The 139,655-nt window shown below is 51.3% G+C and overlaps 3 protein-coding genes across 7 annotated transcripts; 2 read left to right on the forward strand and 1 right to left on the reverse strand.

Annotated features, from left to right (window-relative positions):
* Positions 1 to 1,298: 1,298 nt before the first annotated feature.
* BAP1 (BRCA1 associated deubiquitinase 1) lies at positions 1,299 to 16,592 on the forward strand. 5 transcript variants are annotated; one of them, XM_082321617.1, is made up of 18 exons: positions 1,299 to 1,427; positions 3,575 to 3,814; positions 5,392 to 5,421; positions 5,525 to 5,579; positions 6,288 to 6,420; positions 6,819 to 6,938; positions 7,448 to 7,509; positions 7,593 to 7,735; positions 8,597 to 8,675; positions 9,973 to 10,096; positions 10,434 to 10,551; positions 10,951 to 11,138; positions 11,481 to 11,614; positions 12,489 to 12,961; positions 13,087 to 13,247; positions 14,006 to 14,098; positions 14,649 to 14,721; positions 15,038 to 16,592. In XM_082321617.1, the coding sequence occupies exons 1-18, from the start codon at positions 1,391 to 1,393 to the stop codon at positions 15,169 to 15,171; spliced, it is 2,397 nt and encodes a 798-aa protein (XP_082177743.1). In that variant the 5' UTR covers positions 1,299 to 1,390; the 3' UTR covers positions 15,172 to 16,592. The 5 variants fall into 5 exon arrangements, with proteins under 5 accessions (XP_082177743.1, XP_082177745.1, XP_082177744.1 ...); XM_082321619.1 differs by having other exon boundaries at positions 13,087 to 13,193; XM_082321618.1 differs by having other exon boundaries at positions 3,617 to 3,814.
* A 298-nt stretch (positions 16,593 to 16,890) lies between these two features.
* DNAH1 (dynein axonemal heavy chain 1) lies at positions 16,891 to 88,478 on the reverse strand (the record flags this gene model as incomplete). The annotated part of the gene is made up of 78 exons (XM_082321284.1): positions 16,891 to 17,012; positions 17,410 to 17,644; positions 18,036 to 18,242; positions 18,514 to 18,658; positions 19,047 to 19,177; positions 19,372 to 19,542; positions 20,295 to 20,471; positions 20,559 to 20,738; positions 21,179 to 21,349; positions 21,538 to 21,669; positions 22,114 to 22,272; positions 22,716 to 22,856; positions 23,279 to 23,479; positions 23,984 to 24,135; positions 24,790 to 24,985; positions 25,070 to 25,295; positions 25,406 to 25,566; positions 25,984 to 26,133; positions 26,959 to 27,078; positions 27,580 to 27,705; positions 27,948 to 28,079; positions 28,500 to 28,691; positions 29,323 to 29,490; positions 29,956 to 30,147; positions 33,593 to 33,778; positions 34,897 to 35,007; positions 35,517 to 35,708; positions 36,067 to 36,238; positions 37,042 to 37,250; positions 38,422 to 38,557; positions 39,289 to 39,485; positions 40,851 to 41,081; positions 41,888 to 42,066; positions 43,168 to 43,206; positions 43,572 to 43,745; positions 43,882 to 44,039; positions 44,736 to 44,896; positions 45,406 to 45,546; positions 46,749 to 46,853; positions 47,147 to 47,305; positions 47,924 to 48,043; positions 48,697 to 48,891; positions 49,168 to 49,345; positions 51,036 to 51,190; positions 51,695 to 51,786; positions 51,904 to 52,090; positions 52,196 to 52,282; positions 52,758 to 52,907; positions 53,231 to 53,344; positions 54,419 to 54,524; positions 55,605 to 55,793; positions 56,419 to 56,532; positions 57,029 to 57,192; positions 57,853 to 57,993; positions 58,686 to 58,865; positions 59,970 to 60,075; positions 60,639 to 60,760; positions 61,473 to 61,637; positions 63,383 to 63,595; positions 64,504 to 64,757; positions 66,619 to 66,817; positions 68,372 to 68,527; positions 69,614 to 69,755; positions 71,188 to 71,270; positions 72,065 to 72,184; positions 72,829 to 73,054; positions 74,396 to 74,589; positions 75,738 to 75,888; positions 76,886 to 77,184; positions 78,418 to 78,629; positions 79,476 to 79,633; positions 80,886 to 81,135; positions 81,675 to 81,836; positions 83,388 to 83,520; positions 84,053 to 84,209; positions 84,718 to 84,892; positions 87,601 to 87,673; positions 88,266 to 88,478. The coding sequence occupies 78 exons, from the start codon at positions 88,476 to 88,478 to the stop codon at positions 16,891 to 16,893; spliced, it is 12,672 nt and encodes a 4,223-aa protein (XP_082177410.1).
* Positions 30,637 to 32,579, forward strand: LOC309594826 (uncharacterized protein; the record flags this gene model as incomplete). Its single annotated transcript, XM_082321230.1, has 4 exons — positions 30,637 to 31,068; positions 31,233 to 31,279; positions 31,724 to 31,940; positions 32,349 to 32,579. 4 exons carry the CDS (start codon positions 30,637 to 30,639, stop codon positions 32,577 to 32,579), a joined length of 927 nt encoding a protein of 308 aa, XP_082177356.1.
* Positions 88,479 to 139,655: the final 51,177 nt, after the last annotated feature.

Genomic DNA, 139,655 nt, shown 5'->3' on the forward strand with positions numbered 1-139,655 from the left:
GCGGATTTGGTTAATCGCAGGCCTGGGGGGCACAGGAGAATGATAAGCAACAAGTAGACACAAGGAGGGACATGGGTGTAAAACCAGAAATAAGAGACAGAAGTCTGATTCCTCAGGGCCTGGATTTAATGGCTCTGAAGCGCTTGCAATGAGCCACGCCGCTGAAACGCCTGCACCCTGTTGCCTCCGAGCGACCCCCTGTGCTCCGCAAAGCAGGGACTGGGCTGCCCATCCTGGGGGACGCAGCGAGAGGGGTCCCAGGGCCTCTGTGGCATGTGGGACCTGGCCCTGAGCTGAGCTGCGGCAGAGGCTGGAGGTGACACCACAGCCAGCGATGTTTCAAACTGAGCAGGAACAAAGACCAGAAGAAACCAGTCCCCGAGAGGGCCTTCCCCTTTTGGTACATCTCCGTAAACCTCTGCGGCGGCTGAGCATGGCCCTCCTGGGTAGGTTCACATCAGTAAGGCTGGAGTAGAAGGGCTGCTTTTGCCAGGGGCTCTGCACGGCTCACCTTCCAGCCTTGCCTCTCATGATAACCTGCCAACAGAGGGAACCTGGGTCCCTAGACATTTCCAGGGGCTGAATGAACACGAACACATCCTCACCCGCCTCGGGGCGGGTGGAAGGAGGCAACTTCGGGGGGCAGGTACAGCGCTGTTGCCCCCATCTCCTCCGCACGAGGGGAACAAGCCCCACCTGGGCCTCGGTGCTGCCGGCCCAGCCCTGTCCGTGGGGCAGCAGCCGGCGAGGGGGGCGCAGGGGGCCGGGGCGTGCGTGGGAACGGCCGCAGAACAAAGCCGCGGGGGGGACGGGCGCAGGCAGGGATCCGGCTCCTATTTTTAGCCCACTTCCTAAGGAAGAGCAGCGCAGGGGCGCCCGCTCGCCCTGGGAGCCTTCCAGCCTCTGAGGCGGCGTAAGTGGCGCTGCTAGCAGGGTCAGGGCCGCTACGGCTGGCCCCAGCCTCGCTGCGAGCCCTCAGACCTCAACACGGGGCGGCCCAGGCCCTCACGACAGGCGCAGGCCCAGGCCCCGGCCCCTCACCGCAGGCCGCCCGGGGTTCTCTGGGCTGTCGAGCCCCAAGCCCGGTCTAGAGCACCCGCTACGCTCCGCTTACCGAGGGACTGAGCGCCGGGGCGGAGCGGGGAGAAGCCCCGGCCCCCAGGGCCCTCCCAGGCCTCCCCCGCCACTGCGGGACCTTTGTGGCGCCGCCACCGCCAACCCCCTCGGGACCGATGTGGCGCGGCGCGCGCTGACGTCAGGCGGCGTCGCGCAGCGATGACGCTCAGGGGCGGGCGACGACGGCGGCGGCGGCGGCGGCGGTAGCGGCGGGGCCCGGAGTCGGGGCGGGTGGCGGGGCCGGACATGGCGGCGCGGCCCGGCCCGCGGGAAGATGAATAAGGGCTGGCTGGAGCTGGAGAGCGACCCCGGTGAGCGGCGGGGAGGGCGGCGGGGCGGCGGGCGGGCCCGGGGGAGGCGGCGGGGGGGCTCTGAGGGACAGGGCGGGGGTGGGGCCTGGGCCGGGGGGCTCTGAGCGGCGGGGGGTCTGAGGGACGGGGCGGGGGCGTATAGATGAAGTCTGGGAGCGGGGCGTGGAGTGCGCGGGCAGGGTTACGGGGTGCAGGCCTAGAGCGGGGGTGCAGGGGGACAGGGGTGGTGGGAGTGCGTAGGGCGGGAAGAAGGGCTGGGGAGGGGGCGCGGGGAGGGGAGGGCCTGGGGAGGGAGGGAGGCAGGGTGGGGGGGCCGCGGGGGTGCCTGGGGGCGCGGGCGGAGGTTGGGAGGGCAGGTGTGTGTGGGGCAGGAGTAGTGTGGTCCTGGGGGGGAGGGGGGCTGTGCGGGGTCACGGTGTGGGGGACGTAGCCCAGGGGGGTTTATGGAGGGCTTGGGGAATGGTTGTGAGGGTGTAGGGCAGACAGAAAAGAGGACATCAGGAGGCTGCATGTGGGGGTGCAGGTGTGGGATGAGGGCAGGGATGGGGTGAAAAGGGCTGCAGGAGCATTGTGAGGGCTCAGAGTGGGGCCTGGGCTCTGGTAGCACTTGTACACGGGGTCCGAGGTGCCCCGGTCACCTCTGTGTGTGTGCAATCTGATAAACCCAGGGGTCTCTGTGGAAAACATCTGAAATGCCATGAGGGTGTAGCATGAAGCATTCCTGTTAGTTGCAAATACACCCCAAAATATCGCTGAAATACAGGGAAGAGGCATGCATATGGGGTGCCGCTTGCTACAGAAACAGCTCTGACTGGCAATTGCCCCCGAGCTTTGTGGGTGACTGAGGACAACCTGTGTCACTTTGGAGCACGTGAGGGTGGCGTCTCCGTCCCATGCATGTCAGAACCTGTCATCGCTTTGCAGCTGAGCAGGTGGATCAAACCCTCTCCCCCAGGTAGCCCAGGACAGGTGCTGAAGAGCCCAGTATGGCACCTGAGCAGCCAGGAGCGGGACGGTCACGGGCATCCCCTTCCCGCTGTGTCGGAGAAGGTGGTTTCTGTGGTGGACTCCCAGAGTTTGTTTTGTGGGTTAGGATTTGAGGGCCAAAGCTGGTGTTGGCTGGGGCATTGGCTGAGCATTGTTTCAATGTGTCCAAGTTGCCATGGTGCGATTTGGCGTCATCCTCTGGGAAGCTGAGAGATGGTCTTTAGGGTGTGGTGGTGTATTTTTGAGGCTGTGGGTGAAGAAATTGGACCCCTGGCATTATACTTGTATTCCTGTGCTCAGCGAAGGGTTCTGTCTGCTGTCGGTATCCCGGTCAGCTCAGGTTTTGCTGCTCTTTATCCTCGTTTTACTGGTACTCGGGAATTGATGAAATCATTCCCATCCTCCCCCTTCTTCTTCATCATGACTATGCTGAAGACAGGACATGGTTTGGATTCTCACACCTGGGAGGGAAGGTTATTTCCTTGGAAGATAATAGGTCTGGGCCAAATTCCTGCCCTAATACTGCTGCAGAGGTGGGTGCTTACTGTGCTGCAGCTGCCCTTGTTCAGGTGCGTGGAGGTTCGGATGCAGAGGTGGGAGCTGGGACAGCGGTTAGGAATGACCCACACGCTGCTCTCGGCCTTCAGCACATCCCATAAGCTGCCTGGCCCTCACCATGTGGCTTGGGACTGGGAGCTCTCGGTGCTTTACTGGTCAGGAAGGGTTGGGAGATCCAGATTCGGGCTGTCTGCCGCAGCTGCTGGGCGGAGAGGGGAGCCTTGGGAACTTCCAGGCTGTTGGCGTGGTGTTGCGTGTGCTTGCGGACACCAGAATGTTTCCTCCAGCTGACCCAAATAATTTGGGATGGGGGTTTTGGGTGTTCCAGGAGTGATAGCAGCAGCAGGACTATGTCTTTCATGGATGCTGAGGTAATATAAAATATTGAAATGAACTGGAGAAGAACCGCAGTTGGAAGGGACTCTGGGAAGTCCAAAGCAGAGATGACTTCAAAGGTAGTTCAGGCAGCTCATGGCCATATCTGGTTGAGTTTGAATATGCCCAAGAAGGAGATTTCTGTGCCCTGGTCCCAGGGCTGACCATGCTGGTAGTGAAGAATTGTTTTTTTTCTGGATGTGTAGTCAGAATTTCTCTTGCTATAGTTTGTTCCCGTCACTTCTTGTCCTTTCATGGTACGCTTGGAGAAGTTTGGCTTCATCTTCTCTCTGACTTCCCGGCGATGTTGATCAGACGTGAGGAAAACACACGATGGCTGACTTCCCATCTCCTTCAGTGCAGCCCTGCCGGTCTGACGGACAGTCCTAGAGAGCTGCTAGGAGATGTGGGAGTGCTCCGGGCTGAGCCACAGGAGCCTGGGAGTCCTGCTTGGTCTTCTCCTTCTGGTGGTACCTGTGTGAGCAGCGCTGCTTTCGGCATTTACAGTTCTTTGTATTTTCAAGGCCTTGCTCTGATGCAAATCTTTGCTGGCTGTGAGGCAGAGCTTGTGATATGGTTCACATCTCATGTCACACGTGTTTTGCTTTGATCAGTAGACTGTAACTGTTGCAATTGCAGAGTTAGCAAGGCTTTCGACTTTTGCAGAAGCTTTTACAGTTGAGAGACTCTATCTGTAAACAGCTGCGACTCCTGCTTCCATAACGGACGCCACCTAAAGAGAGAACAAGAACTGTGGCTGTAATGAGCATCTGAAGACCCTTATGGTCTGCAAGGACCGCTTGCCATAAGGGGGTTGCTGCAAAGAAGGCAGCGAGGCTGCGGCACTGCCTGAAGTCTCTGTAGATGTCACCTGTACGACACAGCCCTCCATGGCATCAAGTATTTTGAGCAAAAACATCTCTTGTCAGAAAGGTGCCGGGGTTTGGTGTAACGGCGTTGCATGGTGAGGAGGCTGTCACTGGTTTGAAGCATGTTACTTTCATAGCATGTTTCTTCCCACTGAGAATTTTGTAAGAAATATGTTGTTTTCTGCTAAATTAATGAAGACTTTTTGATCCCAGAAGTTTCCTCCCTGTTTTAGTCATTTTAACTTTGGTGTGGAAGCCCCTTGGGCTCTTAATTGAGCCACTTACATCAGGTTCCTTAAATCCTGTGCTTACAGGGATGTTTCTCAGGATTGAATCCTTCTTATTGATATTCCCTGGACTTCCTCCCAGGCTTTCAGCAGCCTTTATATGGGAGCGAAAGAAGCAGATTTATTATTCCAGTCTCGAGCTCGCTAACTCTCTGTGGGGGGCACCGCTTGAAAATTGGGCTGACTGCCTTTGCTATGGCATCATAGTGGAAGCTGCTGCTCAGTCGCTGATGCCTAATAATCCTTCAGTCTCTTTGCCGTTGTCTCTATCCCTGGTCATGTCCTTCTGTAGTGGGAATTTTGTAGTCACTGGGGACAGGCTCTTGGGTTTGGTCCCCCAGGACAGAGGGAGATGAAGATGAGCCTTTCGGCCCTCAGACTCCCCTGCAGCCTGGTGTTTCTGAGATGGCTTTCCCTTCACTGGCTGTCTTTTGCTAACAAGAACATAGGTGATCTTTTTTAAAAATATCGTGTCATCTATTCAGCCACGTTCCCTCCAGTTAGAAGAGTGTGTGTCGTTTAGGTGCTCCCTGCCACTGTTCATGGTGGGGATTTACTTCTTGGCAGGTCATCTGCAGTGGGTCAGGATGCTGAAGGTGGGTCCAGCCTCATCTCCCTCCAACAGGAGAGGGTTGGTTCAGGTCCTCTCGAGGAAGAGGATGGTGAACGGGGATGGAGGGATGAAGGGAGCCCAAGCACCTCCGTAACGAGCCAGGGCTCAACAGCTCTGCTGCTGGGGAGTCAGCATGATCCTGGTGCCACTCTGCTGCGGTTTTTCTGGCTGCGCCTTGGCCTGGGACCACGTGGGACCTTCGGGGGCTGCTGGCAGCAGGTTTCCTCTCTGCCCTTTTCAGCCAGAAATAACTGTTTGGTTTTGTTCCTTTTCAGGTCTCTTCACACTCCTCGTCGAAGATTTTGGTGAGTACAAGAAGCCTTCCTGGCTTCTTGTCGGTTTGATGCTTGACATTACCCCTAGTCCTTTCTGGTGGGCTTTACACCAGCTTCTGCCCTTTGTTTGCAGGGGTCAAGGGAGTGCAGGTTGAAGAGATTTATGATCTGCAGAGCAAATGCCAAGGGTAAGTCAGGTGTGAAAGTTTGAGTTTTATTAAGCAGAATGCGTCTGTGGGCCCAGGAACTCATCGCCAGGTGGTCAGAAGGACCCGTGTGAGCTCATCAGTCAGTGTTGTAAGCGATGAACCAGGAGTGCTTCGTCAGGTTTGGGGCAGACAGGTGATCTCATGCCTTAAGAAAGACCTCCTGGGGTGGGTGGGGGACATATTTCAGGGGATTCACCTCCCTTTCCTCATGGAGAGGTGCAGTGCCAAGCTGGTGTGCTTGCAGTGTGGGCTTTCTCCCTGTCTCAGTGCTTTAAAATGGCTTTGAGACTGTCGCTTTCTTAAAAGCCATTGTCTGATCTCTTCTTGAAAATGAAGACAACCTGTGTATAAAAGGAGGGGTCCTTTGGTGGTCAGGCACTATTCTGCAGGTCAGTCAGTGTCCAGAGGTGGATTTCACCTCCCGTTTCTCTGTCTTGAGCCTCTTAAGACCTGTCAAACCCCAAAGTTTTCAAGCTTGATTGTTGTCTGAGCCTGGAGCATCAGCACAGGAGTGTGTCCTGGGTAACAGGGATGGTCACTTCCAGAAAGATGGGGCTGGTGGTTCTGCTTTCCTTCCCAGTCTTTGCTCTGCCCGTGGTTTGAAACACAAGGTTTCTGGCACTGGGCAGAGCAGCCCCACTGGTGTGGCCTGTCCAAAATAATGCAGCTGCTGCCTTCTCTCCGCAGCCCTGTGTATGGGTTCATCTTCCTGTTCAAGTGGATTGAGGAGCGTAGATCACGCCGGAAGGTCTCTACCCTGGTGGATGAGACGTCAGTGATCGACGATGACATCGTTAATAACATGTTCTTTGCTCACCAGGTATCCTGGAGGCGAGGGGAAAGAGGGGGGGTGGTGTCTTGTGTGACACCTCAGGGAAGCAATGTGGTACTGAGAGGCTGCACTGCTCTTGCTGGTCCTGAGGGCAGCTCCTCTTTCCTGGGATTCTCTGCCCTGAGCTCCAGGTTGGAGGGAATCCAGCGAGGGCTGCGAGCCTGGCCGTGGCCTGCGCTGTGAGCAGATGCTCATGGGGGCATGGTGTGGCTTGCTAAACAAGACTGACCTCCTTCCTTCCTTCCTTTGAGAGTCGAGGTCAAGTTGCTGCTCTCGCAAGTGATTCTTGCGTCAGTACTTTTCAACTGATTATTGTCGACTCTGAGGGGTTGTTGAAGGGTTGCCTTGTTCCTGCTGGTTAAGATGGTCCTTGTGTCACCCTCCAGCTGATCCCCAATTCCTGTGCCACCCATGCCCTGCTGAGCGTCCTCCTGAACTGCAACAATGTTGACCTGGGCCCCACGCTGAGCCGCATGAAGGATTTCACCAAAGGATTCAGCCCTGAGGTAGGGGTGGAGGTGTGCAGGGCCGTGCACGGGTGGTGCATGTGAATCTGCCTCTCGCTCCCCTCTCAGGGTGATGCTCTAACGAGCTGCCTGCTTTCCAGCCCTTCGTGGCTGCACGCTATGTCAGTATTGCCTCTTCTCTCTCGTCTTCTACCTTGCCTTGCTCAGAGCCTTGGTCCCCTTACACCGGGCACAGCTCTCAGCCTTCTGGCATGTTAATCCCTAGCCCAGGTGCATTCTTTAAGCCTGTGATCAAAAGTCCTCTCTCCTACCTTCAGACCTATCTTGATGTCTGTGTTTCTCTCTAACTGTTACTTCTTTAGCAGAAATTGTGTGTTCTTTTCATCTTGGGTTTTACCTGTAACTCAGCAGACCAGAGGATGTGCCTGAAAGTCCCTCTCCCAGTCCTGTGTATGGATGGAGGGAGGGAGTGGGGAGCCGGTGGGTGAAGCATTTTGTTTGTTTCCTGTCACTTCTCAATTGTTTTCCTCTCTTGCTCTTTGCTGCAGAGTAAAGGCTATGCCATCGGCAATGCCCCAGAGCTGGCCAAGGCCCATAACAGCCATGCCAGGTGAGCGAGGGGGTGTCTCGCAGCTCACTTTTGCTGGAGGAGGCAGACTCTCCATTGACCTCTCGCCTCTCTTACCCTCGCAGACCGGAGCCACGGCACTTGCCGGAAAAGCAGAATGGTATCAGCGCTGTGCGAACCATGGAGGCTTTTCATTTTGTCAGTTATGTCCCCATCAAGGGACGACTGTTTGAGCTGGATGGGCTGAAGGTCTATCCCATTGATCACGGTAAGAGCCCGCCTGTCCCTACTCGTTGACGCAGTCAAATAGACACCCTGGTATGTCCAAATGTGTGTATTAGTTTTCATTGCCACTAAACGTTAGCTAATGTTCGTGGAGAATCATTCCAGTGGCTCCCAGATTTGTCTTGAGTTTTGACAGCTCATTTTGTAGCCTATGTGCTGGGGCCTATGTCTAGAAGGCAGTTATTTCTAAATGCGTTGCATTGCTTTTTCCGACCTTGCCATTTTCTTCCCAAGTTGCTCAGGGTCACGAGGTCTTTCTGCAGCTCTGAAGTAACTTGGTATCGCAAGCAGTATTTGTGTCCTCCTTACCCTCTCCTTGTGCCAAATAACTGCTGTGTGTTGAGGCACAAGGTCCCAACGCAGATCCTAGCAGGCTGCTCAGGTTACTCCTCTTACAACTTGATGACTAGTTCTGTCTTTCAGACACTTATTTACCCCCTCTAGGACTTTGCTTCTGTCAGGCCCTTTGGTAGGGCACCCACTTCATGTACTTGGGTTTCTTAAGCATGGCACCAGATCCAGTGGCAGGTGGATTCCAGCAGGAGCTGGGATTTCCTTGGACTTTGTGAGCCCGGAGCCTGTGAATTGCTTGTGGTCTGTAGGGTTCAAAACTCACCTTCCTGCCCTGCAGATAACTCACGTTTTCCCTTCGGAAGGCAGAGGCAGGGGGTTCCATGTATGGGCTGACAGCGTGGTCCTTCTGCCTCCTGGGCCCCTTCTTGCTCCCTGGTATGTAAGGGAGCCATGAGATTGCCTCTTGTGGGGACGGCAGGATCCGCTCTGTGAGTCTGAAGCAGGAGCCTTGGCCTGCTTTGCTCAGTCCAGCTCTGTCTCCTTATCACAGGGCCGTGGGCTGATGACGAGGAATGGACGGACAAAGCCAGGAGAGTAATCATGGAGCGCATCGGCCTGGCCACTGCAGGGTAATGTCCCAGGCCGTGGTGCAGGCACTGGCCCCTCGGCATTTTTCCCTGGATTATTTCTACTGTGGTCTCTGTGCGACAAGTTGTGGAAGTGGGGGTGGAGAATGTTGCTTGGGAAGGGTGCAGGTGCACCTTGCCTTCTCTTGCCTGCAATTTGCCTGCCTTCAGAGCATGTGTAGAAGCCTCACTCTCTGTGCGATGCAGAGTCCCTGCAAATGGCCACGCAGGTAAGAGTGGCCAGATTATGTCCCTGTTAGCTGGAGGCCATAGGAGAAGGAATGGTGCTTCTGGTCCTGAGCTGGGCCTCTTGGATGCTTGGGCATGAAGGTGACCGAGCACTGGCACGGGTTGCCCAGAGAGGTTGTGGAGACTCCATCCTTGGAGATACTCAAAAGCCATCTGGATGTGGTCCTGGGCAACCAGGTGACCCTGCTGGAGCAGGGGCTTGGAGCAGCTGACCTCCATGGGTCCCTTCCCACCTCAGCCAACCTGTGACTGTGTGAAGGGTGTTTTGTGTTGTGGCTGAAGTAAATTTGCTCTGCTTCAGCCAGCGTGAGGTTGATTGTCCCCCTGTACTTGGCACTGGTGAGGCCGCACCTCGAGTACTGTGTTCAGTTTTGGGCCCCTCACTACAAGAAGGACATGGAGGTGCTGGAGCGTGTCCAAAGAAGGGCAACAATGTTGGTGAAGGGTCTGGAGAACAAGTCTTATGAGGAGCGGCTGAGGGAGCTGGGGTTGTTTAGTCTGGAGAAAAGGAGGCTGAGGGGAGACCTTATTGCTCTCTACAACTACCTGAAAGGAGGCTGTAGCGAGGGGCGGGTCGGTCTCTTCTCACAAGTAACAAGTGATAGGACGAGAGGAAACGGCCTCAAGCTGCGCCACGGGCGGTTTAGGTTGGATATTGGGAAAAATTTCTTCGCCGAAAGGGTAGTCAGGCGCTGGAACAGGCTGCCCAGGGAAGTGGTTGAGTCCCCATCCCCGGAGGTATTTAAAAGCTGTGTAGATGTGGTGCTTGAGGGCATGGTTTAGTGGTGGAATTGGCAGTGTTAGGTTAATAGTTGGACTCTGTGATCTTAAGGGTCTTTTCCAACCTAAACAGTTCTATGATTCTATAACTTGGTTTTGGGGGGAAAGCCTCCCGTGTGTTGGTGTTAAACAGCAGGGCAGGGGAGGTGCGGCCTGGACAGAGCCCGCAGGAGGTGTGCGGGGTGTGGCTGGCAGCCTGCTGACCCCCCTTGCCAGGAGACGGGCCTTCCACTGCCAGCTCGCAGCTGATGTCTGCTGTCCCTTCCTGCAGGGAGCCGTACCACGACATCCGCTTCAATCTGATGGCGGTGGTGCCTGATCGGAGGATGAAGTATGAGTCCAAACTGCACATCCTGAAGATGAACCGCCAGACTGTGCTGGAGGCCTTGCAGCAGGTAGGACGGCCCAAGGCCTGAGAGAGTGCGAGCCTGGGGTGGGAATAGGCTCTGCTGTCAGGGCATCACTCTGTGCTGTAGAGGCCCTGGATTTTATGATTTTTTTTTTTGACCTTGGGAAATGTCTTCTGGGAAGAGGAGATAACCAGCCTCGCTGCTTGGCCTTTTGCTGCTCACCTGGGAGGTTATCTGTGGCGTTGTCGGTTGATTGTGTGCATTGGTGCTTGGCGGTTGGCTCCCCCTCGCAAGTTCTCCTTCTGCAGTGCTTGAACAGGAGGGATATGGTTTGGGTAACCCTGGTCCAGCACTTAGTTTCTATCTGTCATTTGCCTTCAAGCTTATCCGAGTAACTCAGCCTGAGCTGATCCAGACCCAGAAGTCTCAGGAGTCTCAGCCTCCAGAAGAGGCAAAGCCAGCCAGCAGCAAGACTGTGACTCCAGAGAGCGCCCATCCAGGTAGAGCCCCATACCAGCGGTGCTGCCAGCCAGCCATCCTGGCCCGCTGTGGAGCGAGTGCAGGCTGGTGACGATGGCTGGCTGACCTGGAGCTTGAGGGAGTTTTATGGTCAGCTCCACTTTCTTTTCTCCAAGCCCAGCTCTGTGCGCACTGCGTTGGGGTGCGGTAGATGCCTCTGTGCCTGGGAGAAGCGTTGGAGGGATGTGGAGGTTGAAAATGGGAGGGCTTAAGCTTGGGGACACCTGTTGACAGCTGGAGGTGGAATGGGAAGTGGGTGCGATGGTCTGGTGGAGCGTAAGAGCTCTTCTGCTACGTGTGGTGGGCAAGGGGTGGCAGAGGACATGGAGTAAAACGTGATGGTGCTGGTCATGAAAGGTTGTGCTGTGCTTGTATGGCAGATGGCACCGATGAGCCCGCCAGCCAGGGCCACCCTGCGGCCACGCAGAGCCCACCCAACAAATCCAAACCAGTGGCAAAGACAGCAGCGAGCAGTATCAATGGGGTGCCTCCAGCAAACCCCAACCCCATTGTGCAGAGGTTGCCAGCCTTCCTGGATAACCACAACTACGCCAAATCCCCCATGCAGGTAGGCCGGAGCTCCAGGCCAGCAGCATGCCTGACTTGAGGTGAGCTTTTCAATTCCAGTCTCTCACCTCCACGGGACTATGGCTGTCAGCCAGTCTAAGCCCTTCCCCTGCCTTGCAGCCTGCCTGCCCTTGCACTAATGCAGGCGGGAGGGTGAGAGGGTAAAGAGACCTGCCCAAAGAGCTTAGCGTTAATGTGGGTCAACTGAGCGAGCACAGGGAAGTGTCCCCTGGCTCCTCTCGGAAGGGACAAGCCCTGGTGCTCGGCTGGACCGAGGACGCGTCTGCTGGGCTCTTCCTCCTTGCCCCACTGCTGGCAGGCCATCAGCAACCCTGTTTTGCAGGAGGAGGAAGACCTTGCAGCAGGAGTGGGTCGCAGCCGGGTCCCAGTCCAACAGCACCAGCAGTACTCGGACGATGAGGATGACTACGATGATGATGAGGAGGACGAAGTTCGTAACACCAACTCGGCCATCAGGTGACGGCTTGAGCCAAGGGCAAGGGGCAGGCAGCAGACATTTGCAGAACCACCCGTGGTGACCCAGATCTCTTTCCTGAGCACTGTCAGCTGTGTTAGAGCCTGCACCTGTGTGTGCAGTTGGGGCTGTTCTCTTGGCCTGCTATTTTACTGCTCACTCACTGGATTTTGTGAAGCCCTTCTGTAGCTCTTCACAGTCAACCCTGAATTTTGGCTGCCCTGAGTAACTGTGTCTCAGCAGAAAACTTTAGGGCTTCTCTGCTTTCCCCTGTTTTTCCAATGTTCCCGAATAAATGGAATAGCCCGGCTCTATGGAGCTCCTCCACAGCAACCTCCTGCTAGGGATTTTCTAGTGCAACTGGTGGCTCTGCGGGTGGTGGAGCTTGACCTGCAGAAGGTCACCTGGTAGCTGATAAACGGCTGTATTTTGCGGTTGGAGGGCAGAGCCTGGTTGCGCTGCATTGAAGGGAGCCCGGTGGTCAAGGAAACGTAGCGTGCCCTGCCTGGGGGGCTTCATTTCTCCAAAACAAACCTCAGTTCCCCCGTGCTGATTGCCAAATCAGCTCCTGGTGACAGTGTTGGCATGCTCAGATTGCTGTGAAGGTCAGGAAGGTGGGGTCACAGCAAGGCTGCTCTTGGGTCTTCTGGAAGAAGAGCAGGGGTACACAGCGCCCTTTGGGAAGCCCCCTGTGCCCCCCAGCTGCGTAGGAGTACCTGTAGCTGAGCAGTTCAGTGGGGTGGGGTGCTGTCAGAGAAGCTGGTGGCAGTGGGGACGACCTAGAAATCTTCCTCCCAGCAGACAGCCTGCAGTGCTGCACTGGGCCCCCACCTCCTTCCAGCAGCTACTCACCTTCCCTGCTCTGTTCCTGGGCAGGTACAAACGGAAAGGACAGGTAAAGCAAGAGCACGGGACGGGGGCTGCGGACGGCCAGCTCTCCGTCCTCCAGCCCAACACCATCAACGTCCTGGCTGAGAAGCTGAAGGAATCTCAAAAGGATCTTTCCATTCCCCTGTCCATCAAGACGAGTGGCGGGGGCGCCGCCGTGGCGGTGGTCACCCACTCCCAGCCCTCTCCCACCCCCAGCAACGAGAGCACGGACACCGCCTCCGAGATCGGCAGCGCCTTCAACTCCCCGCTGCGCTCTCCCATCCGCTCGGCCAACCCCACCCGCCCCTCCAGCCCCGTCACCTCCCACATCTCCAAGGTGCTCTTCGGCGAGGAGGACGGCCTGCTGCGCGTTGACTGCATGCGCTACAACCGGGCCGTCCGGGACCTGGGGCCCGTTATCAGCACTGGGCTGCTGCACCTCACGGAGGACGGCGTCTTCTGCCCACTGGCTGTTGCAGGTGGGTGCCTGCCAGCTTTTGGAGGGTGACATCTCCCCTGTGGTGATGGGACAATGTACTTTGACTTCGGGAGTGGATTCTGGTTCTTTGCGATGGCTCCTAACGCTTCCTTCCCCTGTGTGCAGATGGGGGGAAAAGCTCCCCCCCTTCCATCAAACCCGGTGAAGAGGCCCTGGTCGCAATCAAACTGGACGAGAAGGAGGGCAGTGAGGCCAGTGACAGCAAAGAGAAGGTGGGACTTGGCAGGACCAGTGATCACCCTGGGGGGGAAAAGTATTCTCCCAAGGTGAGTTTTGTGCTGCGACAGCCCTGGGAACATGGAGCTCCCTGCGCTCACCCAGAGACGCAGCAGCGCTGGCAGTGACCGAACCGCATGTGCACGCTGTCCCGCTCGCGTGTCGCCGCAGCCGTCCCTCAAGGCACAGGGCAGTGCAGGTTTTGTGCCTTGCGTCATCTCGGGGACATTTGCCTTGGCAGTGGGCAGAGCCACTGTCTCCTGCAGCCGAGACGTTCGGCGTGCTGTGCTCTCCTTTGGGCCAGGGGCTGGTGGGGCCCCGCACCCCCAAATCCCAGCCTGCTGATAACTTTACTGCCAGTCTCTGCCCTCCAGCCAGAGACAGGAGCGGGTGCGGGCAGCACAAGTGCATCAGGGCTCCCTGGAGGAGAGCTGACTAGAAACTGTTTTACTGAAAAGGAAAGTCTTCGAATTTTGTTATTGGGAAGAACCAGGCCCTGGGGTGTTTCTCGGGCATGCAGGCAACCCTTCCCCCTGTCCCAGAGAACTGGGTACACGGGGCTGGGCCAGGCTGAGGCAGAACCCGGCTTCCCTGGGGCTGGCTGTAGCACTGGCTGGTTGATCACCCTCTGACTCAGAAATTCCCTACAATGAACTGCTCTTTTTTTCCCTGCCCCGGCAAGTGTTTTTTGCTTTGATGAATCCTCCCTTTTGCAGCACAGAGGAGAACACCCACCAGCTCACCCTGCTGGCTCCTGGGCTGTGGCAGGGGTCCGTCTGCTTACGTTTGCTCTGCTTGATCCTGGCAGGAGCTGCTGGCACTACTGAAGTGTGTGGAGGCAGAGATTGCGAACTATGAAGCCTGCCTGAAGGAGGAGGTGGAGAAGAGGAAGAAATTCAAGGTGTGTTTGTTGATGGCCGGTTTGCATTGCCGATTTAGCTCCTTGAAGGCTTCTGTCTGGGGTGTCTTTACGTCAAAGTGGAGGGAGGTGTTTCAGCTGAGAACAGCCATGGGGAGCACTCGGGGTCTCTTTCCCGTTACCAGACAGCCCCAGGGGGCAGAGCTCCCGCCAGGACAGACCGAATCCCCTGGGCAGCACTAATGAGCTTGAGGAGGATGGTGGGGCACTGCAGCTGGGCCACAGCTGAACATCAGCACTGACAGGAGCAAGGGGAGAGTCTCTGCCCCGAGGCCTGGCAGGATTCCTCCCCTGCCCGCCCTAGCCTCTTCCCTGCTGCCCTTTGTGGAAATTCTGAACTGGGATGGAGAACGTCCCAGTTGTGCACTGGCCTGAGCTGGGCTGGGAGCCGGGTCCCTTCCCGCTCTGGTCTCCTTGGCCTGTGGGATGATGGGCCAGGCATGCCAGTTCCTTGCCCCCTGTTAGCCTTGAGCTCTCCTTTTGCTCTGCCACCTGTTTGTGGATTGTTTGTGGATTTGTCATCTCTTTGTAGATCGATGACCAGAGGAGAACCCACAACTATGATGAGTTCATCTGTACCTTCATCTCCATGCTGGCCCAGGAAGGTGAGCTGTGCTGTGCGGCGGAGGGGATGGAACGTGGGGTTCAGATTCAGCTGGAGGAGCTGCCCTGACCGTGGCAGAGCAGCAGCCGGGAGCCTGGGAAGCTCACGCTGCCCCGATCTCTGCTTCTGCCAGACGCGGGGCGTGAGGTAGCGCTCAGTCCGGGGCGCCACATGTCTCTGCTCTGTGTCCCTCTGATGTTATAGTCCCAGGAGGAGCCCACCGACAGGTTTGGGGTGAGAGAGGGAGGGCTGTGCTCTGGCATGGGCAATACCGTCACTCCAGCGCGGGATGTGTCTGCCTGCCTCTCCCCCTGCAGGCATGCTGGCAAGCCTCGTGGAGCAGAACATCTCCGTCCGCAGGCGGCAGGGAGTCAGCATCGGCCGCCTGCACAAGCAGAGGAAGCCGGACCGCCGGAAACGCTCCCGCCCCTATAAAGCCAAGCGGCAGTAGCCTGGGAGTCAAGACTGTGAGAAGCAGCAGCTGGGCTTTGGGGCTTTGGGCAGTGACACTTGGATCTATGTTACGCTTTGCCCAAGGAAGAGGGACCACAGCGACAAGCCCTCGGCCAAGGTTGAGCCTGGGGACAAAGAGAAATCGGGTTTTCCTCCGAGCCCGAGATGTGAAAGGCGGAAACGTGTTGTCTTGAGGGGAGTCCCTGCAGCTGCAGCAGAAGGCGAGCCGGAGTGCCCAGCTGCCTGACCGTGCCGTGGCAGCACCTGGATGCCGTGGGCCTGGGTCTCGGCACCACGGCTGAGGACTGCGGCAGGAGGGGAAGAGCCCACCCAGCCAGTGGCAGGTCTGGCGTTGTGGGAACGCACGTGATGCCAATGCAAGGCTGTGCTGGCCGGAGCTGGCTGTGGCTTGTGTCCTCCTGCATCCAGGCCTTCAGCTCTGCGCTTCCCCGGGACATTGGTGTCTGTGTTTTCTATCCCTTTCCCGTCCTTCCCCAAATTTCTTTGTGGTTCTGACCCACGCTTTGGCCGTCGCTGAGCAAGGCTGTTCTTGGACGGAGCCTGTTCTCCTGCATCCACCTGCTGCTGCACTGCCCAGCTCCCAGAGCGGGCCGAGGCGTGGCCGGGCCGTCCTGCCTTGCCCTGCCCTCACTGCCCTGGGGATGGCGGCACCCCCAGGCTCTCTGCGGGGCTGTGGCAGCTCTATTGCCAGGTGAGGATGGGTGGGCTCGTCCCTGGAGCACCCTCCACAAGGGTGCTGGGGGGCGGCGCGTGGCTCTGCTGCCACGGCTGCTTTCCTGGGAAGCAGCTCGGTGCCCCTGGCGGTGCCTGTGGGTCACACGGGGTTGCTCCAGGCCCAGTCCCCCGGAGAAACCCCGGGAATTATGAACGGACCAAGTTCATAGGGTGGCCTTAGTGCTGCTGGGCACAGCGCCGGGGTGGACGCTGGATGTGGAGTCACTTGGTGCCCCTGGCGAAGCCTTTCCACAGGGGGAGAGGCGACTGGTTGCTGTAATGCTCAAGGTGGGAGGGGTACTGCAGTGGCAGTGGAAGCAGCGGAGGGAGCCCAAAGCTCCTCCTGCCCAAGCCGCTCGCTGGCTGCTCGCCCGGAGCTCGCCGTTTCCTACTGCCTGCCTCTCATCTGCCAGCCCTCCTGCACACGGGCTTCTCCTGCCTGTCCCCAGCAGCCTGGCAGAAATCTCAGAAGCCGGAGGTCAGCACCTCTCTGGGCCAAGGAGAGCTGGCTGCCCCAGGAGAGGACTGAATTTTGCAAATGTGCAAATGTGTACAGATCTTGACTATGGAATGAAACTGTTCTTTTGGTATTTGTTGAAGGGAAGAAAATCCTTTTGTCTCTTGCTGTGTCTAATATCAAGTTCTGTAAATAATGGATCTGTCCGAAGGAATAAAGCTATCCTCTAACAGCCAGCCCAGGGAGAGGTGTGCGAGGGAAGGGAGAGGGGCGTGTGTGCGGCTGGGAGCACCCAGTGCCTGCTCCCGGCCGTGTCCCTGCTGGCAGCTCTTCTGTGGTGCTAAAAACTTGAGGAAATTGTGGGGATTGCAACACCACCAGGTGAATGGGGTGCTGGTGGAGTCAATTTATTGACACAGCTCAGAGGGCAGGAGGAGAGGGGGAGCAGCTGCTGGCAGGGATGGCGGAGGCGCCGACTCAAGCCCTCAGCTGGGACGGTTTCCTGGGCTGGGTGGGTTTTTCCAGCTAGAAATCCAGGGCGCAGACCAAGGCTGTGCCCCGTTTGATCCAATGCTTCTGCGGCTTGTCCGTAGGGATCTCCACAGCAATCACATAGTTGGTGGAGTGGCCCGTTGTTGACAGCGTGCCTGTAACGGGGGAAGCAAGGGCAAGAGGTACTGCGGCCCTGGCTGCTGCGCACCGACCGGGGAGTCCTGTACAAGTGACGCCATGCGCGATCCCCTGTCCCATCCCCGGCTAGTGACAGGCTGAGCAGGGCTGGGGGAAAGAGGCTCGTGTATTTTGGGGTGTGGGCTTGAGGAGAGCCTGGCCAGAGGCGCTGCTGCGTAGCCAGGGTGCCTGCCTGCGTCATCTCCATGACCACAGCAGGAGAAATCTTTTTCTCTCTGGCTGGTCTCAGCCAACAGCGCCTCGCTCCATAGCAGTGTGTGGCAGGAGGAACTCCTGCCGCCTCCCCTGGGCTGCCCTTCCTAGCTGCTTCTACACTCTCCCTTGCTTCCGGAGATCTGCCTGTAGGGTACCTACCTGCGCGAGTGAGAGTTTTATAGATTGGGCAGAGGTAGGTGCCAGTGGCTGGCGGCTTGCGGCTGGGGACAGGAAGCAGCCAGATGACGGCCATCTCTGTGTAAAGCTCCTTGGGGCGCGACTCCGCTAGCTGAAATGCAGCGGCGTCCCAGCGGGCGCCTTCGAGAAACAAGCCGTGGATGTAGCAGCCTTCGTCAGGATGGCGAGTGAGCTCGCTCACCGACTCCTTCATTACCTGCAGAGGAGAGCGGGCCCAGGCCCCGATCAAGGCTCGGCCCCAAGGGCCGCCTTAAGCTGCTCTTAGTTAAGTCAGCGCTGCTGAAGGGGAGCTTGCCCCAGCTCTCTGATGGGCTGGGATGGGTTTTCTGGCATTTCACATCATGAGGCTGTGGGAGAGCCTGTGGAGGGGGATGTGAGCAGGTCTGGAGAGGCAGAGGAGCCTCTGCTGGCCTTGTGGAGGGGTCTGGCGGTGTGGGTGGGTGTATCTGAGCACAAAGGCACAGCTGGTGGCTTCACCTCTTGGGCAGGTCTGGGCTAGAACTGCTGCCTTTGTGGCCTTCTAGCAGCAGATTAAAAAAAAAAAAAATAATCCAGCCAAATCCAGAGTTTCTGGCTGACTTACTGACCTTGAAGCTAAACGAGATGGTGTCGATGGAGATGACAGACTTCCTGGCAAAGTTCTGCAGTGTCCCGGTGAGGAAGGCCTGGGGGAAGAAGAACCCACTGATCCAGAACACAGAGGGGATCCCGTGGCTGATCCATTTCTGCAGGAATTCAATCCGCTGCACCAAGTCGTTCACCCAGGATGCCAAAGGCTTCAGCGACGGGTAGGCCTGCGGGGCACCCAGAGGGGAAGGTGCTGAATGCAACCAAGGACACCCTGGACCTTGTGCCCCAGTTGCTGACAGCTGCCCAGAGCCCAGGGATTCATCCAGCCTGGGGCCGGGAACAACTGCGAGCTGCAGTAGGCAGGAGACATCTCTGCGACGGGGGAGCAAGAGCCAGCTCCACCCGAGACAGCCCAGTCCCGCTGTGGCAGCTGACGACCCATTTCCCTGCTTCGGGTGAGCTCCTGCGGGCAGCTGGGCTGGCCTGGGCACGTACCTTGGCATTCCACACCTCGGGGACAGTGTTGTTGTACAAGCTGCTGGCCATCAGCTCCAGCCGAGAGGACATCACGACCAGGCCCTTGAGAGCTTTCAGCAAATCCTTCAGTGTCTGAGCAATCACCTCCAGGAGCCTGTTGTACCTGCAGAGAAAGAGCAGAGGGAACAGAGCAACTCAGTGCAGTGGTTTATCGCCCATGTCTGGCCAGAGAGGGTATGGATCTCTCTACAATGAGTGAAGCTCCTCTATGTAATTCCCAACCCCGTTCCTCTTTAACGGGGTCTCACAGCTGCCCCCCTAGCCCTGAATTGCTGACGGTAGCGGATGGAGACACTGATCAGTCCCCACAGGACAGGGATCAGCTGAAGGTCCCAGCTGGTACAACACAGTTGTGTGGCTGCCAACCCCACTGCCATGCTGAGCAATGAGGTTCCTCAAAGGTGGGCGGGAGCAGGGGCCTGCACATCTCTGCTGTTCCCCAAGGGACCAGCCAGTTGTTGGCCCAGGATCCGATCCCACAGGGGTTTTACCTGATCACCTCCTGTACCAGCACTGTGTTCATGGACTCTTCGTAGAGCAGTGGGTATTTGTGAATCACCTCCTGCAGGTTCATGGGGGCAGGCAGCTTGGCCAGGATGTCCTTGGAGGTCTCCTCCACGAGCTGGAAGGAAGGCAGCAAGTGGGTAAGCATCCTTCTGGCCGCGGCTGCCGAGAAGGGGGAGAGCTAACGCCTGGATGGCAGTGCCGCTGCTGGCACCCAGCAGGCAGAGTGGCGCCTGCTGAGAGCTGGTGTTTGTGCTCGCTGCCTGTACTGGGCACTGGCTGCCAGAGCACTGACGGGATCGGGGCACCCACCTCTTCCCTGCTGCGGCCTCCCAGCGTGAAGGTCTTGGGTTGCAGCTGCATAATGGCCCCCAGCAGAGCAAAGGTCTCGTTCTGAGCGAAGGTGATGTTGGCGTTGTCGTGTAAACCAAAGAGCTCTGGGCTGTCGTTGAGTGGCAGGCTCTTGATGTACTGGAGGTAGCCCTGGAGAGGAATCCACACAGGCTGTGAGGTCAAGAGCACGGGGATAAACCTGCTGTGCCCCTTCGGGCTGCTACGGGCCAGGCCCGAAATAAATGACTAAGCCAGGGTTGCTGGATAAGCTAAATCCAGCAGATCACAGCGTCAGTTGGGAGATAGTCCTTGTCTTGGCATTTGAGATTCATTCATCCAACTTTCACACAGCTCTTTGTCCCCCTGTCACAGCCAAGAAACACAACTCACAGCTTTGACTTAGGGACAGCTTATGTGTGCCCAGAGCAATGCTTGCTAATGCAGGACTTGGGCTGCTGGGGAGGCTGATGGGGTGGCAACTCCTCTGAGCAGAGGCCATGGCTGTGGTTTATAGTCCGGCCGGGGAGTTAAATTGCACTTGTGTAGAAGCAAACACGTGCTATAAGAACAGGCAGCTTGGCAGGGAGCTTCCTGCTGCGTCTCCTGCAGAGCCCCTTGGGTACTTTAGGTATGTGATATCAAAATGATTCAGAGTACAAAAGCTTTCAGCTGGGGAACTCTGGTGATAGCTACTACCACCTCCTGTGCACAGGGACAAGATTTTCCTCCTCTTGTATGAAACAGATGCAGCTTCCTGAAAGCAGCTGAAGATCCCCAGATTCTTACAAACTTATATTTCCCCCAGGGAACTGGAAATGCAGTGGGTTTCAGGGAGGAGCAGATCCCCTTTGCACTATGATGATCCCTCTGGACCTATGAGCTGCAATTACTTGAGTACTCACATCAAGGTCAGAAGAGGTACTGATCTGCTTGTAGATCCCTGATTCGGAATAGGCAAACTCAGGAATTAAAACCTCAGGCTTGTAGAAATCTTCCAAAATACTCATGATGCAGCGCCTGTCCCAGTCGTCAGTCACACGGCCGCCGTAGTTGATCTCCCCAGCTGTGTACTTCAGAACCTGTGAGGGACCCCACCATGGTTTTCCAACCCGCATCTGCATCATGGTCCTATTCCCTCCACAGGAGGGGCCAGCTCACGCACTTACCTTGTACGGGATGTCTGTGTATTCGCTCAAGAACATCTGTAGCTGACTGATGCAGATGCGGAGATCTCCATCTGTGAACTCATAGGGGATGTTGAAACCCAGAGGCCCAAACTTTCTCCTTTCCAGCATGTTCCCATGGAAGAAGCAAAGTGACAGCAACAAGGATTTAAACTCTGCGACCTGTGGGCAGGGGAGCAGGGAGAAGAGGTGCTCAGCGTGGGAGGAGGCATCCTTGGATGGGGTCAGTTCCTGCTGGGACCTGGCAGGGGAGAGGTGCCAATTCAGCAGTGCCAACTGGAGCCTGGAGAGGTGGAAACCTCAGTCAGGCTGCTGTGCTGGGGAAGGCTGTGGCCCACTCCCTTGCTTAAAGAGAGCTGCAAGTGTCTTACGCCAGGCCTCCGCAATCCTGTTCCTTCTGCTTCTCAAAGTGAAACTTCTAATTGCCTCATCATAGAGTAGATGTGGGCTTATGAGAAATACCACCAGCCCTTCTCTAGCACGTGAGAGCTCTAGTGGAGAGGAAGCTCTACGGCTGGAGAGGAGCAACATCCAGGTGGAGAGGATACATTGGAGCAGGCACGGGCTGGGGACAGCAAACCAAAGCACAACCTGGGTCTTACCTTGGGGCAAGAATTCAAGAAGTCATCACTGAAACTAACATAGGACTTGAGCAGGTTGGCCTTGACCCCACGGGGGGGCTCGATGGTCATCTTGGAGCCATTCTGGAGGATGGACACAGGGAAGTGGTTGCTTGGTAGACTGGTGAGCCAGAGGCGAAAGTCCTGATGTACCTGGAAATCCAGAAGGCAGCAAGTGCTCGGAGGGTGCAGGCACAGCCACTGCAGCTGCTCCTGCACTGACCCTCTGGTTTTACAGGGAACCTGTGGATGGGATCAGACTAGATCTGGGCTCCTCCCAGGGCTCCAGCCTCCCGCCTGTTATCCTCCAAGTGGGCAGGCTGCTCAGTAAAACAGCTCACCTTGCTGGGGTCAATGCCCTCAACGAGTCTCTCCAGTGAAGGCATCCAGCTGGGGGCCAGGTGGCAGTTCTGGAAGAAGACCCAGTTGCCCTGCTCCATGGCACTGTGCATCATGGCTTCAGCCCGGGGGCCCTGAGGAGGCAGATGAGAATCGCTCAGAAGTGCTGGTTCCTCACGGGCTGTGCCCTGCTGAGCTGGACAGGGAGACAGCTGCTGGGTGGAAGGACCACTTTCCAGAGCTACAGCCTGGCTTTGTCCCCGTGGCTCAACTGGATCTTTGCTGTCTGATGGCACAGCAAAGGCCCTTCTACAGCTTCTGCAAATCTGTGTGGGAGGGTGGAGGGAATGGAAGAACTGGCGATGGATTTGGGAAGTTAGAGGGCACTATAGGGGGAACCGCTGCAGCCCCCACACTGAACTGCCTCCTCCAGCTAGTAGAAGGTTGGTGAGTAAGGGCCCTGGGGCAGGAGGGTGTTTTGACTGTGCTGCAAGGGTGTTTGACCTACTTGGAGCTAGGTGAGATCACTGGGAGTGCCAGCAGGACTTTGGTGCCCCAGGTGGGCACCAGCAGCTTACCTGGCCTTGGCCCAAAGAAATGGCAGAGAGCTTTTGGGAGAACTTCATTTCTTCAGCAAACTTGTAGAGGTCAGCAGCGGGGTCGGTGCCCGGGGACAGCACGAACACCAGAGGGGTGGTAGCAGTGGAATCCCTGAAGACGACTGAGAGGTCAGTGGTCTGCAACGCAGAAAGCTGGTCAGAGCGGAGGGGCCACAGCGGTACCACGCGCAGCATCTCCTCACCCTGCTGGCCTCTAGCTCCTCTCCAAGGTACCTGTGTGCTCTTGGGTGCTGAGGCCAGAAACGTGTTCAATAAGGGCCTAGTACAGCTCTCCTCCGGCAGCATTAGGATCGGGGCAGTGACCACTTTCTCATTTGTCATTCAAACTCTTCCCTCGTATGCCTGCACTATCTGGCCCCTCCCAGCGTGATTTAACTGGGGGACAATACGTACGATATCTCTCGTCTGAGACGTGTTTCCCCAGCTGTGGGAACACTGTGGCTGCAGAAAGGCATGAGCACCCTCACTGCAACTGGAAAATGCTGATGGCCCATTTACAGCAAGCGCAAGGCCTCCTGCTCCACTCCTGGTCCCACCAGCGCTTCCTTTTGGCTGGTTACCTGCGGCTCAATGAAGTGCCGATCCAGGTTCAGTGCCACAAAGTCCTGCATGGCGTTAGTGATCTTATCTCCCCGCAGACACCGCAGAACTAGCAGCTTCTGGAAGGCATCAAGTTCAGCTTCCCACTTCCCAGGCAGGGGCTCTCTGCAAAGCATTTAGGTTCATTTTGGAGGGATGTGCCAGATACTGCAGCTCCCTAAGAAGCACCCAAGTTGCCTGCAGGCAGCCACTGGGGTTACAGAAGGGACAACGGCCTTCCAGTCACGTGGCTGAGGTTGTTGTCCATAGCCTTGAAACCATCAGCAGGCAAGCCAGAGCTGCTTCCACTGGGAAAGCACCAAATACTGCTGGGCTAAGGCATCATGTGGCTCTGCCTTGAGCAAGCAACATGCACAGGCAAGGGCCACCCTTGAGGAGACAAGGCAATGCCTCATCCTCTCCCTTGCGTGGCACTGCACTGGGAGCAGAGTCACCACTGTGGCTGTATTGGCTCCTTGTGCTCTCCCAGGGATGCCATTACCTGCTGGGTGCAGTACAGCTAAGCTGACAAAGCAGGGTGCACTTGCCTGTGAGGCTTAGGGCTGTCAAAAATGGACCTGAACTCTACAAGGTTGGCTGCAAAATCATTGGCAAAGCCAGAGAAGTTCTTCAGGCTGCTTAAGGCCAGGATGTCTCCCCACGCTCTCTCGTACAGCCAGGCCGGAGCTGGGTTCTCCCTCATCTCCTTTATGGTCCCTCCTGACAGCAGGTACCGCCACTCATCCTGGGAACAAGATAGGACGTGGTCATGGATTATAGCCTACCTGCCTGGGCCTGAGGCACGTGGGTGTGTGTCATATCCAACTAAAATCCTGCAGTAACTTTCTGGCTGCCTCTCCTGCCAGGTATGTGTGTCGAGGAGTAAGCGAACTGGAGGGTCTGGTGAGATCAACATCACTGTCCAGCTGCCACTAGCTTTTCTCTGTCTTCTAATCTCTGCCTGCACCCTCCAAACTTGCTAACCTCTGCAGCAGTCTGGCAGCAAACTGGCAAAAGCTGCAGGTGATTCAGGCTAGGCAGCTCTGCATAGCAGAGGGAAACAGGGAAAAGTTTGAGATTGGAGTGAAGAGAGAGGTCCCGGGTTTGCCCACCAGCCTGCCAAGCCTGCCCCCAGCCCCAGAGAACAAGGCTCCTTTTCCATCCCAGCATGCTATTCTAGGGGGCTGAACAGGCTGGGCCTGAGTTACTCTGATGGGATCCCATCAAAGGACCCAGGTAACTTGCTCACCATATCGATCTGCCCATCATTCATCAGAATCCGGACACAAATCAGGAAGGCAAACATGAGCTTGTGCTTCTGAAAGAGGCTACGGCACACATTGCTGTAGAGACTGAAGGTGATGTAGTTGTTGATGTTCATGATCCGGTCCTTCACGGTGTCTGAAAAAAAGGGCAACAACCAGACAAGGGTGGTGGGTGCTACGGGTGACGTGGAGGGTGCTCTCCATGTCAGCTGTCGGTTCCTGGTCACAGGGGCACACCTGCACCCTGCCCAGGAAGAACAGACGCTGCTCTCAAGTATAGACTTGGCACAGAAACCGCTGTGAAAGCACAAGGCTGTGAGACTCAGCACACAGAAGAAAACACTGCCCCAGCACTGGGAGGGAGCCCACACTGCACCACGGCAACCTACACAGGCCCAGCCACCAGCACCCTGGCTAACACACACTGCTGGGCAGGGAAGCTGCTCCCAGCCTGGCGGCAGCAGCCAGGACCCATGCATGGAGGCAGCTCCGTGACAAGCAGAGCCATTACCGGGATGGCGTGTACCTTGTCTGTGCCCTGGCACTAACATCCCTCCCGCTTGGTCAGACAGGGCAGCAGAAAAGTAGTGGGGAAGAGAACGGAGGGCAGGCTGTGACCACATCTTCCCTTGCTGTGTGGACAGAACTAGGGGCAGCTCTGGATCATGCTAAGAGCCAATGCAAGTGGCCACGTTTGCCTTGACTCTGCAGGTGTCCTAGCTTCTGCTGCTGCTAGACCAGGAATTTGGGGTGAGGACGAGGATAGGAGGGGGCAGTTCTGGGCAGGCACCTGCTCTCTCGGAGTTACTGATCCCCATTAGGAAGATGTTGAGGAACCACTCAAGTGAGTACTGGTACATGGGGTCCACATTGGACAGGTCTGAGACACAGAAGTAGAGGATCTGCGAGCGGACAGCCACAGGCACATACTGGAGGCGGGTGATGTTGATGTCCTTCTCTGTCTGTTCTGCCACGATTACCTTGGCCTGCAGGACAGAAGAGACATCGTGGTTAGTGCAGTGCTGGCAGGGGATGTGCAGCTGCAGCGGGAGAGCACCTCCACCTCTGACCTGGATCTCTCCTGCCTTGAGCTTGGACACCTCCAGCACTTTGATGAGCTCCAAGTCATCTACGGGGTTTCCTTCAGAAGTGCTGAGCCGATACAGGATCTGGTCTTCTATCTCCTTCAGCTCCTGATGCATCTTGGCATTGCTAACAATTAGCTCGTTTCTAGCTTCTTCTAAGTCAGGCCGCTCCGCAGCCACCACCTGTCCCAGCAGTTGGTCTTCCAAGCCACTACAACAAAAGCCATGGAGGTGAGGGGGTGCAGGCAACAGGCCCGAGGGTTTGAGGACTGCGAGGAATGAGGTTGAGCAGCATGGGCAGTTAATGGGGTAAGCAGGTACCTGGGTGAGAGGGTGAAGTTGATGAGGGTGAGCTTCGTGGTGACCTCAGGGCTGTAGTGAGGATTGGGCAGGTTGGTAGTGATGTACATCTTGAAACCCTCATGGTAGGGGATCACCGTATCCCCCAGCTTCAGCACAGTGTTGCCTTGCTGTTTGTAGGTCTGTACCAGAGAGGGACAAAGACAGGAAGGCTGGGATGGTTACCTCTTGTGAGGGAAGGCATCCTGCTGTGCCCTGGGCTCTGCAGTGAGGAAAGAGTCTGAGGGCCCTCTGGACAGAGGAGCTCAAAGCCATGCAACAGACCTGAAGGCCTAAGCCTGAATAGAGCAGGTGTATTCCATAGCCCTGCCTCCCAGGCAAAGATGCCTGCTGGCAGGAGACTGGGGTACACAGGAGGCTGTTAACATGTTGGAGCCCCGGCCAAGACATGCGAGCACAGAACAGGCAGCATCCACGTGAATGCTGCCTGCCCAGAGAGACCTACAAACCCACCACGTCCCACTGCACCCTGGCCAGATGCCCCCTTACAGCCCAGCCAGGTACCCACTGCCCCTCCTTGCCAAGGCGAGACATAGGACCTGTTTCAGCAGGACAGGCTCGAGTGCCGGATCCAGCTCCTCGCCGACATTCTCCAGCAGGAAGGGCTTCCCAAAGGTAATGGCATTTTCCAGACTGCAGAGGAAGTCCCGGTCGCTCAGCTTGGCCACCTCCAGGCTGTTCACCTTCTCCTGAAAGGCAGCACGGGAGGGCAGGGTCCCTGCGGTGTCCTGCCCACCTTCACATCCAGCTCTGGTGCATGGTACACCTCTCACTGGGCTGAGCAGCAGAAATAATATCTTTTCTTGCTTGGTTTTTGGCTATTTTGGCAAGTTTAGTCCAAGTCACCAGGCAACTACAGACACCTCAATGAGGCAGCAGGAAAGGGGGGGAACTGGGGAGAACCTCCTTCAAAGAGTCATACCCGTGCAGAGCCCCACACTGGTAACTCAGAGCTCATTTGCCTGCAAAGTGAGAGCAGGTGGGTGGGAAAAGCCCACGGGGAGCAAAACAGGAGGAGCTGCCAAAGCCTCCTGCCTGACCCTTCAAAAGGGCAGTGGATGCCTCTCTGGAGGAAGAGAAGAGGTGATGGTCTGTGTTCCCAGCACTCTGGCAGGAGGGACTGTGCTTGCTAGCCAGGTAATACTACCCTGATCCCTTCTGTCCTAGGGACCCTAAAGGCTGTTATGGGAGATGGTAGTGTTGTTCTGTGTATTTTAGGGTGTGGGGAAGGATGTAAGGCCCCCAGAATGCTAGTGGAGAGCCAGAGTGGGAATCTGATGCCTCACTTGCTTACAGCAGGGTTCCTCTTGCCCTGTGCTGATTTCCCCAGGCAGGGAAATCCACCTGGGATGAATATGGATGTGGAGCCTGCCTGGTGCTGGGGAGGCTGGGCTGGGATAGTGTGGGGTCTTGCAGCTCTGGGGCCCAAAGCCTGAGGTTGCTCTGCGCAGCTCCTAACAGAACACTGCTTCTACTGTCCTGGCAGACCTAGTTTTCCTCCTCACAGGTCTTACCAGATTCTTGATCCACTTGTTTGCTTGTCCTTGGGGATCTATGTAGTGAGTCCAGCGCTGGGAGAATTGTGTTATTACCCCATTCTCCACAGACAGGGTGTCGTTGGGTAACCCAGCAATCTAATGGGGTAGAAAAAGGTGTGGGGAACACATGGTAGCACAAAACAGCTGACCAGAGAAAATCCTTTCCTGCCCTGGCCCCTGTGTGGTGGCTAGGGGATGGTGGTGAGGGTACCTCTAACAGCAGCTGAGCCCAGAGCTGCAGCTCTGCCTGAAGTGGCTGAGCCATGCGACAGAGCTGTGCTGGCAGACTTAAGCTTGGGCAAGCTATGGCCAGGGCTTTGCTCTAGGCCTGTGGTTTGTAAAGGGGTTAAGGCTGATCCCCCTCAAAGCTGCTGCTTGCTGCTGCCCTGGATGCTGCCAGGTCCTCTCCTGCTCATGGCACAAGAAGCCCTGGCAGCAATTCCGCCTCTGCAGTGTGGAGGCACTTGATCGTTACTGAGCTGTTTAGTTTGGGGTCTGTCCTTTGGTACATGTGATCCTAGTGAGTGGTGAACTGAGTGTTTTAGCCTTTGCCTGAGGCACCTTCAGCCTGAAGTGTTGGGTTTTTCTGCAACTTGCCTGCCAGGAGCTGATTTCCACGGGGTCTCCAAGGGTGCTGATCAGGTTTGGCTCCTTGGTGTGAGGAATGTTGTTTTCTGACAGCTGCCTCAGCCACTCCTTGCACAGTGCTATGCGGTAGTGTCCCTGCCAGGAGAAACACCATCATAGCCTTTCTTTTAGTTGCAGCTAGCCTGCTGTGAGCATCTAAACCCTCCTGTTTCCATTCAAATGGGGCCCTGTGCAGCCTCTGGCACAAATGGAGAGAGATCCAGGAGGGATCTTGCACCCTTTTGCCCTATTCCTTTCTCCCAGCGGATCTGGCCAGCAAGAGGCCAGGAGAACAGAGCAGCTAACGAAGTCCCTTGCAGGGAGCATTGCACACTTACTGTAAAAGGGCCCAGGTAGGCCACAAAGCCTGCTGCAACCAGCATGTCCCCAGTGATGTTGTTGATCTTGGAATCCAGGTTCTCTACAGTCTCTTGCCAGCGCACCTTCTCATCAGCCAGGCTGTTTATGAGCTGTGGGATAAGTTGCACACATGAGAGCTGCTGTGTGGTCTAACCTTGTGTCCTGGACCTGCTGCTCTCTGGGTAATGCTGCAGGTGACTTTAGTGACCAGAGGTTGTGGGGTGGCCCCTGCCTTATCCTGAATTCTGTCCCCAGCTTTGAGCACTTAATCCTGGGATTAGTGGGCTGCTCTCAGCTGTCCTGGAGACCCACTACTGGCTGAAGAAGCTGTGCACAGGACAGCAGCTTTTCACACCAGTGCCTGGCTAGCTTAGCTTCCCCAGTCCTGTGGTGCTGCTGAGATCTGGCCAGGCAGCTTCAACCTAGGATTGTCGTGAGTTGCAGGCACGCAGATGTTTTCACCACTGGGCTCCTTGACCTGAAATCAGGTTATCTCATGTTAGCAGGCAGGACCCAGCTCTGTCCCTTACCATATCGGCGCGAACCAGTCTCTGCTGACACTGATCACACTTCATCTCCAACTCCTCCTTCTTGGCTATGCAGATCTTGTACTTGGCTTGCAGCATGGCAATGCCACCTTCAACCTCCCTCAGGCGTTCCTTAGCTTCCTCAAGGACCTGCTGAGTGGCACGCAGGTCCTCTTCTGCCTCCCTCCAGGCTTGCTGGGGAGATGAACAAGGAAACAGTGGGTATGTTGGGCATGCAGCCAGGCTCTTTCCCCCAAAAGCCAGAGACCCTGGAGCAAGAGTTGGTTTTCCATAAAAGCAGCAGCTGATACTGAGACCCTTCCCTGTATGACAAAGGTTGACCTGCCTAACTCCAGGGGGATGTTCTGCAAGCCCAGGAATAAAAGTAGGGGTGAGGAAGGCATTTCTGCTTAGCTCCAAAAAGCCAAGAGCCTGTGCCAGCTTATGCAAGCTCAGGATGTGGCCCACTGTTGAACAGGAGGAAAGGTTCCTCTGCTTGCCCCAAAATAATAAAAGTATCTAGGCTTGGAGAGTATTAAGGCTGAAACACTACTGAGATGTGGGACTGCTTCTGTAAGTATAGTTTCTGCTGAGCCAGGAACTCAGCACTAAGAACAAGGTATCACTTCTGTCCCAGCATATTCTAGGCTTATTTCTTCTACTTTATTATGTTAATGGGTTTTGAGGCTTTGGCTCTGCTAAGGCTTGGTCTGAACATCACATCCTGATCTGCAGAACACGGTGACTCTCAGCATCCCCTGCAGAAGGAGGCTGCTAGTACTGTGTTCCCTAACACCTAGAGCAACTGGGTCACGCTGTCTCTTACCCGCTTGGGCTCCACGACCTTGGCCACAAAGTGGTACTTGTGCATGGCACGCACCCACTGGCAGATGGAGGTGCAAGCTTTGGAGACCTTGGCAATGGCAGCTGGCTGAAACTCCTCACTGTCAATGTAGGGCTGGATGGCCCTGATTACAGTGTCCGCAATATTGTCCTGTGAGGAATGGTGGGAGGGAAAGGAGATTGGTGATAAGGGTGCTAGAGATCTGACTGAGGAGGGCCTTAAAGGGCTTCCTCCAGTGGCTGCAGCCTGCCCCAGGACCTAGCAGGATGGTTAAGGCATTGCACTGGAGCAAGAGGAATCAAATTGCTGCATGTTGAGGCCTGGGAAGCACAGCTTTGGGATTGGGTAAATCCCTTCCTATACCACTTCCATCCAGCTCCTCTGCACGGAAAAAGCAGAGGGACAGAAGGGGAAAACCTGAGTGTCTGGGTTCCATTGCCCAAGGCAACGAAGTGCAGCCAGCTGACACAAGGACTTCCAGACCAAATACGTCCTCATCCTCTGTGCTGCTGAAGGGTGTTGCCCACAAGGAGCTTTAAGCTTCATTGCTGTGAGAAGGATCTCTGTGAGGCAATACCTGATCCCTGGTCACAGCCTCCCTCTGCCACTACTTACCTTATCGTACTTAAACAGGCTGTCCAGGAACTTCCCTGGGTCCTGGAGAAGGGCCCTGCCAGGCTCCCAGTAGTCATCCACCTTGGAGCCTAGCTTTTCTCCTGCCACCCTTTTGGGCTTGATTCCTTTCATAATGCAGACTGCTTCAATCACCATCTTCACACCGAGAGGAGGCCGCTGCATTGCTCGTACCTTCAAAACCCAAATGGAGACAGTGGGTTGGCCTGGTTCTTGGTGAGATAGGGTGCTCATCCCTCAGCTGGCCCAGGGCAGACTGGGACCAGAGGCAGGACATTTAGAGGATGCAATGCACAGGCAGGAAGGAGAGAGATATTTGAAGGGAAAGCTGGTTATCAGAAAGGGCATGGAGCAAACTAGGTAGGCTGAAAAAGCCTGCCCTGATGCTCTCGTAGATATGTCCTACAGGCTGAAGATGTCTTAGCAAAGAAGCTAGATCTGTATGGCCCTGGGGAGGAGGCTGTATGGAAATGGGTCACGGGCAGGCTTTCTCCCTTGCTGTGTGGGCTCTCATTTGTCTTGTACCCCACCACAGCAATTCTGTACCCCATGAGCTGATCTGCAGCACTTGTGGAGGGACTGCTTGAGTCTTTCCTCAAGCAGGCAGCTAGGAGTGCTGCTGCGGCACCCTTGAGATGGCTGTGGGTGTCAGGACCCTTAAGAATGACTCCTGCTTTTTCCCTTCTAGTGCTGACCACCCTTGCCATGTTCAGCCAGAGATACTCCAAGGGTGTCCCACTGGACACAGTCAACAGAGTGGCACAGTTTGTGGCAACACTGAAGCTGGTCTACCCCCATGCAGACATGCTCTGTGAGAAGGACTTTGACTGGCTCTTTGACTGCCCTCAAACAAAGCAGTTCCTTGAGTGGTTCTGCAGCACAGTAAGTGAGGAGAATGTGCTGAGCCTAGCTGAGGTGGAGGCCTACGATGCCCTGTTGGATGCAGGCAAGCCAATCCTGGAAGGCGATGCCCTCGAGCAGACATTGCAGATGTGCTGCCAGGTCCCACAGCTCCCAAAGATTCAAAGATGCCAGATACTCCCAGAAGCATTGTCCACGCATATGGATAGACCCCAAAGATCTCTCTGCTGTACGGTAAGGGCCTGGGTGTGTGTGTGCACGAGGAATAAACTAAACGTGGAGGAGCTGGCATGGGAATGGGAGAGGCATGTGGCAGACCCAAGCTACCAGGCAGTCTAGCAGTGGTCTTCTGCCAGTGCAGAGCCACCCTGACTCCATGGCGGTGTGAAATTCCCCAGAACATGGCATCTGCTTCTTCCTGGCTGGCTAGGGCTGATGCAGCAAAGTATGGGCTTGGAGAAGGGAATGAGTACAAAGAACAGAGGTTTTCCTAGGATGTGAAGGTGGAGAGTGTAGAGGCAAGTCTTCAGCCATGGAGAAGGAGAGCTAGGCCAGAAGGAAGCACAAGCTGCTTGGAGCGAGAGCTTTCTCTGGTTGTGTGTCCTGCACTCACAGGGGCTTCTCAGTCCTCCCTGCACAGCTCTGGAGTAGCTGGTGCTGGTGTCTGCCAGCAGGGAGTCCCTGACTGGCTCTTGAGCCAACCTGGTCCTTTATGGTGTTCTTTCCAGACTTCCAGGACACAGGCTGCTCACCAGGAGTGGCTGTCCTCTCATTGTTGCCCCACAGTTGCTTGCATCCTAGTCCTACAGCGCACAATGTCCCCTGAGCCCTGTTCTTCCTCAGGACTGGCACACTGCTCACACCACTGGCTGGCTCTCCCCTCTTGCAGGCTCTGGGACATGCTGGTGGGGCAAGACCAGGAGCAGCAGGTCTTCCGCAGCTATAAGGCCATAGCAGCCCAGTGTTCCCAGTTGGTTCAGGAGCAGAAGGTGCTGGAAGCACAGCTGGCAGCTCCTATGTCCCAGGTCCCTGCCCTAGAGTCTTCCATGGAGGTGCTCTACCGGCTGCTATACAACAGCTCCAACCAGCTGCAGCTCTCCCCTCTGGTAAGCAAGCACTCCTGCTCCGCCAGGCCTTGCTGGGTGGCACAGGGCTGTGAGTCAGAGCCCTCTGTGCCATCCTCCCTGCGTGCAGGGGGGAGAACTTACTGCCTCTCAGCCCACAGAGGGAGCGGAGGTTGGCATGATCCTTGCCTTGTCCCAAAAGCTATCCAGTGAGGCAGTGGCTGGCTGAGGGACAAAAATGATTCTCACTGCTTCGCATGTGCTGTTAAGTAGAGTTTGGGGTGCCTTAGCCAGGGTGGCCCAGTAAGCTACCTCTGTTCCTTGGACTGGATGTGTTTGGAGGCCACAGTCAGCTGGGCAGTTTGTTTCTGGTGGGCTCAGCTGTTCCACAGGTGGGAGGAAATCGCTCTCTTTCCACATGTTCACATGTGTTTGAGCTCTGCCCCTCAGGAGATCACTGAGTTGATGCAGCAACTGATCACCATGCAGGACAACCTCTACGAAATGCTGACAGACCTCCTGAGTGACTTGAAGGTCAAACGCAGATCCCTGGAGGGCCCTATCCTGCAGACACAGTGCAACCTTTATGTGTATTTTTACAGTGATGAGGACCGGCTGAGAGAGATAGTGGAGAAGCAGGTGTCAGCTTCCTCCAAGGGACCACTGATGGAGCTGCCCTAGGCAAAGGAGTAGGTCAGAGATGCTCGCTCCCTGCCATAGAAGTGGTGTCCTCTTTCAGTTGGGCTGGGTCATTAATCCTGGACTGGGAGAAAACTCTGGTGGTCCTGGTTCCAGTGACAGGTTACTTGGGTCATGGCCCAGCAGCTGGGCTTAAAAGCAGCAGGGAGCTTATTGCTTAAATGAAGAGTTTCCTGAAGCTCGTGGGTGGGTTAGATGACATGTAAGGAATTGATGCATCTTGTGAGTTGGCACTGGAAGCCTTGTATAGACAGGAGACTTTTCATGTCAACTCTACAAGAGGATGGGTGCTGAGGGCAAGTGGACTGACACTGTCTGTGTCTTTTCCCACTTTCTGGGGAAAGGAGTTTTGTATGTTTTGTGGGGAATAAAGGTGTGTTATTCACAACTGCAGAGCAATAAGCCTGTCCCTCCCCTCCACAGCTGTTACACCCTGTGCAGTGAAATCTTGTACTTGCTGACTCTGCTCTCTTCGCTATGGGCTGTGACAATTGCCAGGCTCAGAATCACTCTCCTTTCTCTGCCTATCCTATAATCACCCTCCTTTCTCTGCCTATCCTATTTCAAGCCAGTATTCCTTGAAGTCAGCCCACCAGCCATTGCCTCTTCCTCTTCTAGTGTGCTGCTAGATCTGTCCCTGTGCTGCGCAGTCAATACTCGGGGTTGCATTGTGGTACTGCCTGCTGCCTACCCCCATGGACAGGCACCATGGGGTGAGCCCTCCTCAACACCCTCTCTGGCACAAGTTGGAAACAACATGTAGGAACACCTGGGAGCCAGTTGCAGCCTTTCTGCCCTTCAAAACTCTTTGCTTCTGAAGGAGTGAAGCTGAGAAGCTGCATGGGCAGCTGCCCAGAGTGTGAGTCCAGGGGGATGGATGGAGATGCTGGAAAAGGCTGGGGATGCTGCAAGCCTATAGAAGGAGAATTGCTGCAAAGTGAGTGGCCGTCCAGGACCAGACCGAGCTCTGCCACCCTCCCCCTTGACCCAGTTACCTCTGTAACATCACTCTTGTTGAGGTTCCTCAGGCTGGCAAGAGCAGCATCCAGGGCTGGGAGGGCTTCAGCCAAGTCCTTCTGAGCATCATCTGCAATGGCTTGGGCTGTCTGAGCTTTCAATTTGGCCTTCATCTCCTCAGCCTGCACAGCACTTCTTGTCTCTTCAGCCACAGCTGTGTCCACCTGCAACACCAGAGACAGCCTCAGAAACATGCTGGAGCCAGAGCACCCCTTTGGCTTGGCTCAGCACTGCTAGGTAAGGATCACAGCTGTGCTGGCAGGTTATGTGTTTTCTTCTAGCAGAGAGACGGGATCCCCTTTCTGCATCATACTGGCAGGAGGGTTTTGTCAGCCTGTAGAGATCATCCACAAGCTCCAGCTCTGGCTGTGCCTGGAATGGTGTTAGTCCTGCAGGAATTAGCTGCTGTACCAATTTTTCCTGTTAGTATAGGGAAAGGATGTGTAGGGATGCAAATTCATAGGGAGATGGAGAAATAAGAAGATATGCTGAGGGTTTGTTTCTAAAACTGTCACTTCTGTCTACCCCCAGGGTTAAAACACTACCAGGAGGTATAAAAGGAATGTGGAATATAGCCAAATCTTTTTCTGTGAGTGGATCAGGTCACCTTCCCAAAGCTATGTGGGAAGATGAGAGATTGCAGACTCTTTCCTCTTTGCTTGCAGAGCTGTATGAGATTAGTGTCTGTTCCCTCTGTCTCAGTCTGGCCATCCCACAGTAGGAGGTAGGCAGGGAGGAACACAAGGAGGAGGGAAGGTAGTGACAGCCAACACAGGACAGTTCCCTCTTCTGCAGTGGCATGAGTGTCTGTGTGATGATCCATGAGGTTTGGGCTAGCTGGGGCAGGCTGCAGCTGGATCAGCTCCCTGGGGATGGGATGTGGGGGAATGATCCCTTTGAGCAACAACAGTCTGGGCTTAGAGCTGCTCAGGCCACCTGAGGATTGTGTTAGTAGTGTTGCTAGTCTGTGCTTGCAAGGATCTAAACCAGTGAGGAAAGGGAGCTGGTAGCTTGGCTGATTGACCCCTGGGTTGTGGTTTGACAGGGGCATGTGAGCCATCACTTCTGCTAGCAACTGGCTGGTACGTTGTGACTGGCCCCTACCAATCCCAGAACAGGGACCCTGTTCTTGCTGGCAGTGCTGCTCTGCATAAATACCTGCTCTGTGCTAATCTTGGGCATTTTTACTGTCAGATCAAGCAGGATTTTGTACAACCCCCACAAGGTCTCCCCAGGCCCCGTGTCCAGACTTGGAAAGTGCAGGGCTGTCCAGCAGCAGTACCTGCAGTTGCTCCATGGTTGCCAGCGTGTCCTTGGCTGCCTGTGCCAGGAGAGGGCGGGCAGACTCCAGCTCCTCCTGCATCCTGGCTACATCCTCTGCTGTTTGCAGGAGCTGTGGGAACAGAGCAGAGTGAGAGCACTGGCAGCAGCCATAGAAAGCCCCAGGAAAGGGCTGTGCTGCCCAGGAGGGTGCTCCCTGCCCAGTGTCAGGCTGTACAAAGCAGGCCTTGCCCTAGTCCCTGCTTAAGCAACAGGCTGGTGCTGTGGTGTGCTTATAAACAGTAGTACCTAATGGTGCCTGCACATGACTTCATAAGCTCATGGCAATCAGTCAGCAGAACAATGTTGCTATTACATGGCTTTGAATTAAAAGGTTAATAAGGAACATCCTGAGAGATGATGAACTACAGAGAGGTCTGTGGTCCCCATCATTCTTTTAGAGCTGTTACAGACTCAGACCTTCAAAAAGACTGGCCCTGGCAGAAGGCATAGTTCTCATTTGCTTTAGCATTAGTTTTCTCCTGTTACGCAGGAGATGTATAGGGCATCTTTGCAGCTATAAATACACTGGTCAGAGCAGGTAAGGGGTGCCCAAAGCTCTCCTGGGAGCAAGGGACAAACCTTGTCCAGGCCACTTTTCATCCTGTTCTTGGCTGTCTTCAGTTCCTGTTTCTTCTTTCCAATCAGGGAACTGAAGATGCTGAGGAACTCGAGGTAGCTCTTGGGAGTGACATAATTGTGTCTGGCCAGTTCTGCTAGGTACACTTGGCACTTCTTTGCCACGCTCTGATGGATTTCTACGCATACTCGAACCTATAAGGAGAAAGGAAAGAAACAATCTTATTCAGTACTGAACATGGGGCAGCCAAGTCTATGTGATGCCCCCAGAGAGCACGAGGGGCTTACAAAGAGCCTAAGTATAAAGTCACTGCAAACCTTATATATGTGTGTGGGCTTCAATGCCACAGAGAGGGTGACAAATGGACATGCCCATTTCAAGGCATACTAAAAGCTAACCAGTTCTGTATTTGAATGACCCTGCCACGAAACATTTCTGCTATAGCACAGGACCTTTCTGCAGGTGCGTCCTGCATCCATTGTCTATGTGTACCCAGAGACATGGCACATTAAGCATACAGGACCTGTTCTGTGTGTTGAGTGTAGCACCTACCATCCCACTGACATCTTCAGTGCTGGCACCAAGATGTGGGATCTCATGCAAGAAGGAGGAGGCAACGCACTGCAGGGCTTCAGCAGGCCACTCGTTAAACCAGTTGATGGTACAGCAGTTCACAAGAGAGGGGAACTGTCTCAAGCGTGCACGGAAGACTTCTCCAATAGGGCTGAGGGAAAGACATGCAGAAAAGAGATGTTACAACTAACTACAGATACAACGATAAAATATTTTTCCTACTTCCCTAGAACCATCCTGGACTCTTACAGAGTAAGAAGGAAGGGAATATACCCAAGGAAGAAGGAGGGAGGGAAATAGGGAATGAAAGTTCAGGCAGTGAGCTGCATGTCCTGAGCTGCATGTCACAGCTCACTGCTTAGAAGTCATGGGTATATTCTGGAAGTCTTAAGATGGTAGTGGGGTGATGTTTTCTAGGTTCCCTCCCTAGAGAGAACACTTAAGGGGTAAGAAATAAATGTGATCTGAAGTCTATTTCAAGCAGGTGAGTGCAGAGATCACATCACTGGACCAAACTCATGGCTCTGATTCTTCCACTTGTACTGAGAATGCCCTGTACCTTCTGGCAGGCAGCCCTCCTGCAAGCAAGCAAGCTGCTCGTGGACTATGCACTAGATTCGTAGTAAATATGGTGCTAACTGAGCCCCAAATTCAAGCAAGGTATTTTTGTAACAAACAGCTCAATGGTGCATGAAGGAGGAGGAAGATTGTATTTAATCTGTATTGCATATAATCATATTCTTAAACTTTTCAAACTTCATCTTGAAACCAGCAAAGTGTTAAAAAAAAGAAAAAAAAAGTATCCAGTCCTATGGAAAGGTGGTATGCAAACCTTACTCCTCCTCCAAAGTCAGGGGCTTGGAAACGAAGGTTCCATGACAAAGTGATGCAAGACAAAGGACAAGGATGGAATAATTAACATTGACAGCACAGAGTCCTATCCCTGAACTGTACCTCATGCACAGGACCATGTGGATATTGCTGCGAACCCGTCCTGTGTATGCAGCCATCAAATTGGCCTTGGTGGGCTGCTGCCCTAGATCTCGAACAACAGGCTTCATAGCTGTCATGATCTGTTCTTGATCATCAGGGCTGTAAATGTTGGGAACATCACCTGAGTTGAGCAGGTTGTTGATATCCTCAAGGAAGGATTCATTTTTAATCTAAGTAGATGATGGGGGGAAAAAAAAATAAAAAGGCAGTTTTCTAAGTCATAAGACAGTAATTTCTCCACATGCCATGTATATCACTTCTGGATAAATATAGCCCTCAGCCTCTGTTATAAGAAATCATTTCTATGATCACTCAGCTCCAGTAAAGCATACTCTGATCCTTGTCCAGCATTTCCAATTGAACAGCCATGTTCAGCTGTTTCAGGGGTTGGCGTTTGTGTCTGAGAACAAGCCTCCTTCTGCCCACTCACCATCTCCTTACAGACAAATCTGTACTCGGGGCCTTGCTCCCGGCCTCGCAATGACTCTGCAACCAGACACCAGGTTGCTCTGGGTCTTTGTTCCTCCAGCACAGAACACTTCACTGTTAGGATAAAGCTCATTGATGTGGGAGACAGAGTAATTGTAGGGATGTGTCACAGTCTGTGGGATGATCTCCCTCCAGAGCTACACTCACCTCTCCACCTTTGCTAAATCAAAAATACACAGTATCCATCTACTTGACTAAATGCACCCTCCCATGCCCCCCTTCTCCCACATATGCTTCTCACCGCAGGGAAAAGGATGTAGGAACAAGCAGCATTTGACAGATGCTCATCTCACTACTTAGGGCGCTGCCAGAAGGGACTCGGTTCCTATGATAATGAAGGCAGTAAAAAAGCCTATGGGGAACATAACCGTGAATTCCAGAAGTTGGCCTAGTCATTAGCAAGCTACAGTTTACAGTAACAAGCCAACATTATCCTGTGGAACCAGCACGCATAAGGCCCTAAATCTACTGGTATCTTTGAAAAGAAAGAGAATGATGCTGCTTAGCACTTCGAGTATCAGTGGTCAGCATAGTGCTTACCTTCAGGCAGCTGGGTCTAAAATCTTTGATCCCACCAAACCCTTGGAGCTGAAAGACACTTCCTTGAGCAACAGAAGAATCAGCCCACTCACACACAGCTCTACAGTCCCTCTAGCAACAAATGCACCACCTTTAGTATCCCTGAGGCTTTTTATAAGATGATGAAGACGGGCTACTTAAGAAATAATACAAGTTGTGCCTAGTTTGTATCAACCTCCTCAATCCTCTTTTTCTTTAGGGGGATTTATTGAGCTTAGAGATGTGTTTCTGACTCCTTTTGAGACAGAGTCCACCATGCTAATAGTCCTGTACCTGTGTGTCTACGAACAGGAACGTCTTGGGTAGACTTTGAAGGCCTGCCTTCATCATGATCTTCCTCACGTCATCTCGCCATTCAGTCATGCCATAATTTTTGGACAGTTCGATCTGGAAACACTCATAATCTGCCCTAAAGGAAAGAGAAGCCTGTGGAGTTACATCCAATTAAAATATCCTCTTTTGTTAATCCTGAGTATATGCTGTGGACTCAGACAGAGAGGACTCAAGCAAGTGGTTTTCCTACAATGTGTCCTGAGCACACACCTGTCCTTGTGCATGTTCAGCCACCAACCCAAGGGCATGTTTTACTCAAAGCAGAGATACCTGAGCTAGCTAGAAACCAGGAGAAGTACAACTCCATGAGCTAACAGAGTCACACTGCTTCTTAGGCCCAGTGCCTCAGAGTGCAGAGGGAGCAACTCAACGTGGATTTTTTTTGTGATGCTACCCTTGGAGGCTGGTGCACCTGGGAACCGTGACTGCGTTTCTCTAAAATCACACCCTGTATTCAGAGCTGGAAGAATTTGCTTCCCCAGCCTAGTTCCCTGGCTCTTCATGTTCCCCTGTTGAGGCCCCTCAGCTCCCAAGACTCACAAGTCCTACTTGCCAGGCTGCCAGTGTCACTTGATCACTTGTCACTAGTAACTCTTGTCTTTGTGTTCCTGCTGCCCCCCTCCCAGGAAGGATTTTTCTAGTGTAGATGTGCATGTTAACTGAGGCCTAGCTCTTGAGCATTAAATCTCAAGAGTCAGCAACCAGAAAAATGTGTAACCAGTAGCAGGAAGGGCAGGAAGAGAGATTCTTTGGAGGCAGCCCCAATGGAGCTGCTCCACATTATGTGCATAGGAGCGCATTACTTACATGTGAGACGCTAGTCTGGTGAGAGACTGTCTCCCACTTCCCCCAACACCCAGGAGAAGAGCATTCCCTGGAGCCTGCCGCAGGATCCGGCTGATTCGGCAGATGTGCTGTATCGCATCCATGAAAAGCACAAGCTTCAGCTCTGGGGTGTTGACTTGATTGTACTCCTCCAGGTAATCCTCAATCACAACCTTCAGCTGTGGGGAGAAAGAGTCAATTGTGGCTACCAGATAAAAGCAATTGTGGGCTGGTGGTTGTGTGTAAGCACAGCCAGGCCTCTGGGAGGGCAGAGCCTGGTGCTCAGCAGGGTCTAGGAGCAGCTGCCTCTCTCAGTTGCTCCCTAAGAGAGGCTCATGGGGTGGTGATGGCTCTCTTTGCTCCATGTTCCTATAGGAACTACCACTGTGCTGAATTTAGCTAGTGGTGGTGGCAGCAGCTGCTGAATGGTGACCTTAAACTAACTCAGGCAAGTGATCAAGGTCTGCTGTTCCCAACAGTGCTGTTTGCCTGGAGAAACAGCAAGGTGTAGTTCAAAATAAAATAGCTTACGGCTGCCTGACCCATGCTGTTCCAAGGCCTCCCTCTGGGAGAGCTGCCTCGCTCTATAGCTGACCACTGACTGCTGCTGCATCCTGTGGTCAGGATCCTGGCAGGTGCTGGATGAAATCCCTGCTGGCTGTAGATGAGTAGAGAAGCACGCTCCTCTCTCAGTCCAGCCATCACACAGAATAGCTGCAGGAGCAGCCTCTCCTGCCCTTTCCAGGGTTCTCTTCAGCAGCACCATCAGGCCAGAGCAGGAGATGAAGCATGAAGACACGTGGGATATGGTCCTACCCCTTCAGCAATCTCACTGTGAACCTGGGCAAGCAGCATCTGCTGGAATTCATACAGTGCCTAGGTGCCAAAGTCCTATGCACATCAGCGGACTGTGCAGCAGCTTGGTAAGTCTGGCTGTCTCAGCTGTGCTCACTTCAGTGGGGGACAGGCCTACCTACTTTGTGAAAGAGATTGGAAAGCTCAGTTAATTACCAGTCCTTGTCACACAGCTATCACAAGAGGAGAGACGACAGGATAATCATCTGTTTCTGATAATGAGTGCAAAACGCACTGCTCATTGCCTTTGCTTAATTATGACTACCAAAGTACTCGCAGTATATTCTCCAACAGGGAATCTGGCAGTAACATTAATTACTTGTAAAGGTCAATTGCGAAGTCTTTAATGGCAAAAGTAGTATTGTTTGGGGGTAATGCGCCATTTCTTTCCAGTAAATTCCACTTTTCAGTCCCAAATGCAGCTCACTTGGGAGATATGACATAGCAGGCTGCCCCCAGGGATGGCAATGCAGAGACAGCTTGTTCCACCTCAACTTCCCATCACACCAAATGCAGCCACTATCCACATCGGGGGCAGGATTTCACAGGAGAGCCCTGGGAGGGTTTGTGATTCCAGACACCTTCAATTCAAGCAGCCCTATGGTTACTATTAACTGTTTTCTTTTGTTTGCAGAAGACTTAGAAGATGTGAACATAGCTCACATTATCGTGATTCCCAGGGTCCTTACCTTTTCCTGGCTGTCGATTGCTTCGTACAGTTTGATATTGGCACCTGGCTCCATAAAGTCCCCAAATAGAACTGGCTGGGAGGGGACAACCTCCTCAAGAGTGGTGCCTAACTCCTCCATCATACTCTTCATCAGGTTGTCAAACCAGCCCCGGTCCTCCTTGCTGACTAGGCGATCACAGAAGACCCGGCAGCTCTCATGGTACCACAGTCTCAGCAGGTGCAGTTTGTTCTGGTAGGAAATCCCAGCAAAACACCCCCGTGAGAGAAGCAGATTAAGAGCCTCGCTGTCAGGAAAGCTGGTTCCTGCCCGGCATGTGGCCAGTTCCACTCCTGCAGCTGGAGTGGAGAAAGAACTGGGAAGCTGCTTCCCTTCTCCTCTCAAAAACAACTCTTGTCAAAACAGCTGCTTTGCAGAGAGCTCATTACAGCTTCAGCTAATCCCCCCTTTATTTGTCCATATGTCAGGCTTTCTTTGAGAGATTTAAAATTCATGTTGTTTGTCCTTATCTTTCCCCCAGCTTGGTTTAATTTTTACTGTTTTCAGAAGTTCTTATGTTTTTTTGGAAAGATCCTTTTATTTGGGTGTAGCATAGAACCAGGGTCTCAAGTACTTCCTGTGATAAGTCAATCTCTACTGGCTGGGCTGGAGCCAGAGTAAGGTCTTCAGGAGAGCCAAAGGGACAGAAGCCACCATTGCTACAAGCTGGTAACAAGACATCACCTCTGCTCCTGCATGGTCCCCTGTCTGGTCCCCTATGGCTCCATCCAGCCCTGAATGGCTGGGCTGTGTCGTACTGACTCCCTGTGACCACTCACCTGCTTCAATGCCAAGGAAGGGCTGGGATGGCAGGGGGGGTCTGTTTACTACTGGTACTAGGCAGTATAACCAAAGGGAAGGTCACCGCATTCAAACGGTACCAAAATGCAGCTTCAACAAGAAATTGAGACCTGTTTGCAGGCCTGTCAATGAGGCTTGGAGTGGAACGTTTCTGGTCTTCCCCTGGGTGGCATGGCTGTGCTGATGGGAAGACTCACCTCAATCTTGCTGGGCTCAGCCATGAGCATGCCCTGGAACACCTTGGAGAGGTCTCTCAGGTTGAAGGTGTAATGCGACTTTGCTGGTGTGGGCAGCAGCTGGGATGTGATGGTCAAATACACGCAGATAGTGGCATCAACCAAGGGTTCGTTCAAGTCTTTGACTGCAAGTGCTCCTGCTGCAGAGACAGAGGAAGGTGGAGAGGATGCCAAGATGGTCACTCTGGGATGAGGTCCTAGCAGTGCAGACGGGTGGCACTGAGTGGCAGAGGTGTTGCTAGGGCTTGGCCAGGAACGCACTGGTCTTCTGATTTCTTATGCAGAGACTGTGCGGGGACCTGACCAAGCACCTGCTCCCTGCAGTGGACGGTTTGCCAATGAGTTTCCCAACCAAAGGGAATTATATCTGGGGAGGGAAGAATGCATCGCAACAATTCTGCGGTGTTAAGACTCCATGCACCCCAGGGAGAGAGGAGACACTGCCAGCCAGGTAACTGGTGCCTACCTGAAATACTCGCAGACAGGTTTTCTTTCTTCCTCCTTGTACTCCCCCAGTGGAGTCTCAGCTACTTTTAAGCCAGAAGGTGTGAGTGCCCTCTTAGCTAAACTGCCTTGCAATTCCTTGAGCTCAGCAAATGCAAAGCCACTGAGAATAAGTTCTTATGCAATAGTCTGGCAAGATTCAAACACAGCTGCCAGTTTTAGAGCATAAAATACTTTTTTTTTTTTTTTTTTTAACTCCCAATCAAGTTCATTACAAACACTGGGGAAGTAGAGCCCTGTGCCACCCTAGCATTTTGCACTTTTTTGCATTATTTCCAAAATTCTTTAATTTCTTTTTAAATCACAGCTAGGTGCTTCAGTGTGCCCCTGAGCTCATAGTCAGGTACTGACGCTTGTGAATATTGCAAGCACTCAGAAAGCTCTGCTTTGATTCTCTGATAGTGCACTATTCTCACTCCTTCCTACTGGCAGATTTGCAGATGAGCGCATATTTGCAAAGATGATCCTAAATTCCCACCCTGTCAAATATAAGAGGACTCATTTCACTCCAAATGAACCCTTTTTTCTGGGTGGCTGTAGCACCATGCTTAGATCCTCCCTGCTCAGCTGTCCACAGGCTGCAGCAGATGGAGAGTAACAGAAGGCTCTGCTTCCACAGAAGGCTGTTGTCTGGGCAAGTGTCTGTCTGGTGAAAGCACAGGTAAGCTACGCCATGCTGTGCTCATCAGCTTGTTCTGTTCACAGTCTCTCCCTCTCATCCTTCTGCTCTTACTTACGCACTGGATCTCTGTAACTTCTTTCTCCTAGGAGTCCAGCTAGAAAAAGACAAAAAACCCGAGTTACCACTTTACGTGCTGAAGTGAAGGATATCTGCATCATCCATCACAAACAAAATCCTCTTTGAAAGGCCTAGGCTATGGGATATCTTATGAAACTGTGAGAGCCGAAGTTGAAGTTTGCTGATTTGCAACAGCAGAGTTTGGCCTAAGACTAAACAGTGTATGAGCTCTCTGATTGCTAAGATTCAAACAACACTTTCCCAAAAGCATCTTCAAGAAACTAATGCAAGTTCCAGCTTCCAACACTTTGATCAGATCATCATCTTCCCCTTCCAACCTCCATTATCATCAGGTTGACTTGCATCATGAGGAAGAAGGTGGCAGTTGTCTGCAGAGCTTACCCATCCAGCTGCCAAGGATGATGGAGAAGATAGTCTTCTTGCTGCTCTCCTCCATCTCCGTGAAGGAGAGGTAGTTGAAATGGCGGGTGAGGCGTGGAGTGACAGCATTCCTTCCCCCTCCAGGAGGTCCCATGGCACAGACAAAATTAATATCTACCAGCTTCTTAAAAGTACCTTGAAGAGTGCGAAATCAGGAATGAATACTAAGTTGTACCTAAAAACCCTCGCCACAAATCTCCACAGCAGGTATGCATATCTATCAACAGGCCAATTTTTGCCAAGAGTACTGGGCAAACGATCTGGGTCATACCGATCTGTTTCCTGTCGTACCAGCCCTGGTGGTCCATCCACTGCCGCAGCAGCTCGATGGGTGGCTGAGCACCATATTTCTCCAGCATAGGCATGTTCAAATCATCAATAAAAAATATGAAGTAACGCCCAACCGGAGGCCCGAACACACCCTTCCGCCTGTAAGGACAGAAGCTGTGTAAGGACACAGGACAAGTCCTACTGCAAAGGTACTCCTAACTTGATCCAAAAGCAGTTTTTTCTCCAGAGGCTTCCTGGGTCAGCAGTTTCAGCTATCCTTACACTTACACTCCATATACTGCTTTGTATGGGCCTTTGCACGGAAAAGATCTGCAGCAATGTTTGAGGCACTGGCTTCTTTCCAAACACAAATGAAATTTTGTCTACTTATGCACAATGTGAATGAATAAATGGGTGCAAATAAAAGCAAAGCTTGAGCCCATTAATCTGTTGGAAACTTCAAACTAGTGGCTGACCAGGTAGGCAAAAGGGAAGCTGTTAACCATGGGGAGTTGGACTGGGGGTCAGCAGCCACGTTTTCTCCCCTCATCAGTTTCTATAAAGATCCCACACCAGGGTTTGCAAACACCTGTGCTGTGAAATGTAGTACTTCTGGAATAACTAGATTTGGAGCAACTTTTACAGACCCTCACTAATCCCTCTCACTTGCTTGCCATTGTATCAAGTTATTACTGGCTCTCACAATCCCAGCTCAGATTTGCTGTGTCCCGTTTGTTATCCACAGCTGTACATGCTTGGGGCCCCTTCAGGTCTTGGGATGAAACTAAATGGCCAAGCTCATAGAAACACTGAGCTCGGGGATACTGCCTTTGCAAACGCAGAAAGGAAACTTGCCTCTTATCCAGTTTGCTGTCAATGAGATCCTGGGTTTGGTTAGCAGAGGTGCGTGCTGAAAACATCAGGAAGTGTGTGATGTACCTGAGAGGCAAGTTCTTCAAAAGCTTGTCTGTAATGGTGACAGTCTTCCCTGTGCCAGTGGGACCAATGCAGAGAACCTAGAAGCACAATCAGCAATGCAGCATAACCATAGGCATACAGTCTGTGTTTTCCAGCTCTCTGACATTTGCTGGAGGAAATGCAGGTTACTGCTCACTTAAGCATTCAAAGGCTGGGAGAGGACAGAAGGCTCGCTTCTTCAGTAAGGTCAGCTGTTCAACAGATCTCTTGGTGTGGAAGGAATCCAACCAGAGAAGTACGAAATGGAACTGTAGGAAACAGGTGAAGAGGGATGATGATGGGCTATCTAGGAATTGCTTCATTTTGATCGAACAATTGTGTTGATATTCCTCTGGGGCATTGGCATGGCGCCTGGGGACTGAATGGAGAACTCTTGATGCTTAGGCACAGCTTTTGAGTAAAGAAATACAAATCCATGAAAGTGGGAAATAATCTTAAAGTATCAGGTAGCTGTTAGGTTCTGACTGCACTGGGAGAGGAAAAAGTGCTTCTGTTGAAGAGAACAAGGTTGAACAAAAAAAAATCAAAGACGAGGCTGGGCACATACAGGCTTACAGTTGGTGAGCAATAGCTCCAGCAGATGGGCCATTCGAACTGTGTTCATCGTGGGCACAATAATGTCACAGAAGTTGGTGTCAGGAACCATGGTGAACTTTGCTGTAGAGTCCAGCCACTTCTCCCAGCACACCTGAAATGTATGGGTGTGTTTAGAGGGGGTGATTGCATCTATCCCCTATGGGAATAGGAAAACAGTATTTCTGCGGTGTTTTCCCTATCACAGCTCCTTGTATAGTAGCTCAGATTCTGAGGAGGAATTCAGGTTTCCAGCCCCTCTGTCTAGTCTTGCCACCTACACCTTTCTGTATGGCAACGCTGTGAGTGCCTGACTCACTTCCTTTGGGAGGGAGGTAGCCCAAGAGTTAGAGATCATTGCCTCAGCAGCAACATACTTGCCCTCCATTCTGAAAACTGGGATCAAAGGGTGATGGAGCACTTGTGGTATTTGCAAGAACGGAAATTCTGTCCTAAGCTGACCTACCCTGTAAGTGCCCCCATGGCAGAGGGCCAAAGAGGGCTTAGTTGCAATCCTATCTTCATGTTTGGTGCTGTCACCTGCGTTGCACTCAGAGGCATATGGAGGTTTTCTACAAGACACGGACAACTTGTGCTAGAATCGAGTCACAGACTAACCTCCCAGAGGCCACTATACAAGTGAGACAGAGGTTTTATCAGGGATGTGCTGGAGAACACTGAGAAAACGCGCATTCCTGACCACCCCATGTGGCCTTCCCACAGAGATGACGCTGGCAGCTTCTGCTAAGCATCTGATGCTCATGTAGGGCTCTGATTTCAGGAAGGGAAGCATTTTTCCCTCTTTTTTTTTTTTTTCTTTCTTTCAGCCTAGGAGCTGGTGACTGTCAGTCAGATGGGCCTTGCATGCCCTACTGCTCCGCTGTCTCCTGTGAAAAAGATGGCATATTTGTCTGCCTTACTCCTCCTCCAGACTCTGCTGCACACAGCTCTTCTGCTGTTGTGCACTGCTTTCTAACACAGACGGACCTTTCCATCTGAGCTTCTCCCTATCCTCCTCCAGCAGCCACACTTGCAGAGCCCTCCCACTTCCCTGAGCACTGGCAGAGGCACTCAGGTCTGAACTGACCAGTCCTTGGCTCAGATTCAAAAGATCTGCTTCACAACCCTGAAGGCAAGAAACTGCCTTCTACCTTTAATGAAAAGCTTCATTTCACTTTAAACATTCTCATTTGGTTCTTATAGGCCTTTCTTATTTGCCCTTGATGAGAAAATCCTACCAAATCTGGCAGGACTGTGTTGCTTCCTGGTTCCTCACCCCAGATTTCCCAACTTGGAGTTTGAAGTGAAATATTTTACCTCCCTAATGACCTCCTCATCCAGATCATCTTCAGCACTGCTAAGCCCAGCGTCATTCAGTTTATAGTCATAAACCAGCCCTTCTTCTGGGAAAAGTAACTGGATCTGTGGGAATAAAGCTGGGGTGAATCTGGCTGCCACTCAGCTGAATTCAGAGGAGGATCTGCACTACTGCCAGGAAGACTTTACTAACGGGATGCTGCCTAGCAGCCGGGGGATCAGGTCTCTCTCCCACATCTTCCGGCTCCAGGGGCCCCTTGAAGTTTGAGGCAGATGTGCTATACCAGATCACAAGAGGAAGCCCATCCCAAGCCTCCAGACATTCAAGAATCTCTGACCCCCATTCCTGATTGCCAGTTCCTCTATAATGAGAGAGGATCTGCTTTTCCTTTACTCACCTTTTCCTTTGCCATCTTCTCCCTCAGCCACAAGCTGAAGGCCACACGACCTTGGGAATCTCCGGTAGCGCCCACGCTCCAGATCAAGGCAAATATAAACCAGGGTTCAATCAGGTCTCTGATACGAGCTGCCTTCTCCTGGGGAATCATCCTAATTCCCTGAGAACCAAAGAAGAGCAGAAGTAAAATTGTCAGGTATGGTTAAGGTACATGAAAACCAGACTCTTCTTAATGTGCTTGTATTTCTATTCAGCTTCCACGTAGCTTTTTCTAGCCAGTTTTTCACAGGCCTTGTTAATGTATTCTGTGGATTAAAACTTGCTGTTTCATTGGTGTACTTGAGAGACTCCCCTTGCTTAACTAATGTTACTCAACAGGAGATGGGAGAAGAATTTAGTCTTTGGTTTTTAATTTGAAAGTTGTCCAGCCTTCTTCAATACTAATTCTCAAAGGACCTGCAATCTGAAGTGCATCACTGCTTAGCTCTGATCTCTGCTTTCCATTCATTCTCCAATTCCCTCTGCTATAAATAAAAGTGAACCTCTTCCCTCCAGCCTGGTAGGCATGGAGTTTATCTTTTGCTCTTTCAGTGGGCAAAGCATAATCCTTCCAGGTTTACCTGTGCTTTGCAAGATGTTGTATTGCCTTCTGCCACGTAGATGAGCTACAGCGTGACCTTTCTGCACCAACACTTTGCTCTCTGGTGACTAACCCTCTGCATGACTTAGCGTCCTTAAGAGTTACAGGCACACACAAGCAATAGCAGCAAGATCCTACCTCAATGGGAATGAAAGGCTGAAACAAACATTCCAAGAGCATGAGGAGGCTCCTTGTGAGGTTACTGTCCGTTGAGGCAATTATCTCCTTCACAAACCTCCGGACAAAACCGATGGCCTCCTGTAAGGAGAGGCAGGAACAGCTCAGTGTCATCATCCAATGCACTTGACTTTGCTTTTACCTTCTAGGGTTCTGGTTTCTCCTTGCCTCCCTGAAGGCTACATTTAGCAGGGAAGGTATGACTGAGGATGCTGCCATTTCCCACTGTGTCCCAAGTACCACCATTTTGACTGGAGAAAAGTAAGTCAAACTGCTTGGTTCAGTCTTAGCCACAAGAAACCTCTAGGTCTGCCTTTTCGCTCTGTGCAACAGTGATGTGCAGCTTGTGCCTTCAGACCTTTCCTTTGCAGCTCTGGGTTATTCATTAAAATAGTGGCTCAGGAGAAGAGCAGAAATAACAAGACTTGTTCTTACAACTTTTTCCCTGGAGTAACTCCACTGTAAGCAATGGAGCTGCACCAGGGATGATTTTGTCAAGAAGATAATTTTAAAAGGAAATAAACTATCATGACCAATAAGACTAAGTCACATCTGTAGGGATCAGTGAATAACCTCTATTAAAGCCAGAAAATTCACAGATTAGTTTGTATACTAGTAGTCTGAAGTGTTCCTGCAATGGCATTTAAATCCAGGCCTTGACAAGTCTGGGCTGGTTGATATCTGATCTGACAAGCTCCAAGCCATGGAAGGGCTGGAATGGCATGGTAGCTCACCTTGAGGAATCTCCTGAAGAGAGATGCTAGCTGCTGTGAGAAGGGCTGCATGATGCCTGGGATTTTTTGCAGCCAGCACTCGATGAAGGGCTCCAGCCCCAAGATGCTGGGTTCCAGGTAAACCATGCCACAGCGGGAGACTGTGGCAGGGGAAGCAACAGCCAGATCCTGGACTTCAAACATCATGGTCATGCTCTGGAAATTGCAAAAGGAGAGAAAGGAGGATAAGGACTTGATCACTTCTGATATGTCTTTCAGCATAATTTGGTGAAGCTGAAATCCTTCCCTTTGTTGCAGAAGCCTTTTTTTTGTTGTGTTTGTGCAGCACAGCAGAGGTCTGGCCAACAAAGGGTTGCTACTGAGACACCAATTTCCATACAAGTCCATCACAGACATCAAGTGGAAAGTAAAAGGCAAGTCTGTTCCAAGAGGGAGGAAGGAAAACAGACAACAGCAGGAGGGATGAGTTACCTCTGTGAGCTTGATGATTTCCCCTGAGCTAAGACACAGCTTCTTATTGTCATCCAGCACCGTGTTCATGTTCTCAATCCACAAAGCATCGACTGGCCCATCAAACATGTACCACTTCTTGCTGGTGTCGGTGGCTGCAGCTCCCCGCCGGATGAGTGAGGAAAGGATCCCATCTGTCCTGAAAGGAGGGAAGAAGGCAGGGCTTGGCCCATTCTGGTTTTGCTGAAATCAATGGCAAAGCTTCCACCATATAAGGCAACAGAGCCAGAATCTTACCCTGGTTCATGTGCCCAAGGATACCTGTGCCTCACGTAATGATGAGCTGCGTCAAGGTCCATCTCATTCTTCCTTTTACTGAGACATACATCTCAGCCTGAGCGGCACCATGAGACAATTTCTTTGGGCATCAGGATCTGGACTTCATGTCATCTAACTATAAAATGCCAAGTTTCCCTTTAACATCTCTGTCCTCAGTGAAAAGCAGAGAAGCCTTGCCAGCACCCAGTTCTGGTCATAGGTGGGTTATCTGCTCTCTGGAGGTGCCTCTTTTTCTCCATCAAGTGTAAAGGGAGACTCAGGACAGCTACTCTGCTAATTCAGGTGCTTCAGTTGGGTAACTATAGGTTAGGAGGATGAATCCAGGCTAAAGAGCGTGACTCTACCCTCTTTATAACTGAAGTTCCCCATCCTCAGCTGCCTGTGAACCCAGGTGGTGCTGGAGCTGGTGAACAGGAGAGCAAACACACAAGGAATGCTGGCTGTTAATAGCAAGAACTTAATCTGAACATGGAAACTTGGAGTGGAATTTCTGTTCAGGCCCTGGACTCTACTCCCATTATTAAATAATTATTTGTTGTTTTTATAGTGCTAGTGAATTCCAGGGTATTGTTACTGAGATCAAGGGAAAACAGTCTGTTCTAAAGCTCAGCCGATTAAAACAGATGGATTTGTCTGTAAATACATTTTACATGGCTGCTGTATTTTTCTTTTTGTCATGTTGACGTGCCTGTGTGCTGCCCTTGGGTAAAGTCACATCATAAATAAGCTGTCGAGCTTAACTGGAATATCCTATAAAATGTCCTTCAGTAAGGATGCACCAGAGCCCAGGTTGGGAAGCTCTGGGTCTCAGCATCAGTAATGTTTACTTGCTTGCACTTTTCCTAGAGGCAGTTAGTTTCATATTTATTTAGTTTCCCTCGTTTTACAGAACACAGTCTTTAGCTTTGCCCCTAAGCAAGTGGTGAGTGACAGGGCCAAAGGGAGATTCGCACTGCTTCTCACACCTTAGCTTCTGGATAAAGTGAGCTGCAAAGTCAACCTCAGGTCACATATGGAAACATAAGCAGTAGGACCTGGCTGTCAATAGGGCAAAAGGGCTATTGGTTCTTGCTTCCAAACCATGTAAGCAAGCAGGAGCCCTGGTAATGGGAATGAAATGCCCCTTTCTGCCTGAAAGTCATCCCTCATCATTCAAGGCCACCAGTGTATTTATACAGAACAATTCAAGTGCGCAGCACAGAGGTCACTTTTCTTCAGAAGCAAAGTGAGTGTTTTTAAGCTGCTGTATCTTAGAGCAGGGGCATGTGCTCCAAAGCAATTGAATTATTCCTTGTTACGCAGCTAATGCTGCCAGCTGAGCTGCAGTAACTGTCTGGGCATGTGCTGGCAAGCTGGGCCAAGCACACAATAAAAGATGTCAGCTTAAATCGCCGTGACTGGCTATTGTAGCTTGGTGAGGACAAGGACTTGATCGCTTCTGGTTTTATGCCACTACCCTAAATAGTTCTCAGCCTTGAAGAGAGGACGCTCAAGACCAGAAGAAAAACGTTTCCTGTCTGGAAGGAAGGAAAGCAGGTTTTGTACTTTACCACTCATGCGTTAGCAAGTTGAACTCTCCATAAAGCTGGCCCATTGTGATGGATTTGGGATTCAGCACAAAGTAGCTGACTGCTTCGTAATTCCCACCACTGGCTGCAGGCTGACCTTTCAGTGATGTCATTGCAGCTGCCAGGACTTCATAACTCTGCAAAAGCAGGAAAGCAAGAGAGTTAACTGCCATGGCTCCATAACGACAAAGCCACTTGCTCTCACAGCAACTGCATTCAAAGGGCAGTAAGAAAGGAGACGTAATGAAGGATATTATCATAGTAAGGAGATGCCTGGCTGCATTCACAGAAATAAAGCATTCCAGATGCAGGGGAGGAAGTCAGATCTCCCATGCGAGAGGCCTGAAAGCATCTCGAGATGTCAAAGTATGTCTCGGCCTTAGAAATTTGCAGTAGAGCTAATAAACTTCAGTCTAATCTCCCAACTCGAAAGAGTGAGCTACTAATATACTTCCCCATGGCTATAAATCAATACTAAAAGGCAGCATCTTGGTCTCCTGACTTCTATCTGAGAGAAGCTGGAAATGCCGGAGTGCGAGTCTTCTGTGAAGCTTAACCCTCTGCATCACTAGGTAGGCGATGTTTGCTCGGGCTGCTGCATCACTAGGTTTGCTGGGGCCAGCACAGTGTCTCAACCATACCTTTGTCTTCCCAGAGCCTGTTGGCCCCACTAACATAAGGCCATGACGAACCACAGTGGTTTCGTAGAGCTGGATGCACTTAGTCACAAAACCTGTCGAGGAAGATGATGCGGAGTGCGTCTGGGATCAGCCCTCTCTTTCTCCTAGGGCAGAGCACTGGACTAAAAGCCCAGGCCCAGAGGGAGCTTGTGGAGAGCTTTTACCCTCACCATCAACATCTTTCAGACTCTCTTTGATGCAGGATTTGCGAATGGCTTCTTCCAGGATGCCATAATCAACAGGCTTTTCTCTGATCTTGGGAAATAAATCTGAGACAATACCATTGAAGAGCTTGAGGTCATCCTGCAGGAATTTGGGTACGTTGGCATCCCTGATAGCCCGCAGGCAGATCAGCTCCTACAAAGATTTAAGAAATCAGAACTTCAAAGATCCTGCCTCTCTTATGTGGCTGCAGAAAAGGCCACGTAAGTCTATGACAGCATGAAGTGTAAGAACATTTACCTCATTCATAGTAGGATTCTCTCTTTTGAGGTTGCCAGCTGTTGAGATGACAGTCTTCACAGCTCTCATCCCAAAGTCATAGTGGTCCTGGAAAAGGCACAGAGGAAACAATGTCATCAGATACAGGAGCATCACCTAAAAAGAGAGAACCTATGCATGCACTCAGTTAGCAGGTAAGAAAAGAAAAATGAGAGAGTTACGCCTTCAGAACAACTGCTCCTTCATCCAAGTCTGCTCTCAGGATCCTTCAAAATTAGTCCTCAGCCGTACAGACTACAGGTGAGGAAGACGAGAATAACTGGATGATGAAAAATCCTAGATGGAGGGAGAAGTAGGCAGGGCTGCTTGGCTGTCCTGCCATTGTAATCCTAACTAGGACTGAAGGTGAATGCAAGTCCAGCAACAGGAGGAGAAATAAGCATTAGAAAGGAGGGAGGTAGATGAAGAATGGGTATTGTGACCTTTGGTATCACAAGGCACCAAGAGAACCATCCACGTACGTTGTGCCTAGGCTGAGAAAGCTTCACATTTTAAAAACATTCATGAACATTAAGGCATCTACCTGGGTACTGAGCTGCTCTGACAACAGTTTGAATGTTGTGGTGATCTTCTTTGCAAGGACTTTGGCTTCATTAAACCCAAAGGAGTACAGTGATATCTCAGCAATCATGGAATAATCTGGGACCATCATAGCCACAGGACGAAAGAGAGCCTGAAACATATCGGTCCAACACAAGATCAAAACACTGTTGTTTCTTGCTTTTTCCAGCAAACTGAAAAGGCTGAGTATCTATCCCAGACTGTTTAAAGGACATAGGATAAGTGTGCCTGGTACCTGTCAGGGTAGCATCCCTGCAGTTTGCAATCTGAGGAGTGCCATTTGCTTACAGATGGGATTCAAATCTCAAAATGATCCTAGAAACTTTCCAAAAGCATCACATCCTAATCCTCGTCATGGACACACTGGTGGTCTGGGTAGCATCCAGCACCTGTATCACCCCTCTTCTTTCTGTCTATGTAGTCTGCCCTCCTTACCTTCAGGTTATCGGGCAGTTCAGTACGCCCAGCATACCCTGGGTTCATTGTGATGAAGACTGCACAGGATGGGACCAGTGGGATCTCCGTGCCTTCAAACATGAAGTGATCCACCTAGAAAATTAAAAATACGATCATCCTCAAAGAACAGAGCCTGACCTGCCAATTAAATAATGTAGCAAAATCTTCCAAGAGGAAAACAATGGCTTTCAGCAGTTAAATTATCAAGCATGGACACACACAGCTGCCCATAACTGTAGTGACTCAATCTGGTCCCACTGCAGGAATCCAGTACTACCGGCAATATTTTTCCCTGTTTAAGAAACTGGGCTCATCAAAGATTTACTGACAGGATACAATAGTTTTTTGGCTCTTGAACAGACTTCTATCCCTCCAGCTGTAAACAAACATCTTTCCATTTATTCTGCAGTAGAGTTTGGACCTGAATTAATTCGTGGCAGAGGGGGCAAAGAGAAGCCTAAATCCTTTTTAAAGCTGTGTAGGTAGTAATTTCAGATGGGGGATAAAGTAATGCAGAAGAATTCACGGAAAGCAAGTTTCTAATTCCAAGCCAAAGTCAAGGAGATTCAGGTCTTAACCCCTCTGAGTCTCCAGAGAACGAAGCAGAGGCTGTCTGCTAGCCTGGCTGACAGCTGAGTCTCCATGTAAAGCCAACAATTCACTTTACATTGCAACTCTGTGTGTGCATGTGTATGCATTTTTCTGCGCATATTGGGTTTTGTGTATCCACTAAAGCTTGGATAACACATTTAGACAAACGTGGTGCTGAGCAGCTCATGGCAGAACACTGGCTGCCTTTATCACAGCTCCAATTTGTATCAGCTCAGTGGATCTCTATCAGAGTGTCTCCCACACCAAAGTCTGCTGGCACTGCAGCTCAAGCTGAGACATACTTCAGCCTGTTGAGAGTGTGGGCAACTGTGGCAGCACAGACTAGGGTGAAGTTACAAAACCCACCCAGGATGCTGACTATGTAATGGTCTGGTATGATGCATCACAGCTAGGGCATTACTCATACCTCTCCAAGCTCAAGTACGTCTGTCTGAGTTGACCCTGAGCAGTGAAGCTGGTCCTTCGTGAAGATGCATGCAAAGACAAGGACTTGCCTAGACTAGCTCAAGTGGAGATATTTTTGTCTGCCTTTGCATTCGCATGTTCATTACATACCCTCTGCTGCTGTGCTTTCTGAATGGTTGTGATCTGCTGGGCCACCACAGACAGCACCTCGATATCAATGCGGTTGAACTCATCAAAGCAAGCCCATGCGCCAGAGCTGGGCAAGGAAGGAAAAATGAGGGGAGTTAGGAATATCGCACAGGAGCAAATTTGCAGTCAAAAGCTCAGCTAGATCTAGAAATTATAAATCCACATACTGGGGAGGCAGCACAGAGACAAGAAGCAAACCTAAAAGGCTCCTAACGTCCCACAGCAGGTAGTGACACAGCCACAGTGTACTGGTACAGTGGAAGGGGCTGTAGCCCCTCACCCCGACTATACATTGCAGGCCATGTGACCAGTGAGAAGGTGCATGGTCCCTGCAAGACCATGGCAATGTCTGATCCTACAGTCTGGGACAAATTCTGTGTGTTACAGATTTGGGCTTGAAGGAGGTGTCACGCTGAATTCCTGTTTTGTACCTAAGCTCTAAGTGTAGCAGATATAATTTAGACATCTCTTAAGTCCATTTTTCAGAGCTTGGAAGACTATGTATAAAGCTGGAAGCAAGTATATGAGGAAGGTGATCTTCCCACAAGGCATGATTTAAGAAGGAAGTTAAATTACTTACAAAGAAAACATCTGAGAAAAGAGTATCAGCTTTTGTTGGAGTAACTAATTCAGATTCACCAGTGTGCAACAGACTAATTGGACCAGCCCTGTCTGAAATGTAGGGAAGAGAGAAGCTTCTCTGAGAGGATCCCTCAGGGCTTAGAGCAGTCTCTCTTGGCTGCTCAATTTTGGATACACTCAGCAGATTCTCTCCTTCTTAAGATTAAGCAGCTTGTGGGCTGAATCTCAGTCCAATGTGTATGATATTAAAACAAAGTCCAGAGCTGGAAACATTTGCACAGGTGTCTAATAGTGGATTGGTGCAAAGCATTTTAATTTTGCCTTAAATGAACAGGATCTCTTTTTATCCTTTTTTTTTTTTTTTTTTTTTTTTTTAATTGGCTCAACTGTCCCTCCCTTCTGGCAGGAATTTTGTAACTTTGCTCATTCTGGAACACAGTAACTCCCTTACTAAGGCTTTGCTTGTTCTTCTGGGCTGCTATGAAAAATAACCACCAATTCCCAGTGGCCAGCATCCCTGTATCCTACCCACTCCTTGGTAATGACACGCAGCATTTCATTGTACCTGGCTAGTCCCTTGAAAAACTTTCCCATTGCCATAAAGTCAAGCTGGTCGGAGCAGTTGAACACTACAGTTTGGATTGCTAGTGCTTTCCCCAGGTCTTTTGTTGTTTCTGTTTTGCCTGTTCCTGCTGGTCCTGCAGGTGCTCCTCCAAATTTCAGGTGCAGAGCTCCTGTAAGCGTCAGATAACACCTACAACAAAGAAGAGACCAGATGATGAAAAGCATTTCTGCTACTGATTTCAGTAAGGCAGACATATGATCTATCCAGCTGGAGACAGGTAGGAATCCATCCTTTATTGTTCCGCAGAACTGCTTAGATATGCAGCACTCTGCAAAGGAGTTAGCTATGTGGCCTTGATTAGTATTCAAGGGGGCCTGCATGGATAAATCCTTCTGCCACTGGCTACAAATTCACTCTCCAGAAAAAGGACAGTTACAAAAGGGTAAAACTATTATTGCTGCTGTCTATGCTAGAGTATTAGATGCCCCTATCTACTGGTTTGTAGAAGAGCTCCTTAGCTATCAGGTGGGCATTTTATATGAGTCAGAACACTACATTAAGAATTAGGAGAATGAAAGCAATCAGTCTGAGCACTGATCACTAGGAATACAGTAGAATTGCACCAATTACACCAATGCTAGGGTGTTCCTATGCCCTCATCTCAGGTAGTCCTTTATTCTACAAATGGTTTCTATTTACATACATTAAGTAGTAAGACCAGCATGGTCAGATCCTTGGTTTAATCCCCAATGAGGCTTGTTTGTCCAGAAAAAAAAGTAAAATACACTTATTACCTAGAAAACAATCTCCTTACCTGTCAGTGAGGGGCGTGATAACCAGACGGCCACTATTCCCCAGGTATTCATAGCCATAGATAAATTCAGCATTGACAGCTCTGATGTACAGGTCCCCCCTCATCCAGTAGTATCTAATGATGAGTGAACATGACATCAGAAAGATAAACACTGGCTGGCAGACAATACAGCAGCTCATAAGACTGCAGCCTTCAGGTTTGGAGACCTGCAGCATGTCATGGGATTTCCCTCTCGAGAGAAGAAAGGATAAGGTAACACAACAGGGTGGGCAGTTCTCACAGGACCTGAAATTGGGTGTTATATCAAGCATTGCACTCCTTGCGCAGGAGCATGGCCTTTCACAGTGAGGCTGTGAAACACCATGGTATGGCTTAGTCTATATTGCCAAAGTGGATGCCATCAAAACTAGGTCTGTCTCAGATGCCTTAGGACTGGCATCCTTAGCAGACTTCAATCCCTCTTCTCACAGGGATGTTAGAGGTGACTAAGGAATATGGCTTACAGACTATGCAAACTCTTGTTTCCATTTGTCATGGACACGGCTGATGGGTAAGGGGAATGAAGACTGGCCAGGGAAGCCAGGTGAAGTTCAACAGCTGTGGTCTCTACCTGAGCTGGGAGATCCACTCAAAGTCATTCATGCTTGTCACATTCTCCTCAATCAGCTTTGCTGCAACATCCTTGGCGTGGACCTCAATCACAATAAGAGCTGACAACACTGCTCGCTGCATCTTTGTCAATTTTCCACGGACCAGGGCAACCAAATTGCCCAGCTGGGTAAGGAAAAGAAAGTACTCTGAAGCAATCCATATCCCAAAGACCCAGGCTGTACTAACACAATGCAGTCAAACTTATGGCATGCTACGTCCAGATCATAGGCTGTGTCCAGGCAACTTCTGCCGGCTCTTCTCTTGCCCGAGATACAAATGACTGTTCAGAAAGCAAATACTGCTTAGGGCTGGCTCAGAGCTGACTTCTGCCTACACCATTACCATGTTCAGGTGAAAAGAAAAAGTTAGAGCCACCATGAGGCCCAGAGCTGAGGACACCATAACTCCCAGGTATTAGGTGTGATTAGATGCATGGAACAGATATGAAGGATGCAGTTTCACTTTGCTTTCTACTGTCCATCACTTCAGTTCTCCCCCACCTTTGACTTCTTGGGTGACCCTGGAGAAGTTATCTTTCACCCTCTTTCTGTCTTCAGGTAATCATCATATTATCAGTCCTGTACATTATTTGAGTTTTATGATGATAAATATCCTAATGATTAAGATAACCTGTTTTTTTACCTGGTTTTGAGCTGCGCTATGCAGAACTGCATCTCTGTTTCTCCTACAGTATTGTCCTGGCTGTATTTATAAGTTATCTAAGGTCTGATGATTGAAAAGTCTCCATCTGGCAAAGTCTCACCCTTTCATTCATTTTCATACCTGAGTACTCAGCTGTGGGAAAAGCCTGCTGGACAAATCTCCAGCTTCCAGAGCTTCAGACACTTCCTTTGTCCAGAAAATCTGGCAGCCAGCAATGACCACTTGGCCAGGCCACTGCAAGACCCATGTAGTACGTGGAGTCTTAAATAACAATAAGAAGAAAGATGGTGGTAAGACAATGATTTTTTTTTTTATTACTTCTATGCCTCCCTGCTCTGAGATGAATCCGTGAGACCCAAAAGAATGTTTCCCCTCCTCTGTCCTGTTCTAACTTTCCTAGATGCAAATTTTCAGACTGAGTAGAAAACAGTAACAGAAATATCTGAGGCGTTTTCTTTTTTCAGCCTTTCTCCCTCCCTAGACTCAAACACATAAAAATTTTGATTTTCTACCAGCATAACTTTTACACAGAAACCAGGGCCCAGATGCATCCCCTGATGCCTTGACTGAAATCAATAGTTCACTGTGCCTTGGTTGCCTTTACCAGAATACTGTCTGAGACATGAGAGCTGAAGAAGACAAAAGAGGGTAGATCCTTATAAAGAGGAAGTTGTCTGGAGAGAGGAATAGAAACGGATTCACACAGGGTTGTTCTATGATATTGGGAAGTGTTCTGCGGCTGTTAAGTGAGTGTGCAGGGTTTGCATTCTTCTGGACCATTAGCTACTTGCTCAACTGCGCATTCTGCAGTTGACCCCCACACAGCTGGATTAAAAGTTGTATTTTAAAACTAGCAGAATATCACAAATTCATCAGCCCCATCACTGCTGACCTCTATGGCAAGCCTGGAACCAAGACATCAGAGACCTGCCAGTCTGTGATAAAACTCTTACTTCTGGATAAACACGAATCGATCTTTCTATGTTGTCCCGTACACTGGCCTTCATGGATTTCTCAACTTCCAGCAGCCAGTCTTCCACATTGTCAGTGGGATAGATGGGAACAAACAGCTTCACCTCTTCTCCTTCAGCAGAGTACATGTGTGTGATCTGTAGGTCCTCTTGGAACAGTAGCTAATGGAAGAAGCGCAACAGGAGACATGAATGGAGGATTTCCTTTCTATCCCTGCCTTCCTGCCACTGGGGGAGAGCCAGGCTGCAGTAGTCTACGCTCATTATAAATCTGGTGCTGAACTTGGTTGTCAATAGTGATAATAAAGTCTGCAACAGGTGTGTAAAATGACCTCTCCAAAAAATGAAGGATGATTGTATGAAAACAAGAGATTCACATCGCTGGTTTAACTTGAGTGAAGCAAATCAAATTATAGGTAGGATGAGCATTTCTCGTTGCCTGTCTAGGATGCAACCCCTTGATTCCTGTTCAATTCTGTAGATTCAAATCAATTCCCTTGAGGTCAGAGTGCCTGGTTTTAAGAGTAAAATTTTAACAGCTTCTCCAGTGCCCCAGCATATCACTGAAAGTCCCCTTATTTATTCCAATGGCTTTGCACCAGGTTTCCAGTTCAATTTCCTTTCTATTTTCCCAAGCTAATGACTAGAAGATTGGTTTTAGTGTCTGAGCATCGTGGTGGTGCAAGCTGTGACTAGCCATGGAGTCTGAAGTCTATTAGGAATAATGAAGAGGAAAAATAGCTGGGTTAACACCAGCTCCTAAGTAGGGATGAAGGCAGAAACTTAATTCAGTTCAGGCTTGTTCACTCCTTGTCCCTCCTGAGGCTGTCAGCAAGAGTGGAATTCCATCCTAACCAGGTGCCTGCAAGCAGACAGCTAAGTCAGCTATTTCTCTTGGCCTCCACGGTGGGACGGACAGACATCTCCAGAGGGAGTGTCTTCTCCTCCTAAGATGGGTATCTAAGTTGATTCCTGTAAGTAGCCCTTTGCAGATGCCTACTTTTCCCTCATTGTCTAAAAAGTAATTGAGGGTGCCCACTTCATAGGCAGGTGTCTGGCTTTGAAATGTCTAAACTGAGGTTGCTTGAATCCCACACCAGGGCAGGCAGCACCTTGCAATGTGTACGGACAGTTACAGGTTCCCAGGAGATACATTTCCACACAGCAGAATGTGAACACTCCTCCAGATCTCAGCATGCCTCCAAGTTCCCATGACACCAGCTTCCCAAAGGTGGGCCAAGCCGCCAGGGTGCTTGCTATGCCTACCTGTGCAATGTTCTCAAAGCATTTGCGGAGGTGGGGTTGTACAGCAGTGGGGTCTTTTGTCTGAGACAGTATTTCCAGCAGCTCATCGTCTGACAGGAAGTAGAACCTAGAAACACAGAGCAAGGCATGAGGGGAAGCTCCATTTACTGTAGCATCAGGGGCTAAACCCTGGCCAGATGACGAACAAGCCTATTGCTAGAGACACTGTTTCTGACTGCCCACTGATCTCTTTGTGCAGGAGAGTAGCAGCCACAGTCCAGCCATCTACCTTTCTGTAGAGAAAGACTTCTCCATCTGCAGAAGTCAGTTATTCCCATGCAAAGTGGGTTTAAATGAGTATCAAATAATAGAAGTATTCCTTCAGGAATAAGTGACGGAGTTATATGGAGGTTTTCATTTCACCCCATCCTTTCTAGACAAATCATGACGCACAGATATGCAACGATGCTACCAGACTGCCCTTAACTCACAACATTTGTGTCTGCCTGTTTTCTCCCCATCAGATGGCAGCATTGAAAGGCGTAGCCTTGCTTATGTTTGCAATGTCATGACAATATCCGAAGCTTAGATTGTTTTGCTCTTTGTTGGCAAAGTGAACTGGAGTGAGTGTCTGCTTTCATGTTTTCTGAACTAGGGAGTGTGATCCAGCCCACTGAAATTTGGGGTTACCTCGGAAAAATGCCTCTCTTCGTCTCCAGATATTCACTCAGCCCTTTTTGCACAAGTTCGAGTAGTTTGTTACATTTTCGCAGGTTCTCTAGTAGCGTAGGATCAGGGCACAAAGAAATCACCTATAAACAGAATGGAGAACAGAGGAAGCATCAGTATTCTGAGCATGTGGGAGATAAGGCAGCGGAGATAATTGGGTTGCCCAGTGATGTTACTGATAGGATTTAAATGACTCATTCACAGGAGTACTTTCACAGGGATCTGGAGAGGTGTGAGCTTTGTGGGCAAGGAGGGGAAACAGCACTTATGGATGTGACAACCACATTTCTGGGTTCCCCTAAATACCAACATTCGTAACAAGTGGTGACAGAATCCTGGGCAGTGGAGACTGGAGAACAGAAGAGTGCAGAGCACTGCTACCAGGACACAGAAACAGGTGAAAACAATGGCTCTAAACAATTTACAGAGTCAGGCTTGAGGAAGAATCGAAGGACTTATCTTATGGATTAGTATTATATCATGGCTGATTACAAGAGTCACAGGAGGCAGGGAGCCTGTGTGCTGAGGAGAAGGTATCTGGTGGGGTGGACAGCTTGGTCCAAGCCATCACAGGGAATGACTCTGTCTGTTTGGACACCAGAACAAAAGGCAGTTTTTGGACTGCCTTGGAACAAAAGTTCCAAGAGCAGAAACCTAGCACACCGCCTGCATGGTTTATACAGTGCTGCTCGTGCCCATGTCATTAGAACACGCAATGACTCAAAGGCAGTCCTTGTATGAGCACAGCTCCAAGGAGTTTGGGATATCTGCACTGGCTTTCATCAAGGCACACACCTGAGGGTTTTCATTAGCATTCTTCATGATGTTCCTCCAGTCCCTATCCATGGCCTGGTAGCGCTGGCTTTCCAATGGGAGCTGTCTTTTGATGTCCTCTGACCTAAAGATGGGCTCCAAGTAGAGCCAAGAGCGCTGGCAGTTCAGCCATTCCTCTAGGACATCCTAGTTGGAAGCAAGAAGAGCATATCAGGACACCATGCTATGAACCTGTTCAACAAAATCATTCAAACTGTGCACCAGAATGGGTTTAAAAAAAAAGAAAAAAGAAAAAAAAAGAGGTAATGCTTCACTTAGACCTTCCTCAATTCTAAAATCTACCTGCAGTGTCAGGAACTGGAATTTCTTTCTCAAGTAATTAACAATTTCCAAGCAATCCCCTTTGCTAACTGTTGTCAGCAGGCATCAGAATCAACACCCACTAGTTTAATGGGGGTAGTTTAGAAATACGTGTAAGCCAGTACTAAAGCTCAAAGGGATTTTGTCGTGCTAGGTCAAATTTCCGTGGCTAGTGTTTCTATATTTTACAGAAGATAGCACAATGTCAGCACACAGTAAGATGGGAATTTTATTTTGTGAAAAGAGCTTTTTTGGGGAAGAAGAATGACAAATAAAATAGGCCGGACTCTGCAATTCTGTCATATCCTCTCTTCTGCCTGATGTACCTCAGCCCCAGACTTGCCTACAGAATAATCCATGAAAAGACCTTCGAACAACACTCTGAATGAAGAGAAATGAATGAAAAGTTAAATATTTAAGTTAGACACCAGACAGGAGTCCCTGTTTGTCAGTCATTCAAAGGAGTAAGAGCATTAGGTTGGAAGAACATCCTCCTCCTCCTCCTCTGTTTTCAGGCATGGGAGATTGGAAGGTATGGGGAACCTGGTCAACATTGCAAAGCAGCTCAAGTGTTTGACTCCCTTTCAGACTGCCTTAGTCACACGGTGCTATCTACCGTTCCCTGAACACAGGCAGCCACTTGACCTAGTGAGAGGTGGGGTTTCCAGTAATACAAACAACAGTGTTTGCCATACTCCATCAGCTAACCCTGATAAGCCACTTCCTAGAAGCAGATTCATGGGCCTTTAGTGACAGGAACAAATGCAATCAAAAGAAGGGGTAGGAAAGGCAGGACGAAAACATGGACAACATGACAGCCAAAACCACACAGTAAATAACTGAATTTTCCTATGTCACCTACTGCCTTAGGACTTAGTGTAGCATTTCTATATCCTCATGAGACAAGGCTAGCAGTCTGGCAGCCCATGGCCCAAGCACACGCAGATGGTAAGCACCAATAAACAGAATAAGGCAGTTATGAATAACAGATGACAATGGTGCCATACACCAAACACCAGCATCTACACAGCATTCTCCAGCCAGATACTTGTATTGGAATTTTTCTCCTGCAGCAAAATGCTGTATTGCTGGCTGAGTCCTGCTGGGTGCTGAGCATTCAGGCTCTGGTCTGATGAAGAAGTGCTGGCACAGTCTGCCATATCCTACTCCAAACAGCAGTCTTCCATGTGCTTTCCTACACTGAGATGTGAATGATTAGCATGGATTTCACAGGCCCTGTAAGAATCTGTAAGGTCCACTTAGTATAGTATGATTAGAGATGCTAGTAGGACTATTCACAGCAACGGGAGAGTCCTGGCCCCTCCAAAAAGTGTTGCAATAGGCAGCACAAGAGCTGGAATTTCATCACTGCTGTTTGCAGTATAAGGCTCTGAGTTGATCCCCTCTTTTACTAGAGTCAGAGGGCTTCGACAGGCCCTCTTCCTCCCTAAAGACTGATATTCTCTTGATTGTTGTCCTCCTAGTTCCCTAGCAGCAACTGCACAGCATCCATGTTCAAGCACAGCAGCACAGCCCAGCTGCCTGCCTGTGTCCGGGTAAGAAATCAATACCTGTGTCATCTTCAGCTTATTTTCCCATGTGTTCATCCTTTCCTCAAAAGGTTTCTTGAATGGTGAAAAGGACATGCTCTGAATCATGACAATGTGATCATCTAGGAGCTGAGAAGCTTCATCGGTGTTTTTCAGAATAAAGGTATCTGTGTCTTTGTAAATCATCACAGTAAATAAAATGGAGTTCCACTCATTCTCCATCTTGTTGAGTGCCTGGAACAAAGGGACAAGCAATTTAATTTTCAGATACAACCTGTGCAATGGTTATCACAGCTTCCACAACTCTTGTAATGCCCCTCTATAGCAAGTGACAGATTTTTGCTCTTGGATTCCACTGGAAGCTGCAGCTGTGTATTTAATGCATGACACACTCAGCAACAGCACGTTTCCTCTGCATTGCCCATGGACTCAACACCTCAACACTGTCCTGAAAGGAACACCTTTAAGGGAAAAAAGGGCAATTTCATCTCCAGGCCCGTTTATGCTACTAGATGTGCAGAGGCTGCCAGCAAAGTGTCTATTAATGATTATGGTTAATGATGGCTTTGTGAAAGGGGTAGCTATCCATTGGGAACTCACCTGCAATTTCAGAGAACAAAAGCTGCCAGACGGTAATGGCTTTCAATCAAGACCATCTTAGGTCACATGTGAACTGGTGAACTGAAGCTGAAAGACTATCTAACCTATGAATCTCCAGAGCCACCAAGTCTTCCCTGCACTTTTACTGTGTTAAAGGATTTGCCACCTCCGTTTCCAGTCACAGCTAATCTCCCTGACATAACTTTTGAATGGCAGAATGCAGACAATCAATTTATTTTAACTTAAACAGTCACTAATCCCACAGCGAGGTGTGAGACCCAACCAGTGGATCAGCATAACCATCAGGTAGTGCTGTTACGCTACAATTGAAATTCTATGCAAAGCGAAATGACTTATTCTAGTGTGTAAACTCAGTTACGTGGCCATTGCTCCCCTCTCTAAGGGCAGCAGCCTTTTTACTTGTGCTGCAGAATGTGTCTAATGCTCTGGGACAACAGGAACATCACGCAAGGCAGTGACTGCCTGGTCAATAAACGTATTTGAGAAGCAACCAAAGACACAGCAAGTCCCTCTCTCCTCACATTCTCAATGGCGTATTCCTTGCCAGCTATTTCAGCTGCTTTGGTAATGCTCTCGATATGGTCCAGCAGGTTCATGTCCAAGCAGCGACCAACTGTCAGATTGGGTTCTAGCTTGATATCGATGTTAATAGCTTCTGACAGCATCTCCCAGTGCCGGCTTCTCATACCAGGATTGCGCAGCCCTTGAATTAAGGGGACGTATAGTCTGAATTCATCAATCTTGTCTCGAAACTCCATTGCCACACCCTGGCAGGCTTTCAGGGAGAAAAACAGAAGAACATCAGCAACAACAGTGTGTGAGGAAATTGCCTTAAGAAATTTCCTAGAAGTTGTCTAAAGCTTGATGTGCTTGCAGACACATGATATAGGGTAGGTAAGCAGCAGGAGAGAGCCCTGGAAAATCCAGGCTGAAATAATGAGGACACAAAGGCTCTCTCTACATGGCTACTAAGCAAGGATTCAAGCCCACTTCCAGAAGCAGATCTGCCTGTTAGCCAAAAGTCTGTTAAGGCAAGTCCATGCTAAGCAGAAGTGTGCCTTAGCCTAAAGCTCACTGGAAGACAAGAAGCAAACAAATTTAGTTCCTTAATATGGGCCCAAGCATGATGAAGCCCCATCTGCCAACGGATATTTTAGAAGCTCTGGTCATCGTTCCAAGATCTTTACTTCCTTAACAAGATCGTGTTGCGAGTTATCTCACACCCCAGCTCAGGCCATCCTAAATAGAAGACAGACACTATACATAGGAGCTAGAAGTAGACTAGGATCACAGCCAGCTATGGAAATGGAGAGTGTGCAGGAGAGACCCTGCCAGCCTATGGCCACACTAGAGCCAAAGGTACTTCTGCCTCATAGGAAGGACAAGGTCAAGGAAAAGGCTTTGCTCTCTGGGGGCATCCTGAAAGCCCACGTCTCTCCACTGTTCACATCCTGCCCTTTTTCAGCTTGTGCTATTGCGAGTAAAGCAATGGGCAGGCAAACAATATGGGACTTGCTTCCTTTCCAAAATCTGTCTACAGCATCTGCCTCCTTTTATTGCACCTGGCATGGCTGCACTGCACTCACAGCAAGGATGTGACCACCTCACACTCCCTGCTGGGAGGTATGCAAAGACAAGGCAGACTCAAGGACGAAGCATATATTTTACCAGGTGCCAGGGAATATTGCAATGAACATGAGCAGGTATTCTTAGTATTTCTGTTTACCATAATGATTCATAGTTACTCACGCATCCACTCATCACCTCCTCCATTGGGGCTGATTCATGGCATTGTTTAAGAGCGAGTTCAAGTAAAAAAGGATGAATCAAAAATCTCCCACTGCAAAATATATTTCAATCTAAGCCATCTGGCAGGAGATTTTAGAATCAGCTCTAAAGAATGACCAATGCATCTCTGAGAATCATGGAATGGGAAGTTAAGCTACAACAGAAGTCTCAATTCCAGCTTTACTAGGAGCCATGATTAAAAGACCTTCACGTGAATTGCAAGTGCTGGATGCGATCATCTAAACTTCATACGCATTCAGGCAGGAAGGAAAACAGTTATTACATTCCACAGATAATTTCCAGATTTTGCAATTTCATTTTATTCATAACAAAAACAAGATCTCTTCTGGTTTTCTATTAAATTCATTGGCCAATAGAGAAGATAAGATTGGCCAAGAAAACAGCACCTGGAAGACATAGATTCAAGTTCCTTTGCTGCCTGACTTGCGTAAGGGCTTAAACCCACATGTCTAGCCACTGGGCTACATAGTAATCCTCTATGACTAGTGTGGATTATTTTACTTTATATAAATAAAAATTAACTGCAACATAAGAGGGTGGCTTTCATTTCAGCACTATCTTGGGAATTAGGTATAAAAGGGATTTGCAGCCTCGTTGTTTCCATGCCAAACTGGTACTTCAAGCAGCAAACTAGCATCTAGGTGTGAATCATCATAGTTCCAGAAAAAAAGTGGAAAATAACTTTGCTAGCATTTTCTCAGCTGGCTCTAATACACACAACACATCCACATGACATGCTGACAATCCCTGTTCAGAGCACTCTGTGACATTCCTCACATCAAAATGCTGATACACACCAACTTCCTTTCCCCAGACTACTTATCTACCTGGTGAATCCTTGAACTGCTTCACGCATCTCTGCATTGTCTTAAAAGAGTCACTGACATTCTTTTCTAGCTGCTCAGCCTCAATTTCCATGAGAGGATCACTCATCCAGCTCTCATACCACTGCATCCAGTCTGACACTGTAGTCCAGAGATCGTAGTATGGCTGGAAGTCCTTAACCATCCTGGATAGCTTACTGTACTTTGGAAAGAGAGAAAAAGCAAGCATAAGCAACAAGTGTATTCTCCTCTGGATGACAGCTTGCATGTCAAAAGGCCAAAAAAGGCACAATTCTTTTTTGAATCCCAAGTAAGCAATGAGAAAATGTGTACTTCAAGAGGATGTATCAGACTACCTTCTCCTGGGACCACAATATAGATTCCAAGGGAGACCAACTAGCAGAGCTGGGCTTTACACATTCAGGCCAAAATGCATCCAGTGGAGCTGTGCCTGCATCATGTGTCTGGCATGGAAAGCACTCTCTCCGCTTGCTTCTACAAATGCTTTGCTGCAGAATGAGGCGATTTTGATGGGCAGTCCACACACAATCAGTGAAAGCACACACTGCACATCATATTGAAACTTGGCTCCTTACAGTGAAGGAGAAGTAACCATAGACTGAGATGTAGGAAAAGATCACGTGAACTCCACTTCTACTCTGCAGCCAGAGTAGGCTGGACGTGGATGACAATGATTCATTGGCAGCTGAACAGCTACAGGCAAAATGAATGTTTGCAACTACATAAACTGTTGCCTTAGGAGAATATGCTACACTCAGAGCCCAGCCAGCTGCCTGCACACCACTATGCAACCACTCTCATTCACGTCTACATAACTGCAGTAACAGCCTTACAGAAATTGATGCATCTTAACTGCTGCTTCAAGACCTTCCCCATCCAACTCCTCCTCATTAACATCACTCAGATCCGAGTGGGGGCACCCAAAGTCTCTCACAGAAGTGGCAATATGAGGCCCATGAACAGCCCTCCACATTCACCTGGGATCAGCTCTTCTGCCGCACAGTAGAGTGATGGAGCAGTGTGGTCACTCTACAGGACTGTGGAGCAGTTCACCAGATTGTCCTCGTTTCGGCTGGGATAGAGTTAATTTTTTTTTTCCTAGTAGCTGGTATAGTGCTGTGTTTTGAATTTAGTATGAGAATAATGTTGATACACTGATGTTTTAGTTGTTGCTAAGTAGTGCTTACACTAGTCAAGGACTTTTCAGCTTCTCATGTCCTGCCAGTGAGAAGCTGGGAGGGGGCACAGCCAGGACAGCTGACCCAAACTGGCCAAAGGGCTAGTCCATAGCGTATGACGTCATGCTCAGTATGTAAACGGGGGGGGAGTTGGTCAAGGGGGGGACTGCTGCCCAGGAATTGGCTGGGCATTGGTCGGTGGGTAGTGAGAAATTGCATTGTGCATCACTTATTTTGTATATTCTTTAATCATTATTTTTTTCCCTTCCTTTTCTGTCCTCTTAAACTGTCTTTATCTCAACCCACGAATTTTACTTTTTTTTTTTCTTTTCTTTTTTTTTTTTTTCCGATTCTCTCCCCCATCCCACTGAGCACGGGGGAGTGAGCAAACAGCTGTGTGGTGTTTAGCTGCCTGCCGGGTTAAACCACAACACAGATAAACTGAAAGGACATGAAGGATTCCTTCCTGAGGAACTGTGTCTCATTATTTGCTCTACTTATCTCCTAGAAGGCCCAACAAAGATTAGGGTCCTGCAGGTACAGGATCTGACACTTACATTAGTAACTTTCATCCCAAAGATTCTTTCCCTGTTGTTGTAGAGAATTGCCAAATTCTGAAGCTCCTTCAGCTGCTTCCTGACCTCCCTTGCTTTGTTAACCAACTCAGGAGCTTGGTTAACGTCTGTCTGGATGGAAAATCCACCTACAGTCAGCTGGAAGAGAAAAGGCAGGCATGAGGTGTGGCTCTGAAGCTGAGTGCTGCCTCTGGAGATCTCAGCTTCCTGGTGTGCTCGTTGTTACATTCAAAAGCAGGATTTTTATGCTCACAATTTCACCTCCCCTAATCCAATTCCACTTCTGTTTAGACCGCAATGAAAGTGGTGAGGAGAAGCAATAACCACTGGTCAGCTGGTTGAAAGTGCAAATGTGATGATCAGCAGCTTTTCATCTTTGTGACAATAGTTCATCCCTGAGGAGTAGGAGGAATGACTCTGTGCCCAAATTTCTTGCTACTGAATTTATACTGTCATTAGTTATGGAATCAGTGAAATAAAAATGATAGCTCTACTAGGTCACTCAGTTTGTTTCCAAGAATTGTTTAACAACACGTCCAGAGCCTCTCTAATAACTTTTCTGGTTTGTTTTGGTGGTTTGGTTTTTTGTTTGTTTGTTTTGGGTAGGTTTGTTTTTTTTTTTTAATCCAGTGTTGCAGTAGTATTATTTTGGGAGGCCATTTCCAAGATGATCTAGGTCACTGATTACAGCCTTTCCAACACGGCATTTTTTTTTCTGTGTTTAAGAGTTTCTGGTGAAAAATAAAATTCAAACTATTTCAGTAGAAACCAGGGGTATCTCAGCTCCAAAACTCTGCTATTGTTTCAGGGTCTTTTACACGAGATGAACTCCACAACTGAATGCTGTATTTTTCCCCCCTGATGGCAGTGCATCATGGGAGATGCTCTGCAGGGAACAGAGTACAAAAAAGAAAAAGGAGGTGCATGTGTTGCCCAAGCACCAAGAATCAGAATATTGTATCTCAATTAACACCTTCCCAGTGAAAAATCAGTATTTCTGCAAAGAGTATTGTCTTTCACACAAAAATGAAACTTTTAATCAAAAGCCCAACCTCCAATAAAAAAAATGGGGGGGGGGGTGTGTTTGTGATAATTTTTGGTCCAACAATACATTAACCTAAAAACTCATCTGACTAAAATCTCATCTGAAAGTTTCCCACCTGGTTGACCACAAGAGCTTCAAGGTCCCCTTCTCTGGACAGTTTATTGTCAGGGGCTTAATACCTGCATCTCTTCCAGTTTGTCTTGAAAGCCATTCTGATCTATGAGCTGGATTTTGCGAAATTTGTCTTCATCCTCCAGGTGCTGGAGCCGAACGGACTCAGTTTGCATAGTTATTTTCAGTGGCCAGTAACTTGCAGCCCACCTGCACTCACATGATATAACAAAACAAATAAAAAAAAAAAAAAGGCAGGGAGAGAGAGAGAAGCTTTTTGAGCATATGTTTGAAATGCTGAAAATAACAGAATGAGAAAGCCAAGTCCCACCAAACAAGGAAGCTTTACAACAACAGAAACACATGTGGTTTCAACAAAACATTTTTCTCCAGCTTGCCTTGTTGATATGCAGTCCTTGTGACTAGGCTATTCAATTGGAGAAGGCTGGGGAGAAGTGGAGGGCCTTTTTAAAAGAAACAAATCCAGTATGTTGCTGAAAAGCTAGGAGACAGCAAAATAACAGTTGGCATCCAGAGGGAATGTCTGTCTTTGAATGTATTCACAAGGAACTGAAAAAAATGGGGTCAGAGTCTTGGCTTGTGGCTTTTCAGGGCTACTGAAAAAGCCAGTCTCCTGTTAAGCAGGGCAGTGAGGGGCCGGGGTAACCCAGATACAGTGAAGCTCTGGATAGCAAGGCTTCTGCAGAGCGCCCTGGGGAGTGCAATGCAGATACAGCAAAGGCTGCACAAAGTGGCTGCTCATACCAAGGCAGGTTTCTTGGTTCTTGCTCAGCCATAGCCCACCCGTTACTCGATTTGGACTTGTTAGCCTGTGTGCAATGCCAGATGCAAGCTTTGCAGCATTACGCCCGAGGTCACACCCCTCCCAGCTGCCTGGGGATGCAGCTATCTCCTACTAGTTCTGCATGTGCCCAGTCTGGTCAGTGGGCATACAGCTACATCTGTGCTAAGCTGTCCTAGAGCTGAGCTGCTTTCCTGCAGCTTCTGTGGGGCTTCTGCACTGTGCATCCCACATTTCTAGTTTCAGAAGCACTCTGCAGAGACTCAGTGGGGTTGCAGACACACCGGACCAAGTCCATGTCATATGAGAGGTGCTTCCAGGGCTGAACTGACTTTAGAAGCTGTGTAGCTGTGTTTGTGAGCCGATTCTGCTACTGGGGAATAGTCAGGCCCCAATCTGAATGACATAGCCAAGGATAAAGCTAAGAGGAGACTGCATGGAAAAGAAATGCAGTAATAATACAGGGTTCATATTCCTTTCTAGTCCAACGAAAACCCTGGGAGTGTTCCTACCTTGGAAGTGTTCATTCAGTTTCAGACACAGACCAAACTGTGCACTTTGAGACCTTGCAAATGTCCCCAAAAAAACCAAGAGAAAAGAGCTTTAATACATTAAACAGGTTAATAGCTACCAGTTTGCCTTGCCCCAGGCCAGAAGGCAGCATGAACCCACACTTCTTCTCTATAAACTTCATTTCAAGAATTCAGTGCTCATATAGCCTGAGAGGCACTTAAAATTTCTGCTGGAGCCCTTGATAGACACATAGCCCCCGAAGCACTGAGAATGGTAATTGCTGCAAAGTGTCCCACTTTGACAGCGGGAGAAATGCCTTGTGCGCACTTGTCATTGAAATCTTCTTCGGTAAGATTGTAAAGGAATTCCTCCATGACCTTGTAATCTTCCATGACTTCACGAATCAGTTCCTGCACAGGGTGAGAGAAAGAGACAAAAAATAGACACCTTTAGACCATACTGATTCCAACTCTCTGGTGTATACCTCATTTTCATGAGGTGCCTTTGAAGGGTGTTAGTCACACAAGCTTAATGTGATGTAGGCTGCTTCTCTGCTGTGTGAACAGTCGGAATGGATTTACAACCCCTTGTTCTGTGAATGATCACAGCCTTCATCGCCCTCTGTTCTGTATGAATGAAAAGAAGTGTGACCTAGTGGATAAAGTGCTGGACAGAAAATGAATGTTTTGGGTTATCCTCCAGGTTCTTTCCTTGGCATGGACAAGTCAGCTTAGAGCTTGATGCCTTTGTTCCCCATTTGTTCAGCTGGGAGAAGACCTATAAATAACTTTGAAATAACTTGGCACTAGAATGTCCTATTAGAAGAAATACATTAACAGCAATATGAGCATTTGGTAGCAGAAATATTTTCTTGAAAACAACATTAATTTTTAGAAGACAGCTATTCAGTACACAAATGCAGAATGGATAATGAAGGTAGCAAAAAGCATACATAAGTCTTTTATGCAAGATTTTTAACTGCTATTTTGTTTTGCATAGATATTTACATTCATGATATGTCTATTTAAAAATACAAATCTTAGGAATTATAAAGATACAAAGCCAAGAATCTTATGCCATTGCATGCACAGACATCCAAACAAAAAAAATTGGAGCTCTGCTTCTGAGACACCACACATTGCATTGACAAATTTTCTCCTCCTTTCCCTTCGTGTCCCCTGTCCGTAAGGAGAGCATGCCCTACCTCCTGCACAGCCAGCTGCTCAGGGACTTCCTTCATCCACTCCCGCAGCTCAGCCAGCTCTTCGATGCTGTTTGGTTTCTCGTGCATTTTGCAGCTGATGGCTTCATATGCATCACAGATCTGCAGGAGGACACAGCAGAGAAAAGACCATAAAAAAGTGATCATCATTTGCTAATGGGCAAACTGGAAAACCTGCCGTGATCCATCCACTTCCCATTCTGAAGGTGGTCTAAAATTTTGAGTACACAGTCCTGTTCTGTCTTTTTCTTTCCCCAGTCTTTCTCCATCCATCTCATTTGAGCTCAAATGGAATAAGACTGCCAAAAAAAGAGGAAGAGGAACCACAGGTATGTAGCTGAAATGATGACAATAACAGATTTAGACAACCCTCTAGTAGATGCAACTGTCTATATTCTAGTTATCCTCAGAGCAAGCAGAAGGACTTTCCAGTTGTCTACTAGGCTGATCTTTTCAATCCACCAACTCATTTTTATAAGATGGCAGGGTCTTGAAGAATTTCGTCTCAAGAGATACAGCTTTCAGGCACATAATTTCCTAAGTATATTTAATACTTGATTTGGTTGAGTCTGCATATCTCCCCTCTAGTCCTTTTTTTAAATAATCACTCCAATGCAATCTTTAAAATGTCCTCATTAATCTGGCCTCACTTGCTGTCTTTTGGCCATTTCACAAAAATAGCGTCTTCAAAAGCAGAAGGATGAGACAAGACACTGACAGATAATCTATTGAACCAAGTAACTTACATTCTCCACCTGCAAATGGAGGTTTTGAGCCAGTATGTCCAACATGGAAGTGGCAAGTGCTTTGTATTTTTCGGACAGATTTTGCTTAACACTTTCTATGCTGACATGGAAGGGACCAATGACAATAGAACTAGGTAGAGTGTTGTCCAGGTTCTCCTTTTCAGACAAGTGCATGTTTACTATACTCATCACCTCCTGGGCAGATGGACATTGCTCTTCGTAGTCTCTGTAAATAAAAACACCAACAAAAAAAAAGGTAACGTAGACCTTAAGATTATTTGAGCATCCAGGCTGTTCGTAGGATGTCCAGATGTGTCCACCCAAAGGATCAAGACATTATATTAATAACGAGTATGTTTACTGTTATTAAAACGTGCATCTATTTAAATGTATACAACTTTCTGCAAGCACAGACTGAGAGGGTACCAATGCCTTCTAGACCTTACAGCTGAAGATATGCCTACACGGGAAGGAAGGAGCTTTCGTATCACAGTCAAGTACATGAGTGCTAGCTTTGACTGAGCACAGGAAGCTATAGTAGCAAAGCCATCCCATGTAAAATACATTTATTTGGGTGACCAGCCTGCACCGAAGGCTCTGCTTCAGTGTCTTCACTGCTACGGTTACCAACGCCATGCAGAAGAAGCCAGGCTGCCTATACCTTCCTGCACTGCAGCTGCACCCACATAGTGGTATAGACAGGCTCCCAGTTTCAGAAGATGTGTATACAAGACATGGAACTGGTATGTAGCTGAGGAACATTATTGGGGAGCAAGGGAAGGGACAGACTCAAATCTATAATAGGTTGTACAGCACAATAGGTGTGGAGTGGAATAAGAGCACAAAAGCTGCAGAAAAGGAGTGGAAGAAAGAGATGAAAGAGGTAATAAGGCAAGAGGAGAGGGAAAGAAAATGAAAGCACTGGTGTAAACAGGGCAAGATCTGGAGGCACCTGGGGGGAGGGCAGGCACTTCAGTGTGTTCTGGGAAGACACAGGAATTTTGTCAGATGGGATTTGTAAATTGATTAAGCTGGAATAACAAAAGAGAAAAAGGGCTTAATTCCCACTGTTTGGAGAAAACAAGAGGCCTAATAAGAAGACCATTAAATAACAGAGGCTAAAGGACAGCACAGGTGCAAAGAGTTTTGGCAGTGAAAACAACGAGGCTGAAACAAAAGAAAACATTACTTTCTACAGAATGTTATCAGCCTGAACAGATGCTATTTGAAGGAGGTCAGAGTCAAGTATGCTAACTGGATTTTCAAACAGTATGAGTCATTTTTAGGGCCATTAATATCTCCAATTACACTTACAAACATGATAGGAATATGACCGCTGTCAGAGGCAGGAAGAAATTCTCACTGCCACCACCAATGTCCTCTAAAAGCATGGACCATTGCCCATGGCTGAAGGCTGCCTCTGATGGATGCCTGATCTCAAATCCGAGGCACGTCACACACATTCGTGGTCTCAGAACAGGTCCCACATTCTCACACACATCCACACAACAGCTTCTGACAAGGCTTGCTGTTTGGGTTAGAGGTGCCTCTGTCAGAAGCCACTTACCTTAGGAAGTACTGGATGTCATTGTTATTTAGCTCTAAGAACTTCTCATATCTCTTGGCATAGGCTTGGAGAGGGATCAGTGCTTTTTGAATGGCAGACCGCATAGCCTCACGTAGTTCTTCCACTGCTGGTTCATGCAAGCCCACTGACTCCAGCAAGGGTGTGCCTGTGATAGGTATGTTCTCCAACACATACTGGAAGAGGGAGGACAGGGGTCTTTCAGGACTAGCAGAGCTCACCATGCCTCCTCAGAAGAGGGGCAAGACAATCACTATTTCACCTTTGGGAACTCATGCAGTCCATCCTTCTACATTGTGTCAGGAATTGTTTTATCAGTTTTACGTTGCCCCCCAGAAAGGAGGAGGATCTAGGGAGATAGGTCTTTCACAGTAACTGGCAGAAGGATACATATGCAGAAGAGATCTGCACCAGACTGACAGCACTGGAAAAGGTGCTATTTCCTTTATGAGTCTGCTTTTACCAGCTGCCATGCACTCAGGGCAGCCAGGCTACTTAGGACATGTCTCCATAGAACCTGCAGCACCAAAGCAGAGATTGCAACCAGATAAAATAGCTACAGGTTTGGGGAGCTTGAAGAAATCCTGTCAGAATGGAACTGTATTAGCACAGTGCTGTGCTCAAATTTAAACCAGATTCCCAGCTACCTACTTTTGCAACTATCCTGGTTTCAGCTGGGATAGAGTTAATTTTCTTCCTAGTAGCTGGTATAATGTTGTCTTTTGGATTTAGTATGAGAATAATGTTGATAACACACTGATGTTTTAGTTGCTGCTAAGCAGTGCTTACACTGGTCAAGGACTTTTTCAGCACAGCCAGGACAGCTGACCCAAACTGGCCAAAGGGCTATTCCATACCATATGACGTCATGCTCAGTATATAAGCTGCGGGGAGCTGGCTGGGGGACAGCGATCACTGCTCAGGGACGGGCTGGGCATCGGTCAGCAGGTGGTGAGCGGTTGCATCACTTGCTTTTCCTAGGTTTTGTACCTCTCTTTTTGTTGTTGTTGTTTTCCTTTTCACTACTATTTTTTATTATTGTTGTTGTTATTATTATTTTATTTTTATTTTATTTTATTTCAATTATTAAACTGTTCTTATCTCAACCCACGAGTTTTCTTACTTTTGCCCTTCCAATTCTCTCCCCCATCCCACCAGGCGGGGGGAGAGTGAGCGAGTGGCTGTGTAGTGCTTAGTTGCTGGATGGGGTTAAGCCACAGCAGCAACTCTGTCCCTCAGTACAAGCTCAGGGGTATCTATGCCAAGCTGCAATGCACTGAGAAGACTTGCACAGCTATATCACTGTTGTTGCAGAAGAATTCACCTTCTCCAGCTGTGGGACAGTGTGAGTCACCAGGATTCCCTTGTCAAACAGAGAAATGAGGGACTTCTCAAAGCTCTCCACAGGGGGGCTGAAGTGAACACCACTGCAGTCTAGCACAAGGTCTGTTCCAAAGAGTGGATTCCTTTGAGGCCTGCAGTGGGAAGAGATAAGGAAGAACAAGGATGCTCTTTGAGACAATGGTACACAACTATATTGCTCTGGTGCTGGTACTAAAATGCCTACTGGACAGGAAAGGAAAGCAGCGGAGAGGAGGACTGTCCCATGTAGATGAAGGTATGAAACACTGCGTTCTGAATTTACCAGTAAAGACATTGAGAACTCTTGTCTATCAAAGGTGAAGGAAGTGTCAGGATCCCCAAAAGTCATAACCTTATGTTGAGAATTGGAGCTGCTTTACAGAAAAATTTCAGATGCTCTTCAAACCAGGCATTCAGCATCTCCAATATACTCTTAAAATGGATCTTCTGGAAGTTATATTCAGTACCTCCCAATCTTGTAAGTTACCAGCATGGCTCAGGATCAGCTGAAGTCAGTGTCAAGACTTCCACTGATTTCAAGGTAAAAGGCCTCATGTGAGTGGCAGGTTTTTCTTTCTTTTCTTCCTGTTTTCAATTTCTAAACCTTCCTCTTTTAATACCATGAAGGACAGAAATCCTTAAATCAATACCCAAGGGAAGAAAATTCTAGGCACTGTGACAACCTGAATTTGGTATTCTTTAGAGATCCCAGGCCAGATCCTACTCCTGAGGTTTAATCCAAGAATGGAATTAAGCAGCCATGCCTCCTGGTATTCTTCTGGCCCCCAGAAAAAAGCTAGTAGTAATTATTTGCTCCGCCGAGAATGCTGGAAGTGGCTAATCTTTAGAAGAGCATGTCAAAGTAGCAGACCTTTGTTCTGATGGGATGCCTCATATCAGTAATATCAACTTGAAATCTGTACTAACAGAGCAGCCAGCTCTGTGTTATTCTTCCAGACTCAAGCAAATGTGTCAGGTGGAGGACTGGGGGGAACAGCCCAGCCTAAAGCTCCCATACAGTGCAAAGCTTGCTTGCAAAAACAGTTGTTAGAAAGACAATGGCACTACACTTTTCTGCTTTCCACCCTTTTCTTTCTGTCTGTTCCTCACCTGTAGGGACTATTGATGAGGTCATCTCCCCATTCCATGTCCTCTGAGCAATTCAGGGTACCATGGCAAGCATCCAGTAAAAGCTGGGTGAAGCTGATCAGTGAGTTCTGGACCAGATAGCGCACGGAGTCCTGAAGGATGAATCTGATGCGTTTCATCAGCTTATGCAGTTTGGACATCTGGTAGACATCCCAGTGGCTCTGTTCCAGGTTGTACCAGTCTTTGCCTGCATCTCTCAGGTTGCTCTTTACTGCAGTCTTTAGAGCACTGATCCAAGTATCCTTGAGAAACACCTGAACCTAGGGCAAAGAAACAAAGCAAGCTGTGTAATCCTCCAAGGGCTGATGGGAAAGCAGTATGGCGAGGTTAGCTGCTAGCTGGGACTGCTGGACCTTTCTCTGCTGTGAAAGGTAACTGTTCTCTCAGAGCTGTGGCAGCTAAACAGTAGCTCTCAAATTCATGCACACACACGTGGAATCTGAACCTGGCCATACATCTCCTTCACTGACAAAAGACCTACAAAAAGAAAGCCTGATATTAAAAAGCGGGAGTGCTCTATTCTTTCTTTTTATACCCAGTGTTTCCTTTTTGTTCTCTTTTCTATAGAGCACTATCCCTGGAGCTGCCTGTGTCAGGGTCCCTCATAAAAAGTTGTGTAGACAGTATGATGAGCAAATAAAGGACAGAATGTTGTCTTCTCTTGACAAGCGAGGAGAAAGAGGGGAAGAAGCCAAGGGCAGCAGCAGTCTGCAGTGTTTTAATTTATTGAAATACCACCGAGTGTCACTTTTGCTCCACAGGCAGCTGTTGTTTGTGTGTAATAAAAAAACCTCAGTCACTGAGTGGATGACAGCACTGCCTAGCTGAAACAGCATGGGACTGGGAAGGACCAGCACATGCCCTCTGCTCCTGATTTACTGTGTAACCCTGTGCAAGCTGCTCCGTGTGGCCACATCCAGCATGCAATGTACCACCCTCATTTAGAGGGCATGAATATCTTCTGGCGAGAGTTACCACAGAGTTGCAAATTTTTGTCCTAGTCTGTCTACTGCCATTGCAAGCAGAGTTATCTAATTAAGTACATAAAAAACAGAGTGTAGAAAAGCATTACCCCCATGAGTGCCTCAGGAGGAATCAAAGCTCTTGTGCCTTGCAGCTGGAGGGATGGGGAAATAAAACCAAAAAATAGTGGAAACTTTTGAGTGCAAACCAGGACTGTTATCTGCATGGAGACCAGGAGGAGGAAAGAGGGGCTGTAGCCCAATGTGGCCACTTGTTCAACACATGCCTAAGAGCATGGTCAGCACTGGCTGATGCTAACTAGGGGGCTATGGCTCTTTCAGCCCATTCTCCCCACATCCCAAGAAATTTGACATGCACATGCAAATTCCTCCCTGCCCCACCCACAATGTCTCCTTTGAACGCTCATCCATTTTCAGGGAATCGATCTGCAGCTGCTGCCTCTGTCTAATACATACTGACAGCCCTGCTGGCTGCTCCATGTGTTCACCCCCCATGCTTCCTCGGCTCACCTGACTGAAGACCTGAGTCTGGATCTGTTCAAACTCCTCCAAGCAGACATGCTTGGCTAAGGTTGAGTTAAAGAGAGACATGGCGGCTGCCTTGTTGCACTCATCTTGCACCTGTGTAAGGAGAAGGATGACTTGTGGCCTGGTCAGGAGTGAGACAAAGTTGAAATCTGCTTGTCGTTCATCAAAAGGATAGTTTGGGATCCAGATGAGACCTGGCACAGAAAGAAAGAACATGTTATTGCCTGCAACGGCCATCCCAGCTTCTGTTTTAGAGGAAGAGTATAGCCCCTTTTGGGACAGCAGTTGTGAAAAGGACTCTCCTCTGATGCACAGGCCTTACCATGTAGCAGTTTCAGCAGATGGCTGGATGAAAAGACAGTCTCTGCTCTGCAGCAGAGACTTTCTGCAGCCCCCCATTAGGGGCTGAGGGACTGTCTTGGTGCGTGACCTTCCTGAGGCTTTGGCTCATGAAGCTTCCATGAGAAAGAAAAATGGGCTTGAAGAATCTTCTCACTGTGGCTTCAAGGCACAGCTGAGTCACCTCATCTGTGAGAGGCCACTTGTGAACCACCTCAAGGTGTTCCAATCTTTGGAAGATCGAAGCGCACAAAATACACGTGCCCTCCCCCCCCATCTTTTACTGTGGTCATTTTCCTCCAGTTCTGGACTCTAAAAGAGCCTGAGCCCTCTTTCACACCTGAGGTATGCCACAGCTGAGCACAGCAAATGGTGCCCAGCCCCAGCACAGTGCAGAGTGGAAGGCAGTTAAGGTAATTACGCTCTCTTGCAGTTGGTGCCATTAAGGGTACACTTGCAGAGTTACTGCAGCTTTGCTGATGGATGGTAATGTGTTATACCAAGGTAATATGAACATGCAAATATACCCTAAAAAAGAGCAGACATACTCAAAAAGTTTCATGTAATCTCCTGCTGCTGCCCCTTATGAGCCCTAATCATTAACATGAACCTGAGAGTTTCTACAACAAAGCACAAATCCTATCAAAGACAAGAGGTCCTACAACCATGCTGAGTTCAAACTGCTTCGCTGTGTCCCATACCTTTCTCTGGCACTGTCTTCTCCTCTTTGTCTGGCAGGGTGACATAAGAAAATGTCTGAGGTTTGGAAGTGACAACTCTGTCAAAGCTGATCCTGTTCATGGCACGTTCATAGTCTAATCTCACTTCTTTCTCCAGGCAGCACATACGGTCTAACACCCTGTTACAAGACATGGAAACAATGATAACCCATGGTGTTTGGGCAGCAGTATGTCTGTAGCTTTACTGCAAAACCCACCCTTCACTCCCTCCCTCCTGGATTTGCTAACCCAGAAGCCCACCTACTACTGAACGCCTTAGGGGAGCTGTGAGGACAATGAAGCAGCCAGCAAAGCTATCAACTGGACTTTTAATGACAGAGGCAAGTGGGGACCTGGGACTAGGACTGCAGCCTTCTCAAGTGTCTTTTCAGATCAAAGCAAAATCTCCACTGGGGGTGTGCGGGGGGAGAAGCATTAGAGAGGGGAGGGGAAAAAACAAAGAAGCTAGTTGGCAGTTCTGGAAAAGTTGGGCTATCCGAGCTGTCCTCCCAACTGCCTCCTGCTGAACACCTCTTGAAATCAATCTCCTCAGCCAAAACGTGTGTATAAGTGCTGAAATCCTACTCTGTCTGCCCTAGGAAATCATCATTTTTCACCTCAAGCAGGCAGAGTACTTTTCTTTATACCCATATTTCTGCTCACAAACAGAGACTAATTACTCTCCTACTATAGTTTAGGCTGGCAGACCATGCAGCCCTTCACACCTTCCTGTCTCTGAGCAGGGCAATCAGTCATGGCTGATTCCCAGCGACACCAACAATGGCTCATGATTCATCAGCCCAGGGACTCTTAAAATGCCTTCCTGATATAAACTGCATCTCAAAGAGACACTCTATTATATCCAAGTGGAGATCTCCTGTTCTGTTTGCATCATGCTGTGCAGATCTTTTGATTTTAGCAGTTGTTAATAAGTAAAAGAGTCACCAGCAGACAACAGCCCACTCTCTGGAGACAGCTGGTGGTCTGCAGATCAATTTGGCAATGACTGATCTGTTCCCTGAAAGCACAGGGAGACAACAAGGTCAACCATGCCATTTCTGTCCAGCCTTCCTGCTGATGAAGGCCACAACTGCAGGTGTAAGCATGGCTCAGTGGATCTGCATATGAAGTACATCTACTTCATCTCGGAACACTGACAGATCACCCATCCTGTCCATGTGTCCCTGTAGCTCTTGTCCTACCTACTTCTAATGACACTCTGGGCAAGAGAGTGGTGTGCATGTGCACAGGCTGGAAGGCAGATGAGATCCACGGTCTACGAGTCAGATGCTCAAGATCTGCCTCCATTGCCACTTGTTTTGTAGCCCTATGAAGTCCTACAGTGTTAGTGGACTGAAGGCTGAGACCCCAGACATGTACTTGACGCCTTACCTCTTCTCTTTCTTCAGTTTGGGAGTATGCATAGCCAACAGCTTCATTCTCTGCAGGCTCTTCTCGCTGATGCTATTTAGTCCATCTGTGGGCATGCAGTCCACATACAGGTGATACAGTAGCAGTGCCTGTGTCTTCTTACGCAAGCTGTTGGCAGAAACTACCCGCTGTGCAAACACCTGGGGATCTTCGGCCAGAAACAGCAGGCAGACTCGTGGCACCCAGTACTGACATGACAATAGGGCTCTTCCTGGGAAATGAAAGTAAAGCTTACAAAAGTCTACAGGGAAAACAAAACTCAGAATGGCTTGCAATGCTGACAGCAGCTTTTTGATGGACAATATAATTGGGCTGGCTTACTGGAGATCAAAATGAGGGACCAAAGTTGAGGACAGCAAGGGACAAGGAGCATGGAATTAGCAGCATCTCCAAGCCTTTCAAAAGCGGGGTACTTCATCTTAATCTGTTCACATTCCCCCTCAAAATGGCATTGGCCCAGAGAGACCATCATTTAACTTTTCTGGAAGGCAGGAAAGATGGGAGACAGAGGGGAAAAAAAAAGGTATCTCCAAAGGCAAGGCCTCAAACAGGTTGTCAAATTAAGGCATGGAGTTCTTTCCCTGGAGGTTTTTCAGGACAGGTGAAACAGACATGTGTCAAGAGTGATAACAGGGAGAAGAATTAAATTACTTCTTGACATCCTTCCCATCTCTACCTAGGACCACTGTGGGTAATGGACTGGCTCTTGGAGTATATGCCAGGTCCCAAAAGGCCTTACTTGAAACACACCTTGTGGAGTTATTCCTCCATTGAGGATGGGTCTCCCTTCTTCATCGCGCACCAGCCCATTCTTATCTGTTTTATGGACCAAGTAGAGCTCTGTCTCCTTGTCATAATCCAGAACACCAACATCAATCCACTTGTAGACTAACTTCTGGCTTTTGGGGTCCTCTGAGAGAATCAAGGATTAAAACAGGGTTAGTCCATTCTCCTGGAGGCTACAGCAAATGGACTTTCCTGATCAGAGTGGTGATGCTACAGTCAAATCCATTTACTAGTTTGAATCTCGATCAATCTCACATAATTTCTACTGTGATCAACTAAATAATGAACTCAGGTCTTACAGCTTAGCATTTCCAACTGTTTGCACACACCAGAGCCCTCCATTTTCCTCCTCTTACCTCTATGGGTTCCCTGTGGACCATCCTCCCACCTCCTGCTTCAGGCACTCCCACTCATTCCTTGCAGCCATAGTCTCATATTTGGGTCCCGTATGCCCCTACATCCTCTCTTTCAGCCCATACCTGGGGACGCCTCTGCCTCTCAGTTCCTTCACCCCTTGATCCAGGACCCTTCATTACCCACGTGGACTCTGTGGAGATCCCATTCTCCTTTCCCACGTGAGGCTCTAGCTCTGTGTTGCCCTCCACACGAGTCCTCATTCTTGTAATTGGGAGTGGGCGCAAAACCCTGTGCCTTCTCCCCCAGTCTATTATTTCTCTGGGTCATTCCCAAGGCATCTAACTCTTAAATGATTGGATCCTCTTAAATGCTGGGAAGTGCTATCCAGACAGATATATATTTCTATCACTATCAATATATCACTATCAATATAGATACAGGTCAGGACAGCGTTATACTGAAGTTGAGAATGGATGCTGTTAACCATGGGTCTGAGCTATAGGAATTTGCAACAGTGCTGGCACTATATGGATGCCAGTGATCTCACCTCCTCCAGGGCCTAAAGAACCTGACTACTTGTGTGCAGAACAGTCCATTCAACCTGGGGAGTGATCAGGTGTAGTGTTGCCCAAGCCAGCTGCAAGCAGAACTCAGCCATCACGTGCTGGCTGCCTGAGGATCCACACAGCTTATGTTTTATGCTTAGGTGTTCCAGACAGCCAAGCCTCTGGAGGTTGCCCCAGAGCTGCAGTCAGTATGTACGCCAGTTCCGACGCTTTAAAGCTAGTGCAGATGTGTTGATATGAGCTGCAGCCACACCTGGACACCAGTACAGCTGTACCTAGTGATGCCTTCTCATTGGGAAGGCTCTGAGTGACAGGAAAACAACAGACGTCCACATCACTTAATTTGTCCCAGATTTACTACTTGGATTTTCACTGCAGTCTGAACTTGACTTCTGATCCTGCACTCACAGTGAAATCCAGGCAAAGCATACTGTGTTCAAGCTAACTAACGAACTTCATGATGATACCTACATATCAATAAAGTGAAATTTTGACTGTACTGACTTCCAGGCACAGACAGGGGGCAAAAAGCAGAGGCTACTTCTAAAAGAGTGGAAACAGTCAGTCCAAGGCAGATTGACAGCCATTGAGATCCCTGGTCTCTTGCTCTGTCTGCCTGAGCCTGGTCAGAATGAGTTATTGCTTTTCTGCTATTCAGAGCTGCATTCATCAGAATCTACATGCTCCCTTCTGCTGAATGGGCCTGTAATTGTTAGTGTTGCCTCACTTGAGCAGTTACTCATTCAAGCTTTACCGTGTCCCAGTACATCGTCTGTAGGTAAAAGTGCTTTTCCAGGCACTGGCTTTCTATCATGAGATCCTGGCTCCAGTCCTAGCGAAATCCACTCTTCAGGAGTTCGACAGTCATACTCGTCATTGTCAAATATCTAAAAAGCCAGGATATGAGTGAAATGAATTCTTACTTCAGAGAGAAGAAAACACCTGATACAAAATGTCATGGGAGGAAAATTAACGTGCAGTTCCTAAGTGGGCTACAAAAAGAGAAAACAGTCCAGGTGCAAAAGCAGTGCTGATCTTTGATCAACAGTCTTCTCCCAAACAGCAACGTCTGTACCTCTAGCCCTTTCCTAGGGAGCAGAGACACCACCTGGAGAGGTCTCACACAGTAATACTGCTGACTACTGCATCCAGAAGGAAACATGAGACAACACCTTTTCTTTGCACACACAAATGACAGTGAGGAGCACCCTTAAGGACTATCAGTTCTGATGGAAGTTGTGGGCACCCTGCATAAGATGCTCAGCATCTTGTAAAGATTCTTCAGGGCCCAAACCTGCTCTAAAGCATATCCTTGTTTTACCGCTTGTATCAATGATGGCTAAGTGTCCTACAATTCTCAGAAACACCCTGTGGTATAAGCAATGAGATACATCATAGGTGCCAAACATGCTCTCTTACCTTTAATGGGAGGTAGATGGGAAAGACAGGATCTTTCTTCTGCTCAATAGTTGGCATATTGTCAGGATCGTGGTGCCTTGGCATCAGCTGATTGGAGTCTATCCCCTTGCTGGCTAAGAGCTGAGCAATATCGAAGGTGAGATATAGCTGTCTTCTCCTGTTTTGAATCAGAAGGGGAAATAACCACTTAATGAACCTAGAAGGGCTCCCATGCCTGTAACTCCACTTTTTGATCATGCACCCCTATCAGTCAAGAAGTTTTTGAGCACACATTGCATACATGTATATTTCTTCATCTACAGAATAGAAGAGTTCAGTTGGAAGGGACCTACAATGATCACCTAGTCCAATTTATAAATTATGTACGTGTACTACTGTACTAATATATTATGTACACTGTAGAGCATACACAAAAAAAGAAACTAAAAAAGGATGAGAAAAAGATGAAATAAACACTATTTAAAAAAAAATATTTTCTTCCCACATCCCAGTGATTTGTCTTGTGCACTCCCTGTGATGCACACACGCCACTGGAGGCCACCACCTTACAGGATAGTACTTTCCTAAAGATTTTTGACATGTCATGTCTTGAAAGCAAAAATCAACACCCTAATCTGCTGTGTCCATTCCATAATGACGTCTCTAGCCACTTTCTGGTTACTTACCTCTCTACCTCAATCTTCCGAGGGCATTGCCCTGGAAGCCCTTGGAAGGCAATCTGCACTTTGGGCTTAAATGATTGTACTGGGAAATCTGACTTGATGAGGTTCTCAGTGGTTGGTCCAATCACTTGCTTATCCAGGACACTTCCAAAGTCCTCCGGCATCTTGAAGGTTGTGACTAAGAGACAAAGAGAAACACAGTCTGAAAACACCAGACATCATTCTGCTTTACATTCACACCCAAGACTGTGCTGTCTCCTGAGTTGTCTGCAGAAGTCACTTCACTAGATTTGTGAGAGAAATCGAGCAGATATCAAATGGGAAACAGAAAGGAAGACCTTTTTTCCTGCTGCAATATGTCATTATGGTTTTCCAGTATCAAAATGATGGCATAGAAGAAGCTTCCACTGAGAATTACTGTCATGCACCTTATTAGGAGGTACGGCACTGACCTGGCTCTAAGGAGCTCTGTTCTGTTCCCAGCTTTGCTACAGACTCTCTACATGATCATGGGCAAGTTACTGTCTCTAGCGCATGGCTTCCCGCACTCTCAGAAAAGGGTGGGATTCCCCTGCCTCCCTGGGGTGTCCTGAGACCAAGAGTCAGTCGTAGCTGGGAGGAACTCGGTCAAGATGGCGATAAAGGGCTTATGAATATTGCAGGAGAGAACAAGCCACTCAGGTCATCTTTATGTGCTGAAGTCCCTATTCACACCTTACTTGGGACAAACCTCAGATTTTGCTCAAGCGAACCTCCCACTCACATCAGCAGTGGTGTGAGAAAAAAATTGAGTTAAACAGCTAACAATCTCACGATTTGGCCAAATGTTTTCAATGGAAATTTGGACTAAGCAAAAAGTATACATTTCCAAGAAGTGGCTGAAATTAAACCATGTCATTTACCCCATAAATAAACTAAACTGCTTATATTGCTAAACAAGCTGCAAATAATAGAACAGCAGCAAACTGGGAATTTGAAGCTTAACCTAAACTAAGTAATTGCATGCAAGCTTTAAAAAGCACTATTCCCTAGACAGCGTTGAGCTAAAAATAGAATCATAGAATCATTAAGGTTGGAAAAGACCTCTGAGATCATCGAGTCCATCCGTTAACCTAACTGCCAGGTCCACCTCTAAACCATGTCCCTAAGCACCACATCCACACATTTTTTGAACACTTCCAGGAACTGTGATTGCACCACTTCCCTGGGCAGTCTGTTCCAATGCCTAACCACTCCCTCCGTGAAGAAATTTTTCCTAATATCTGATCTAAATCTCCCCTGGCCCCTAGAGCACTCTTGGGGATATAGATTTTAGTGGAGTGAGAGCTTTTCATTTGATTATAGTGGAGTGAGAGCTTTTCATTTGATGAACTTTCACACTTCATCAAGGAGAAACTTAAGGTTCTGGCTTGTAAGCAGGTATTTTGGACGTCAAGCTTTGGACCCAATCCTTCACCCTGCTCTGTGTGCTTCTGCCTGGGTCACAGATACGACCCCTTGATTTCAAAGCAATTGTGCAGAGCAGCCAATAATGCTGAAGCCAGACATGTTTCAGGATGATCAGGTACAGAAAAGGTCCTCTCAGAGGTCATTCCCTTGCCCTTCTTAAATGGCCCCTGACACAAGCTATACATTGTCTGCTTAGGGACTAAAGGAAATAGCCACTGAACTGGCTTCTCTCTCTCTACTCCCCTCTCTTGGGAAGGACTCCTAGCCTGGAATAAATATGATCCTAAACATTTCCATTGTCCATACCAACATGCATGCTCACAATAGTTTTGAGGAATCCCTAAAATGCAGAGGGTTTACTACAGCTCCTTTAGCCTCAAGCATATCTCTTGCTTGGGGTCTTTACAGAATGGCCCTGATTTATATCTGTTGTCAGGGAGCACAGCTGTTCCAATTTTGTCACTTCATTGTTGCAAAATCCATGGCACCATCCATTATGGCACTTTGTGCACTATCAACTATTTATGTCAATACTCAGCGTTTCATTTGCATTTACATTTCCAGCTTGATAGCTTCTTCCCCCTTGACGAAGCATCAGATCATAAATAGAGATCTGTCTCCACTTGTTAGGGATGAGTCTAGCTTGTCAAGATTCACTTGAGGATGCAGTCATTTGTCCTCACTCATGAAAATAAATGTCACTTCTAAGCACAGGAAGGTGGTATATATAGTTACTAAGACTAAAATCCTCTCACATGCACACTTTCTCCCCACCTGCCGCCAGCCTGCGATCTGTATCCCCAAGAGTGCTCTGGGGGCCAGGAGAGTGCTGGCAAACCTTCAGCCATGCTCTGTTCCTATATTTGAGCATCCATGACACAACAAGCTCTTGTAAGCAGGTGGGACCAGCAGCTCTGTATACACAAAGACCCCTTGCATCTAGGGAGAACAAGCCGCTCTGGGGCACAGCTGGATGCAGAATGAATAAATGAGAGAGGACCATGATTTTGGCTATGAGTACCTAGATCTTGAATACAGCTCTCACAGGCAGGTCCCATTTTCACAAAAAAGGGGCATTGCTGGCTCCATACACAATGATAACACATGCAAATTCAGTGCTCTCCTGGCATATGGCCTGTGGGATCAAACTCCCATAGGCAGCAAGGCAGTCTACCCTGAACCCTGGGGGGATATATCCAGGAGAAAAGGGAGCATGGTTTTACCACCCAGTCAGATCACTTTGCTCCACCTCTAAATGAAATTCACTTTTCACGGGACATTCAAGCAGCTCAGCACCATTCCCGGCACTGAGAGGAGAATGAAAGCAGAGCACTAACCTAGAGTCATCAGCCTAGTTCCCAGCACGCTCACTATAAGCAACCATAAGAGTTATGGCCCCATTTCCTGCCACGTCACGTTTCCTCTCAGTATATTTACCTTTAGGGGTGTGCTGCTCGAGGTCTGCCTGTCTTAGCAAAGCGTGGTACATACGGGGGCCAGCACAAACATCCTGAAACGCAGCATGCAAGGGAAGTGTCAGAGATAACAAAGCACAGTTGTAGCACAGTGGGAGGGGTGGGTTAAAGAGGTCCAGAGAGAAAGTAAGACTGTAAGATCAACTTTACCAGAGCTTTAGGGACAATTGAGACTGTGAGAAATGGTCAGAAAAGGCTGAGAGGCACAAATACCTGGAAACTTCAGCCCAATGCATAGAGATGCAAGGGATTTGTCAGCAGAGTGCAGCCTGATGTCAGTTCAAAATGTGGATTGAGAGCTGATGAGGTTGGTAGTCACTAAGGTTTTACTTCCAAATATCATCTGCAGTCACAACCATATGCCTGCCCTGCCACGCTGGCATCCTAAGCCCAGGCAACATCTTGATGACAGTGATAGCATTGGCCATTGAGGAAGGCAGTACAACTATGATCAGGAAGAGCTTTATGGCTTCACTTTGTAAGGGTCAAGGTCTTGCACAAAGGCCTCTGACCAAAATGAAGGGCTAGGACCTGGGGTGAAAGCTGTATTTCTCCATACCAGGCGTACTATAGGTCTTTCCATTTTAGAAGGACAGTGGTAGAAAAAGAACTGCTATTTGCACTTACCCCTGAGATGCTGGAGGTTCCTGGAGTGAGTTCATCAGCATAAAACGTCTTTTGTCTAAAGGCCGAGTATTTTTTTGACTCCTGGTTGCAGCTCTCGGGAACCAACAAACTCGTTCCTGGACTGCAGTCCCAGCATGAAGCCTCATTGCTGGTATTGGGAGGGTTGGGGGTCCTACCCAGAGAATTTGTCAAATCCTTCTTTCCTTTATCCATCTTCTTAGGAGAACGTGCTGTGATGCAGCCCTGGGCTTGCTAGAGTGGAAAGACATCGAGACTGTTAAACACTCTCTCTTTGGCGCTCCTCCACACCCTCCCACCGCGCTGGATATCGTTGGCTTGCTAAGAAGATGAGTGGGTAACAAGGTAGGTTTGACCCCCTGCTTCGGTACCAAGCGCTGTCTTCGTGACCTGGGGGCCATTGGGCTCATGTGGCTGACTCAATGGCTCACTAACCCCAGGGAAAGAGAGCGCTTTATTATTCCAAATGGGTTTTGGAGGGGGAAAACCAGCAGTATATGCATGAAAAGCTGCTTTCCTGAAGCAGCAGGGGCTTCCCGGATCTGTGGCAGCATTCAAAAGGCTGTCAGGAGAATTTGAGTAAACTGGGACTACAACAGAAGTGCTACTTTTGCTGTACCCAAATCCCTTAAAAACCTTCTCACACTTGACTCCAGTGGGAGTAGGCTACAGCCTAGATACCAACACAGCTACTCCCAGGTGTAAAGTCTGACTCTTTCATTTAAATAATTCAGGAGAGATGTTTAAGCATTGCCTAACAAATATTAAAATATAGCCAGAAGCTCTCTTCCCTCTCCTCCTGGAGGGGATATTTTTGCTGGTGATCTCAGCTCACAAATAATTTCTACTCTTCCACCTTGGGAGATGCAAGTCCAGGCAAATATCACAGCTGTATGGCTTTATTCTAGAAAAACTTTTGTGTGCTGAGACATACTAATTAAGAGCAGCCCTCAGACTGCTGTCACAATGATAATGCAACCCTTGATTTTAGGCTTGTCTAAACACAGAGATGACTACTGTAACTAATTAGTACAGCTAAAGTGACACAAGCCCCTCCAGCCTGCACACACATGCACCGATGTAACGAAGTACACATACCCAGGTAGCTTATTCCTATAAATTATGAGTCAAAGCTCTCCATGGTCTCTCTCAAGGCTACTCCAAGTGCAATATGGCTTATTCATCAATTCCTGCTCAGGGCTAGACCCAGACTCCTCATCCAGCCCGACCTGACTAACAGTTTGCGTCCTGCACCCTTGCTAGGACCCACACGTCTGCCTTGCTTACTTCTGGAGGCCAAGCCTCTGCAACAGGCTGCTACACAGGAGTCTTCCAGCTTGCCACAGCTAAGTGTTAGAAAGACCTTGCCTGGTCTTGCAGGCCACAGCTGGTGCAGTACCCGTCTGGAGTCTCATCCTGACATGGAGACGACAACACAACATCCCTTCCTGCCATGCCCTCTCTGCTGTGCTCTTGAATGGAGCGAACACTCTGCCTGTCCTATACTCTTGATCAGAGACGGCAATTTTTTCTAAATTTCACCTTGCTGTCTCTCTGCAAGAATGAATCGCGTACACACAGCAAAGAAAGCATTACATGCATGCCGGAGATAAGAGGGAATAACTGTGCTGGTTTATTACTGCAGGTTCAAGCCAGTGCACAATTTTGAGAGGTTGATTCCAAAAAGAAATCAGGTAATATATCAAGGTTACCATGATGCAAATCCTTTGAGTGAAATGGAGTAAACGAACAGATTGGAGAAACTTGGCAGACAAGATCAATAATACCCCCTCCCCTCCTTCAAGCTAGAAAATCTCAAATCTTTCCCCTCTCAGCTTCTGTTTGGCATGGCAACTGGAACCTCATACCCTGAAGAATGAATTTTCCATGGAGGATTTTGTTTTTATTAGCTATTTTATGCTCTGGCCATATCTATTTTAGCAGCCCAGCAGGATTGATTGGTATCAGCCAAGATCCAAGGATTCCTGATGAATCACTGCTGGACTCTTTCATGCCTGCTGCACTGGCACAGACAACAGCAGCAAGGCGGAACGACCCTGCGGTGGCTCTCCTGATATGTCACCTGAGCATCCTCTTCCTGGGCGCAGGGGCAGAGGTGGCAACGTGACCTGCTGTACTTTTACCTCTTAGGACCAGAACCTTAAATCTGTCCAATTCAAAAAAGCTAACTCCAGGATGCAAGGTTCATCTGAACTTTTAGCAGGGTGAGCGATTGAGCCCACTCCCAATTTAGCAGGACTGGCAATCTCTGCCTAGAACCAAAATAGTGTGGCTGCCGCCGCTGACGGCTGAGTTCCCATGATGGGGGGAAGTGTTCACCAAGCCTGCCCACAGCAGGCCTAATTCTTCACTGCTTTGCTCTCTGCGTACTCACACCTCCATAAAGTCCTTCCTGGGCGCTTACCTCAAAATAAAACAAACCCCTACTAAGTGTCCAGCTCAAAAACATCCATCACGCTCTCACAGCTGCACAGAGGGAGGGTCTGGTGTTTGTAACTGGAAAAAACCCTGATACACACCACCCAAAATAAAAAACAAAACCAGGCCTCCAAAGTTTTCCCGGCAATTCCCCACACAGATGAGTAAAACAGCTTGTCTGAGCGTGCTAAAGCTGATATAGAGATGGGAGAACTGCTAAGCACAAAAGGAATCCTACTCTCCTGCAACTCCAGCTGCTGGGATGTGGCCAGGGTCTCCAGCAAGGAGGTTTCCCAGAGCATGGTGGGGAGCCCACTCTGGTGCAAGCCTCCAGCTAGCAGGTGGTTTGGTGCTCCCATCCAGCTCTCAGGAATGGTCTCCAGGTTGGTTTAAAAGACGAGAAGAGACATCCTCTCTCTTCTATTCAGCCTAGCTGCTGAGCCCAGGGGTTTACTGCAGAGCAGTTCACTCCTTCCCAGCCTCCAGCTCTGCCAATGGCACCTTCCACTCTCCCATCCCCCCAAAACAACCAGCAGCATGCAAACTCCAGGGCTGTCCTTCCCACCCTCCATCCGAGGGTGACCCTGGACCCTCATCCCTGGGCAGCAGAGCTTGGCGTGGATCGCCCAGGCTGTCGCTGCTCGGGGAAGGGAACACCTTCCGTCTTGCAGCGAGCACGCAACAGCAGCCCGAGCTTTCAGGCAGCTCTGTTTGAGCAACTGCCAATGGTGTGAAATAGCTCAAGCTCGAGGATTTCTCAGTTGCCTGAGGAATCCTCAAGAAAAGCAGTGAAACTGCCCAGAGCCCTGTTAGTGTCACACTCTAGCAGCTGCGGGCAGGAGGCCGGCTGCATGCCATGTTTGCAGCCTTCAATCCCTTCCTACTCCAAGCACGTTCCTCAGGGCTGGAGCTCCCCTTCGACAAGGAAAGGTTCAAAGAGGATGGGGGGAAGGAGTTCAGCTCATTGCAAGCAGATGAGATGTCTTCCTGAAAGCAGATCCCCTGCCCACCTCAATAACCCTTCGCTCCCCGCTGCCCCTGCGCATCTGGGAGCATCTCCCTGCTCTTCAACGACAAACATCTGCCTGGCACCAAGCCATCCCAGCTTTAGCTATAATAAGCTTTGAAAATCTTTTCACGACTCCTGAAACGCCTATCTTTCCAGCAGTTCAGTCATGCTCTCTCACACCTGAAAAGCATGTTTCCTAGATATACCAGGTACATTGTACTATGCTAAATTGAACTATTCAAAATGAGAGCATATTCTAATGGCACTGCTGACACAACATTAGCTACAGCGTCTGTGTGTCATCGTGGCAAAACTATAATTACAATTTCTCAGTAAATCCAGGCTTTACATATCCAAGAAGTCAAACTCCCACGTGTCTTGCTCAATGTCTGGTATGAGCTTTTTGATCTGTTGCCTCTACTTCAATTCTTTGATCCAAAGCTTTGACAAAATGGACTCTTTTCTTTCTAATAAGATTCAAAACGGCTAAAAATTGCAACAGAAAAAGAGAAAAGTACTTTAAAAATAATCTAACCCCTAAGCAAAACTGCAGATTGAAATCTAGTAGTCATTTATCTGCTATCTATTTATCTGTGGATAGCCAGAACCCCAACTACTACACCATCCAGACACTAACATGTCGAAATTCCTTCTTCCTATAATTTAAGCCATATAATATAAGCTCAGACAAGGTGATGTGCTCTCAACAAACTGCTTTAAACATTATCTTCTACTTCAAATCTCTTCCACTTTAAAAAGGGAGTTGAAAGGCATTTTGAGTTTTATAGCAGCCCATTCCCTCCAACAATTTGCGTGGTTTTAAAATTGATTTTCCTCTGGGTTTTTAAACGCATTCCTTTCTCGGTGGGAAAGCACCACACAGCCACCGCTAGAACCTGAGGACGCAGGGGGGAACAGCAAGACCGATGGCGAACAGTGCTGTTCATTACGCAGAGCGCCTTAACGACAAGGTTACACCACACGTTCTGCGGTTATAGCCATGGCGGGTGTCACAAGACGCCACACGAAGTATTTAGGCCGTGACTCCAACGACGTTTGTTTCATTGATGAAGCACAAGAGCCTCCCTTGCTACCGGGGTGCAGGAGAAGCAACCCAAGGGCAGCAGCTACTCGTGCTAACTGTGGAGATGGGAGGGAGCGAGGCGCCCCGAGGGAAGGGGGGACGCCCCACTTCTCACGGGCTGAGGAGCCCACGCCCTGCCCCACATTGCCAGCGTCTTGAAAAACACGACGGGGACTCCCTCACCACCCGCACCTGCGTGTCCGTTCGTCCGTCCATCCGTCTGCGCAGCCCTCCACCCCGCACCCGCCCATCCGCCTCCCCCGCCCTCCGCCCGCCATTGTCCGGCCCGCCCAGGCCTCCTTCCCTCCACCCCCGCTAGGCCCAGCCCGGCGGGGCCCCGTTCCCCCCGCCCCAAGCCCCTCCTCGGACCCCGAAGCCCCGGGCCCACTCCCGGCCGAGGGCGCGGCGGCGCTGGCCGGGCCGGGGGGCGGCGTCCTGCCGGGGCGCCCCCGGCGCGGCCCTTCCCGGCGGGCGGTACGCACCGGCCCGGCCCGGCCCTTCCCGGCGGGCGGTACGCACCGGCCCGCCCGCGGCGCCCCGGCTGCAGGCGCCCGACGCCGGCCTCGTTGCTACGGGAGGGGGCGGGCGCAACCATCCCGCTGGAGGGGGCGGCTCCCGTCCCCCCGCGGGCAGTTGGGCTGGTCCGGGGGAGGCGCCGCCCAGCGGCGCGCCCCGGGCTGGGGGCGGGGGGGCTCGGCCGGGTGCCGCCGCCGCGGGGTCGCCACGGGGGCGGGTCCCCATGGCCACCTCAGAGACACCGCCACAGAGCTTCCACCACCGGGACGCCACAGAGCCCCCAGTGCCACCTCAGAGCCCCCACTGCTATCTCCGAGCCCCCACTGCTGCCTCAGAGCCCTCACCGAGCCACCACCGTCACCCCAGGGCCACCACGGACCTGCCGCAGAGCCACCACAAAACCACCACCAGAGGCACCGCTGCGGGGCCACCGCCACCAAGCCATGGCCACCACATCAGCCCCTGCCTTCCAGGGCTGCCGGCCCCAGGGCGCGGGTGCTCGGCCACCCCACGGACCCACGAGTGCCTCTGGGGACAGCCCCCAGTCCCCACACGAGGGAGGCGAAGGGCTGGGTGCCTGCCGCTCCAGTGCCACCTTCCATGGCAGCTGGCCACCAACCCCACCGGTGGCCGTCCAGAAAGATCCAGCAGATCCCTCCTTCATTCATCCCAGCCCCAAATCTCTTGTAGGCAGGCAGGCTGCGGGATGTAGAGCTGCACCATGGCTTGTCTACAGCCAAGCTTACGTGCCCATGGAAGTCTTGAGCAGTCACATCTAGGGGGTCATGGCAGGTGGGGACGGGTGACTACCACCATGTGCTACAACCCTGGAGATCACATCATGCCCTACAGAGGGAAAGGTGGCACTGGGTCCTGCTGGGAGGGCCCTATCAAGCTGGTCCCTCAGGGAGGGGATGGTGGGGAAGGGACAAGCAGCGCCAGCCTCGCGGGGGAGTGAGGAAGAACAGGTTTGGATTATTTTGGGGGAGAGGGAGGAGGTGGAAGAAGCAGAGAGGAAAGGATTTAAAGAAAAAAGAAACCGCAAAAGTAAGATATCTAGTGTGAGGAAGGGCAAAGGGCAGAGGAGGAAAGGATGAAGCAGGGGACCAGAGTGGAGGCTCCTGCAGGAGGGGAGCCGTGGGCAGGTGGATGAGCAGGGGCTGCTTCATAGCCCCTTCGCCCCCCCCACGCCTGCCAGCCCTGTCCAGGCAGGCAGAGCTGAGAGCAAGTCCTGCTGCTGCACAGCTCTGCGCCCGGGAGAGGTGCAAGTCCTAGAAAGCAGGACCAGAGGAGCAGAGCTCTGCAGGGCTCCATGTGGACAAAATACGCATCAGGCTGGCCGGAGGGACGCCTGGGTGGCCTTGCCTGGGGGCAGAGGGTCAGGCAGGGTGGCACCGGGGTGGGGGGGGCCATGCCACGGGGAGGCAGCAGAGCCCAGGCCATGAGCACCCGCTCCTCTCCCTGCCTGGGCACCCGCCTGGCACCGGCTCCAGCCGCCAGGTTGTCGCTGGGTGCAGAGGGCCAGGGAGTCAAGGGTGGAAGAGGCACTTGCGCCATCTGAAAATTTGCAAGCAAGGGGACGTGAGGTTTGGGCAGAGAGAGGTGGAGGCCGTGGCAGGCAGAGCCTCGGGGAAGAAACACAAACTTCTCCGGATAAGAAAGCTTCCTCCCAGCAATGCTCAGCTCCTGCCAAGGTGTTCTCTGCATCAGCCCCGTGCAGGAGGGAGGTCTCTGTGCAGATTCGGACCCCACACTGGACCGCCCCTGGACCTGCTCAAAGCAGTGGCTGCTGGAGAAACTCCTGGGTGTATGTTCTCACTCATACTGCCGGCCTCATCACTTTACTTAAGAAAGGAGTGCGTGCTGGCTTGCCTCGATTAGGTTTGATATAATTACAGCTCTTGCTGGAGTTCCCTGGAGTCGCATCCCAGATGGTTCCTCTGGCTGGGAGGAAGCGACGATGGAGCCCCTTCACCCATTGCATGGGAAACATACCCATCCGTTTCACACCGGCTTCGTCTCCCCTGCAGCGGGTTGGGATTCACAGCAGGTCTTGCTGTCCCTGCGGTTAGCCGTGCTTCATTTTTGCCCAGGCTTTCAAAGTTTGACACAAAATGCTTCAGCAAGTCAGGAGATGAAAGCCGAGCTGTTTCGACTGGCTGCACCTTCACAAACCCACCAGGCCAGAACAGAAAGCAGACAGGTGTCTGAGCCACCCCGCTCTCCATCCATGGGCTGCCATGACCGATTCATTTCCTGACCTGCCTTCAAAAGGGCCTTTTGGTTCCCCAGAGACTCACTCCCAGGGGTTGCAGCAGGGTGCACCGACACCGTGTCCTGCTTCCACGGGTGCTCCTTTAGCCCAGGATTGCCAGGCAGGGGAGCGTGAGACATAATCACTTGCAAAAGTCAGGTTCAAAGTGGCAGTGGCAGCAGCTGGCACAGCTGAGCATCTCTGTGCTTCCTCCTTCCTTATCAGTCTGGGCTGAGATGCTGTCCCCAGCTGGGCTGGCACAAAAGGTTTAGTGCTATCTGTCTTCCATCAGTCCTTGTACTGGCTCCTTTTCTGCCGCGGGCTCCTTTGAGGCCACATATCTGCCTGTACTTACGGGTGATGCTGGGTTCCCAGGAAAACTGTCCTTCAAGAAGAGGTTCCCAAGTCCCTGCCAAAACAGGCTGACCAGTGACTTACCCAGGATTTTCGCTAGTGCAAGGCTGTTTCGGGAGAAGGAAAACGCTGCTCTCCCCATCTGACCAGCCAGACCACTGGTGTGGTGAAAGCATGAGCAAAGGTTAGCAGAGTCTGGACCCACAGCGAGGGAGAGAGCTCTCGTCTTCCCCAGTTACCGGACATGAGAATCAAACCAGTTTCAATAGGTGTTGGGATATGAGCTGGCACTGGAAAGGGGAAATACATGAAAAGTGCTAATGGCTCATTCTGTCTCTGAGGCTCTTTTTTGGCCAAAGAGCCCAGCTTCTCTCTTGTATTTTCCATGAGCTGTTGGAGCCACCTTTCTTCCCTTCCACTTTCACCCCTTTGGCTCTCATGCATCTATCCCAACCTGATAGCTCAGAAAACACCATTGCCAGGACAGCATATCACACCAAAGCTTGCTTCTACAGAGAACAGCCTTCCTCTAATTATGGGAGGAATAATAACCTAGCAAAAAGCCCGACTTCTGTGGACCTCAGAGATGATACACTGGTTGTTTTGTTTCATCACTTGCACCTACCCGACGTGGGTGGCAGGGCCCTTCAGATTTAGCAATATTTCCATACCCACCCCCACACATTTTGCTGAAGGTGTAAATGATCCTCAAAGCAAAAGGCCACTGGAGAATAAGGCCCTAGATTTCTCTGTCTCCACACCTACATGTGTTCCCACACACAAGATACAGCATTAATCTAGAGTAAACCACCACATGTTGACAATGCTAACAGTACATTTGACAGAAACTCCTTAGATCGAGCCCCAGAATGCAAACCCAGGAGAAAGTCATAAAGCAGGGAGAGCGAGGACAAGGTCTGGCTTCATGTTGCCTGTGCCCTTCTCCTGAAGAGGCAGTTTGATTCTGGGAAGGTGATACCAAGCCAGATTCACCTCATATTCCTGCTACCTTCAACAGCGCTCTCAATGCAAGGCTGTTGCCTTGAATTCAGGCAGGCTGGGACCGGTGGAGCAGTTTGTAGCAGCCAGCTGCCAATTCTGTGCTTTCCAACCACAGTTTTCGCTGCAGCCTCAAAAAATGAATGAGACTTTGACCCTGACAGAGTAACATTTTTGTTGGTTAGCTTTCTCCCTCATCTCCATCACAGTGCCGCAGCAAATCATCTCCCCAGGGTGCGTTCTTTCACATTCAGGATCTCACCATCAACCTAGCCAGAAGGCTTCCCAAAGGAATTTGCAGGCAGAGGTTGCTTCTCCAATAAAGGTGAGCAGAAAGTGTGGGCCTGGCCAGAAGTAGGAAGATGGCAATGAAGATTGCCAAGGCCAAGCCTGAGCAGGCAGGGAGCAGTGGTGATGGAGAGGCTAAGCAAGTCTCAATGATGAGATCTCAGCAGGGGTGGGCAGAGAAGCTTGCAGTAGGCATTTTTTACGCAACTGGTTCAGGTTCAGCTGAATTGACCAGAACTGTCTCTAATGCAACACTGCCTTCTTCTCCATAGGGCTGCAGGTAGAAAGAGCCTGTCAGCCACCAGTGAGCTGGGAGATTTTTCCAAGAGCAGCCTATATGTACTTTATAAGGACCTTGATTTCAGTGAGGGTTAGTGGCAGAGATGCTCCTGAAGATCCCACCCTCTGGCTTCCAAATCCCTTGGGGTTAGACCCTTAAATTCCTCAGAAGCCCCAGCCAGATAAATGGCCAGATTTAATGCAGCCACAGGTCATTTGTCAGGATGTGCTTGGAGCTCTGTAGCTCCCCCAGCAAATGCAGTGCAGGCACTGCCCCGTCTTCCTAGGAGAAAGCATCAAAATGGAGCTGTCAGTCTAACCACTGGCACGCTGGAGCATAAAGGTAGGTGGTTGTAGCCTTGCTCTTGCGGAGAGGGGGCTGTTGACAGCTGGGACACGAGTCATCCCAGGTAAGAACACCAGGGTCTGCCTCACAAGGAAGCCAATATGCCCAGTCTGTACTGGGGAGGATGTAGCCTGAGAGGTGACATTTCCTGGCACTCTTCAGAAATTTCAGAGATTCACTTATAAACACTCTTACAGCACACAAAACACAGCACTCAGGAGGCTATAGATAGAGCCTGCTCTCTTCTAGGAAATTTATCACCCGCCCCCGGTGAAAACGATCCTAAAAGAACTGCAAGCCTTTTCTGAAGAGCTACTAGCAGTCTTACAACTCAGGCATTCCCAGACAACATACAGGAATCGAGGTCCTCAGCCAATTAATTTTGAATGCTCAAGAGAGTTCAGGGGGACACTTTTTTTTTTAGCAGGATCAGGAGAAATGACTTACCTGCTTTTAGAAAGGCTGGAAATTTTCCCTGAATCTTCCAGAGGAACATCAAGCTTTTCATGAGAGAGACTGAGACATCTTGGCTCCCTACCATAAGGGCACTTGCTGTGAGGTACAGGGAGCTCTGATTCAAATCTGTGGTCTGGACCAGACGCATCAGGCTCAATGTTATATCTCCTCTCAGCAGGTAAACATCAAAATCATCTGGTTTTGAGAAAAAATTCCATCCTTTGCTGACAAACAGTAACGGATTCCTGCAAAAAGCCTTTCTTTCAACCAGCTGGCATTTGATCAAGGAATCCCTAACGTGTTCAGATTTTTTCCACTTCAAAGCATGTGCCAAAAGCTGGGATAGATCCTCACCTGAACACCACCATTTCAGAAGTGGTACAGAGCAGGGCCTGAGCCAATGGGCTGGACAGAGCAACAAAATCAATGCATTTCTTTGCACCAGGCCTTAGAAATGTAACACCATCAGAAGCAGAGGTTCAAGCATGCCAATGTGTCAGAGTGGCATCTCTCACACAAGAGGACAACCCAACATTTTTGGATTTAGAATGGCTTCAAAACATACCTTTTGACACTTGCTTATCAGCTGATTTATTGAGCCAGGTGCCAGCCTGACTTTCTGTCATCAGTAACACAGCGCTGCCAATATCTGGGCATTCATATAATTTATCTGGCTGGTTCATCTACTCTTGAAGTACCTTCTCACTTAGCAGTGAATATTCCCATAAAGAGCTCTCTCACAGAGAGACCATTAAAAACCATTGGTGGAAAGCAAAAAAAAACCCAAGTGTTTTTTGCTGTTTTCTGTCTGATTTTTGTATGCAACGTAAATATGAATGTGAATACAAATATGAAATCCAGAGGAGAATGGAAGTTGAGCTTGGGCATAACCTTTTGTTGCAAGTCAGCCTGCCTGCCCTGCACTTGGTGTAAAGGGAATTACTGATGTGTCCATCCTGCAAAGCAGGGCAACATTTCTGGGGATCTCAGTGGGGAGGGGATTCCTGAAGCTTAAGGTTGAGCTTCTTCTGCCCAAAAGAAGCATCACCCACTTAGTGAGTGCCAAATCTTTTGCCTCAGTGCTGGGAACAGAGCTCAGAGTAGGCAAAATCCAAAGGAAGCCATGGTTGTGGCATTGCTTGAGAGAGACATAACTGGGAGGAACTGGGCAATCATGTCAGAAGAATTACAGCTTCCAAATGCATATCGTCATCCTGCTAATTCCTAGCTCTCCCCCTGCTCCCTCCTCTGCTGACGCTCCAGTCCCCACTTCAATACCTGCCAGGTCCTTTTAGAGAGCTGACATTTCCATTCCTGACATTTTCTGCAGCTCCATCTGGGAATTAATGGCCGGATATTAGCAGCGATGGGGCCGTTTATCATAATTAGTCTCATGAAGCTACTAAGCATCCAACTATTTTTCATCAGCGCTGAGGAAATAAACTGCAGAATCCAGTAGACGAGACGGACGATTTATTTATTGATTGATTTATTTTGGTCTGTCAGGATGTGGCTTTAAAGTTTGCCGAGATGAGCAATGCTTCTCAGAGGCAATGACGACAGGGCTGGGTCGCCTTGGGTGCACAAGCTGCAGAGAAGAGTCCCTGAAACCCTCTGAGACAGGGAGGAGGCATTTATTATCTGCTCTAGCCTCCTGCTGATATAAAATGACAAGTTGCAACAGGTTGAGCCCTGGCTGGACAAGCTCAGGAAGAGAAAGCCACTAGCCGCACAATAGCATCATCAATGAAAGCCATCTACCAGCTGTGCCTTTTCTTCTCCATCAGGAAACCAAACTGAGGGTGCCATTTACCCTACAGGAGGTGGCACACAGACCAGCAGCTCCAGGACTGTCATTTGGCTGGGTGTGCCAGGTCATCCTCGGACCTTAATGCTAAAAGGAGGATGCTGCAGACAGCACACGTGTCTGTCACCTTCCAGACATGCCTGGGAAGAGATGAAACTGTTTTCTTGTCATCCCACTCGGAGCAGGGTGAAGTACTAGCTCGTTGTTTTCCTTCCCCAAAGGATCAGCAGTGAGGGGCGGAGAGGCAAAGTCTCATACACAGGAGAGATCAGACTGGGTCCCCTGCGGATAGGGGAAGGCCCTTTGGAAGGGCTGGGGCTCACCATCAGCCACCTTCTCTGGGGGAGACAAGGTCCACCCTGTAGTAGGTAACACCTGCTGTGCTCTCACTCTTACTTTTTAGGGGCCAGTGCAAGACACTGTCTATGTTTCTGTGAGCTTGGGTACTCAAGGAATATGCCCATGCTCCTCTCTGGGGATAGCTGGTCACTGAGCTGCTGAGATCCACCAGACATTGTTATCCATCCTGATGGCTACTGCTCTGGGCAAGGAGCCTCTACTGATTTCAGTAGCTCTTCTGCCATCTTGCAAGCCTTGATGACCATCTCACACGTATTGAATGGGAGCTGATGGGAGACCTCTGCCAGGGTCAGCTTCCTCATACTGCACCGCTCCGCATGGCTTGTAGCCTGCAGCTGGAGCTCCTCTGCCTGCAGCTCCTCTTTGTCTAAGCAAGAAAAGAGGATTGCAAGGCCGTGTGGAACTTCTTCCTGGAGCAAGGCATGGAGGCCTCCTGGACTCAGTGTTGCTCTTCCCTCTATTCCCATGAAAACCTACAAAGTCTTGCTACAACTCATACACCTCAGTGCTCACCTGCAGCAGGCCCACCTCCTCTCCTGCAGGCTGATTATCAAGAGCTTTCCATCCTGAGGTTTGCTATGCAAACATCAAACATTTGTGTTTAAATATTACACTCTTCTGCTGATGTGAAGCTAGTAATTACAGCCAGATGGGACCTGGCTCACAGGCAGACACAGGGCCCACACACTGCTGGGTGGCGGGGTTTTTTTGCAAAACCATGTGGCCGACCACCGGCAGGAATATCAGAAAAGCTGAATGTAATTAAAAACAATAAAAAAAAAAAAGGTTTCTAAATATGTCATGCAACGTATTCCAGGTGAGCGCTAAGTGTTCCTGGCTGCAGTGCCTGGCAGCCTCAGTACTATACCTGGGACACGATCCAAGCCAGCGTGCTCAAGCCATACATCCCTCCAGGCACAGCCTGACAATGGCATGCACCGATTTGATTTTAGCACCTCCTGCAGTACCAACAGGGTCTGATCCTGCAAAACCTTCCTCAGCTGAGTCAGAGCTCTTTGCACAAGGGCCTGATTCAGCCTGCACTCTAGTCCATCAAAGCAGCCCCTACAAATGCGTTGCAGTCCCAGGGCCACCACACTGCCAGCGTGAGCTTACATCTGCTGCTGCCCCCTCACCTGCAAAGTTGAGGGATCATCTTCGCTTCGCATGCCTGCACAGATTTCCGCCTCGCACAAGCTGCCCCAGGGTAGGAAACACTTCATTTTCTACCAGCTCCAGGATTTCAGGTCTGATTCTGTTCAAGGCAAAACAAAAGCATTGTAGTGAGCGGTGGATTTTTTCCCCTGGGTGATAGTCCATGCTCACATTCAACACCTGATTGTGTTTTGAATAGGTAATCCTGTCCCCCTTTGCCTCTTCCCTACACATCAAACAGACCCAAAAGGTGAGCAGGAACATACTAGTTTGAGCAAAATGCCTCAATGTTTGTCCTACCCACCATCTGTGTTATATATACACACCACCAAGTGCCCAGGAAGCAATCCCTCTCCTTGCCCACAAACCTGATCAAGCTCTAGCAGCTACAGCAATACAGATCATGGCTACCATTTTCAACCTGAAAAAGGGGCTAGATCTAGCTCATCATGCACAATTTAAGTAGCCTGGTAAAGAAACCATTGCAGGTGATACCACTCCAGGGGAAATGAGGTATGAAGGCTACAGCCCTTTCTCTGCAAATCAATCTCTCTTAATCTCCATTTTCCCATGAGCCGGTGGCTCCCCCTCTTTGTAACAAATACTCCGGCATACTCTGAGGATGCCCCCAAGCCGAGTGGTGCAAAGTCAGAGCCTGGTCTCCTGCCCAAACAGCCAGGGATGTTTAATTCCCTGGGACAGTTGCTGGGATGTATCCTCCGTGTTGTAGCAGTCAGCGTTACACAGCTACCTGCTCGCCCACCCAGATGTAAGAGAGGCCCTGCAGCCAGCCTGCCAAACAGGAGCCATTGTCTCTGGCTGCAGGGGGAAGAAAGCAAGCAGCCAACAGAAAAAAGGAGGACGTCTAATAGAAATCATTGTCTGTCAGAAATGGTAGAGCCATAGCAAACACATGCTGTAATTTGAGGCAAGTGCCAAGCCCTGATAGGTTTCACGAGGAAATCAGGATCAGCCTTGGTGAGGGGCATAGAAGGGGGGCAGGTAACACACACAGGGAGATGGGAAACTCTGATATGCCCACCCAGGAGCCTGCAACAAAGCTCTCAGACCCCATCCTCTGAGGCTGGCTGACCAGAAGCCTGTGGCCATCTGATTCGAGTTTGGGCTTCCTCTGCTTCTCTGCTACCCTGATCTCACTTGTCTGCTGCCTCTGTGGGGAGCTGCTTCTCCCTCTTCCTGGGCTGCGTGGGTTTCTGACTTCTCAAATCTTCCTCAAAGGACCATGAGTAGAGCTTTCCAAGGAAGCTTATTTCTGCTGTCATATACCCCAGGAGAGCGTTATGGGAAGGGAAGGTCTGGGCTCAATGCCTTTCTGTTTTCTGCACCCAAGAAGCAGAGTTTTGGCATGCCATTACCAGCCCTTGTCTCTGCGGTAACCTTATCCGACGCTGCATGGGTCTGTGGAGGCTGTGTTGTGCTACTGTTGCCTTCATGAATAATGGATCCCCCTCTACCTTCCCTCTCCTCTCCTCTTCCCTGTTAGATCCCATTTCATGTTGGGCATGTCTGGTATGTTTGCTGTGTCCCTGGGGTTGATCTGAGCTCTCCGATTCCGGGCTCCAGTTCCCCCCCTTTCCCAGATGCAAGTGATACACAAGAGGGCACCTGGAAAAATTCAAGTGGTTATTAGCAGGAGCATGAGCAGGATCTACCTCTTGGGTTTTGTAGGAGTTTAAGGTATTTCTATTGCTTCCAGCAAGGCTGTGAAGCTCCTATGGTCAGGGCCCTGAGGGCATTAATAGGCTTCAGTGGCCCTGACCAGCCTCACCTAGGGTGTACCCCTCCCCACTCTGCTCCAGGAGCACCATTTAAGCTCAGACCTGGACCCCCAGTTCTTGCCTGAGCTACGTTATAGGTGTAGCACCTATAGGACAGGATAGCACCTCCAGTGCTGTCTCTGGCCCTACCTCCTGGATGGACTTTAGACCCATGTTGTAGCCTTGTCTCCAGTTCTGTCTCTGGCCCTTGTGCTCCTAACAGGACTCTGTGGATGGACCCTGGAGCTGGTTCATCATTTTACCTTGTCTGGGACTGTCTGTGGACCTTGTTACCAGCACTTGGCTCTGCCTGCCAGGTTCAGATGCTGTGGGACTCTGCCCTGACTGGTGAGGGCAATGCCTGTACTGGGGTCACCTTTGGCTCCTGGCTTGCCTTCTGTTAGGAAACAGTTGATCATAGAATCATAGAATCGTAAAGGTTGGAAAGGACCTCTGAGATCATCGAGTCCAACCTGTTAGCCTAACTGCCTGGTCCACCTCTAAACCATGTCCCTAGAGCCTTGCTGTTCCTAGAAACCTATAAGCTCTCCTTGTCTTCTGGAATTTCACATTTTAAAGACAAAAAGTATAGGTCCAGCAAAAAAACGCCCATCATTCTGGTTCTAAAAAGTCAAGTCTCTATGGCTAAAAGAAGCTTATCTACATTTCTAGGTGTTTTTGGGCCAGAGAACATTGGGGACCACTTCTACAATGCAGTCTGGAGAATTTAATTTCCCTTGTTCCTGGAAATACCCAGCTTTATTCAACTTTATCTGGTAAAGACTGGTATTTTGGCTTTATTCCTCTTCAGAAGCCGCAGGCTCAGCAGTGAGATACCCCTGATTTTAGCAGGGAATATGCTATGGCGTGTAGCAGCATCATGGGTGTCTCTTTCCTTAGGTCCTGTTGCAGTAGCACCATGACCCAAGATGAGGACTCAGTTGAGCTCAGCCAAATCTATTTTGAGTGGCTTTGTAGGATTTGTAGGTATGAAGGCCTGTCAAAGCTGTGTGCTGATCCCAGTTCATCATCTTTCTCTTTTAGTTTAATCACTCCAGGCTAAGAGAAGCACCAAGCTTACATGCCCTTATGTGTGGCTATACCTTACCACTGTGTCTTCTTCTGCCAACCTCACCAGCCCAGTTCTTTAATCTCTGCCATCCCCACTTTGTGTTGCTGCCCCTGCAGATCTACCCCCTTTGGGGGTATCCCTGAGGAGAGCCCATGTTGGCTGATATTTCAAAAAAGAACTGTGAGGATCTGAAAATCAAAGCCAAGGGATGGCAAAAAAACTGCAACCAGGAGAGTGGAGTCTGTGCAATTTGGGTGAAAGCGTAATGCTTACAAAGGGAAGGGAAGAAAACAGGGTCCTCAGTGAGAAAGCCCACTGCCAGAGGCCCTTGGAAAGCCACAAAATCAGTTGCCTGGAAACTAATGATACCCCTCGTTATTGTCAGCAACAAGAAAAAGCCACAAGTACCATAATTCAGGCCACCGCCACTGTCTTTTTCTCTTGACTGAATGGAAGAAGCAAAAAGAAGAGGCTTTTCATGTTCTGTGGGTAGCAGGGTATCACCTTGCCCTCAGCTCACAAGGGATCGCAGACTCAGTGCTGTTGCATCTGGATGGTCAGTTCCCACGGCAAACCTCATCTCCTGAAGTTTAGAGGCTAAACCATCTTCTCCCAACCTGCTGACATCCTAAACCGCTGGTTGTCAGGAGCCTGAGGGAAGGGTCACACACCAGCTCTCCTCCAAGCATCCACCCATGGCTGCCAGCAGGAACAGTGCTAGGGGAGGTGAGTCTTCAGTCTGACCCAATATGATGAATAAACCCAATTAAGATATTCTGAAGAAGGATTGGAAAAACTAGTTTCTTCACATCCCCTGACAAAATTCAAGCTTCTGTTGCTGTGCTTATCTTATTATAGCAGATAGCAACTCCAAACACCTAAAGTAGCCTTAGAGTTTGCACAAGACAATTAAAACAGGAGAGATGACCCCATTGTCAGCAGGGTCAGAAGTATCAGTTGGGCTGCTCAACGTTTCCCACTATAAGACCAATTTTTCAGCTGCTTAGAATTTTGCTCAACTTAATTGTTTTTGCTGAGTTTTCTCTATAGGACATCTACTTCTTAAATTTTGGGGAAGTATATGTATATATTTACTCTGTCACCTTCTACAGCTACTTAAAAATCATAGAATAGTTGAGGTTGGCAGGAACCTCTGGAGACCATGTAGTCCAACTGCCTGGCTCAAAGCAGAGTCAGATTGAGCAGGTTGATCAGGACCGCATCTCATCAGGTTTTGAGTATCTCCACGGATGGAGACCCCACAACCTTTCTGGGCAGCCAGTTCCAGTGTTCAATCACCCTTACAGTAAAGTTTTTTGTTTAATGTTTAAACAGAACTTCTTATTCTTCCCAGCTCTTGCCATCCCTGTGAAATATATCCAAATCTGGCCAAAATCAAAAACTGTTTGGCAAAAAGGACTGTATAGGTGACTATTACAGAACAAAACATGCATGCGTATACCTCATGCAAATTGCCCAAAAAACAGTCTGGTTGCAGCATGAGAAATGCTAGGTCAAAGTCATTTGCACAGACCATTATTCTTCTTATTGCATAGATTTTTTAATTTTAATGTTAATTACACAGTTGAGCTGTTTTCCAGAGGACCCCGGTTCATCCCACGCACAGGACAAACATTGCATGGTTAGCAAAAAGTCTCGCAATACTTTGTTTCCACCGTGTTCAGCGCATGAAGCCTTAGGCAGGATTTACTGCACATTATTCAATCTCTGCTAGGGAGGTAAGATTATTAGTCTCCTAAAAAGCTTTTCAATTGAGTTTGCTAAAATAGCTGAATGTTTTGAAACTGTTAATGATTTTAGCTTTGCAACTCCCCTGCTGGAGGATGGCTCTGCACTACGGCTGTTTTATGGAGGACAAAACTTGAGCCCAGAAGGGCTAAAGGGATGGGATTTCTGGGGTGCTGCATGGACATACCTCAGGTGGGACATTACAGAGCACTTAGAAAGGTGCAGCAGCTTCCCTTCAGGACAGGAGTCTTTCTGAAAGCCAGCTGTCCCACAGCAGACACTGGAAAATGAAGCGTACGCCAGCGCGGAAGGAGTTGCTTAACCAAGCTGCTGCACGAAGAGCAGCTCTGTGCCCCGGTGGCAGCGGAGGGGTCTGTGCTAGGACTGTACCCAGGCATCGCACCACCTTAGTGTGCTCACCGGTGCCAAATCATCTCCTACAGCCCAGAACCAAAGAAGGTATCGGTCTTTTCAAATGAAAAGATACTGAGATTCTCCAAACCTGGGTCTAGGCAAGTCTGGCTCATCCTAGCCTAGGCACTTTGCATTTGGGGGGACGAGTTGAAAATAAAGAAAACACCTCGAGGGCCAAGCTTGGGCAGACAGATAGCACAAAGCATCTGGCATGTGTCCCCCTGGCCCCAGGACTGGAGCCACATAGCCTTCATCACACAGGTGGTGGCTAATCCCTGCTGTCCACAGCTCGTTCTATAATCCATGGCAGCACTAACCTGCTTGTCTGTAGTCCAAGGAACCTTTTGTCATCAGACCAGAGACCACTGCAGGGACCCCTTTTCCTGATTGCCCATAGGAGGGGGATTTGGCTTTTGTTTGGGCAAATGCTTTCTTGATTCAGCATGGGAGTGGGGTAACATGGCACACGTTTGAGGAATTAAATCCATTGCAGGAACTGAAAAGATCCTAGTCCCCAAAATGCTGATCCACAGTGTCAAGCCGGGAGGGGGCGGGGGGAGGAAGGAAGGAAGGTGGACAAAAAAGAGTTTGCAAGGAGCAGACCAAAGGCAGGTCTGAATTTCACCAGCTGCAGATGAGAGCAGAGCCTCCCCTCTCTCCCTCCCTCCCTCTCTCTGTCTTCCAGACCTTCCCTCTCCTGAACACAAGCTGCAAGTCCCTGGGAGGCCCCTAATCTGCTTTGCTGTACAAAAGGCCCAGTCTACTGGCTTTCCTTTTCTTTTCGCCTCTTTAAAGTTGAAGTGGGGATCAGTTTCCAGACACGAAGGCGGAGAGGGGGAAGGATCAGGGCGCAAGTGGTCGCTCTGCAAAAGAGATCCTGTGGAAGGCAAGAGCACAGGTGGCTTCTGGTGGGCTGGAGATACAGGGACACAGGGTCTTCGGGGTTGTCAAGATCTTTGCTTTCTAATTACTGAGTTTTTCTGGTGTGCTTGCATATCACTCATTCTTGTGCCAACATCACCCATTATTTTATACAGCTTTTCTTCCTCCTGTGTGCTCTTTCCACCACCCTGGCTAGTGAACCAATGGAGAAGATAACTCCTTCCAGCCTTTGTTTTACTTGTGAAATAGGATGTCCAGTCTCTTGATCCTATTTGGAAAATTTTTCTACACTGCTTCTGGTGTGAATTCAGCCTACCTGCCCAGGACTCCTACCCAATCCTAGACGAGGTCTTGTCAGTACTTTGCAAATACTATTAATAATTTTCTGCTTCTACTGGAAATATCCCAAGCCCCTCGGGTCTCGTTTGCCTTTTTGTGCCTTTAGCTCATTGGTGGTTCATAATCACCCATGACTGCTACAACTAAGTTCACCTCCTCCTCAGTCATGTCCAACTGACATACTCCCTGTCTAGCACAAAAAAAACCCAACCCTGTGATTAGTCTTGCATTTCGTGCTGTTGAATTTCAACTCGTTCGTGCGTCTCTGTGCTCAAGGTTGTCTGCTGCTTTCTGTTTGATCTCCCGTCTCCTCTGCATTCAGAATGCCTCCCTCTTCTGCGTCATCAGCTGGCTTAACCTAAGCGCTTCCACTTCTTATGACAACATCATTCATGGAGAGAATAAACAAGATAGATCCCAGGATCGATTCCAGAGAAACTCCAGTGGTGAACTCTGTCTAGCCTGCAACTGTCTCTGTCCAGAGGTACAGCTTCTGTACCCGACTTCTATTTCTTCCACTAATCCCATCATCTGCAGTTTAATTAGCAATTTTCCTGTTACTCCATTGAGCACAGCTTGCTGCATTTGTCTAGGAATTTGTCTAGATAAATTGAGATGAGCAGGCTGTCTCAGCCGAATGCTTTCCATGGCATGCCGAGGTGGTTTTCCTCCAGCCGTTTAACCATGCTGGTCTGCAAGTTTTGTTCCAGGTCTTTGCATGCTACTGACCCATCCTACAAATTCCCCAAGCCCCACAGTAAAAAAATAAAATAAAGAAAGAATGGGTATTACGTTCACCATCTTCAGTGTGGTTCTTTCTCTTCTGCGAGAGATTCCGCTTCTGGAAACCTTGCCACCACACCTGCAGTTTGGCACATTAGTTTGTTTGGAAACCACAAATATACCTTCTTGTCCTGGCTGCAGCACATCAGTGTATCTATCTGACTTTTGTCTCTTATTCTGTTATGCCATTCAGTCTTTATAGTGTCGTTCTCTATCTATCTTGCATGTTGACCCTACACCCAGCACTATCATCTCCTTCAGACTGCTTGGGAGCCACATCATGAACATCTTTGCCACCCAATAGTCCTACTATGTTGAACTGATGCCTGAATGATATTTTCCCCTGTGTCATAACACCCTTTGTAAGATTTATCTCAGCTCGGATTGCCATGTTATCCTTACTGCTTCCAGGTCTCTAAAGGACCATCTCTCTCATCACCAAAACTGGTAGGAGAGGACATTGATCCAGTTGGAACTGGATTTCTCATAGCTGAACTCTTCCTTGTCAACGTGAGGCCAAGACATCCCAGATCCAGTCCTCAGTGAGGGACCCAAGGAGCTTTAAGGTCTTACACTAGCATTGCTAAATGCCATGCCAGGGGACCTGGTAGTCCTGCTTCTTCTGACCCTCAGGCATTGGGTCCCAGATGTTCCCACTGCAATCCAGGCCTGTCAGAGGCAACTTTGATGCTCTCTGGGGAGGGACCAGATCCTCTCTAGTGAGGACAATGCTAGACCTGGGAGTCACCTGCCTTCATCTGGAAGGAAAATAACAAAGGGTGTCCTGATTAAATTGTAAAACCCTCTCTGTCAAGACACTGAAAAACAGCTTTTCCCAATTTAATCCAACCTGCCGTGGCACTGGGATTCCTGAGCAGGGAGAAAGGGGTAAATCCATCCTCAGTGAACAGAGATGAACAGACTCAGTGGACAGAGGGATGAGCAGACTCCACATGTTGTAGAGGAGGCTGAGACAGAGCCCACGTCCTGTAATGGGCAGGTGGGATGGACCCGCCGGAGGGTCACCACTCTGTGCTAACCTTTGCAGGAGACGTCCTGGGCATTGCTTTGCTCCCCGTGCCACCTGGGATGCTGCCAGCTGCCTGGGTACCCCAGCTTCCCTGGAGACCGTGCTGGTTGCTCCCACCTCACCTGCCCTGCTGTGAACACCAAAAGCGAAGCCGGAGCCTCGCCGTGCCTGCCCTCTAAAGCTTCTGTCTTGCGGTGGAAATAAATTGCCTCAGATTCCTGTAACTCAGGCAGAAAACCCAGGCCCCTTGCTGATAAAACCAGGCGGCCTGGACAGCGTTGCCCTGGCAACCTGCACTTTCTTCCCCATCCTTTTGTTCGGCCTCGGACCCAGACTTTTGTACCCAGCCATAATGGGGCCAGACTCTCGGGATGTTTATGGGGTGAGGTGAGAGGAATTTCATTCAGCCGCGTCTTGCTTGGCCCGTCTCCTTCCGCAGGGCGAGGGAGGAATGTTATTGACCAAGGCCCCATGCAGTGACAGAGGCACTAAAGAAAGGCACTTTAGACTTTCGGGCAAAGAAAAGAAATTCCTGCCCTCCCTCATGCAAACATACCCCCCCCGCCCCAACGCGCCTTTTGTTTCCTTATTTCTCTTTTTGTAACTTCCCTGCTCACCCACTCCTGCCTACAGCTGCTCTCACTGGGCACAGACAAAACCCTTTAGCATGGCCCGTGTGCCTGCCAGCTCCAAGCTGCAAGACATTCAATCCTCCTGGATCCCCATCCTCTGAGGCACCTTGCCAATAAAATGGAGCTGTACATGCACTGAGTTTGCAGGAGCAGAAGTGCTGTGCAGCTGAGGCCAGGGCACGGAGCAGCCAAGCACGGCAAAGCCAGAGCAGGACCCCAGCCCGCTCTGAGATCCTGCCACGCTCAGTCCCTCGCCCTCTGGTTCAGGCTGGAAAGGGTTAAGCACATCAGGTCTGACTGCTTGCTGAGAAGACAAAAGGCTGCCTTGACATCCAATATCGAAGCTCCCAGGGACACCACTGAGGAATTCCCATTAGCTGGTGTTTGTGGAAAGCCTTATATCAAATGCGGAGGACTGCCGTTTTGCTTTCTTTGTGCCAGTCACTGGGAGAGCAGCAGCAGCTTCCCGGCGCCGCGTTGCATGGGAGAAGTGATGTTGGGTGCAGTCCGAGTCATGCCTTTGCGGAGGAAAGGCAAGCAAGTCTTATCTTCTCCCCCTGCACTGCTGAGCAGGTCCAGCAGCAGCCAAAACCCCCTGGAGAAACTGTTGCCTCACTTGGCAAGACCTGTGCCTGTGTTCAGGTAGCTTGTTTCGGAGGTGGACCCCATAGCATCACTCTCTTCCCGGCCTTCAGACCTCATAGTGTCTTAGGAGAAGGCAAGACTTTGAGGACCTGTTACTGGCAAGGCAGTGCTGTTTCTGATGTATCTTGCCCCACGCTCCTCTGTTTTCAGGGCAACTGTGCAAAGCAAAAGGCATGGGCAGAGATGGGATGCTGGGCAGGATGGGTGTTGGGTTTTCTTCAGTTCTGCTGGCGGCATAAACAGAAAATAAAGCCCAACTCTGTTGTTTGGCTGGGCAAGGACCCATCGAGAAGCGAGTGGCTCCCGCTGTGGACAGCATCCCATGGTTGTCCTCCTTCTGCCAGTGCTCAGCCATCCCAGGGGACTCTGCCCTGGCTGATCTGGTGGCAGAGAAGAGCCTGCAACTCTTGTCAGAGACACTGAGTATCTTACGAATGGTGAGAGGCACTGGTGGAAGCTTTTCTTTAGTCCCAAATGGATTTATATAGTATTGCTCCCTCCCAGCTGGATTATCTCATGTCTAATTAAAGGTGAGCTCACAGATCATAGCCTTTCCCTTCAGTTGGCACTGCAAGAAGATGGAGGAAAATGACCTGGACACATGTTTTCATAACACTTGTCTTTGAGACTCCTACTCTTCCATCATGTCTACTTAAAAAAAAATCAGCTAGTAGATTTAAAAAGTGATTAGTGAGCTGCGCAGGGGAGAGGAGAGGCAACACAGACAATGGAGGACCACAGACACCTTCTTCTGGGACTATCGTCAAAGAAAACCAAAGCCCAGAGCATGCCCAGTTGGCTCTTGGCAAAGGACTATCGCTCTGGCACCATTTCAATGCTGCTTGCCTCGAAGGCATGAAAACCCAGCTATAAAGTAAGCTGGGAACCAAGTGGAAGCAAAATGCACACCAGCCATGAATAATGGGGCAAATGTGTCAATGCAAACAGAAACACATGCAGCCCTTCCTTCCCGTCGTCCAGTTTTGGCAAGGTCTTTCCAAAAGCTGCTGCTAAGGTGAGCCCTCCTGGATCAGAGTACGCCCACAGGCTTAATCCCCAAGCTGGGTTTGATATATGTGTTTCAGGGGTTAATGATTCAGCCGCAGTGAGGGATCATATGCCTGGAGGGACCCTCCCATTGCTCCTCCATCACCTGCACCTCCCTCACACCAGCTTGCCGACGCCTCATTTTTGGACAGGTTACCTGAGCATTGATTTGCCTTTTCAAAAGGTGCAGATCTGCAAATTTCATCGTGTGATTTGAAGTGCTTGAAAACAGCTTCTGAGCAACCCCTGAGATGTGAAGCCACACTGAAAAGGTCCCTTTTCTTGCATTTGTGGGAGTGTTAGCATTGTGTTTCTTATATTTCCTCCTCATGGGACTGAGCAGGGCTCAGGACAGGTAGGAGGAAGCAGGCTCAGGTGCACTCACAAACAGATCTCTATTAGGAAGTGCAGCAGAAGAAACCTGCTTTTGGATGAGAAGAAGGAATGAGGACTGAAGCTCTCACCGCTGATGGGAACAGGGCTCTTGGAAGGCTGGGAGGAGGCAAGACCAGCTCAGGAGGAAGAGCAAAGGCTGAGACAGGCGTCCTTAAAGCACAAGAGGGAGAGGAAAAAGCAGTTCTGTTAGGGAAGGTTTTGAGACACAGGGAGAACTGACATAATGTGCAATCTGGTAAGTGGCCCTACAAGCTCCCCTCGACTGTTCACCCAGTAGAAGCACAGGGGCCAGGACAATGATAGAGAGGACGTCAACTTCCACCTACCCATTTTCCTCCATGTGCCACACAGCCCAGCAGAAAGACTCCCCAGTAATCATCTAGAGACATCCAGAGAGGGGACTCCTCTTCGGAAACGTGGGCCATCTGATCTGAAGCTTTCTTTGAAAGAGAGGTTTGTCTCACCCTGAGACATGTGTTCGAGCAGGGGGAGACTCATCTTCTGTAGCAGCCCCTCTCTCTCCTCTGATGGTAGGAAGAGCCTAGCTGATGAGTTCAGCACTAGGCTCCTAATTCTTTAAACAGCAGAAATCACAGGAGATTGATTTCACCCAAAGTGACTGTTCAAAAGTTACTTGCTCTTACACCTGAAAACATAGCAGAGGGGTTGATCCAAGATCTTCCAGGCCACTCTGGGAAAGGACACTATGGGGCCACTGCTCTTGGGACCTGCAGCATCAAGGCAAGACCATCACAGCCCTATGGAAAAGCCCCCCTCCAGACCCCATCCCAGCCCTTTCAGATGTCTTCTGGGATGCTTCTCACCTTCACAAAGAGGTGGGATGACCTGCTTCATTTCTGAGAGAAGGTCTGTGAAGCAGGGACGCCCCAGGGAGGAGGGGGTGCTGCAGGGACCTCTGTGCATGTAGGGGCTTGGGCAGCGAGAAGCCACATGCCCAAAGCAGCAGAACAGGCAGCAAATCTCTGCTTAGATGCCCTTGCACCCCTACACTGCCTCGGTCACTCACTGCATCCAACCTCACCTCGAAGAAACCAATTTTGTTTCTACACAGTTCACAGCAATCTTCAGGGGGCTACAGGGTCCGTTCCAGGTCTCAGCGAGGAGATGTGGTGCAGCGACTTCAAATGCTGCCTTCAACAGTGGCTAATCACTGGACATTTGAATTGTAGGAGTGGGAATCGTGGCAGGCTGGCACAAGAGAAGTTCTGCTGCTAATGTCTCGTCAAGCCAATGCAGGCTTAACCTGTCAGGCAAAACAAGAAGTGGTCGAGACAGAGTACCAGTTAATAGGCTTTAGGACATACAAAGCAGCAGGAAAACCATTTTTCTTCTACCACCCACATCCCATACTGATGTAGCCTTGGGTTTTTCTTCAGTTTTGTGTTGGTGGAAACAAAAGCAAGTCATTTGAGCAAGAAAAATGAGATACAGTAGAGGCTCCTGGGGAGGCTTGTTTTATCAGAGATGCTGGTCTTGAGGGGGTAGAAAAGAGACCAATGAGACACTAAATTTTGGGCTGTCAGGGATGTCTCAGATGGGACAGGGACGTCATTACATTCCCTCTTGCCCTGCTCCAGGTGGGTTTGTCGTGTCAGTGCCATAGAGGGTTGACGAGGTGTTAGCTGTAATGCTGACCCCCCTCTATTAGAGGGCAAATTAGGGCCAGTTTGTCACAGCAGCAGCCTTTCTGCATCCAGCCATGCCCAGAGGTCCCCAGGTGAGGTTTAGGTGCAGAGGTACAAGACAGTTCTCCTCCACGGGGCCTGTGGCGGACGTTCAATGCAGCCAAAGCTAAACCGTTTGTAAATCTGATTAAATCAAATGGGGTTTGTCTCCTGCTTCGAATATTAGGTACTTTGATGTGCATAAAACCCCTTGGATGATCTGTAAGTCAGAGACTTTTGCATGGTAATATTTCCTTGGGATCGCTTCTAGCAGAGAGAGAGAGGGAAAGATTTTATCTGAAGTTCCCTTTTAAAAAACAATCCATAACCTCAATTTTCAGATCAATGTAAAAAAAAAAATCTATCAAATGATTTTATTCCTGCTTTTTTTCTGACACTGTTTTTCTCAGCACTCTCCTCCTCCCAGCCCGTTAGCTGGAGGAGCATTACGGGGTGCTTCGAGGTGACAGGAGACAATTCGATTACAGCAGCACTGAGCTCCGAGTGCCGTCGGTTCCTGCCTTAACCTGCTGTTTGCAGGGAGCACGGCAGCTGTGTGCCCCCCCCGCAAAGGTGGGCATCCGTTGCTTCAGTGGGTGGCAGGAGATGGAGGTGCTTCTGGTTTAAAAGTTTAAAATTGTCAGTGTCATTACTAATGAACTTGAATTGTGTCACTGCAGCAACAGAAAAAATAGGGAAGAAAAGAGAGAGCAGCTGAAGAAATTCCTAGATTTGCTTCTTCTGTCTGAAGAATGGAGATAAAAATGTAAAGGGGATCAAACAAATGGAAAACACATCAAGACGAAGCAGAAATGGTGTCAACTTTCCAGCAAATTACACACTTGGCGTTTAGAGACCACAACTTTGATTTCCAGTCCTCTGGGATATTCCAGCGCATCATTTTCAAGCTGGCTTTCTCATTCAGCCATGGTTGGGTCTGACGGCTGGTGTGGGCTCTAAAACCGTGAGAGATTAGTGTTCATAAAGGCAAACCCCCACCCCTTGCTTTATTTTAAGAATGGCCTTGTGCTGGAGATGGCACATTGTTTCCCTTCTACAACCATCCATCAAGGACAGTTCATCTCAGCCTCCGATAAATCCTGTTATTTCAGCTGCACATTTCCACTGCCTCCAAACCAGCAGCTGATGATACGCAGAGTATTGCAATAAATGTTTATGGCTCTGCCTCTCCTCAGCCTTTAATTTCAATGGTTTGATGTTGATCAGCCCGTTGAACGGCAGCCCGTTCACATCATTACTGGTGTGTGCAAACAGCTTGCGCTGGGGACCAGCGCCAGCTTAGCTGCCGCACTGATCTTGGCTTGTTAGAGGTGTTTCCAGATATGATCTTATAACTCATGAAAACGAATGGTTTTCTCCAGCCTTGAGCTAGCATCCTCTGCTGTACAAAGAGTGTACGCTATGGATATATTTATGCGTGGATGAATGCCCTGGGTGTATACATAGCTTGGGATTTTATTAAAACATATACCCACCTCGGTGCTTCTGGGCAAATTCACAGCTGAAGCACACTATCAGTTTAGGAGCTACACGCTGGCTGGGAAAGCCGGCAATTAAACATTCCCCCAAACCAGCGAGCAGCCGTTTCCCTGCCAGCCTCCTGCCTTTGCCCACGGAGCAGACAGATGCAGGGGAGGATGCCGCTGCTCTCCCCTGCCTGAAGCGTTGCAAAGGCCAGAGGATGCTGCCATGGAGGTCAGGACCTGCTGGTGCGAGGTGCTGTGCGAACACCTATTTTCAGTCATGTTTTGGACCCGGCAAGTCTGGCTATGAGGTCTTGGTGCAGATTTTAGGCAAACACCCTGTGCAGGGAGTTCAAAGCAGAGCTGAGCCTGCATCCCTCACGTCCTTATCCAAGGTGACCATCCTTCTACAGATCCCACGGTGAACTGAGATCCCAGTACTGACCACATCTGGTATCCCACTATGGACAAGGCCAGCCTTTCTCAGCCAGACATCCTACCAAGATACACAAGCAAAACCACTAGGCCACCACGGTAGCCAAGTTGAAGGACAGTGTTCCACAGCTCCATGGAGACAACAGCTCAGAAGCCCAGAGCAACTGCAAAAACTGTGGGACGTGAACTAGCGGTGCTTCCAGGCTGCTCAGGAACAAGAGAGCACTCATTGGGAGGAGGAGACAAAAGGCACATCATCAAGTTTGCAGATGACACCAAAGCGGGGTGTGTTTGGAGGGGAGGTGCTGTTTCCAGCTCCTAGCAGGGTGGTCCCTGCATGACTGAGGCATATAGTTTCTTGAAAGATGCTCCAATTCTGGTGAAACTGGAGGCGTCACTGTGCAGGTGTCACAGGCTGGAGGTCTTGCTTGGAGATGGTGCACGCTACAGGAGAGAAGTGGAGATGGACCTGTCCTCTCTACACCAGGCTCAAGGCTATGGGTGATGGACAAGGGAGAAGAGAGAGGAAACAGTGCTTCCTCCATGCTGTAGCTCTTTGCAGGTGTCCCTGCAGGAGAAGGCACAAGTCCATGGAGCTTGGTTGTGCTGGGACATGAGACCAACAGACAGAGGCCCCAGTGCCTGCACAAACACAGTGATGTCAGGTGGCTGTGGGACCATGCGTGTCCCACATCCCCACCATGGGACACAGACTTGCACCTGCAGCTGTGGCAAAGTTGATGCTGGGAGGCTCAGGCACAGGAGGACGACACAAGGGAGGACCAGGAGCCGGGGATGGGTGACACCTGCAGATGGTGTTACCCATCTGGTGACACCACCATGGGTGGGGAGCGAAGCCCTTGCAGGAGCAAGGGGAAGGCTCAGGCCAGGAATACCTGCTGGCCCAAGCCCAGGGAAGGGGGGCAAGGAAGATGAGCTGGGGCTCTGCTTGCCAGAAAAAATGAAGTCCACAGCTCGCTTGTCAACACAGAAAGGGGAAGGGGGGGCTTCCTGGGAGAGGGATGGAGCCGGGGAGCACGGGTTGTTAGCCTTCTGCTCACATCGGCGGGGGAAAGCAGTTTCATTTGCTGGCCTGATTGGACTGATGAGATTTCCATATTCTTCATTAAGGGGCTGCCAGCAAGCGCGGCTGGGCTGCCATTTCCCATTACTCACAGCCTATCCATTATGCAAAAGGCGAAGGGGAGAGGGACGAGCCGGTGAGCCCAGATAGCGGCTGTAATGATCCTGTCAGCCTCCGTGCCCAGCTCCGGGGAGAGGGCAGCCAGGGTGCTGCGGAGCTGCCTCGGCGCACGCTGCCTGCCTGCTTCCTTGCCTGCTCCTGCCTGCCTGGGCACATGCTCACTCCCACGGGTGCCAAGTTGGTGGCATCACACTCCATGTCTCGTCCTGGCCTCTCCGTGCCCAACGTGCAGCTCTCCTGCCCTGCCCTGCTCCCACCGCTGGAGCAGGGGGACGGGTGAACAAAGCCCTGCTGCAGCAAGCCCAGCGCAGAGGGAGGGATGAAGCCCTTGCCAGCCCCGGGACGTGCCCACCAGCCTCCCAGCCATCCGAGGGGGCTGCGTCAGGATGGGGTGGCAGGGAGTGAGGAGAGGAAGATGGAAAAGCCTCCTTTGGTCAAGGAAGGATAAAGGGCAGGAGCAGGTCCATCTGTGCCCCACTGACCCCCAGGTGGGCAGTGCTCCTGCCTGGGTGCTCTCACTGTACCCCATGGGAGTTCCAGGGCTTCAGGCATGGTACCCTACTACTCCCCATCCCTCCCCGGGGGTCACAGCCCATGTGTTGGGCTGTTTGATGGGGCTGCATGTGGTTTGAAGGCAGGGATGCCTGAAGGATCACCGCCTAGACCTTGATCCACCCAGAGAGTAGCCTGTGCTGGGGGAGACTGGGAAAATTGCCTCTCAACCCCAGTATTGAACTGGGTTGCTGCAGGGAGGTCTCGGAGCTGGGAGCTCTTCCCAAGGTATCCGTCATGCCTGACCTCAGCTGTCACTGGCAGGCAATTATCTTGGCGCTGAGAGATCGCGGCAGGGATGCAAGGACCCAGCTCTTCTCCTGCCTCCCCTCCAGCCCCCGTTTCCCCATCGCGCTTGCCACTGCGGCACAGGCAGCAGTAACTTTCCATCGGCCAGAGGGTGCAGGCAAGGCAGCCCCCTGGGATGCTGGCTGTGTTCCCCGGCATCCATCCCGTGTTATGGATGGGGCTCTCTGCCCGGCTCCTGCCTTGGCGGGGGCTGATTCATGGTGTGGGGAAAGGGATGGGGGGAGAGCTGCCGGTGCCTGTGCAGCCTCTCCATCCCCGCTCTGGCTGCCAGCTGTATTTCACGGGATTTTTTCTGAGTTTCGCCTCTCTGGAGGGAGAACGGGTCAGCTCCGAGCAAGGCTGCTACCAGTGGGGCTGTGCTCGGAGGAGGATGCCAAATGCCCAGACACTGGAAGGAGCAGGAACACGTGGCAAGGGACAGTCTCCATTTATTAGTGACAGTAACCTCAGCAAAAAATAGCCTGGTCTTTGTCACATCTTCATACCTCCAGTGTCTCTGCGGGGCACAGGCAGAGTAGCTCTAATTGCTCCCGGGTGCAGAGAGCGGAGATCAGAGCCTGGCAGCTCTCTCCTCACCCTCTCATGCTTTCTTCTTGCCTTTTTCTCATCCTGTCCACCCTTTTCTCTGCCTTCCTCCTTTTATTTGCCAGCACCGATACGACCAGTGTGCTCAGCTGTCTCTGCTGCTTTATCCCTGCCTGTATTCCGCTTCAAATGCCTTCAGAGGTGTTGGTCCTGGTGACCCTGCTGGACCCTGGGGAAATGTTGCCTGCTGCTATCCCCTGCCTTCCTGGCTGCTTTTGGGGACCTCTATGGCAAACGCTCTCATCCCTCCCCTGCCTGCAGGCAGGAGGACCACACCGAGGGGGATGGGCAGGGGCTGCTCATGCTGCCCCACGGCCAAACCTTGGCTTCGGGGTGGGAGACCTGCCCTGGGGGGCACGGGGAGAGAAGGGTTAATTGCCCACGGTGCAGTGCCATCATTCGGTGCCCATCAGCCACTCGGTGTTGCACCAACAGCAGGGCACTGAATACCTTCCTTGTTGGCCGCGCTCCAGCCTGGCAGAGGAAGCTGCTGAGAAAATGCAATTACAGCAAACAACAGCCACACACGCAAGCGCTGCAATCCACACCTGGCACTAATTAACTTAATTAGCCCTTAATGAGCTACACTGGTCGGAAGGCCTATTTTTACTTAATTATCCCCTAATGTGCTTGGCAGAAAGTGGGGGCCCTGATGGATGGAGAGGTTTTGCCTGGCTTCCTCTGCTCCAGCAGGATACTCCATCATCCCGGCATCCCTAACGAGCTGAGCTGCCCGTGAGCAGAGCGGGGATGAGCCTGGGATGGGTGGGAGCCTGGCACCCAGCAGGCACCTGCCTGGCAAGCGGCGGGGTTTGGCTACACTCAAAGGCACCCTGTGTGGCTTGTCACTGTGTCCCACCTCCCCCAGGTCTGGGTGGCATTTAGGAGAGCCTGTGGCAGTGCACTGAGTGGGTGAAGTCTTGGTGCCGATGCAAAAAGCTTTCCCGGGGGCATGATAACCTGGAGGTGCCAGGCTGTGCCATGTGGTGCCCAGTGGGATGGCTGGGTCTGGACCCTAGATGGCTGGATCTGGACCCCAAGTGGCTGAGAGGAGAGGTGGTAGCCAAGGTCCATCCCAGGGAGGCCCGTGCAAGGAAACACCCCGCACACGACACAAATGGGGTGGGACAGGGTGACTCTGCTGGTCCCTGGGGAAGATGGGACAGAAGCAGGCTGGGGACAGGGGTGGCCCAATCCCACCAGAATTGCTCTCCCGTGTCCTGTGCTCTCCAGCTGCAAACTGAGTGAGAGGAGCTGGTCCCGGGTGCAGGGAGGATGCTGTGGTCCCTGGATCCGGCCCTGCCGTTTCCACAGCAACCAGCATCATCCGGCCTGGCCCTGATAGATGCAGCATCTCTCCAGGGGCTTCCTAAGAAAGCCCAATCCAATGGCCTGAGTTAAAAATGTAGGAGCCAGCACCTCAGAACTGTGCCCCAGGGAGGGTAAAAGTGGGGTGTGGGGACCTGCTGCAGCAAGCCAAAGGGGGGTGGCGGTGGCAGGGTAGAGAGGTGATGGCACCTGTCACCAGCCCTTATTGATACCGTCCCTCAATGTAAAGATTTTTTAAATTAAAAGAAGAGTGAGAGCCAAAAGGGCAGCACCGCTCTCCCAGGCTCGTCGAGCAGCTCCCCAGACGGACATCTCTGTAAATTATAGATCAAATTCGCTGTGCTTTCCAGCAGCAGCAGAGCAGCCGAGCTCGTGACGTGCTTGCGAATGGAGTGGCTGTCCCCCACGGCATGGCACAGCATGGCTGGACACCTTGGGGCTGGTGCTCTTCTCTCACCTGCCCTGCCACCACCGTCACCACACAGCCAAGCCTGTCCTCGCCAGCAAGTGGCACTGGGCTGCGCCGAGGCAGTTGGGCAGCCCTTCCTCCTCACTCTCCTCCTCCTCACCCAAGCAGATTCAATGGATAGTGCCATGTCAGATATTACCTTCCCTTGGGTTTTGTCCCTACGCCTTCCATCGCTCCTCATCCCATCGCTTCGGTGAGATGATGTCCTAACACTATTTTAATAAAGTTTCTATTTCTAATTTCTTCCTCGTTAGGTTATCACTGCCCAAACCTCAGCAAAACACTTGCCTGTTGCTTTCCCAGTGCAGGCTGTGGTGCAGAGCCGTGGCAGGTCCCCAGCTGCTGGGGCCACTGTCCCCGCACCCCATCCCATGGGACCCCCTGCCCACCTCCCTCAAGCCTCTCCAGGCTGATGGATGCGCCTCCAGCTCATTTGTTTAATGGGTTTAGGACCAATAAATTGGTCTTTATTGCCTTTCCTGGGTCTTAAAGGATTTTGCTGGGTGCGGGGAAGGCACGCAGGCTTTTGGGAGGTTTCTCCTGATCCGGAATTTTGTTAATTCACTCTGTTCTCCCTGATGACTCAAATCAGAAGCGCGAGAACCTTTATTCACACATTAAAGTGTGTCGAGTGTTTAGAGGAGGGTTTAGAAGCAGGTGGAGGGAGCGGGGAGGGCTCTGAGGGTCACTGGTGGGGCTGCCCAGCACCCCCTGGCAGCAAAGGGGCTAGGCTGTCCCCCGAGGGCATCAAGTCCCTGAGGGGCATCCTGTCCCCAAGGGGTGTCCTGTCCCCAAGGGACATCTTGTCCTGCATGGGGGTCTTGTCCCCAATGGGCATCCTGTCGTGGAAGGGGGGATCCTGTCCCCGTGGGATGTCCTGTCATGGACAGGGGTCCTGTCCCCGAGGGACATCCTGTCCCCAAGGGTCATCCTTCCCTGGATGGGGTTCCTGTCCCCAAGGGTTATCCTTCCCTGGATGGGGGTCCTCTCTCCAAAGGGTTTTCTGTCCCCACAGAACATCCTGTCCCCATGGGGTGTCCTGTCCCCACAGACATCCTGTCCAAGGTGGGGCTCCTGGCTCCCCAGCCCCGCTCCACGGGATGTTTTCCACCCTGCTTGCACCATGGCACAGCTGGGCACCCATGAGCCCCCTGGGCAGCCCAGCCTCCCCCGAGGGACCACCGCTCACCCAGCCTTGCCCCCTGCAATGCCCTGACTACACCCCCCCGCAATGGGCAGGTCCTCTGGGGGCAGCTCATGGCGTGCTTATAACAATGCTTTGCTGCAGGAAAAAGGGGGCTCGGGTCGCTCAGGGGAACCCGGCTGGGGGGCTGGCAGCCGTTTCTAAAACCGGGGCTGTTATTTCGTTGTTGTGGAGAGAAAATAGGGCACCAAAGTGCATTTGAAGGTGAGCTGATACAGATTTATTGGTGGCCGGGTCTCTTTGGGAGAGGCATTTAAGTAGCGCTAAGAGGATACTGGAAAAGCGTTTCCAGCGGTGAAATCTGTCATTTGTCCCTGAAGGAGAGTGGGGGGCTCCAGCTGTGCAGCCCACCCAAAAAGCACCCGCTGCTGTAGCAATGTGGATGCTTTAACGAGGGGCTGAAGCCCCCGACCGCGTTCCCACCCCCTCCTGCTCGCTGTCAGGTCCAGCATCCCCGTCTTTGACCCTCGCTTCCCCCACTAAGCAGCATTTTGGCATCTGAATTCAACAGAAAGAAGCTTTTTTCCAAAGCCACCTTGCTCCTGGCGACTCAGCAGTGCTCCCTGGGGATGGCACCCATCTCACCTGGGCACTGCCGCCTCCCCGGGGAGGGAAAACCCCACAGCAGGGCACGGTCATCGCCCCCCACTTGGGATTTATATTTGTTATTTTTTTAATCTCTCATTTGAAATGGATACAAGGAGGGGAGAGATAAATTAGTCCCATTCTTCTGGAAAGAATGAAGTGACCCTGAGAGGCGAGGGACGGTGGCGATGCCTGCCCCACCAGCCAAGGCAGAAATGCTAATTTCTCCTTTCCTCCACCAAACGCCGGAGCAAAAAATGCTAATCGGGCTGACGGCGGGCTGGAGATAAAAGTCTGTGTGTCTGCCTGCGCGCACACAGATGGGGTTGAGCGCCGCGATAAGCTGGCAAACAAGGTAATTAAAATAATTAAAATGCTAAACAAAGGGGAGGATGGAGGCGAGCGGTACAAAGGGCTGGGAGGGGCGAGTGGCTCCTGGGAAATGGCAACTAAGTGCGGGCGAGGAAGAGGAGGGCAGAGGGATGGAGGTGGGTGGTGGGTGGGCTGGGTCTCCCGTGGGAGTGGAGGGGCTGTGGGGTGCATCGTGTCACCCGCCCCATTGCGGAGCCCCATCCCTGGGCTGCAGCTGGCTCTGGCCGTGGGGACATTGGCCTCTTCCCCATCCATTGCCAGCCCCTGCCTGCCCCCTGCAAAGACGTTTTGGGGGCGGGAGTCCCTGTCCCAGGCAGGCCCCCCCAGCCAGAGGGAAACCTTGTGCAAAGGGAGCACAGGCAAATTCCCACTGGCTTGGCAGATTTCTCCGGTTTAAAACAAACTGCCCCCAAAACAGGCATGTTCTGCTGCTGGAAATTACTATCTCAAAGTCTCCCTTTTATTAACAACATCCATTAAAATAAAAAACAAGCAAGCTTGAAATTAGAATTAACTTTTGTTTCAGGCCAAGAGAAACATTTGATTTGAGCAAAGCAAAGTTTTATTTAAAGCAAAGTCCTTGGGTGCTGGGCAGCTTTCCTCTGCGAGGAGTGCCGGGGGCTGGAGCCCCTCTAGAGACCTCTGTGCCATGCCGAGGCCAAATCCCAGCATCTCCAGCTGCGAGTCCGCGCTGGTGCGGCATTTGGCGGCGGCTGAGGTTACGCTTCCCGTTGCAAGCAGGGCTCAAGCTCGCTTGGGTTGGTGGCAGCTCCTTCCTGCTCAGCGCAACATCAGCCTTTACCTTTGCTTGGTGCTGTCCCCGGGCCTGGCACAAGGGACAGTGCCACCCAAGGTGCTCCCACCCTGTGTCACCCCGTGCGTCCCTCCTGCCCGGCTGCGTGGCACCCACCGTGCGATGTGCAATGGGCAATGGGAACATCTCTGCTGGGCTGCCCCCACCATGCAAGGTGTAAGGTGCAATGTGCAAGGTGCAACATGCAGCGGGGACGTCCCTGATGGGCTGCCCCCATCACGCGATGTGCAGCACGCGATGTGCAGCAGGGATGTGCCTGATGGGCTGCCACCACTATGCAAGGTGCAACGAGAAACATGCAACGTGCAAGGTGCAATGGGGACATCCCTGATGGGCTGTCCTCGCCACACAATGTACAACGTGCAACGTGCAATGTGCAATATGCAGTGGGCAACATGCAATGGGGATGTCCCTGACAGGCTGTGGTGCCCCATGCCAGGTTTCTGGGTGCCCCGGAGGAGCACGCTCCTTCTTCCCCAGGGCTGTGCATCCTCAGGTGCTTGCCCAGTGGCCATGCCCCCTGGACACCCACCCTTGCCAGAGCAAAGAGCCTGCGAGACAATTTTAGCAAAAGCCATGGAGGGTGGGGAAAAAGCAGCTGCCCTGTGAGATGCGGTGGGGGGGTCAGGGCTGAGATCCCCTCCACTGAGCTTCCTGCTGCAAAGGAGCTGTAGCCAAAAAGCAGGCCGGCGGCTGGCAGCCTGCCCGCCGGCGAGCTGAATCTCCGGCTGCAGTTTGAAGCTCGCAGACAGCTATTTAACACAAACAGCCAAGCTGTTATCTTTTCCCTTAGGGCCACCATCCCTTTCGCTTCTCAAATGCCAAATTACAGCCTACATTTAATTTCAATGCCATGGGGAGATGCATGTCAAGGGAGGGCAGCTTCGTTTAAAATTAGCCACATTAGATTAGCGGTGATACAGCCGGGGAGGAGGGTTTTGGAGCGAGGAGCTGTGTCCCCATGAACTTTGGGGGAATTCCTCCAGGCACATTGAGGATTTGGGGTCTGGCGGAGCCCGGTCTGCCCCATCTGCTGCATCCCTGGCTCCCGCAGGGATGCTAGCTCTGGCTGGGGATGTCCCATGCCGCACGGGGCCAGGGAAGGGATGTAGGGCACGGGAGGCATGATGTGGAGCTGCCGCAGACAGATGCAGGGCACAAAGTGTGTTTCCAGACATCAGCTGTTATTTATTTGACCGAGGGAAATTTATAAGGATGAATGAATGAAAAGAGTATATTTTTTTTCCCTGGCAGTGCTCATGGGAGCAGGGCGCGAGGTGGCGTTGGCTTCCCAGCTGCGGTGTTGGCATTGGTGGGATTCCTACGAGCTTTTTGCCTGTAGGTATACAGGTCAAGCAAGCGAGCGGGAAAAGAGCAATGAGCCCCTGCTAGTGCACAGCTACATCCTGCTCCGGTCTGAGCCCCTAAAATGATGGTTTTTTGGGGGGGAAATAATCAGAGGAGTTTGAAACCAGCTGTGCACACATGAAAAGTGTTGGCCCAAACCTCAATTTTTTTTTTTTTTACACTGAAATGCAGAAATGCTAAATTTGTGGGCAATGCATTCATGGGGAATAGTAGTGACAGCCAGAAAAAAAAGAGAGAGCCTGTAATTGCAGGCTTTCACTGACAGCAAAACAACCCTTTAATAATAACTAAATACAAGGAGTGCGCAGAGAGCAATCTTCTCCAAAAGAAACAAACACTGGTTTCTCTTTTTTTCCTCCTCACCAGAAGCATCTCTGCTACAAAAGGGGCCAGCATTGCCCCACGCCTCCTCCAGCCCCGGGGTCCCAGCTTGCCCCACCAAGGAATTTCAGGCTCGCAGGCACGTGGCAGGGGAGGATGAGCCCCAGCGATGCTCCTGCTCCTCCACGCCAGTACCCAGTGGTGCCAGCCTGGCCGCTCGCGGGGTGTATGATGGCTTCACGGCATGGCAGGGTCTGGCATCCCCTGTGCACTGGGAATCAACCTGGATAATAAAATTACTGCAGCCTCAAAATCCCCTGGGGTAGGGCTATGGTGGGGGGAAAATGGGCACAGCACACTGACAGTGAAGCAGAAGAAATATTAATAAGAAGGTCCCCAGGCAGGTCCCTGATGGAGGTGGGGGCAGCGGTGCCATGGGGCAGTGCCACCCCTGCTCTGGCTCCATGCTCGGGGCAGAGCCCTTCAGGCAGGCTGCAGCGGGAATCCGGGCAGCCCCACGGCACAGGGATGCTGATGCATGTCACCATCACAGGGATGCCCTTGCATGTCCCCATTGCAGAGGTGCTTCTGCATGTCCCCATCTCAGGGCTGCTCCCGCATGTCCCGACCGTGGGGATGCTCCTGAGCAGCACTGGTGCTGGCTGGCCGCATCCCTCCAGGCAGTCACCCCAGCTCACCCCAGCAGGAGCAGAGGAGATGCTGACGGGGCCATGGCTGGTCCCACACGGACTTCAGCAGCTCCTGTCTCTGGCGGCATGCCACGACCCTCCTGCAGCACTCCCCGTTTCAATGGACCATGCTGTCCGGCTCTGCCTTGCAGGATCCCTCTGCCCCAGCACAGCAAATCCGACCCCCTCGTTGTGGGCAGCTCTTCCCTGCCCCAAGACCACCCAAAATACAGTTTGCCTTCCCATGCAACCAGCTGGCTATTTTCACAGCAGGTGAGAAAGGGGAGGCAGAGGAAGGGGGGAGCAAGGCCGGGCAGAGCAGTGCTGAGCCACAGGGATGCTGCATCAACATGCAGAGCAGCGTGCCAGCTTGACGGTGGCTGGATGGTGTCTAGCTCACCCAGACAAACCGCTGCAGGGAAAGGTGGCAAATTCTGCCCTAAAAATAATGGTGGAGAAGGAGCCCCCTCGCCTTGAGCTGGGGACAGTAGGCTGAATCCTGCCCATGGGACCTGCTGGTGGGAGCTCCTCGTGGTCCCGTCTGTAATCAGTCTGCAATTTAGGCGCTAGCTCCAATTAGAGAAGTGAGAACATGTCCTCAGCTCGCATAAATCAGTGGCGTAACCCCAGTGCCAAAGCCGCCCTGCCTGTCCCCTCCCGTTCCCCAGCGGTAGCATTTGGGGTGGGAAGCCAGCATGCCCGGTCTGGGCTGGCCAAGCCACTGGTGCCAGCCCTGGTGCTCGGGAATCTGCCGCCTCGTGGGGCTTCAACTAATGTGACTTGCATCTGTAATCTGTTTTTAAAAGGGGATTCTTGCTGTCTCTCTCGCCAAGCTGCCTGCTGGCTGCTCCTGGATTTTCCAAGCAAAGGGAAGGGGAAGAGGGGTATGAATAAAATATCATGACAGCTTTTATATATATACATGAACCCGCTCCACCAGGCTGCAAGCTTCATTTTTAAATAAGAAGCTCGACTCCGTTCCCAAGAGGCCGGGAGAACGCAGAGGGCTTTTAAGAGAAGGGACCAAAACAGAAGAGCATTTTCCTCTTCCATCACATCAGACTGGAGCTGGGTTAATTACGCTTCTCTGTCCTGATTTAAGCACGGGAGCTTATTCAGTACAACTGTTCCTTTATTAATGAATTGCAACCCAATTTTAACCGGAGGAAGCTGGCGAAGAGGAAAAAAAAAATAAAATAGGAAACCTTTTGCCAGTGTGCTCTGTTTGCCGCTGCCTTTCATTTACATAACTTCAAAGTGATGCATTTTTTAAACCAACCTATTTTCAGGTCTGGCTGGACTGCATGGGTGCATGGGCATCCATGCGGATGTGCCGCCTGGCATCTCTCCGTGTGTGCCTGTTGCTGCTGCAGGGTGCAGCACCTCCTGGGCACGGTCGGGATCCACCACCCCGCTGGGCTGGGACATGGCTCTCCTGTGCTCTGCCGCTGCCCAAGATGCTGCGGGCTTGCTCAGGCACACATCACCGTGAGCTTACGACCTGGTGCCAGCCGGTCCCTACAACAGCGTCCAGGGCTCCTGGTCCTGCCCCGGCCCCTCCTCCCTGGGCTGGACCAAGGGGCTCGTGGAGGGTGCCCCAGCAAGCCACGGGACACGCTGCCCCGCTTGTGTGCCGGTCCCCCAGGGCATCGCTGGCACCTTGGGGTCCTGCTTTGCCTCCCCGCAGCATCGGGGGAGCCGTGGGCATCGCTGCCCGCCACCGCACACTGGGGAACCGGGGACATATGCTGCTTTTTCACACCGCAGAAACAACACCTGCTCGGCTCCCTGCTCAGCCCCAGGCAGGAGGGAGGGGAGCCCATCGCCCCAGTGTCCCCCGGGACATTCCCATCAGCCCCCTGCCCCCAGTGGGGCTTGGCCTCCCCCTTCCAGCCGTGGGCACCCATGGGTGGCCTGAGCTCCAGAGCCCCAAAGGATGGTGCAGCTGCTCCCCAACGCCATGCAAGCAGAGAGCCGAGAGCAGCTTCCCAGCCCTGCTGTGGGCTGGGACCCAGCCTGGTGCCGGCACCCGCTGTCGGCACCCGCCGTCGGCTTGCTCCGCACACGGGAGAGGTGCCAGGGTGGGGGGGGAGCCTCATGGATATTCATGAGCAGAGAGTTTGCTGATCAAAAGGCGCAAGCCTGTTTTCCTTTATAATATATCTGGTTAATACGGACTTAATGAACGAATGAATAATAAATTAGTCCAATTTTGTTTTCTTTCTTCTTGGAAAGGCAGGCGCGAAGGGGGACTCTGTGCGGGTTTGATTGATAGCAGGGGCTTGCTGGGAGATCTGCTCCTCAAGCCCTTATTAAATATGAAACAAATAATGGTGCAATTGGTTTAATCTTGTTGTGGTGGTGGAAGCTGGCCAGGTGGGGGGAGAGGAGGAGGATGGGGAGGAAGAGAAATCCTCCGTTGCCTTTGCCCCGTGCCGAGGCAGGGCACAAGGTCCCCAGGCAGGGGCAGGGTGCCGGGTAGCACGGCGTGGTGGGGTGCTCTCATTGCACCATTAACCAGAGTGGGGTGCGGGCATGCAAGCTGCATGGCACCGTCCCAGCACGGCTGGGTCACCACGTGGCCAGACGTGATGCAAACGGCATCGCGAGAGGAGGGATGGAGTCTGTGCAATGGCATCGTTGCACCGGCTGGATCATCGCAGGGTCTTCTGGCCTCAGTGGGATGATGTCCGAGGAGCTTCCACTAGGAGGAGGATGAGATGACAAGCTCCATCAGGGAGATGAGTCAAGGCCACCCCCTGTCCCGGCCACATCCTGCGGCTCAGCCCCGGGATGGCAAGGGGCCACGGCTCCCCGCGCAGTGGCACGGCTTGCTGAGCCAGTGCTGCCTCTGCCTGCACGGCTCATTACAGCCTTTGGGTTCGTTTCACATCCCACCTGCTGAGGCGAAGCGCCAGTAGGTGTTGAGTCACGGGTTGCTGGCATATTCTCCACCCGGCCGAAGTGCAGGAAGGTGGCCGCCGAGGGCAAAGCCCACCCTGGCCCAGGGTGTCTCCCAGGGGAGGACCAGGGCTGGCGTGCCGGTCTCCGGGGACACAGATCCCTTCGGAAACACCCTCCTGGCCTCCAACAGGGTTCGAGGTCTGGGCTCCATCCTGGTCCATCCCCAAAACACCCCACTGAGGTACCCGAACTGCCGGGGCTCCCTGCAGAGCCAGCAATGGGAGCATCCTCTTGCCCTAGGACCACTGCACCCGCCTCCCCACATGCAAGAGTGCTGGGCTCTTTGGGGGGGGATGGACATGGGTGTCATGTGTGGCTTTCCCCACTCCCAGCACCCCTCTGCCCTGCCAGGAGGGGCTGGGCAACGGGTGCCACCCAAAGCAGCGCCCAGGCCCTGCTTCACAGAGCATGGTCACCTCTCTGCCCTCCCCGGGTGCTGGGGATGCTCCTGTCCCCCCAACCTTTCCAGGCAGGAGGAGGTGGTGGGTGCACCCTGCTCTCTGCCCCCAGCGGGGTGCCAGCACCCCGAACCACCCAGCAATGCCTTATGGCACCCAGCCTCCACCAGTGCAGCAGGCGTTTGGTGTGAAAGCTGCTCATCTCCAGGTAGCTTCCCGCTGCCATCACTTCAATTAAATAAAATAAGCAGTTCCCAGCTGCCGTGAGCTTAGCGCCGCTCCAGCTGCCTTGGCCCAGCCTCGCCGCTTCCCTTTGAGGCTCAAAGCCCCTCACTGGAGTCCCGGCCGCTGTGGGAAGCCGGGCTAGGGATGAAAGAGCCGCTTACCTGCTTACTTCTGCTCCAGTGCCCAACGAGCAGCAACGCACGGATTACCAAAAATAATTCCTCCTAGAAAAGGAGGGAAAAAGAAATAGAGGGAAAAAAAGAAAGAGAAAAAAAGAAAGAAAAAAGCCTGTGCTGTGGGAATGGCCAGCTAACCTTGAAAGCCTCTTACCTGGCTAGATTTAACTGCCTTTGTTGCTGCATCAGCCTGAAAAATCCCCTCTTGCATCGTGTCGGTGTTGCTGGCAGCTCCGAGCCACTTCCCGGCCCTTTGTAATGAAAGGCAGCTCTGTGCAGCACAGCGGCCGTGGCTCCTCTGCTCCCCTTTTGGGCTTTTCTCCTGGGAAACCCAGCTCATCTACCACATTTTTTTTCTTTGCGGGCCTGTGCTCTGTGTGCATGGGGCTTCAGAAGCAACTCGGGCAGGATTTGCCTGTTTTAAACAGCCGCCCCAGCATTAAAATGTCTTCTTCCTCCTTGAGCCCGCTTATCGCCGTGATCCGAATTGAGGCGCTTCCAGCTCGCTTGCAAAGCCGTATTTCTGAGCCATCTCTCCAATCTATTAATTAATTAATGGCTTTATTAATGCTAGAGGAATGGCACCGGTTGCACCTGGGGGCTGTGGACACGAGGGGCAGGGAGGCTTGGGTGCACCCAGGGTGTGAAGGCAAAGCCCGGGACTGTCCCGGGGGATCAGCACTGGTGGGACGCAGCTCCCACACACTCCCCGTCCCCATCCTTCTCCAGGGACAGCCCCAGGGCCACCTCTGCCATCACAGCTCAGAGCCTGGCAGCTGTGCCACGCTCCAGCCAGCAGCGCCGTGGGGCTGGGAGTGGGCAGGACACCGTGAAAGGGCAAAGAGGGGCTTTTTGGGAAGCGGCCGAGCAGGGATATCGGTCCAAACCACTTGCATCCTTAAGCTGTGCCCCAGCCCCAAGGGCCACCTTCCCTCGTGGTTTTGGGATGAAGTTGCTGCCCTTAGACTGGCATGGGCAAAAGGAAAGCCAGGGTCCGTGTCTTGCAGCCTGGCATCCCCCTGTCACCGTCCCTTCTCTGCCTGGCATGAAGGGGGACGCTCCGGGCTGGCGTCCCCGAGCCTGGGTGCCATCTGTGCTTTCCTTTTGATTTTTCTACTGGCTTGGCCCCAGCCCTCAGAGATGAAGGGGGAAGCAAATTGGTTGTGAGGCATCAAAGGGGGAGGCGTGTGTGTGGATGGGGTGCAACACCAGCCCCGATGTCCCCCCTGAGCTGGCGTCACCCAGGGGGTGGGTGGCAGCCACCTCTCCCGGGAGCATCAGGCAGAGGTGGTGGTACCCAGCTTGAGGACACAGAGGGGTACCCATGCGTGTGGTTTTGGGGACCTGTGTGCGTCCCAGGGCTGCAGCACCAGTTTGGGATGCACCTGCAGCACCCCATTGCCATCTGGCTGGGGACAGTCACAGCCCCTTCCCCGGACCTGCCACGGCTTGGTGGGGAGCGAGCTGGGAAGAGGCCGGTGATGGTGCACCATCCTGGCTGAGACGGTTTTGGTCTTTCTCCCAGGGTGGACATCCTTGTCCCAGGCTGTGCTCCCCCTGTGTCCCCCGATCCTGGACTGTGACCCCCATCCTGGACTGTGACCCCCATCCCAGGCTGTGCTCTCTCTGTGACCCCCCCATCCCAGGCTGTACCCCTCATCCTGGCCTGTTCTCCCCCTGTAACCCCCATCCTGGTCTGTGTCCCCATCCCAGGCTGTGCCCCCCATCCCGGGCTGTGGTCCCCCTGTTGCCCCCATCCCAGGCTGTGCCGCCCATCCCGGGCCGTGCCCCCCACCCTGGACTGGGCTCCCCCGTTGCCCACCGCCTGGGCTGCGCTCCCCTGTGCCCCCGCCCAGTGCGGCCCTGGGGGAGGGGGGTCCCGGGGGGACGTAGGGCCGTGCGGGGGGCGAGGGGGCCGGGGGAGGCTGCGGAGGGGCCGGGCAGGGCCGGGCAGGGCAGGGCGGACCGGCGGTGCCGGGGGCGGGGAGGGGGCGCTCGCCCCCCCCCCCCCCCTTCCCGTTGCCCGCCCCCGCGGCAGCGCGACTCGGCGGCGGCGGCGGCGGCTGCAGACGGGGACGGCGGCGGCGCCGCGCAGGTAGGACCAGGACCGGCACCGGCACCGGCACCGGGACCGGCACCGGGAGCGGGACCGGGCGATGGGGACCTCGCTGCGGGGGCAGGAGCGGGCAGCGGGGCGGTGAGGGCGGGGAGCGGGGCCGGATCCCGATCCCGCCCGGCCGGTACTGGCCCTGGCGGGAGCATCCCTGGGGACGGAGAGCGGAGGAGCCCGGCGCGGGGGTCGCCCCGTTTCCCCCCCCCCCCACCCCCCGGCCCCGGCTGGCGCTGGCCGCGGGCGCTGGGCTGGAGCCGGGGCCGGATCCTGCCGCCGGAGGGTGGCGGGGGCCAGCGGGCAGGGGGCGGTTGCCCGGCCGGGCAGGAAAAGCTCCCGGGATGGAGGGTTGGTGGTGGTGCGGAGCTCTCGGGGTGACGGGCGGCTTCTCGGGTGCTCCACGGAAAACGGGGTCGTGGGCTGCTGGGGGCTGGCGTGGGCGTGGGCTCGGGGCGCCGGCTGCCTGATGGCAGGTGGGTCCGAGGGAGAGCTCGGTGGGACCCCTGGGCCGCTCGCTGTGTCCCCCCGCGTCCCCAGCGGTCCCTCCTCTGGCCACCTCGGTGGGGACCTGGGGGCCTGGCGAAGAACCCAGCCGAGCGGGGAGCACCCTTGGGATGCAGGAGCCGTGCCCCGGGGGGCCGAGCTCTTGTCTCCCCTGCACCCGCTTCTCCCTGCAGAGCCCTGGCCCACGAGGGACTGCCTCCCCGTGGGGCGCAGCATCCCCCGGCTGGCCTCGGAGGGCTGTCGGGGTGACCGCTGGCTCCCCGGGGGGGCGATACGTGTGACACGGCCGAGCTCCCTGCTCAGCTCCCGGCTACCGCCTCTTCCCTCTGCAATTTTTTTACCCTCCCATCTCCACGTCTACCTCTGCAGCCTCCGGTTTCTTTTTTATCCTTCCCTCTTGTTTCAAGATCCGTGGGTTTGTGTGGTTTTTTTTTCAGGCCCCCCCCCCCCGCCTGTTTTCTCATCTGTGCTCTTGCTCGCTCTAGCCCTCGTCTTTGTTTCAGCTGGGGAAAAAAAAAAAAAGAAATAATTGCTTCCCTTGTAAAGTTGGCCCTGGCAGAGCGAGCCCCTGGAGAGCGATGCTGCCCGGGTGGCGCGGGAGCCAATGGCAGCCCCTGCCACCCTCCAGCCACGGTCCCCAGCGCGGGGGGAACAGCCGCTCACCCCAATAAATACCTGTCACCTCCCAGGGAGGGTGGCATTGGGATGCCCCGCGGTTGGGGGGCACTGGCGGTTTGGCTGGGGATTGCACAGGTACCTCCCTGGCGCTGCTTTCCCCGGGGTGGGATCCTTCTCCCGGCACGATTTTCATCGCGGGCCCCGTGTCTCGGTTTGGGCATCTCTGTCACTCAGGTCTGTGTGTGGTGCCGGTCCCCAGGGGTCCTGCAGGGCCGGGGGGGCCTCGGCTGGCCTGGGGTCTCAGGAGGGTTTGTGTTTCACGTGTGCGCTGCTATGCCCAGGTTTGCCTTTGTCTGGAGCAGGGACGGGGATGAGGGACGGGGGGGTTGGTCTTCTATTTTCCCTTTTGCATGTGTCTTTGATACCGTCCCCAGGAGGGGATCCCATTTCCCCAAGCCACCTTCGCTTTGCGTCGCTCCTCCTGCACCGCCAGGATTCACGCTGGCCCCAGGTAAAAGGAGAAGCCGGGACTGATCCGCGCTTCCCACTCCCCATATCGCAGGCAGGCTGCCGGATCCTGGTTGCGATCCCCGCACGGAGCTGCTTTGTGGCTGGGTTTGGCCTCGCTGGCTCGGGTATCGCCTGCCGGATGCTGGCGGCAGAATCTGGCCCCTTGTTTATAAGTGGGGGAGTAGTTTTGTCCTTATCTCCATCCGCTACGGAGGCCGGAGCTAGAATTTCAACGGGATGCTGTGGATCGCCCCGGGTGGTAGCCGGCGTGGGTGCTACCCCCAGGGGACGGGGCAGAGGAGCGATGAGGTCTGCCAAGGCCAGAGCTTGACTGTCGAAGACCGTGGGTTTAGCCATGGTTTTATTGTCTGGTGCCTCCGTCTCCCCTCCGCTCCATCTGGTTCCTTCTCGTCTTGGGGCTGGCTCTAAAAGGCAGGGAAGAGGTGATGCTCGGGGTGGGTGGCACACAGAGGGCATGCAGGGTGCTTCGTGGGGTACATACACACTAGGGTCTACAAAACACCCGCATGGTTGCCTCATCCCCAGGAAGTTTTTTTGGAGGATGCTGTTGTGGCTTCGGGTACCCGATGGTTTTGATAAACTAAATAAACCTGGGCTGTGCGGGAGCGGAGCGCCAAGGTGCCGAGCCCCACGCCGTGGGGTGCGCCGGCCGGGCCCTCTCCGGCTCGCCGGTGTCGGTGCCGCCGCGCCAGCTACGTGGGCTGTGTTTGGAGGGATGACGTGTGCGGTGACGGGAGGGAGGGAGGGAAGGCGAGCAGGGGACGAGCGGGAGCCCGAGCCCGGCGGCGACCCGGGGCTGGCGTGGGCAGCCGCAGTGGGGACAGAGAGCTGGGGAGAGGGATGCACAAGGGATGGCGTCTTCCTCCAATCTGCCCCTCTGCCTGCATCTGCGCTGCCGAGCGCCAGCACAAGGTGCTGCCAGCCCCTGCCTGCCCCTGCCTGCCCTCTCGAAGCTGGCTGAACTCGGCCACAGGGAAAGAAGGCCGGGCGTAGGGTTTCCTCCCACCTCCCTTTTTTTTTTGTGCTTGTAGACACGAGACATTCCTGAGCGGATATTCGTTGCTTGGGCTGGGACGCCTCCTGCCAGACAAAACTAATGGGAAATGGGGGAATTGGTTTGGGATTTTTTCTCCTGTATCTTGACCCTGTGAGTTATTGAAAAGCTAGTTGCTGCTCAGCCCTATACAGCAATTCCCGCGTGTCTCCAGCCAGTCATTTCGGGTCTGTAGGTGGTTTGCAAACAAGTCATCGTGAGTATGGGAGCGGCAGCTCGCAGTCGTGGTTACTGCGGCAGGTTACATGCTTTTGTCTCTATTTCCTCCCCCCCCGGCTCAGATGTGTAATTATCAGAATCGGTGAAGTGTAAATTATAAAGCAAAAATCCTCTGTGAAATATTCATAACTCTGCCCTCAGTGAAGGGTCAGCCTTCAGAGGTGGGAAGCCCAGAGGAGTGCTCTGCCGCCGTCCCATCGCCCGGCCACCATCCCATCACCTGCCATCCCATCATCCCATCGCCCGCCAGCCCACCATCCCGTCACCCGACCAGCCAGTGGCATGGGAAGCAGAGGGGAGATGCAGTTAGGCAGGCAGGGAGCGGGTGACCTTGTGACGTCCCCGCCATCCCGCTCTGCTCCACCACCTCTCATTTTTGTCCAGGCACTGTAGACATCTCTGAAAGCTGTAATCTGCAAAGCCCTGGGGGGCTCCACACTGCGCTGGCTGCTATTATCCCCGAGACAAAGAGGGACAGGCAGGCAGATTACCTTGGCCTTTATTTTTTCAGCTGGGAGCAAAGAAAAGCCTTAAATGAGCTTGCTGCCGGGGAGGGATTGAATGGGCAGAGCCCCCAGCACCCGGTGCTCTTTCCCTCCCCAGAAGCTGCAGGACCCCGTCCTTCATCCCAGGAACGGCTTGTGCTGCCCCATCACTCCCTGCTCCGCCGCAAAGCCCCAAGGCCAGGCGAGGTTTTAGCTCAGGGCTGGGGCTCCCCTGCAGCACCCTTGCCTTCTTGGGGCACGTAGCACCCGGCGACAGGGTGGCCAGGAACAACCTGATGCTCACACCCATCTTGTACCCATCACCTCTATGCCTGGTGGTTGCATTTCCAGGCTGGACTGGCAATGGGCAGAGGCAGGGCTCACATTGCCCCATCCTGCACAGCTCAGCACCTGGAGTCCTCTCCATGCCGGGGGCCACATCCCTGACCAGGCTGGCCCCGTGCTGAGACGGCACCGCCGTGGTGAGGGGCAGGTCCCCTCCATATGGTGGCCCTGGCTGGCTCCCAGCACCGGGGAGGTGCTCCTGTCTGGGCTACATAAAACCCCATTGTCGGCACCTGCAGGGTTTCCTTCCCTGGGCAGGGACCTGCGCCAGCCCCTGCCACTCTCCTCGCCCCAGCCTGGCTGGACACGGCTGCATCCTCCGCAGGGCTCCCCGCAAAGGATGCTCTCATGCAGCTGGTGTCCCCTCCACCTTGAGCCTTTCCTGGCAGCCCCACTGCTGACAACGATGCTGGGTGGGTTTTGTCAACTGGCCACTAAAGTGCTGATGGTTTTATGCCTGGCACTTAATTATTTCCTTGATTGCCACTGCCATGTGCTGGCGAGCGGCGCTGGCTGTGACCCCGCTGAGCCTGACTCTGCTGCTGCAGCCTGGGGAGCTAATGGCAGAAGCACACCCCACGTGGAGTTTAATTATTGGCTTTCTTCCTTAACAGAGTACATTGGCTGACCTTAATGCAATTAATTAGGGCTTAATCAACTTCTGGTGGCTCAGCACAGCACACAATGATTCCTGCCTTTCCAGGAGGGTTTATAAGAGGTTAAAGCGGCTGAGGAGGGGTGGGATGTAGTCTACAGTCTCAGTGGGGCTGTGCTGGCAAGTGGAGCCCAGTTAACTGGGCACTGGGACAAGACTCGTGTCCTTCCAGGCTTGCCTTACTGCTGGAGATGTTGGTAAAGGCAGGTAGGAGGTGAGCTGGGCTCAAGGGCTGTGCCTGAGGTGATGCCTCTGCACAGAATTACCTGTGTTGCTTGTTTTTGGCATCACCCTGAGCTCAGGGGTGGCTTTCTGCAGGGCTTACTCCTGTAGCCTGTGCTTGGCCAGGACTTTCATGCTCTTTGGGTGCTCTCTACTAGGGATGGGGCTGTGGCTGGGTCATGCATCTGGCAGCTGCTGGTGTGTGGCTCCCAGGTTTGCCCCCAGGGTGCTGGGGGTGATGTGCAGGGAGGCCCTTGGCACCCCTCTTAGCAGGTGTTTAGTCCTGGAGACAAGAAAGGAGCTGTCAGTCACTGGCTCTCCCTGGGCAAAGAAGGAGGCTCCTTCTCTTCCCTGCCCAGTGGCATTTAATAACTAATAGTGCTAATTAATATTGCAGGATGTCCCCAGCACCTCTGGCATGGGGCTCTGGCTCTGCACCCCACGGCTCCCTCTTGGCTTGCCTGCTGGGTGCCCCTCAGGCTTTTGGAGCTCTTACATAGGGACCAAGGCATGGGTGTCCAGTGTAGGATTTATCTGCATGCCTTGTGTCTCCAGCTGCTGGCTTTTAGGTTTCCAAGCCAGTGGGCGCCTGTTGGCGTAGCTGGTGATGGGGTGCCCCATCTCTGGGCTGCTGGCTTCATCTGAGGATGAAGTGGCTTGGCCTTGGTCTTGCAGAAGGCCCCTGGCAAGGTGGGTGTCCCTGTGCAAGTGGTGGCATCTCCCAGTGTCAGCTGCGGAGATGGGAATCAGGACCACGGCATGCCCTGCCACGTGTTCTTGTACCCTGTGCTTTGCATACTACCTGCCCAAGCCCATGTGGTTCCTTTCCCATGGTGGCACATGTCCCCCCTGTTTCCTTGGGTCCCTGTGTCCCTGGCTGTCCCCCACCCTGGGGGCTGTGCCACCAAGCCCCCTTGTCTGGGCAGCCCAGTGCCGGGACTGGGAGGTGGTGGCAGGAGCTGTGCCAGCTGCTGTCGCTGGCTTGTTTGCTTCAGTGCCAGTTCATTAATATCAAAGAGCTAATTAGGATTCCGCAGCCCTTCCCACCCATCCCTCTCTTTCGGAGTCTGGAGGATACTTGTTGTCTGCGGGATTTTGCTGCAGCTCTGTGTTAAAAGGATTTGGCCCTGGTCTGTCCCAGCCTGGCAATTTGTGTCCCCCTCTCTCTGCTCCCAGCTAATCCACATGGCTAAAGCCCCTCGAAGCCTGGCAAATGGGAAGTGATATTTGCCAATAATCCCTCTGCTCCCCTGGGCAGGCTTCTCATATTACGGGTTATTAAAAAACCGAAACCCAGGCAGCAATAACTGCAGCCCAGGGAGAGCCCAAGCACACCTTGCTTCTGGTCAAACCCCACCCAGCAGAAGGGCTGCAGGCAGAGGTGGCATGGCATGGTCTGGCACGGCACGGTATGGCCTGGCACAGCTGGATCTTGTGGAGTACCTTTAGGCAGAGCCCAGCCCCTCTTGCAAGCAGAGAAAGGACGAGCCACCATCCTCTTGCTCCCTGGGAGGCAAGTAGGGATTCCTGTGAGTCGCAGACTAAATCCTATTTCTCCCTGCAGAGGCTGTGGGGAGCCCCGGAGGAAGCGCAATAAACCCCGCTATCGCTTGCTGGGGCTCCCACCCTGGTGCTGGCATCCCCCAGCCTCGGCATCTTCCCCATGGCTGGGGCTGGGCTGGGGCAGCTCCCGCGCTGGCATCTCGTGAGGACAGCACAGAGCCAGCGCTGCTCGCCTGCCACCCCTCTAGGACAAAACCAGCCTCTACTCCCAATTTTTTTGCTTTGCTTTGCAGCGCTTTTGAGAAAATTTGCCCAGAATTGGGGATGCTGTTTCCTCCGGGACAGGGCAGTGATGCTGCCTGCAAGGATGGGTTTGTGCCGTGAGAAATTCAATATGCAAAAGATCTGTAGTTACTTACATTTTTTTTTTTCTGCAAAAATATCCATCTCCTTGCAAGGAGTCTCACTGCAGCTCGAAATGTTTCATTGCATGGGTTGGGGGGTTTCCTTCTGGTTTTAAGTCAATGTTTCCCCTTAAAATGTTGCTCAACGAAGGCTGCTTTTTTTTTTTTTTTTTAAAAAGGAAAAGCCTGTGATGACATTTTTAAGTAGAGAAGAAAATTGCTGCTTCATTTCAAAATGTCAACTTTGAGTGGGGTGAGTTTGGGGGTTTTTATTCCAGCATTTCCCAGGGGAAAAGCGAAATGGTTTCATTAGACTTGAGTCTGTTGCCACTCATCACCCACAAAATAAATCCTTTTTTTAACCTGATTGCATTTTTGCAGCAGAGAAACTTTTGCCACGAGAAGTCGTGCTCTGGTGGGATGCTGCCCTGGGAAGGGATAACCCTGTCGCAGCCAAACCCGAGCCCTCTACGGCAAATCCTCTGCCACCAAACTCCAGTGGGGATCTGCGGGAGAGACCATTGCCGCCGGCTGGCTTCAATTGCTGCAGGAGGGATTAGCGACATGTCCAGGTTTTGAAGCTCTCCTCTTTCTGCTTTCTCTCTGCCTTGCGCTCCTGGTTTTCTTTCGCGCAGCTTGTCCCGAAAATCACTTGTGCTAGATTAGGCTAGAGACTGGAGTTATCTCCCTTTTATTTATTAGGGCAATTATACCTAATGATTCACATGCTCGTGGAGAGTAATTACTCCCAAATACAGCACCAGCGGTGTTCTTACCCAGCCTGGGTACAGTGATTCACAAACGCGTAATTTTGTACAAATCATCAAACGATGATCCCTTAATTGTCGATTTGGTTTGGAGGCGGTTAAGAAGCGACCGAGGACCCGGCAGCACCATCGCTGTGCCTGGTTCACTCCGGTGGTGTGGTCACTCGCCTGTTTCTCCCCCCATGCTGTGCTGACGGCCGTCACTGCTCGCCTCCTGTGTGGGCTTTGCTGGGGTTTTTGGTTGGGTCGAGCCCCTCGAGCTGTGGGATTTGTGCTTTTTGAAGAGCTGTGATGCCTGATCTGGCAATTGCCATGACACAGCCTGGCCGGAGCAGAGCTGGGCTGCCCCCATCAGAGCTGCCCGCCTCCAGGGTGGGGATGACCCCTCCATCCTCCCAAAACGCAGCAGCGACATGGCTCGACCTTTGCGTCTTTGCAGCTCTTGGAGCAGGTGGGAGAGAGCTCATGAAATACTGATGTGGAAAGCCAGACCCTCCAGGTTTTGCACCTAAAAAAGGGCCCTTGCTCCAAATCGTTCAGTTGGCAGCTGTAAGGGATGTTATCCCCTTGCCCAGAGCCTGGCAGCCCCCTGCCCGCCCTGCCCCAGGGAGGGAACACGTGGGGACCCTCGCCTGGGGACCCCTGCCTGTCCACTGTGCAGGGTCTGGCTGGGC

This window comes from Platalea leucorodia, assembly GCF_965183815.1.
Source record: "Platalea leucorodia genome assembly, chromosome: 9".
In the NCBI taxonomy this organism is placed as follows: domain Eukaryota; kingdom Metazoa; phylum Chordata; class Aves; order Pelecaniformes; family Threskiornithidae; genus Platalea; species Platalea leucorodia.

Excerpts from the sequence above, each read along its gene's own strand:
- BAP1 (XM_082321617.1), top strand. The coding sequence starts at position 1,391 with ATGAATAAGGGCTGGCTGGAGCTGGAGAGCGACCCCG. Across the intron at positions 7,736-8,596 it reads GGTCTATCCCATTGATCACG|GGCCGTGGGCTGATGACGAG; the intron begins GTAAGAGCCCGC and ends TCCTTATCACAG. Across the intron at positions 10,552-10,950 it reads TCCAGAGAGCGCCCATCCAG|ATGGCACCGATGAGCCCGCC; the intron begins GTAGAGCCCCAT and ends CTTGTATGGCAG.